At 37.9% G+C, this 144,179-nt stretch overlaps 4 protein-coding genes and 1 long non-coding RNA gene across 35 annotated transcripts in view; 2 read left to right on the top strand and 3 right to left on the bottom strand.

Moving 5' to 3' along the window:
* LOC310733273 (membrane-associated guanylate kinase, WW and PDZ domain-containing protein 1-like) overlaps positions 1-8,651 on the bottom strand; it is a 106,656-nt gene extending 98,005 nt beyond the window's left edge. For 10 of the 28 annotated variants that reach the window (XR_014535689.1, XM_083554380.1, XM_083554357.1 and 7 more), the window contains exon 1: positions 7,855-8,646. Coding sequence is in view for 24 of the 28 variants with exons in the window: in XM_083554380.1 (XP_083410506.1) it covers positions 7,855-8,149 (295 nt within the window). In the remaining 4 variants the exon portion in view is untranslated. Of the gene's footprint in view, positions 1-7,854 lie in introns of all 28 variants that reach the window. The other 18 variants (XM_083554352.1, XM_083554358.1, XM_083554354.1 and 15 more) reach the window with 5 other exon arrangements.
* Positions 8,652-19,952: 11,301 nt separating this feature from the next.
* Positions 19,953-46,208, bottom strand: gabrd (gamma-aminobutyric acid type A receptor subunit delta). Its single transcript, XM_083553718.1, has 9 exons — positions 45,899-46,208; positions 28,824-28,939; positions 27,789-27,856; positions 25,941-26,161; positions 25,387-25,469; positions 24,064-24,201; positions 23,712-23,867; positions 22,592-22,800; positions 19,953-21,140 (listed from the first exon to the last, which is right to left on the bottom strand). The coding sequence occupies exons 1-9, from the start codon at positions 45,961-45,963 to the stop codon at positions 20,856-20,858; spliced, it is 1,341 nt and encodes a 446-aa protein (XP_083409844.1). The 5' UTR covers positions 45,964-46,208; the 3' UTR covers positions 19,953-20,855.
* A 6,375-nt stretch (positions 46,209-52,583) lies between these two features.
* cfap74 (cilia and flagella associated protein 74) lies at positions 52,584-117,525 on the top strand (the record flags this gene model as incomplete). The annotated part of the gene is made up of 39 exons (XM_083554340.1): positions 52,584-52,647; positions 59,231-59,344; positions 59,443-59,530; positions 59,604-59,750; positions 60,633-60,731; positions 60,821-60,925; positions 64,419-64,592; positions 64,796-64,906; positions 64,982-65,084; positions 66,603-66,760; positions 67,432-67,636; positions 67,998-68,204; positions 74,981-75,127; positions 75,242-75,360; positions 78,534-78,600; positions 79,634-79,723; positions 79,820-79,996; positions 80,078-80,192; positions 80,308-80,438; positions 83,974-84,096; positions 84,173-84,294; positions 93,704-93,832; positions 97,418-97,505; positions 98,690-98,863; positions 101,386-101,519; positions 101,706-101,982; positions 102,056-102,151; positions 102,269-102,414; positions 102,894-103,028; positions 105,708-105,820; positions 105,935-105,990; positions 106,294-106,413; positions 106,937-107,092; positions 108,711-108,840; positions 109,180-109,334; positions 114,664-114,802; positions 115,553-115,692; positions 115,863-115,997; positions 117,403-117,525. The coding sequence occupies exons 2-39, from the start codon at positions 59,275-59,277 to the stop codon at positions 117,523-117,525; spliced, it is 5,004 nt and encodes a 1,667-aa protein (XP_083410466.1). The 5' UTR covers positions 52,584-52,647; positions 59,231-59,274.
* A 9,177-nt stretch (positions 117,526-126,702) lies between these two features.
* gnb1a (guanine nucleotide binding protein (G protein), beta polypeptide 1a) overlaps positions 126,703-144,179 on the top strand; it is a 26,865-nt gene continuing 9,388 nt past the window's right edge. The window contains exons 1-3 of one of the 4 annotated variants that reach the window (XM_083554581.1): positions 126,703-127,154; positions 143,451-143,563; positions 144,055-144,093. In XM_083554581.1, coding sequence (XP_083410707.1) covers positions 143,507-143,563; positions 144,055-144,093 — 96 coding nt within the window. In that variant the 5' untranslated portion in view covers positions 126,703-127,154; positions 143,451-143,506. Of the gene's footprint in view, positions 127,155-127,287; positions 127,328-141,703; positions 141,829-143,450; positions 143,564-144,054; positions 144,094-144,179 lie in introns of those variants that run through there. The other 3 variants (XM_083554582.1, XM_083554584.1, XM_083554583.1) reach the window with 3 other exon arrangements.
* On the bottom strand, positions 132,482-139,269 carry LOC310733438. The gene is made up of 2 exons (XR_014535751.1): positions 134,305-139,269; positions 132,482-133,176 (listed from the first exon to the last, which is right to left on the bottom strand). It is a non-coding gene; the product is annotated as an uncharacterized lncRNA (long non-coding RNA).

Genomic DNA, 144,179 nt, shown 5'->3' with positions numbered 1-144,179 from the left:
TATTTTCCCCAATAAAAAATCAATTTTGTTAAGAAAAGCTTTTAGAAGAAGAACAGTGTTTTTCTCAGACGCCTGGTGCAAGACTACCTGAAAACGAAGAACCGTACCCATATTAAAGAATAATGATTCCGCTCACACCACAAAAGCAGACAAGTTACAGTGTTATGGACCTACACGTCTGGTCTATATATCAGTAAATGAAACCACTCTTTCCCACGGTTCAACTGAAGGGAATTCCAGACCACCCTTTTCAAGAAGACCAGATCAGTTTAAATTCCACTCCAAGTCTGGAAAGAAATGCAAACATCAGTCCCATAACCATGGTCTCTCATTTACACTCTCATGTGTGTACACACAACTACAATCAGGAGGAGCATGTCAAGGAGAGTTTGGATCACAATTAAGATAAAATAAACAAAATGGAACAACTGTATCAAAATCGCCTTCATCAAGTATAAGAAGAAACGAGCTGAACAGGACTGAGGTCCAAGGTTTTTATCTTCAATATTATCTACATTGTGTTATGTTACAGCCTTAATTCAAAATGGATTAAATTCATTATTTTCCTGAAAATTCTACAAACAATACCCCATAATGACAATGTGAAAAAGTGTGTTTAAAATCTTTGCAAATGTAATAAAAATAAAAAAAATTAAAGTCACATGCACATAAGTATTCACAGCCTTTGCCATGACACCTAAAATTGCATGCTGTTTCCCCTGATCATGCTTTAGATGTTTCTGCAACTTGGTTTGGAGTTCACCAGTGGGAAATTCAGTTGATTGGACATGATTTGAAAGGCACACACTTGTCTATATAAAGGTTCCACAGTTAACAGTGCATGTCAGAGAACAAAAAAAACAGGCCATGAAGTCCAAGGAATTGTCTTTAGACCTCCGAGACTCCGCTCTAGGAAGAGTCCTGGTGGTTCCAAACTTCTTCCTTTTACGGATGACAGAGGCCACTGTGCTCACTAGGACCTTCAGTGCTGCAAAGATTCTTCTGTTTCCTTCACCACGATGGACACTGAAATTTCTTTAGCATTTCTCTGTCGAGAGAGAGAAGAAACTTCCAGAAGAACAACCATCTCTGCAGCACTCCACCAATCAGGCCTGTACGGTAGAGTGGCTCTTGGCCTGAATGCCAAGCGTCATGTCTGGAGGAAACCAGGCACCAATTTTTACCTGGCCAATACCATCCCTATAGTGAAGCATGGTGGTGGAAAAATCATGCTGTGGGGATGTCAGTGTGGTCCGAGCCGACGAGCTCCTGTCGCTTAAATTGCTGAAGAAGGCAGTGCTATTAATGCTTGATGGGTCAGGACTGTTTTGGCAGCAAAATGGGGGACCAACACAATATTAGGCCGGTGGTCATAATGTTATGCCTGATCGGTGACCATAAAGGTATGCTTGATCGTTGTATATTCCCAGAAGAAATTAGGGTTAGTTCTGTCCATGCTTAGGAAATGTAAGATTAACTGAGGTGTAGTGTTATTGCTACATCATTGCAGCAATAGTTAGTCTTACAAAACTCTGTTAATGATTTCCCAAGTAAACACACACAGAGCCATTCAAGGCCATGTGAAACTGTGAAAAAAAGCACAGGTGTGAGAGTGTGCGAGTGTGAAATTAGCATGACCAATAGATGACATGGAAGGTTGTGTTGGAATGTAAGATGAAAGGAACGTTTTCAACACATTTCCTTCTATCCTCCTAACCTCTTGTCCATGTGTTCATTATTTATAGTCACTCAGTTCACTCTCAACTGCCTGTCATTTATCTCGCTATACAATCCTATAGTCTCTGTCAGATATGCAGCAGAATGTTGTTCTCTGATATTTCAGTGTAATCTGCCAACATAAGAGCTCAATCCGGTTTTTGTGTGTATTAAAAAAGTGTGTTTTTGTTTCATAAACTTCTTATTTGAGTTTTTTATACTAATAAAGTAAAAATGTAACAATCCCCTTTTACATGTACGTGTAGCCCTAGAAGAATTCTAATATTCTATGACTTTTCTATGATATTGTAGCCCCCACAAAAATAAATAGTTTGTCAATAAAACAGAAAAAAGTAACAATTAAACAGGTTCTACGATCCAGTTTGCAGTTTTTACTCTGAGGAACAGTGGGAGTTTTTCAGTGTGGACTGTGGCATAATTGAACATCATATGTTCAATTCATATTGTCACATTGCTCTTAGTCACATTCTTCAGTTATCCCTTTATCCTGATCACAAAGAAGAACGTAAAATATTTTTGTTTTGTTTTGTTAGGCAACATATATCCCACTCTCTAACACTTCTAAATGACCAGGTCAAATTAGTGCCTGCTGTTTGAGCTGCTATTGAAACTCCATGGTGGATACAGAGCCTATACTTTAAACACTGGGTATAAGTTCAGTATACACCTTAGACATGACACCAGTCCACACACAAACACACTTACTTACAATTCAGTCTTGGCCAATCTACACCCACAGGCATATTTTAGGGAGGTAGAAAGGAAATCTTAAAGCTCAGAGAAAACCCACATGGACATGGGGGGAACAGGTGCAGAAACTCCTCACAGTCACAGAGCTCAAAGATGTGGCTTAGGTGTGTGAGCGACAAATGCTGCTCTCTACACCAGTGGTCCCCAACCTTTTTTGCACCACGGACCGAATTAATGTCAGACAATATTTTCCCGGACCGGCCATTAAGGTGTGGCGGATAAATACAACAAAATAAAATTATACGACCGGCATAAAAAATTATATTTTATAAATATCATAATAAACTTGAATCCACTGTGTTGTTTTTTGTTCATTTTGCTCGCTTGGGGGTTTGAATTTAGCGGTAATGTATAACGTGTTAGCGGCCGGAGCAGCCCCTTTAAGAAGGTAGCGGATGTACCGGTAGGTAAGACATGTGACCGAGGCATCATGACATGCATCAAGAGTGAGTCATAGACAGATGTGCAGGGGAGAATCCGGTAATTTTCAAATTAAAACCTCGTTCAGAAGCATTATAATAATGTAATAATGTAAGTTCATTCATTAATTTTCCTTTCCATTTCCGCTTATCCGTAATTCTGGTTGCGGGGGGCAGCAGTCTAAGCAGGCCCCCGCCCTCGACTGCTGCCCAATCCTCACAGCACCATCCCTTACGGTCTCTCCTGCAGGTGGGGAGCCCACGGGAAGATAATGTAAGTTATTTATTCTTTTTGTGCGGCCCAGTAAAAATTAACCCACAGACCGGTGCCGGTCCACGGCCCGGGGTTGGGGACCACTGGTCTACACCATCAAACAGGCCATGACTTTATGATTACAGCCCCTGATATTCATAATTAATTATTGGTTATATTTATGATTTCCATCACTGACATATGCAAACTATATAGATCCTGTGCAGGCATAGAAAATGAGAGGAGGAGCTCATTAACACAAAAGTTCACCATTTTCTACACTCATCATCTTTGTGCATGTTATGTGTGGAGAGAGAGAGAGAGAGAGAGAGAGAGAGAGAGAGAGAGAGAGAGAGAGAGAGAGAGAGAGAGAGAGAGAGAGAGAGAGAGAGAGAGAGAGAGAGAGAGAGAGAGAGAGAGAGAGAGCTTGTGGTTCAGGCCCATTATAGTCCCATAGAGCACATCTCCAGAAATAATCAGAGCCATGTGATACTACTGGCTTAAAAGTGGAAGTACATTTAATCTACACTAGAGTTAATCTTACTATCTTTCTAAAAGCTTCACACACACACACACACACACACACACACACACACACACACACACACACACACACACATACATACATAGTTTTTTCTACAAGTTTTGGGTTTGTTTTATTAAACAGGTTTTTACAAGCACTAAACACATGTGATGTCTGGGTCCTGTGCTCCTGCTTAGTACTTGTACTTGGTTTCCATTTGTCTTCATTAAATACTGTATCTGACCAGTGCCTTTTAACTGTGTGTGTGTGTGTGTGTGTGTGTGTGTGTGTGTGTGTGTGTGTGTGTGTGTTTGTGTGTGTGTGTGTGTGTGTGTGTGTGTGTGTGTGTGTGTGTGTGTGTGCGTGCGTGCGTGCGTGTGTGTGCAAGTGCTTTGCATGTCTACTACTAGGTGAATGTTTTACTTCTGGTCAAAATCCTGCTCTTCAAACTGTCAGAATGGCTAAACACCAAACAGCAACCACGTCTCTCCCTCTCTCTGTTACTGCCTCTGTCTCTCCCTCTTTCTGTTACTGCCTCTGTCTCTCCCTCTCTCTGTTACTGCCTCTGTCTCTCCCTCTCTCTGTTACTGCCTCTGTCTCTCTCCTGCCTTTGTCTCTTTCCCTCTCTCTGTTACTGCCTCTGTCTCTCTCCCTCTCTCTGTTACTGTCTCTGTCTCTCTTCCTCCGTCTCTCTCCCTCAATCTGTTACTTCCTCTGCCTCTCTTCTTCTGCCTCTCTTTCTTTTTCCATTATTGCCTCTGTCTCACTCCCTCTGCCTCTCTCCCTCTCTCTCTTCCTCTCTGTTACTTCCTCTTTCTCTCTCCCTCTCTCACTTTTTGTCTTTCTGTCTCTCTCTAGGTGCCTCTGTCCCTGTTGGTCTCTGTAATTGTTGTGCACACTCTGAATCTTTTTTGAACATGTTTTGAACTTCTAAAAACCTACTAGAAATAAATACTTAAAATGAGAAAAACTAATTGGCAATAAACTAAGTAAGCTTGAAATTGGCCTAGAAATAGTTGTAATAACTGTACATTTGGCTTATAGTAAATTAACTATCAGAATATAATAGATATATAAATTATATTAACAACAAAGCAGTTTCCAGTGCTAAGATATATTTTGCACCATTGGATTTGTGCTTTGGGTTGCTCATGCTGGAAGGTGAAAGTTTCTTGGTCTCCAGCTGTATGTACTAAAGCATGATGCCACCGCCACCATGCTTCACCACTGGTATAATGTTTTTTTTGGGTCCTTTTCTTTTGCTAAAAATATCTCTTAGGGTCGCTCAAAAAGATATTTTATTGTATATTCTTTTATCTTCTATTGCTAAGATATATTTTTTATGAGAAAGAGATATAACAACTCTATTAATATTGTCTTAGGTCCCTTGGCAGCCTGCCTGATATGTTCCTGCATTTTGGAGGGATGTCCTGTTATTGTTAATGTCATATGTGACGCTCCATTTTCTCTCTTTTTTAATGATGTCATTCCCAGAATTCCTGTAAATGTAATGTTTAGAAAAGTCTTTTGTATCCCTTCCATTATCAATACCTTATTTTACAGTTGTTGGAATCTCTCTAAAATCCTACAAAAACAGCAGATCTTCTGAGGTTGATCAGAATCACTTTATTGGATAACAGGTGTGAATGTGACTAAATAAGAGTGAAAGTGAGTGAATGTGAGTGAATAAATGTGAAAGTGTGTAAGAGTGAAATTGAGTGAATAAGAGTAAAAGTGAGTAATATGAGTTAAATGTGAGTGAATAAAAGTGAATAAGAGTAAATGTGAGTTAATAAGAGTGAATAAGAGTAAATGTGAGTGAATAAGAGTAAATAAGAGTAAATGTGAGTAAATAAGTGTAAATGTGAGTGAATAAGAGTGAATAAGAGTGAATAAGAGTGAATGTAAGTGATTAAGAGTGAATAAAAGTAAATGTGAGTGAATAAGAGTGAATAAGAGTAAATGTGAGTAAATAAGAGTAAATGTGAGTGAATAAGAGTAAATAAGAGTAAATGTGAGGGAATAAGAGTGAATGTGTGTGAATGTGAGTGAATAAGAGTGAATAAGATTGAAAGAAAGTGAATAAGAGTGTAAAAGTGAGTAAATAAGAGTAGAAGTGAGTAAATGTGAGTGAGAGTGAGTGTATAAGAGTGAAAGTAATTAAATAAGAGTGTAAAAGTGAGTAAATAAGAGTAAAAGTGAGTGAAAGTGAGTGAATAGGTAATTCTGATCTTCTGAGGTTGATCAGAATCACTTTATTGGATGACAGGTGTGAATGTGACTGAATAAGAGTGAAAGTGAGTGAATGTGAGTGAATGTGAGTGAATAAATGTGAAAGTGTATAAGAGTGAAATTGAGTGAATAAGAGTGAAATTGAGTAAATATGAGTTGAAAAAGAGTGAATAAGAGTAAATGTAAGTGAATAAGAGTGAATAAAAGTGAATAAGAGTAAATGTGAGTGAATAAGAGTAAATGTGAGTGAATAAGAGTGAATAAGAGTGAATAAGAGTAAATGTGAGTGAATAAGAGTAAATGTGAGTGAATAAGAGTGAATAAGAGTAAATGTGAGTGAATAAGAGTGAATGTGAGTGAATAAGAGTGAATAAGAGTAAATGTGAGTTATTAAGAGTAAATGTGAGTGAATAAGAGTGAATAAGAGTAAATGTGAGTAAATAAGTGTAAATGTAAGTAAATAAGAGTGAAAAAGAGTGAATAAGAGTAAATAAGAGTGAATGTGAGTAAATAGGAGTGAATAAGAGTAAATAAGAGTAAATGTGAGCGAATAAGAGTGAAAAAGAGTGAATAAGAGTAAATGTTAGTGAATAAGAGTAAATAAGAGTAAATAAGAGTAAATGTGAGTGAATAGGAGTGAATAAGAGTAAATGAGAGTAAGTAAGAGTGAACAGGAGTGAATAAGAGTGAATAAGAGTAAATGTGAGTGAATAAGAGTGAATGTAAATGAATAGGAGTGAATAAGAGTGAATATGAGTAAATGAGAGTGAATAAGAGTGAATATGAGTGAATAAGAGTGAATAAGAGTAAATGTGAGTGAATAAGAGTGAATGTAAATGAATAGGAGTAAATAAGAGTGAGTAAGAGTGAGCAGGAGTGAATAAGAGTGAATAAGAGTAAATGTGAGTGAATAAGAGTGAATGTGAGTGAATAGGAGTGAATAAGAGTGAATATGAGTAAATGAGAGTGAATAAGAGTAAATGAGAGTAAGTAAGAGTGAACAGGAGTGAATAAGAGTGAATGTGAGTGAATGAGAGTGAATGTAAATGAATAGGAGTGAATCAGAGTGAATATGAGTAAATAAGAGTGAATAAGAGTGAATGTAAGTGAATACGCGTGAATAAGAGTAAATGAGAGTGAATGAGAGTGAATAAGAGTGAATGTGAGTAAATAAGAGTGAATAAGAGTGAATAAGAGTGAATAAGAGTGAAAGTGAGTGAATAAAAGTGAATGTGAATGTATAAAAGTGAATAAGAGTGAATAAGAGTGAATAATAGTAAATGTGAGTGAATAAGAGTATATGTGAGTGAATAAGAGTGAATAAGAGTAAATAAGAGTAAATGTGAGTGAATAAGAGTGAATAAGAGTGAATGTGAGTGAATGTGAGTGAATGTGAGTGAATGTGAGTGAATAAGAGTGAATAAGAGTAAATGTGAGTGAATAAGAGTGAATGTGAGTGAATAAGAGTGAATAAGAGTAAATGTAAGTGGTCTATTCTGAGCACTGTCTCTTGATTAAGTGCAATACACATGCAATCAGTTTATTGAAATGATTTGGTTGGCTTTGGGATAAAATCACATTATAGAGTGGGGAAAATATCTGACTTTGATTCATCATATTTTTGTGCACCTTAGAGAATTTTTGAGGGGTGTGTAGTCAATTTCTTTCTCTCTCTCTATTTCTCTCTCTCTCTCTCTCTCTCTCTCTCTCTCTCTCTCTCTCTCTCTCTCTATCTCTCTGCTGTCCTACTTTTACCATCCCACCAAAAGTTCCCAAAGGCACTGAAAAGCCACCTGCTTCGTCATGCCTATATAATCAGGTTATGCTGCTTATTCATGTGACCAGTATGTTACTGTTATACACAAGTCTAAATGCTGTTGTAAAAGTGCTCGCTGCTGTAAGGTATCAGGAAAAAGGTGTCCCCCAGATCCCGAGCTCACCTTGGCGGACTGTCTTCATCCGCACGGGGTCTTTGGTGTTGTCCAGCAGAGCCATCACGTCGTACCGGGGTAAGCCGGATACGGGCAAACCTTCGACCTCGAGCAGTAAGTCTCCTTCAGAGAGCTGGCCGTACTGATACACCACATCGTTCCTCACCGCCGCGACGTAGGCGAACTGCCCGCTCTCTGCCCCGCCGCGCAGCTCCACACCCAGCTCCCCGGTACTGCTCCTGCGCAACGAGCACTCATTCACTCTGCCCGTCCAGTGGTTTCTCTTCTGGATGGTTTTAGACATGTCCACTGTCTCCCAGCTCAGAGCCGAACCTGTGTCTCAGTGCTCACAGATCAACAAAGCGGCGGTCCAACAGCGGAAACTTCAGCTGACTCGAGCTGACGCTCCTCCGGCTGACTCATACCTCACTCTTTACAAAGTGTTATACACACCAGAAAATTCACTCAGAAATATATATTTACAGAAAAGTACATACACAAGACTTCTTCAGTTTTTTTTTTGTTTTTTTTTTGTAAAGCGCCGGAAACTTTACTCCTCTATTTCTGAAGAATCCAGTCACACTTCTGTTACTTACACTTTCCGACACTTGTTGTAAACTTTTTGATTTGTCTTCAACGTTTTAATAATATTAGTCATTTATATTACCTAAGATTTCGGCTCGAAATTCGTCTATTTTATTGATATTTTTTCTTCTGCGTCTCCTTTAAGCAGGTAACCTTCGCACAAGCTGCTCGCGCTATCGGGGCACGAGCACGAACACGACGCCCATGCGCACTGCTTAGCTGAAAATCAGAGCCGGGGGGGGATCCTAGGCTCAATTCCAAATTGAAAGCCTAGTTCTCTTTTAAGTGCACTACAACGTGCATGGAATTAGGATTTTAAATCGTATATAGTGACTTTTGTATTTATTAGAAGGTCATTTAGGACACACCCTGGTCACGCCCGTTTCCCAGGGTCCTAACGCCGTTTAAATAACAGGATTGTATTGATAAGAGGTTTTAATAGGATTGAAGGCAAATCACGCGATATTTTACGATATTTGCGTAAGGCGTTTATTATAATGGTGTAAAGATAATCAGGGATAAGTACCATAATCATTTTTTTATTCACAATTTTTTTTCATTAATATTGCTCAGCTTTATTAATATGTTATTTGACAAAGATCTATTAACTATATTGGTACATTTCAGTCACTATTTATAAAATTTTAATAATTATTTCACTATGATGACTGATACTGCAACTGAAATTATTTTAATAATTTAATGATGTTTTACAAAAATATAAACACATTATAAAACACAGCCCTTTTGCAAGCCAGTGTGGTTTTAAATATAGTTTTTATGTTTGTTATTGTTTTTTTTTTTTATTGATGATGATGATGATGATGATGACGATGATGATGATGATGATGATGATGGTCATAATTTATTAGTAGCAATGGTAGTTTAAGTAGTAATAGTAGTAATTTATAATAGTATTTTAAAAGATAATGTATTTTAAATAAAAATATATTATTAAAATTCTTCAGATTTATTAAGATGTTACTGGAAAGAAATCTGTTTTGTATATTTACACGTTTTAGTCACCATTCACCAAATTAAAATAACTAACCTCACTAATATGACTATTACTGAAACTGAAATAATATTATAAATTATACATTATAAACACATGTGAAAGCTTTTTTTTAAATGTATGTTTATTATTATCTTATTGATGATGATGATGATGATGATGATGATTAAGTAATAGTAGTAGTAGTAGTAGTAGTAAAGATAATTATTGTATTTGTATGGGGTTTCAGATTGCAGAGGCATCTTTTACTTCAAATGTAATTATTTTTTCAATATTTAATCGCTTTTCCATTGCTCTAAATCATAGTCAATTTTATAATATGTTAATGTTTTATTATTACCAAAATATGGTTTAAAAAATAGAGCTGATATAAGGGTATAAGGGTTGACAACAACAGCATTGTTTAGGATATAAAGACTTATATAAAGGCACAAAGCATTGCCACCTTACAGCTCCAGAGTCCTGGAGTGTGTGTGTGTGTGTGTGTGTGTGTGTGTGTGTGTGTGTGTGTGTGTGTGTGTGTGTGTGTGTGTGTGTGTGTGTGTGTGTGTGTGTGTGTACTCCTATGTTGATACAGTAAAATGCTAATAGGTTAATTGACTATGTTAATTTGCTTTTAGTTGTGAAAAAGTGTCTGCTTTGTACCATGATGGACTGCTGTTCCATCCAATGTGTATTATACAAATACCAGCCTAATCTTCTGTATTCCTGGGACGTTTCATATCTTCTGAAATCTTAACTAGGATAGATTGATGTTTACTCTAAAGAAAATAATTAATGTTTAAAAAAAATAGGCGGGTATATTGTTTCACTTAAAATCCTTCCCGTCTTAATCTGACCTGTCTCCATCTTTTATTTCATGACTATCACTTAAAGATAAGTACAGCATATTTCTCTGTACACAAAAGTTTAAAAACATAAATCATTTAACATACGCATCCATGTTCACGAATGGTAAAATGGGTAAAATATTGCCAAGTAAAAATAGAATGAAAGAATGGGGCCTTTTTAACTGTAAAATGTTTTTTCTTTACAGGTGAAAAAAGGCAATAATATTTAGAGAAAGTGCTTCTTGATATTTCTTAGTTCTAATGGTTCCTAACTTTTTATACATTCTGTTTTTTCAATAAAAACCAGTATAAAACCAGCATTTTCTCCTTTTTTTTTTTTTTAGAATTTACATTTTAATTTATAATGCACATTTTAAAATAATTGGGGACTTTATATATTTGGTGTTGTTGTTTTTCGATATTAATATCACAGTCTTCTGCAGGGAGTTCTGAGATAATAGACCAGTCAAGACAGAATGGATGGGAGGTTTTTATTTCTCTATGATATGCACATATTAAGCCAGAAGAACTCTCTGTATGGGACCCCACACACACTCGTTTTTGCCTAGGGGCAATTTATAGTGAAGCTCCATACCAGTGTGTTTTGGGAAGTGAGAAATCCTGAAGGAAACGCATATGGTCACAGGGAGTACTTTTGAAATACCACTCAGACACTATCGAACCCTGGACCCCAAAGTTGAGGCACAGACACTATATTATATTTTACAGACTTTCTCATTTGAGAGTATTTTCTATGAACCTTGACAATAAGTTTTAGCCACATGTATGATGAATTCAACATTCAAATTACATTGTCTTATTTGGTGGCCATGTGCTTCTATTATTAGTAAACTCTAATAACCTCTGAAAGAAGATCAAACCAAAGGTCTCAGATTCTTGATTACATGAAGACTTTTAAGAAGGTTTGTATGTTCTTGTATAAAGAAGTTTGCATGAATTGTATGTATAAAAATAGACCAAAAAAGTTGGTTTTATCCTCCTAGAAGCTCAGCTTCTCGGTTCATTACGAAAGCCACTGAAATAAATATAAAAACTTAATTTTGCATGCTATAAAGAATGTTTACCTTGCAGACAGATAAGCCATAGACCAAAATGACAGCATGGCAAACAGAGTTGAGATGTGTTCTGATTTGACATAGGCACACCTAGAAACCTGAACGATGAACAAACAAATTTCAACAATATTAATGTCACGTGACACTCTTTAAACAATTGTGCCATTGTTTTGTTTTGATTCTTTAAACACTAAAAGATTTCTTACTTTTCTTTTTATTTTGATGCATGTAATTTTGTGTGCTATGCTGATGTTCATGTTGAGAGACATTAACAACAGATATCAAAAGTAGAAGTAAACTGTAGATCTTTTGTTAGCTTTGTTATGCAGAACATGTGATAAGAAAACACACACGGCCAAGAAACGCCTAAATATCCAACTGTCCAACTATTAAAGCAGAGTATAAATCAATTTGAACACATCATTGTAAACAGAAAAAGAAGAAGAAAAAGAAGAAGAGAATGTGCATTCAGTTATTGGATTGGAAAATGTATCACAAACACAAACTGTACATTTAACATTCATTACAGGTAAGATTACAGACCCAAACTGACAAAAACAGGTACTCATATAATAATATTAAGATTATACTGTATTGAAAGACTTTAAGAAAGTGTCAAGCCCTGCTCTGATCTAAAGACTTGTGGAGTTGGTGTGTGAAGTCCAAAAATTGCATCTACTGTATATTTACAAGGGAAAGTTACTTGTATGTAGATTGTATTTACACACCTGAACTCCCTATTCAGAATATGCAAATCACCTGCATGTATTTCACACCTCTGAGATTGCCCGATTTGTTCTAGAAGCATCCGACACTGGGTTTTTCAGTAATGTCTAAGTAAAACTAGGAAAAAAACAAGATATATAAAATGTGGCCTCAAGACACAAACACATTTTCTATGCTGCTGTATTTTGTGCATATAGCTTTTGAGATAAACTGAAGAACAGCATACTGTTCAATGCAAATGACTCTTTATAATAAGCACTTCCAAAGAAGCAGTAGAAAAACTGGCTGAAAAATCCTAATGCACTGAATCGATATGGTGTAATTAAATATTAACCTGGCAGTCGAACTGTCTGATTTTCCCATGTTGTTGGCTAAACACAGCTTTTATTACATTTTTCCCATGAGACGGTGATGCCATAACATTCTATTAACCACACACATTACTGCCAGTTATTGATATCAATGCTGCACTTGAAGTGTAAACCAGATACAGTGAATATTCTGTCATTTAGCATTACAAACATTTCATACAAATTCACCACGAGACAATATTCGACCAAAATCTTGAAATTCACAATGTTTACAAAATTATAATACCAGTAAAAAAATATGGCATAAAATATGGTACACTGTAATTGCTAATATATATGACAATATTTTATCAGCTAATATTAACACTAAATAAATAGTAAAAAATTTAATATTTATAAATTATGCAAAAAAAAAAACATTTTCTTTGTTACAAAAAATATGTTTGTGTCTAAACACTGATCATGTATTGTTAAATATTGCTTTGTATCGTTTGGTATACTAAAGCGCTATTGTGCAAACATATGCTTGATGTTGCTTGCCAGAAAATATACCATCCCTTCTAAATAATGCAAAATGCAGCAGATGAATAGCATGAGGGCCAGAATCTCATGAGAGCTTCGTAATCTGAACAAGTGGTGTGCTTAATGGGTTCGTTTTATCTGCTTACATCTGCTTCTACGCCGGACTCATCAACAAGTGAACACAGCAGTTCAGGAAATGAAAGGAGCGTGAAGACAAACTCACAATGGTAAACTTGTAATCAGAAAAGGGCGAGTAAGAGAATGAGGAAGTGCTGATGTAAAGGGGAAGGAGAGAATGAGGGAGAAATAAAGAATCAAATTGCTTTGTTGTTGGGTGGATACGTTTTCCTGTCTTTGTCATTCTCTCTGTTTTTACTCAACAAAAATTAACTGTGACATTTAAGAAGTGCAATCTAGGCCTTTTTTAAGAACACTGACGAAGATTAAAAAAAAATTCATATTATGGTTTCCATTTCACTTGACATCTCTATTAAGAAACAATTCTGAATTTGTGTCAAAACGCAACACAATCTACTTTGAAATAAATCCACTCTGCTATGCTGCTGTTTTCTCATTTGTGACATGGTTATCTTTTAATGCATTAGTGAGAAGTTCATGGTTTCAAATGAGACAAGTCCAAGCACTGTATTTATGAATTGTTCTGTACTGGTGCTTTAATTTTATGATTAGTGTCTAGTAGCACATTGTCTGAACAGATGAAACCTTTGTTTTACATAAAGGTCACACACACACACACACACACACACACACACACACACACACACACACACACATATACTGTATATATATATATATATATATATATATATATATATATATATATATATATATATATATATATATATATATATATATATATATATAGGGGGGCACAATATACTTTGACTAGAAGGTTCAATTCACTGAAATACTTCATCCAGTTGACAATTCAATGTGTGTATTTTTAAGTGTGTATGGCACATTGTAATGTGGATTTCACAACACAGTGCAGGAGTAGCTACAGTGACAGTATCTTCTCATCAATGATGCTTACAACTGTATCCCATCACTTTAAAATGCATCAGCTGATACAGTGATTGGGCTGCAATTTTTGCATACATTCCTAAAACACAGGCACTTGCCTCTTTTTCATTCTGATGATACACCCAGTGGAGCTTTATCAAGGTCACAGACGTCTTTATGAGGATGAATAATAATTTATGTTAATTAGGGCATATATAATAATGATAATAATAAGCCCAGCTTCATATTACCTTTTTTTCTGATTCGACATCATGGGGGTCTATTCTCAATTGCTTTTTAATATTTCAAGTGTTTGCCCTCGGGACAAACTCACAGCCATACAGATGAGCAGAAATTACTTTTTAATTTGGAAATTAAAATGCACCCAAACCATATGTCATGTTTCAAACTGTCAACAAACACTTGCTAAAGCTAAAGCATTGATCTCAAAATGCTTCCTTTTATTCCTATTATTTTTTTTGCTTTTGATTTAATTAATGAATTGAGGTCTGATGATCAGGGGATATTCGTTAAGCTTTTTTTCTTTTTTTTTGGCTTACATATAAATGTGAGCTGTACTCAAAGCTGCTCTACAACTTAGTTGTAAAGTTTTAGGGCAGGAAGTGTTGTAGACCGGACGTGTAATTCTGCTGTGTACCGATCTTAGATACGTTTGGTTCTATTCAAAGCTCAGGATAAGCTCAGGGAAGGCTGATCAGAGAACAGGGATTTAGAGGTAACTTGTAAGACCAGTGTGGGGATGTGATGGTTATTTCAGCAACGGGATATCCTGTCCCAGCCTTGTCACATGACCAACACAATGAGAAATCAGGATGCATGTTATGACCTAGATGTTTTTATTTTGGCCTCACAAAATAGTTTTCCACGTAGGCATTTGCTTGTGTGTTCGTTTGCTTTGTGATTTGTATTTGCTTGTATGTTCATGATTGTCTTCTATTTATGTTTTGTAATCTCACTGAGATTCTCTAAACTGTCAGAGATAATATTATTTAGCCTGCATTAATAACAACTATTTCCACAATGTATATCAACCTTGACCAATATTGAAAAGCTCATACTGTACTGGTATGCAATTACTTCATAATTTCGTTCTCTAATATATAATTTGCAGTACAATCTGTGTTAAATTCATTCCGTTTTATTACTATGCTTTTAAAAAATCTGTCATTTAAATATGTTTAAATATCTAGTCACTTAAGATTCAAGGGTTATCTTGAATTTTCACATTCAATCTAAAATATATGGATTGAGCATTGGAGTAAGAAAGAAACTTTTAAGCCATCTGCTGGTCAAACTGTATACACAAAGAATGTCTAGAGGGGGAATTTCAATCCATCCATCCATCCATCCATCCATCCATCCATCCATCCAAATTCTTAGTGGGATTATGTTTGGGCATTATGCTTACAGATTTTTTTTTAAGGTTAAAAAAAAGTAATTTCCCACTTTGTTACTCAATCAAACAGTAATTCAAACATTACATTTATATTTGAAAAATAGGAAAAATTCAGTCTCAACAACCATCACACTATAATGCAATCACAATCGAAATGCAGGCACAGATGAGAAAGAATGTTACGGAATGATAGAAAGGGTTGGAAACCAATGTCTGAATCTAAAGGACCCCAGCAAGGCACAATGAGAGTCATTTTATCAAACATGTTGGTGTTAATGTGATGGTATGGAGATGTTTTGCTGCTGGACAACGTTATTACATAAGTCAGAAGCGTCGCTTGAAAGAACGCTGAATTTTTAAATGCATATAAAAACCTGACAATAGAATAGAATAGAATAGAATAGAATAGAATAGAATAGAATAGAATAGAATAGAATAGAATAGAATAGAGTTATATGGGGAAGCACACCACACTACATTTCTATGCTTTATTTGTTAGGGCCTTAATATCAATTATTTCCTCCTCACTAAATTCTATAGAGAGAAAAAAACCAACCTTGGGTGACAAAGAAGAGCATACAAACACAAATGACATTTTAACATGTATCGTTGTTTTTGTTTTGTTTTTTAAATCAATGCAACATTCAGAGAAAAGGTTGGAAAAGAATAAATACACATTATAATTTTTAAACATGCAGAACCATTTTTAGCAATAATAAATTGAAATAAACTTTTTCTATAAGAGGTTTAAAGAAATTTGAGCTTACAACATTGCTGCAGTCCATTTAAATTGAAGGCATGTCCATACAGATTTGTGATAACATCCTGCCACAGCATTTTAATACGGTTTTGACTTGGTCATTCCAACACCTTAATTTTTTTTCTTCTTCAGCCATTTTGATGCAGATTCACTGGTGTGATTGGAATCATTAGTCTTGTGCATGACACAATTTCAGTCCAGCTAAACTGCTGGACAGCTTTAAATTTATCTTGAAAATATTCTGTTGTAAAATGGAGTCTACTGTTATCTAATGACTTCAAGTTTTCGAGGTTGTGTGTCTGCAAAACACCATGCATGACATGTTTGTGCTACTGTCGCTGGGAATACTGGGAAGAAATGATCTCTAAAGGATAAATTAGTAATTGGCCATCAATAAAAAAACAGATGACAACTAGTAGATGATTTATACATCAGTATAACAAGGAAAATAGTACAGCAGCGTTAACTGTAGGTGTATGGAAATCAAGACAGTAACACTTAGTTGGTAAACTGTCAGTTGTAATAGAATTCCCAGCAACTAAACAATATAGACAATCAATCTCTCATAAACAACATTTTCTTAAGTCACTCTTGATTTAATCTTTATCTGTATGAGCTTTTAGCCAGGCGATGTAGGTCTAATCCAGTAGGCGGCGCCATTTCTCAACTATATGAGTAGAATAAAGTATTAAAAGATAATAATAATAATTGTCATTGCACAGGGTACAACAAAACTGAGTTTCAGTCCTTAAGGTGCATAAAAAAAATATATAATAAAGTATTAAACATGTAAATATTAGTGATCTGTTAAAATATGAAGGTATTGCACATTTAAATATTTAGGAATTGCACATTCTAAGTCTCTATACAGATTGCAGTTGAGAATTAATAAATATGAGGTAGAAGTCTGTGAAGTGTATAAATGCAAGTATGTAAGGTGCAAATTGTTCCAAGCAAACACTGATGGTGTTACTCAGTGTTCAGCTCACTAATGGCTCTAGAGTAAAAACTGTTCTTGAGTCTGTCTGGAGCGTCTACCCGACGGTATAGAGTCAAACAGATGGTGTTCGATGGTGTTCAATGTTGTTTATGATGCTAAATAGTTCTTCCAGGGAGGGTAATAAGCAGCCGATCTGCAGGAACAGTGCAGATCATTTCATAATAAGATTGTTTTCTGAACACCTGGTTGACAGTTTTTGGACTTTATTAAGGGTATTTTATTACCCTCTAAAATGAGACCAATCACACTTGTGTCATCTGCAAACTTGATAATGCTGTTGGTAGGAACACATACCCTTGTGGGGTGCCAGTACTGATTGTAAGAGTGGAGAAGAGGTAATGACCTAGTCTAACAGACTGTTGGTGATCTGTTAGAAAGTCCTTAATCCGGTGGTCCAGGACTATCCTCACATAGTTCCCCTGATTTTCAAGGTGGCTTAGTGCAGTATGAAGAGCAGTGACAATGGCATCCTCTGTAGATCTATTTGCTCTGTAGGTGAACTGATAAGGGTCAAAAGACGGTAGGAGACTAACTAAGAGTGAGTACGACTGAGTGGAAGTCACAGAGGCCACTGGCAACACTTTCTTTTGGCAGTGGAATGATATTAGCAGACTTCAGGCAGGATGGTATGCTTGATTTGGGCAAGGATAGGTTGAAGATATTGGTAAAAACAGCAGAAAACTGGTTTGCACATTTCTTTAAATCCCTTCCTGTCATGCCATTAGGGCCAGCAGCTTTCTATGGGTTTACTGCTTTGAGCTCATGCCTCACCTCATGCTTCTGCACTATGAGGATGTGGTTGTTGGAGACTGATGGAGATGTCATAACAGTCTCTGCTGCTAAAACCTCATAGTAAGTCTTGCAATGTGTTGAACACCTTGCCACACCTTTTGTTGGTTGTTGTTAATGAAATGATCTTTGATTTTTTTCTTGTAGGCCATTTTTAGCCTCCTTGATGCCTCTTTTTAGGTTGGCTCTAGCAGCAACTTGTGGAGTGTTTTGACCTCTTTTGTCATCCAGGGCTTCTAAATGGGGTGCATCCTGATTTGTTTGTCCGCCATGACAATGTCAACATAGTTTTCTATATAACAGAGCATTGTTGTATACACCTCCAGGCCGTTATCTATTAGGATGCCCCAATTTGTCCTCTCAAAACAGTCCTGCAGCTATGAGGAAGCTCCTTCAAGCCAGATTTTAACAGTCATTGTGGTAGGTTGAGCTTTTCTTCAGAGGGGGTTGTATGTTGGAGTTAGAAGCATGAATAGGTGGTCTGAATGGCTTAGACATGGTAGTTGTTTTGTTTTGTATTGTTGAAACAAAACCTTGTAGTTCATCATTTTACTGAAAAGAAAGATCACCATGATTTCAATTCAGTGTACCACCGTTTTCCTGTGGAGGTGATTTCAGTAAAATGGGAGCTCAAGTTGCTTCATTGTAAATTTAAGATTGTCCAAAGTAGCTTCATTCAGCTTTGATGACAGCTTTGCACAGTCTTGGCAGTAATTCTGTGTGTTTGCCAAGCTGTTATCAAAGCTAAACATAGCTAATCTGGAAAATCTGAAATCTAAAACACAAAAATGACCATCTTCAGTATTATGTATTGATGTACAACGTTGAAAATAATTAACATAAAGAAAGAAACAGTGCAGTAGAAGGTGTGTCCAAACATATACATAAGTTAGCCTTTAGCATACATGACCCTGTTGATAGTTTACCTGTTGTATTTCCTTAGAACACTTTGGGTAGGTACGGTTCTCTGACCCAGCAGTCTAGCCATCACAATTTAATCCCCGTCAAAATAAACTACGTTTGCCCATTTTTCCCACTTTAGATGCATTCACTTTGACCGATAAAGAAAATCATTATTATTATTATTGACTACAACTGTAATGGTTTTAATGTATGGCTGATCTATAGCAATTGGCCTACAGCAAGCCACATATACATTCACATGACTGTCTTTCCTGCTTGAAACATCTTCCCGTACACCTTCTGACTGTTATCCCAAAGTGGCAGGTTGTCTCCAAGAACCACAAATGTGCACAACCTCGAGTCCACCACACAGTGTCAGACTTTCCCATAGTAAAGAGTACAGCTACACAATTCTCCCAGGAAATACGAGAGACCCTTCTAACCTCAATTCCATGACCACACCATTCATTTTGATGTTGTCACTGTGCTCTTCATTCGTCTCTCTGATGTCCATTTTGGCCTCCCAGGGATCAGGCTTTTTCAGTGCAAAGTCACTGCAAAAAAGCAACAGCATTGGCCTGCAGACACCCTGCCCAGTGCCAGATTGCAAAGCGATAGGTCTGCAAGGCCTCCAACCTCCTTGCCACCTGACCCTCAGGCACTATGATGCATACAGGCCAGGTGAGTAAAGCATGGTGCAGTACAAGATCTTTTCAGTAGCTATAAGACAAATACCTAAAGCTAAGAGCTTTAGTTGTGACACAGTAGTAGAGCTATGGTATGCTAAGCTTCTAGATTGCAATAACCATCTCCTCTCGAACCTTAAATGCTCAGATACCCTGGTTGCTATGCAATGGAACAGAGAAATTAACCCTAGGCAAAGCTTAAAGAAATTCTGCAGCGTCTCCATGGCTTGAATGTTTGGTCAGTGTTGCAATTGTGACCCATTTACTCAAGATCATCATTTATCATCATAGAAGGCATCATTTGTTAAGACGTCTTTTGGCATTTTGACTTCTCTCAATTATTAATTCCAGTTTGGTCATGTTAGCTTTTACATTTGGCCTCCATTTGAAGACAAATGATCATGTGATCATTGATAATTTGCATAGATCTTGTAATATGTGGCCTACTCAAGTAAATCACACGCTTTGATCACTCTCAAATTTATTGCAGCAGTCGTCACCCCTATAAAGACTCAATACAATGTATTTGTCATTTAAAAAGAAAACTATATGAAAAAGTGTGCGCTGAATTATTCAAGAAAGATTGCCTTAAAACCCTCTGCATACATTGCTTGTTCTGGGATGTCGATCATTTTCAATACCTTGCAGCTATTTTAAAACCAAAACTTTACCTAGAAATACAGCTAGTCTGGGATAAATCTAGAGTTTGGCTACCTAAGGTTACATTACTAAATATATTAACATGCAAGTAGGAATTGTGAATTAACTTATTATTTCGTTATTTAATGCCATATTCAAACTATGGCTTTATATCATGGCTGGTCCAACATTTCAGTCATATGCTCAAGTAATTATCAAGTAATTATCAGTGAATCAGTGAAGATCTATAAATACAATTTCACAAGGTCTAAAATGAATGTAAAAGGCAGACCAAAACTTAGAGAACGGAAGGAAACTTAAAAAAATGACTGGTAACAAAAACAGCAGCCATGCATTCATGTAGCTCAATTTAATTATCCCAGGTTTTAGGTGAGAAAGAACTGCAGTTCACAAAATAATATCTAAAATATTATAATAGTAACACATAAATAGAAACCAAGGCAATGTAAATTTGCAGAGGCGAGACAGCCAGCAGCCCTCCACAGCTGTTCCTCGAATTCCACTCAATTTCTTCTGAGATTGTTGAAAGGAAAAGTCTTTCCTTGCCAGATGTACTCATCTTGATTACTGGCTTAATCAGATGTAGAGCCACACAAAACCTAAGCAGTCTGAGTTCAATCATAAGGATTTATAGTTTCATAGTTTAACAAAAGCAATGATCACATAAGGTAAAAATTCAAGATTTCAGTTTATTTAGCATCTGTATGTCACATGGTATAAGCCACCCAGTAGATGACATTGACCACGGCGAAAGTGAAAGGAAAGACAGCCCTTGCGTAGATGTCGATCGTGTCAGCGTCGATTGGTTTGCACTTGCAGCACTTCCTCTCCTCGCTGCCCTCTACCTTAACTGTTTCCGCCTCTTCTTGAGGCTCTACCGGTGTCTCTGTTTGGCCGCGGATCTGCCGGTTAGAGACCACAAGGCCTTGATTCATGCCTGTCACTGACAGCGAGAAGAGGACCATGGCCTGCTTTCCGTTCTTCACCATGGACTGTAAAATAATCACAAGAATATTATTGTATGATACCTTTTCATTCATATGGTACCTTTCTCACACTCGAGGACATGACAAAAAATAGAATACTAAAACAATTAAACATACAAAATAAAATTGTACAAATGTATTTATGAATAAATCATTCATAAAATATTTTTTCTCAACAGGACAAAATCTCTGGCAACCTGATTGATTTAAAGCACAGATCAATCTTCACTATATCGGAATCCACTCTAGACAGCCAATTGCATGAGGTTAAGCTTACAGTGAGCACTGGCTAACCCAATCTCAACATTTTATTACTGAAAAAAAAAAAAACATCACGTGGTTTTCCAGTCTCCAGCTGCCCAGTTTCAGTTAGAAACTGTGCTCACTGTATCCCCAGTTCTTGATTGACAGGAGTAAAATCAGGAACAGTCTGTCCATGTTAAGGTTTCACGTGTTGTGCTTTCTGAAGTGCTTTTTCTGCTTACTATATTTGTATAAATGGTACGTTCAAACTGGTCCAGCCATTCTACATTATCCTCGCCTTGCTGCTAGCAGTTCTGCAGCTCAGTGGATGTTTTTTGTTTGTTAGTTTTTTAAATACTTAAACCACCCTGTCTGGTACCAACAACCATACCACACACATTTCTCCCATTCTGATGTTTGATGTGAATATTATAGATTGACTACAGTACATAGATCATAAGGCAAATTTATTGGCTGTTCTCAGACTCCTAATGAAAATGATTCTCTCATTAAGTTTACAGGTTTCCTGGTGGTCTAGTGGTTAGGATGCGGCGCTCTCACCGCTGCGGTCGGGGAACCAACCCCAGCCACTCTTAGTGCTGGTCCCAAGCCCGGATAAATGGGGAGGATTGCGTAAAAAAAAAAAAAAACATGTGCCAAATCAAACATGCGGATGATCCGCTGTGGTGACCCCTAATGGGAGAAGCCGAAAGAAAGTTTATTCTCTGATTAAGTTTACATTTCCCTACAGAAGAAATGAACTCTATGCCAAAGATGCTTTGAACTATACAGCCTAATGACTGCACTTTCTGCATTTACAGTCTGAGTTCAAGTCTCATTCTGATTTAAAGACTAAAAGGTAAAAAAAAACGTTATAGTATACAGTTATGTATAAATAAAGATCGTAAATTAATTGCTCTATATGACAAAGAGAATATGGGTTCCCTTTTGAGTCTGGCTCCTGTCTGGTTTCTTCCTCAAGTTATCTCAGAGAGTTTTTGCCTGTCACTGTCTGCCTCTGTCACTGTTTTGCCTCTGGCATGCTCAATAAATTCATGAAGCCGAATTTCAAACCATACATGGAATTTTTAAAGCTGCTTTGTAATAATAATCATTGTAAAAAGTGCTTCAATAAAATAAAAAGAGCTGAATTAACTATATACACTATATATACAATAAACAAACTGTAGTAGGTTTAGGCTTCATTCTTTTACCTCTGTAGACTTCTTGACTTTAACTTTGGCCTTCTCCTTCTTGCTGTAATCGGCATTGTAGTGAGCGAAGGCATACTCAATCAAGGCAGCAAACACAAACACGTAGCAGATCCAGAAATACACGTCCAGGGCTTTAATGGCGGAGGCACGTGGCAAGGACGAGCGGGCGCTTACCATCAGTGTCGTCATAGTCAGCACAGTAGTGATTCCTGCGGTCAGTTGTGACATTTTGTTACTGTACAGTATATCTTCACGCATACAGACATAGAAATGCACATTTTTATTGTACGTTTTATCACTATTTAGTACCATTTAATAAGTCATAGGGGAATATTCAATGGTTGAAAAAGAGGGTCTTTTTAAAAATATTGTCTTAAATGCGATTTTCAAATCTGGGTGTGACATGTTACATGTTACACTTTCCAAGCATTTAACATTAATCCAAATATTAAGTTTTATAAAGGGTTTCTTTACTTATGCTTGTGAGGATAACACATGACAAATAATAATGCTTTGACCACCCCGAAGTAAATTTTTTTTAATGATGGTTAAATGACGGTAATGTCATCTCATTATTTTTGATCTGTTTATAGTTACACTTAACAACATGAAAAGTTCAAGAGGCAAATTCCTGTTATCACAATATCCTCAAACATTCTCTCACAAGACTCTTTTTAGAAATGCTAATAAATGGCTTCTCACAAAATACTTTGCAATCTCAACATCATTTAAACAATTTATTATTAGACTAAGTCTATGTAAATTAGCTGTTACAGCTGAAATATTTGTGCACTCCAACATGCACATTAATAAAATCTCTCTGTTACACAAAATAAATCAATAACCTCCGACTAATCAAAACTGAACAGCACTGTTACATAAATGCTAATTTTGACTTTATGATTATTAAATTATGGCTAATGATTCTTGAAATACCCTACCATTCAAGTGTCTTATAAAACCTTATGACAGTGTACGTATGATAATTGATGCAGTTTTATAGATAGAGTTGTCAGCTGAAATATCGCACATACAGTATATACTGTACATTATATATCATATAGCTTACTGTATCTGTGCCATAAATCAAATAATTATGTGACAAATCATTAAAACAAACCAAGTGATACTCTTGCGGGCACAGCTGATTGGCTGATCCAAAAAGACACCCAGGACATTGCAACCAGAAGGATTGAGGGCATGTAGGACTGGATGATGTACACTCCTCGATTCCGCCTCAACTGGAAGTGCAAACTGAGCCGAGGGAAATGTCCAGCTATTTGGAATGAAGAACAATTAAAAGCTGGCCCCTTTGAGCCATTTGACTAATTTATTCATTACTTTGGTGATAAAAATGAAATTACCTTAACATTTTTTTAAATTGATATGGACAGATGGGATATAATAAAGCCAATGATATAGTTGTACTGGTACACTGATAAAAAGGATTCAGTAAAAACATTATGACTCACCCGATTTGAAGTTCAACATCTCAGTGATAAAGCGGTAGTCTGTGATAGTAAACTGGGACAGTTCGAGTTTGTCCAGGCCATGAATATGTTTCTGGCTGTCTGACCAGTAATAAGTAATGTCTTCTGAAGAGTAGCCATCTGCAGAACCAATAATACACAATGATTAGACGAGAATTTGTCATAACTGCCTAACAGTATTTTAGCAGATTGAAATGCAATAAATTTACCAAAAATATCCCATAATACCAAGCTAGTATGTAACCAGTTTATATCATAAGACTTATAAACAGAACACTGTCCATTGATGTGCATCATTGTGTCATGTGACCTTAATACAGTGCTTCTCAATTATTTTCTGTTACACCTCCCCTAGGAAGACGTAAACATTTCGCGCCCCCCAACTCTCCGCCGCGACTGTAAATAGTATCATTTGTCTATTAAATTGCTATAAGTAAACCTCTGCATAACATTGTATTCTTATTAACATTAAAGAAAATGAAACAAGAAAGAAATATAGATCAACTTACAACAAATAATAACTTTGTTTAGCATTGTTTTTTAGTCTGCAAAGAAAACCTACTCCTTGCGGCAAAAAAAAGCATGTTCCCTGGGTTTACACGCCCCCCAACCGCGGCATCGCCCCCGAGCCCCCCCATAGGGGCATGCCCCACTATTTGAGAAGGACTGCCTTAATAGAAATACACTATTACCTGGAAGACTCTAGAGTTATTTTAGAGAACATACCTAAATAAACAGCAGTATGAAGACCAAAGAGTTAACAAGAAACAATAAGCGAATAATTTGGGGTTTGGTTAAAAGAGATCACAAATTAAAGATCTGTTATTAAAAAGTGCATGAATGTGGTGGAACCTAGAGGCTAGTGAAGGGCAATCACCAAAACCAGAAGGTTCAGGGAAACCTTCGAAATGATGTTATTACCACTGTTCATTATACTGGGGATGTTGTTCTCATGGTGATAAAGTTTTGAGTTTCAATTAAATGCAGCACAAATATGTAGTTGTGGTTAAATCAAACTAGAAAATTCTGCATAGTGAGAGAGCCTCCGACATGTTATTTGGCAGCATGTCTTTTTCCATCTGAGCAGTGGATCTCTCCAGTTTATTCAAAGTTACTTTTAATCATCAGGACTTCATGATGCGGTTTGTTTAGACATGTTCTCAAACACGAACTAGAGACAAACTGTATTGATGTTTTCTCCCACTTTAATATTATGGCCTATTTTTTGCAGATTGATTGCATATTTCAATTTAATTAAACACCCCACCCCCATCTGCCCTATTCCCCAAATTTCTTGCAACATACAGCTCTCAAGGTCCAGCATGCACTCCTGTTCATCCATTGGGTATTTGGTTAGATCCATGTCACAGGCTACTGTGGATGTGATTCTGGAAAAGAGAAAGATACCACATGTCACTACCTATAACCAGCATATAATTGCAATTTAAAATGTGATTTATTATACGACAGCTGACTTCTATAACCCATTACAATTTCTATGAATTCTGTGTTCTTGGATTTACACAGTATTTCACAGCATTTACCCATTAAGCACACTAAATGAGTAGCCTCTAGGTAATGTAAACTGGATTATTGCTTGATATCATTAATATAATATAACTTCCTGCTAGTTTTGTTCTCTTATATCCTATTGCTTTTATCTAAGCACAAAAAATAACTAAAAATGGATTCACTTGCCCAAACGGAATTTGGTTAATAGGCCCCATTATTGTTTCCTTAGTAATCAGTGTTTAGATGGTTATATATTATTAATGATGCAAAAACACACACACACACACACACACACACACACACACACACACACACACACACACACACACACAAGCTAGCGCACACACCGGCTACTGTAGAGGATGACACCATCAGGCTGTAACCGTATGAGCTTGTTCTCAACAGTGACGTCATGGAACCAGGCCGATTTGGCATTGACAATAAACGTGTCTGGAACCCAGAGTTTATCTACAAAACGGCTGTCCAGCCCCAGGGTCTTGTTCGTGTGGTTGTAAGAAAGGCGATCATCTCGCCAGCTCTGACGCAGAAACACAGTCATTGTATATTCCTGCCAAAACACACACACACACACACACACACACACACACACACACACACACACACACACACACACACACACATAAACATACACAAGCCCAGATAAATTTCAGTACCAGTTAGTTTTTCCCAACAAACATTATTTATTGGATTAGTTAACATTATTAAACCATAAACAGGATCAACAAAACATATATAAACATGTATAAATTGAATTCGTTAATAATCCAAAAGTTAATGCATTTTTGATATAACAAACCTGCCAATTGAACTCTAGTCTGCTTTTTTAGATTCATTTTTTTTTTTTATGTTAAAGGTGTTGGTTCATGTTGGTCATTGTAAAGTTGATGCTATGATCAATAGTGTACACAGCTGCATATTAATTTGATGATGTAACATCAGAAAGATTATTTCGGAAAAATGCAATTCCTCAGAAACATATTCGATACTGCATTGACTTTTTTTTAAACGCTTCATTCTATATGAACAAAACCATGAAGATTTTTTTCTTGCTTGAATAAAACAGGATAAAACAATTGCTTCATACACTTCTCACTAGTTTTACGGCATAAATCTGTGAATATTTGAACTCTGTCAACTTTTACTGCAAAAAATCCCAAACAAAGAAAATGGTTACGCTTACATGATTTTTGACAAAGGCATTGAAACACCTGACTGTTGATTACCACAAAGTTGAAGGCACACCATAGGATGTCTTTGAATGTAGTTGCATTAAATTTTACCTTCACTTGAACTAGAAAATCTAATCCAGTTACAGCATGACAATGCCCCTGTGCACAAAGCCAGCTTCATGAACACGGTTTACATGGGTTGGAGTGGAAGATCTTGAGTGCCCCTAGAGCTCTGATCTCAACCCTACTGAACACCTTTGAGATGAATTGGAATGCTGACTGCACCCCACACCTTATTAACCTACATAAGTGCCTGCTTTTACTAACGCTCTTGTGGCTAAATGAGCACAAACCTCTTTGACCACAGTCCAAAATCTAGTAGAAAATCATTCCAGAAAAGTGGAGGTTACAGCAAATGGAGAATTAATGTGGAATGAGATGTTCAAAAAGCACATACGAATCTTGTCAAGTGTCTACAAATTTGTGTCGATATATGTCTAAAAACTATGACAAATATAAACTGGAAAGCAGTTTGCTGAATCATAAATACTATACGAAACAATCCGCAAAAAAAAACTTCATAGAGAAAATTGCTGACTGAATGTCTGTAAATAGACCAAACACAGCTGATTCACAATCTCATCTGCTGTTCCAGCCAGCTGCTGATATATAATATGCAAAAGAAATGTCATTAGTGAACTTATTTAGTGCGTTAACAGTAAAGATATACAGTACTTTTTGCTTTTTTTAATATCTATGCATTTTTTTACAATAGATTAATAAAACGATTGAACAAATAAACACAATTCCATACAAGGCACATAAATAATTGTTTACTACAGTACTTCATAGATGTATGTAAAATTAGGCATCTTCATTAATGTGGTTCATGTAGACTTGTGTTACTTGTTTGTAACATTAAAAACAGCCTACAAGCAACAATTTCGCTTTAACTCAGGCAAAGCAAAATATAAAATAATGATTTCTTCTTTTTTCAATCCATACCATGTTGGCTTCTGAGATGTGGTCAATGCTGGCGACTTCAATAGCCATGGCAACATTCACTGGAGGTCCTTTGAAGAGAAACACGAGACAAAGCAACATTTACCTCCTACACATCCTCCCTAAAGATTTAAAAACACTAATGTTAATATTACCATTAATGTTAATTAGTGCAATTGGGTTTTTTTAAACCTGAAATATTAGCTTTCTTCATTATGGCGTTCTAAATATGGACACACTAGCTGACTAATAGCTTTTCTCCAGTTTATTTTTACATAACACTTAATGATTTTTGATGCATCTTATAAAGCCAACATCCACCAAACTTCCACTTATTGAACTATAAAAAACTATTTCTCAAACTAGCTAGTGCCACTAAGATTACATTTTCATGTTTGGAGTCAACATTTGCTGCAGCTTTTGACTTGTATATGCATGATTTTATGTACTACACTGCTTCTCTATGATTGGCTGATCAGATATATGCTAAATTGTGCAGGTGTGAACATGTTACTAATAAAGCATACATTGTGCAAAAAATGCCAGGCGAGTTCCATTATAGAAATATTAACAATACAACCAATATAACGCTTAAATGCATGTTCACCTTGATTAAACCGAGCAAAGCAGTGGGAAACAGAATTCTTCACTGTGACAATTGTTTGACTGATGTGTGAAAAATACTTATTTTAATTCATAATGCATTTAATTACAAATAAGGACAGTTCGGTGGGCTCACTTGTTCTTCACACATTTAGTGCTCATTAATGTGCAAAGTCACATCTAGACAGGGCAAAAAATGCGTGGCCTAAATATAACACTCTAAAATTAGATTTTCAGGAATTGGAACACAAGTTACCTCTTATACACCTTCAGCAGAAATAGGGCTTGAATCCACGCAGCATGTGTGCTCTTAAATACTAGCATATACTACAGTATATACAGTACTATTATAGCTATATAGTAGGGTATACAAGTGCATATCATGTAAGGAGGGGTGAAATTTAAAGGGGGTGAAAGTGCAATCAAATGACTCACCTCCAATTCCTGGACGAAAGTTTCGAGCATAGCCCTTCATTAAATCATCCAAATTAGGCAACCAGGAGATCTCAATATCTGTTCCTACATAGTCACCGATGTCATTTAGCATGGCCCTATAAAAACAAAAAGCCATACGAAATCATGTGTAACTGAATAATATATACATTTATGGGTATTTAAGATTTCACTAAGCAAGCAATATTTAGTGATATTTTTTTTATGTGAAAGTTTTCCTCTATTTGATGAATTTCATGATGATGTTTTGGTGGTCATTGCATATTTCTAGTCATGTAAACATGCATTTGCATTCAAATTCCAGTAACCTATGGTGTTAAAAAAAAGTGGTGTTAATGTGGTGTCTTTTTGATGAATGAAAGAACAATTTAACTGTCATTTCGATTTAAATAAAACTATTAAAATTGATTCAGTGTCATGTTTCAATCTTTAATACCTGATGTTGAATTAGATTTCTTCACTTTTATAAATGGCGAACATAAATATTATGTGTGTGCTCTTTTATAATATAAATCAGTTACATTTATCAATAAAATTGTATTTGTATAGCGCTTTCCACATTATCACATTGGATTGGCAAGTCTATTTTTTATTTTTATTTTTTTTGTCCAAATGCAGACACCAGACACCAGAAAGCTGTTTATGGAACAAAAACAAAAATATCTTTCACTCTGGAACTGAGACAAAAACATCGGGCATAGCCAAAACAACAATTTGGTATGTCCTAAAAAGAAAGAAACCACTTGTGTGTTAGCAGCCAGAAACTGAACAGGTCATCCAAGGAAAACAACAGCTCATGACATTGTGAGAGCTGTGAAAAAAAATTCTAAACAACAGGCAGTGACTTCAATTCAAGTTTAATTAATTTTTATTTGTATAGCACTTTTAACAATTAACATTGTGTTAACGCAGCTTTACACAGATAATGTGGTGCTAAAAAACTCATAAGATGTTCTTTATATGTAAGTTTGTCCCTGATGAGCGAGCGACTGCAGCAAGGAAAAACTATCCAAGATGACATGAGGAAGAAACCTTGAGAGGAACCAGACTCAAGAGGGAACCCATCCTCATCTGGGTGGCACCAAATATCCATTTATTACAGATAAATGATGTTGAGGTGTGCAGTGATCGTGATCTGATGCAAACTGTAGTCCAACAACTTCCACAGGGAAGTTTTACAAGATTTGGGGATCATAAATACAGAAAAGTGTTGAAACCAAGATTAAGCTCTACCAAAAAAAACACATTTGTTAGGCCAAAGTGAGAAAAAAGAAAGGATCTGCTCATGAGTCAGAGCATTCAAGCTCATCTGTCAAGCAGTGTGGAGGTCCTGGTGTGTCATGAAATGTCTTCTTCTGGAACAGGCTCAATGATTTATAAACATCATGTTGATAGCAGCAAAATAAATTCTGAAGTATAAGGAAATTGTATCTACCAATTCACAGAGTAGTCCAATATAATTGGAAGGAACTTCAGAATGCACTAAGACAATGACCCAAAATGTAATGATAACACAACAAAGCACTTCAGAGAGGAAAATGTGGAAGGTTTTAGACTGGTCAATTCTCCTGAACTAATCCCAATTCAATTTACATTTCGGATCCTGAAGAGGAGACTGAAAGATGGAAACTTCACAAAATAAACAACTGAAAGAAGTTTTAATAAAAGTCTGGAAAAGCAGGATAAAGGAAGAACAGAACAGTTTGATCATAGTCATGGGTCGCCGACTAAATGCATTTTTTGCAAGCAAGGAATGAAACCAAATATGAGTTTTTATTACATTTTAATTAATGAATTAAGCTTACATTGCATTACGTTTCTGGTTCATGGAAAATATTTCCATGTGTTATGGCTATATACTCCACCGGTCTTAAAATGGCATACAAAACATTACACTATATGGCCTGAAAGTCGGCTGACACCTGAGTCCAAACCTGTTCCATCATGTGCAAAAGATGAGGTCTATGAAGACATTGGTTGCCATTTTCCCAATGTTTTTTTTTCCTTTCTTATAAACAGTGACAATATAAATAAATTTGTTTTAACAAATGTACTTGCTCATAAAGATGTTTAGACCCATGTTCATTATAAATAGTACAAAAATGTGCCACAGGAGGGCAGTGTAAAGCTAAAGGTCTTAAAGGGACTTAACTGAACAATTGATCTGTAAGTTAAATCAGCTTCATAAGCACTGACCTTAAATTATTCATTGCATAAAACAAACATTGCACAGTCTGATTCAAATTTCTCACACAAACAACATTTACATTTTGTCTAAAAAGAACTTCTGTCTGTATACTGTCATTGTTTCTTTTCATAAAATCTAATCTAAATCATGAGTCTAATTTAGTCTCATGAATATTTTTTTCCCTCATAAAACTTACGTGGGTATATTGTTACACAGGGGATGCAATCGTGATGCAGTGGGTGGCATCGATGCCTCAAACCACCAAGCTTCCCAGTCCCATAACCCTAATTTAGGTTCATGAGCTCAGGCTACTGTTTAGAGCTTTTTCATGTTCTGCCCACGTCCATGGGATTCCTTTGGGTCATCAATTTCCTCCCATGTTACAAAAAAAGTGGCAGCAGTTGAACTGGCTAAGCTAAATTGAGTTTGAGTGCGAATGAGTGTACGAATGTGTTTGTGCATGGCACTTTCCGAGTTGCAGTATTCAAATCATGATTTGCATCATCTCTTATTCAGCACTGAGGTACATGCATGTAATGTGGAGTTAATACTCAAATTATTCGTATTCAGACCTCAGGCAGAACTCTGGACCTACAGACTGCTCAGACAAATTGCACGGAAATTTGCGAGCACGACTGGTGCGGATGTAATTATCTGCTGCTGTAATTGCGGTCTGCTTAGTGTTACGGAAGTAGCACAAAAATAAAACACATAGCTGACACATTTAGGGAGACCTAATTGAATTGTTTATCCTAATGCTGGAAAATGGTTTGCCCATACAGTAGCCAGGGTATTTAGCTCTCTAGGTGAGAGAAACTACTGTTAATAATAAAGGTAGAAAGGTTTTCGGAATAAGTGTACGCTACTGTACACACAGTGTGTATGCCTGCAGGAACACAGGACAAAACTATTATGGCACACATGCTGTAAAGCCTCAAAGCTGAATAAAACATCTGCTGAGCGACAGCACTGTTACTGTCTGTCTATCGGGCGGCCTGTGCTAAATGAAGATAGCAGAACAACAGTAACAAGTCAATTTAACAAGTTAACAAAAGTGAGCAGTTGCATTTAATGAGCAAATATAACAATGCAACTATGGGAGGGTTCAAGCCAGCTAATTTTACTTAGCTAGCTTAAACAAGTTTACAAATTCTGTTCATGCTACAGCTTTTGCGCAATAGGAAAGTCAAAGTGGAGACAGTTGTAATTACAGTGTGGCAAAGGATATAATTAATTAGCACCTTTTTTGGGAGATTATACAGTGCAGTGATGTCTCACACACACACACACACACACACATGTTCTTCATAGCAAGATTTAAGACATATAAATGCATTATATACCAGTCTTATCTGCCATTATATATAACTGGCCTCGTCTGACACTTCTATTTATTTAACATGTTACAGTAGGATGTATGTAAGTCAATAGAAAATAAATTTCATGAACATCAGAATTACGATCAGACTCTGATCTATCCTCTGTACTTTCCCTTTGCCTTTCTGTGTAAGTGTGTGATCTTTCGGGTAGTGCTACCTGTTGAGGTGATTAATAACCTGGGTTGCTTATGATTACGTGTGTAACTTTACATTCTGTTCAAGTCAGCCCTCTTCGAATTGTTTAATTGCATCATGCATTGTATGACTGACTGCTTCGTGACTAGTTTTTGGAGCACATACTCCAACCCTTGTATTTAGTTTTATCTGTGTCTCTTTGTGACTCCGATTGTGGGTTTGTGTATTAGTTGTGATTGTCTGTTCTTCCCACATCTTTTTCACATTTGTTTTTGGCCAGATGATGACATTTTGTTTGTGTTGAATAAAAACCTGTCCTATGACGTCAAAAAAGCAGCTGAGTTAAAGATACACTGCATTCTTTATTTTCATTGGCTAAATTTGGTGACGTATTTGGTGACGTTTGGTCCCGATTTAGCACGAAACATCGAAACATATCGATGCAAGTCTGGCTAATAATTTGATGTACTGTACAATCCAAACAAAAAGATACACAGCACTCCCTTATTTAGTAATGTATGTAGCATAAGAAATTATTAGCATTAAAAGAAACTGTACGTTTTCACTTTTTTATTGGTTATTGTATCCTCTAACTTCAAAAAAGCAGCTGAGTTAAAGATACACTGCATTCTTTCTGCATTCATTGCCTAAATTTGGTGACGTATGTCTTTAACTCCGCCCTTTTTTTGAAGTAATCATTTCTTATGCTACATACATTACTAAATAAGGGAGTGCTGTGTATCTTTTTGTCTGGATTGTACAGTACATCAAATTATTAGCCAGATTTGCATCGATATGTTTCGTGCTAAATCGGGACCATTCGCAAAACAAAATAGTTATGTGCCATATTGAAAAAAGTGGGACCGTGAGATTCGAACCGCAATGAATCAAGCGACGACTGTATATTACAAATGAATAGATGTGAATGACACAAATTGTATATATTAAAATTGACATTATAATTGACAATTATTTAAATGTCATATGTATGCGATATGAAGGCAATATGTGATATGTAGTATCCCAAATACTAAACAATAGACTGTATTCCAAATAGTGTTTTACTATGAAACTTTTTTTTTTTTTTTGCTGTAATGGTGTGAACCTTTGGTCATCCTACATTCTTATTCATCTAACTATAACTTCAAGTCATTTCTTGGTTATTACTGTAGTGCAGTGTGTATGACACAATGCATTTCTTAACTTCTTCAAAGTTATATATTTCAAAGTGGAACATTACATCCCTGGAGAAAAAGCAGCAAGGGACCACCATTCTAGTTTTTAAGCCCAATGTCACTACCCTAGCTGTCTTTGGAACATTAAAGAAACATGTTCACAACACAACTTAAAGTTTCTCTGGCCAAACTTTGACTCTCTGTTTCTCTAAACTCTTTTAAATGCCATAGTGATATCATCTTTAGGAAATGGCATGTCTGCTGGTTTACCTCAGAAGAGTGCCTAGTGGTGGTCAACACTTCCTTTCACACTTGCTTCTTTTCAAACTATGAAGCAGAACTTCTTCATGGTTTCATCTCTCCTCCTGAGATGGGGACACCTGATTTCTCCTCATCATTCCTCTCCAATATCCAGTAGCTCTATTATTTCTACAATGATCACTGAAATGATCCCCACAAGCACTATGAACTCAGAGGGAGGAACCTTCAGGGTGGCATATGCTCCACTTGTACCAAAACAGATGAATTCTCTTAACTGTTATTTGGATATGCAAAAACAACACTGAAAGGTTTCTTATAGAGACTTATTGAGATTTCTCTTGTCCATTGGGGAAAAACCCCTACTGTGAATGCCTTCACGGTGGCATATGCTTGACCTTCACCAAAACAAATGAATTATCTAAACTGTTATTTGGTGCATATGCAAAAACAACACTGAAACGTTTCTAATGGAGACTTATTGAGATCTCTCTTGTCCATTGGGCAACAGCATGGGTGGGACTGGTTAGTATGGTCTCCTTGGGGAACTCTGGAGTAGAAGAGAGATTACCCACAGGGCCATGACTGTATTAACACCCTCCTAATTTATCCTATTTTTGCATATTTCTCACACAAAATGGTCCTGATTTCATATTCTTTACACAAACTTAAACTGCAAACAAACACTTCAAACTGCAGTCATTGTCATTGTGGTGGACAATTGTTGATGGTGAATTGCTTTGCCACAACTGATTGCTCTGGAGAATAAGCAACCTATTTAAATACTGCCACATGATCTCAATCGAGTCAGGAACTCCACTCAATCACACTACCTTGACCATGTTTGGCTGTTGGTATGACGTACTTATTGTGAAATTATGGGTTTAAACCAGATGTAATGTCTTCCAAATATTTTCTACATTTCAGTGTACAGAATTTTATCCCGCATGACATCATGATGGATTTAGTTTTTGCAAAGGTAAACGATTAGCAGAGATTTTGGCCTTGTAACTATCCTAACTATGTAATAGATATAATTTTAGCCCATTCTCGTTGTCGAGTCGTTGATGGCCTCTGGGAGAAATTTTTTTTAGGTTAGCCATTCCTGTAATGATTCATCATTGTTCCAATTTTTTTTTATTTGGAGATAATGGCTCTCATTGTTGTTAATGGAGTCACAAAGCTTTAGAGACATTATAAATAGCTTTCTAATTTCCAGACTGATATATTTCATATATTTTCAAATATCAAATGCTTTTCAAGCATTTGTTTTTAATCTAGGATAGCATTTAAGATAGCATCTTTAAGGTAGAGATCATGTGGAGATAGTGGATTTTACTGATACTGATAGCTAGGTTGGATCGTACTTGCCGATAACCAAATAATTTTTAAAATGAATACTGGATAAAAACAAACAAACATAACACTCCTTGTAAAACAGTACTGAACTTTATTACAAAGATACAGTATTGTAAAGGAGAATACAGTACAGAATCATGAAAATGTGCTGCATTATATAAATATGAATATATTGATTATATTATTAAATGTTAAGGTTAATAAAAGGCCTGCATTCAAACTGAAACAAAAAGTAACACCCCCCAAAAATAAAAACAATTACATCCAAAATTAATAAAAAAAGACACTTCAAATAAACAGCATGTGGCGTCAGTGATTCGCCTCTAAAGGCCTCTCTCGTACTGTATAACACAACCCGCAAATAAAAATCTGTATAGTTTTTACTGATAGTATCAACAATCGGTGCCAATTAATCAGCAAAACCGATAAATCGATCGACCTTTAGTTAAAACCTTTTTACCCTACTTCATATAGCCTACTGTAAAATACCTATAAAGATGATACTTAAATTCATAAATAAATAAGTAAATAAATATGCAATGCATTGCATATCTACTTTATCTATATCACCATTGCCATATCATAATATTCTGTCTTTTCTTCTGCCAGCTAAGTGACTTTCAACATTCCCTAACAGAGTTGCCATTGAAAGGGTCTTTCCATTACTTGCCAGTAGCCCAAATGGCATTGTCCCTGACCCCCACCCTTTACTACAGGTTGTGAAAGCCTGAGGTAAAAAAAAAAAAAAAACTTTACTACAAGATCTCAATCCATAAAGGGGCTTAAAATACATATTTAGAAAATATATTTGGGAATCTATATAAAATAGCAAGCATGAACACATTTTAGGTAACAGTTATACTTGCAGAAGTTAAGAGTGTTATATACAGTGAGGAAAATAAGTATTTGAACACGCTGCTACTTTGCAAGTTTTCCCACTTAGAAATCATGGAGGGGTCTGAAATTGTCATCGTAGGTGCATGTCCACTGTGAGAGACATAATCTAAAAAAAAATATCCAGAAATAACAATGAATGATTTTTTTTAACTATTTATTTGTATGATACAGCTGCAAATAAGTATTTGAACACCTGTCTATCAGCTAGAATTCTGACCCTCAAAGACCTGTTAGTCTGCCTTTAAAATGTCCACCTCCACTACATTTATTATCCTAAATTAGATGCACCTGTTTGAGGTCGTTTGCTGCATAAGGACACCTGTCCACCCCATACAATTAGTAAGAATCCAACTACTAACATGGCCAAGACCAAAGAGCTGTCCAAAGACACTAGAGACAAAATTGTACACCTCCACAAGGCTGGAAAGGGCTACGGGGAAATTGCCAAGCAGCTTGGTGAAAAAAGGTCCACTGTTGGAGCAATCATTAGAAAATGAAAGAAGCTGAACATGACTGTCAATCTCCCTCGGACTGGGGCTCCATGCAAGATCTCACCTCGTGGGGTCTCAATGATCCTAAGGAAGGTGAGAAATCAGCCCAGAACTACACGGGAGGAGCTGGTCAATGACCTGAAAAGAGCTGGGACCACCGTTTCCAAGGTTTCTGTTGGTAATACACTAAGACGTCATGGTTTGAAATCATGCATGGCACGGAAGGTTCCCCTGCTTAAACCAGCACATGTCCAGGCACGTCTTAAGTTTGCCAATGACCATTTGGATGATCCAGAGGAGTCATGGGAGAAAGTCATGTGGTCAGATGAGACCAAAATAGAACTTTTGGGTCATAATTCCACTAAACGTGTTTGGAGGAAGAAGAATGATAAGTATCATCCCAAGAACACCATCCCTACTGTGAAGCATGGGGGTGGTAGCATCATGCTTTGGGGATGTTTTTCTGCACATGGGACAGGGCGACTGCACTGTATTAAGGAGAGGATGACCGGGGCAATGTATTGCGAGATTTTGGGGAACAACCTCCTTCCCTCAGTTAGAGCATTGAAGATGGGTCGAGGCTGGGTCTTCCAACATGACAATGACCCGAAGCACACAGCCAGATAACCAAGGAGTGGCTCTGTAAGAAGCATATCAAGGTTCTGGCGTGACCTAGCCAGTCTCCAGACCTAAACCCAATAGAGAATCTTTGGAGGGAACTCAAACTCCGTGTTTCTCAGCGACAGGCCAGAAACCTGACTGATCTAGAGAAGATCTGTGTAGAGGAGTGGGCCAAAATCCCCCCTGCAGTGTGTGCAAACCTGGTGAAAAACTACAGGAAACATTTGACCTCTGTAATTGCAAACAAAGGCTACTGTACCAAATATTAACATTGACTTTCTCAGGTGTTCAAATACTTATTTGCAGCTGTATCATACAAATAAATAGTAAAAAAAATCATACATTGTCATTTCTGGATTTTTTTTTTTAGATTATGTCTCTCACAGTGGACATGCACCTACGATGACAATTTCAGACCCCTCCATGATTTCTAAGTGGAAGAACTTGCAAAATAGCAGGGTGTTCAAATACTTATTTTCCTCACTGTATTATGCAGATGGTCCACAATATTAAAGAAGTTGTTTTTGGAACAATATTTTTAACTATTCAGGAGCTATAGAATTGTATTTATTAGAATTCAATAAAAATTTATGTTGCAAAAAGTTGTAAGGGCATTCTATTTAATTTGTTAAAGCTGCTTTGGGACATTATCCATTGTTAAAAGCACTATACAAATACATTTGAAGTGAACTTGATTGAATTGAATGGAGCATGTTGGCAGATATTTACTTCTATTCCAAAACTGAACTCTCCACTTGTATTTATTATATGATGAATTGTGTAAGAAATTATAGAAAGCTGCTCTACAGGAAAATTGAGAAGATTGTCAAATCATAATGCTGTGCCTTTGATTGACCCATGAGCATTGCTTTCTAAATTCAAGGCTCGGACTCATTCGCTCGAAACTGTTAAGAGGTAATTTCCTCTCCTTCTCTACAGCTCGTGCTCTTTTATTCCTCTTCATTAATGCAGCCTTCCTCGAGGCCTTAGCTTAATAACGTGCATGGTGCAGTGAGGAAGTTCAAAACAACAGAATAGAGATGCAAACGCTTCAACTACAATCTTAGTTTTATGATACCAATAGCAAAAACATAGAATTATGCAACCAATAATATGGTAAGACCAGTACACTTTATACAGTATGTCAGTTTAAAAGCATGTAATCTTTTAGCATTTTATGAGACACATACATGTATTGTTTTTGTTTAAATGCAACAAACTAGATAAAAGACAAAAACACACAAGACTGGAAGAAACTTGAGTGCAGACAGATGAGTCCAAATCTGAAGGAAGGTTGGAGACTTGGCCAACATGGCCACCATTCCATACTTTAACACCATTCAATGCATATGTGAACATGATCCAGAAATGCAGCCATCTTCTCTGAGCCGAAGCTCATAAAAAATGGACAAAGGCTACAATGGAAAACTGTTTTATGGTCAGACGAATCAATATTTTAATTTCTTTTTAGAAACCATGGATGCCACATCGAATATTGTATCTATTACAACAGCATTGATTCATAGTAAAAGAGTCTGGGTACTGAACTGACCTGTCTGCTGAACAGAACTTTCACTAATATAAAACATTTGGCGCAACAAAAAACTAAAAACACGACAAAGAAATACAGGCCTGTTAAGCTAAAATCCTGTATCAGACACAAATGAGACAACATTCTTTTCCCATAACTTCAGCAACTGGTCTCCTCGGTTACCAGACAAGAGTTAAAGCAAGAGGAGATGGCAATTTTTTGATATGTGTTACAGACATCAAATTCAAAAATACCTTATTTTTCCCTTAAAATGGTACATTATCTCAGTTTCAATATTTAATATGTTTTTTTATGTTCTAATATAAATAAAATATTGGTTTATGAGATTTAAAAATCATTGCATTTTGTTGTTATTAAGATTTTACTTTTTGGGGGGGATTTGGAGTTATTTCTTTTACTTTTGCTCAACATCTTATGCACAAATTACCTTCCATAGCCTATTAAATATTTTTCTTGCACATATATTTACATATTTATCTGCACTGTCCATTTGCACAATGCTACTATTTCCATATCTAAACTTTAAATGCTGAAATTCAGTTGTGTTCTGTGTACCAATACTATTCAATAATACTTAAGTTTAAATTGTAGGTTAAATTAAATTGTAGGATGTTCAGAAAACTACCTCTGAGCCCCTCAACTCTTCAGTTCATTAAGCTGAATTCTACCACATATTTAGTTTACCAAAATACAGCAAAGCTCCCATTAGGGGGATCCACAGTCGATCAGCCATCTCCATACTACTTTGTCCTCTAAATCTGCCACTTTTAAACCAACTACCTGCATGTCTTTCTTTACCACATCCATTAACCTCCTTTTTGGTCTTCCTTTTTTCCTCCTTCCTGGTGTCTCCATCCTCAGCATTCTCCTACCGATATACCCCATGTCCCTCCTCTGCACATGTCCAAACCATCTCAATCTCGCCTCCCTCACCTTGTCCCCAAAATGTCCTACATGTGCTGTCCCTCTAATAAACTCATTTCTACTCCTGTCCATCGTCGTCACTCCCGACAAAAACCTTATCTTCAGCTCTGCTACCTCCAGCTCCACCTCCTGTCTTTTAGTCAATGCCACTGTCTCTAAACCATACAAAATCACAGGTCTCACCACAGTCCTATAAACTTTCCCTTTCACTCTCACAGACACTCTTCTCCACCCACTCCACCCTGCCTGCACTCTTTTCTTCACTTCTCTAACACAATCTACATTACTTAGCACTGTTGACCCCAGGTACCTAAACTCATCCACTTTCACCACCTCCTCTCCTTGCAACCGCACCACACCACTGCCCTCCCTCTCATTCACACACATGTACTCTGTCTTACTCCTACTGACTTTAATTCCCCTTCTCTCCAACGTGTACCTTCACCTCTCCAAGCTCTTCTCAACCTGCTCCCTACTCTCACCGCAAATCACAATATCATCCGCAAACATCATAATCCATGGAGGCTCCTGTCTGACCTCGTCCATCAACCTCTCCATCACCACTGCAAACAGGAAAGGGCTCAGAGCCGATACTTGATGCAGTCCAACCTCCACCTTAAACCAGTCTGTCATTCCTAATGCACACTTCACTGCTGTCACACTGTCCTCATACATGTCCTGCACCACCCTCACATACTTCTCTGACACAACTGACATCCTCATTCAATACCACAACTCCTTTCTCTGCACCCTGTCGCTTTCTCTAAATCCACACACACGCAATGCAACTCCTTCTGTCCTTCTCTATACTTCTCCATCAATATTCTCAAAGCAAATAATGTGTCTGTGGTGCTCTTCCTTGGCATGAAACCATACTGTTGCTCACAGATAATCAACTTTTCTTTCAGCCCAGCTTCCACTACTCTTTCCCATAACTTCATGGTGTGACTGATTAACTTTAAAATGAATTAATTAATTAATTAATCACAGGACTCTGAATAACTGTCATTTTGTATATTGGCCACTGGAGGCAACCACTGTTTCCCTGTATTTTTTCCTCTGTCTTTTAATTATGTCATTGCTGCCACCTGTGTCTCATTCCCCTGTGTATACACAGTTCCCTTGTTCCTTAGTTTACTAGCTTGGTGTTTATTGTTGCTAGCCCAGCTCTTCTGTTTTTTTTCAATTTTTTTTTCAGAGTTTTAACTTTGTTGATAATCTTTTCTTGGTTAATTTTTTGTCTTATTGCATGCCCCTATTATGAAATAAAATTTATATAGACTTGTGAATTATATTGTAGTAGTATTGTATCATGCATTCTGATAGCACAATCATCATCAGAAAAAATCCTCACAGAAAACATAAAAAATTCTATATGATTTAGAATCCCAGCGACTATAGAGAATTTGAATCCAAAGTGTTGCCTGTAGCAATCCCTGCATCTCTGCAACACTTCAGTCATGACTGTTAAACAGAGCATAAATTATCATGCAATCTTAAAACAGACAGAACCTTCTGCAGGTGATGATCATAAACTGAAATATACAATCTATTGGTTGTATTAACAATATAATAGCATAGATGTTCATAGTTAGAATGGAAATCTGCTCCCACACCAGCCCAATTTAAATAAGACCCCTTTTATAAGCTTATTGTTTGTCTAAAGCACTGATATCCCTTATGCCATTATATTGTTAATGGTAGTATATGGGTAGAAAATATATAGAAATGTCCATTACTAACATAAATGGGAGTAGAGAATAGAGACCTTGATGGTTATACTGGACAGAGATGGTGACAAATATTCTTATAACTTCATGTAAAACAAATCAGATGGTGACTATTGTGAGCGCAAAAAAAAACCCTACATCAACACTTAATGAAGGATTTTGTTTAATTGTTGTTAAATTGTAATTAATCATTTTACATACACCTAAAAGTGTACATTGGTTGATTGAATTAATTGCAGTTCCACACACTCTTCTGATCTTAGGATAAAACCCTGTTGCTGTAGGACTGCAACATTTCCCACTGTGCTATCTTGCAGCACTGGATTAAATCAGATTCCTTCACTAGTACAGTCACTGCAAAAAAAAAAAAAAAGTATGAGTTTTCTTTTAGTCATTGCAAACGTCCTAGCAAGATTTTATAACGTAACTATAAGTGTATGAGGTTATAATGTCTATGATGACGGCATTTTAAATGTAATTCTTCGCAAAATGAATTGAATTTCTTAATAAAATCCAAGTTACTGCATTCACTATTTGTCGGTTTAGACAACATGACAACATTTGGACCTGTGATGATCAGTGTTATAGTTATTAACCGCAGATGACTAAGCACTTGTCACCCACAATTCATAGCAACAAATAATATAAATCGGTGAAAGTTTGTTAGAATCAGTATAAGTAATATACAGTGGAACCCGGTTATGTCGCCGGCCTAGGGGACGCCAAAAAGCATCGAGATAACCGATGATCGAGATAAACGAAAACCAATATGGCGTATGTACACCAACTAACAGCAGAGATTTACCAGTATACAATACAAACCACCGTCGATTCTCAAAACAAACCTTTATTATATTCTACAAGATTGCAAACAGAAAGATCGCTCACAAAATCACAAAAAACGTGCGGGGTGTAGTTCGTTTTTACAAAAAGCTAACCAGAGTCAACATTAAATTCCCGAGTCATTTCACTCCGACACACAGCTCTGAAAAGTATCCTACACCTGTAGCATCTGTAAGGCTTGATTTTTCCACCACTTCTGCGAGTTATTCTGCAGCTGCACAGTGCCGTCTCACTACCGTATTTTCGCGTATATAAGATGCACCCTGGGTGAGGGGTATGTAAAACTTTCTATAAGACGCGTCATATATACGCAAAAATACGGTAGTGAGATGGTGACGTGGCAAAAGCCGGCGATTAAGTGGCAAATTTGCCCCCCTTGTGCTCGAGATATTAGGGTTTGTCGACATAAAAGAATCGACTTAACCGATTAAAAATGCTAAGACAAAGTGAGAATTTGGCGGTTCCACTTCAAAAACGTCGACTTAATAGGGTTGGCGAGTTAACCGAGGTCGAGATAAGTGGGTTCGACTGTATAAAATATTTATTGTGACAGTTTTTTGTGTCAGCTGCCTAAAGATTTGCATCATGAGACTATTGAGGTGGTTGTTAAAAAGGCCCAAAAAAAGCTATTAAATGCTACCTTTTGTTGGTATTTTTCTGATAAAAGATTAAAACGCAAACAAGAACTAAGCAAATCTGATCAACATTACAGTTTAACAGTAAAGCAGACAAAGATACATCCCTCTGAGGATGAATTTACATCAATTTATCGTGTAAAGTCCGTGCACATTTCCGGGGTGCGCGTATAAGTGCTACTTTGTACACCGTAAACGTTTCACAGGAAATGTTTCGCTGGTCGTAATGCCAGCAAAGCGTCAAGGGACCTTCTGCAAGTGCAGAGGGTTAATTGAAAAACTGTTAGCTGTAGCTCACAGAAGGTGACAAGGTAACACCAGCTGCCTTCACACTCTCATGGCATGTACGCCACAAAAAAAAAAAAAAAACAGCGTAAGTGGGAAGGGGAAAGGGGATATTAATAAAATAATACTAAAAACCTACATGCTCGCCAGAAATAAATCACTCACTCTTGTGAACAGGGATACAGAAATTCAAAGTGCCAGAAAAAAAATGTGTTGGATGAATCATTGGAAAATAGCGTGACTGACGTAATGAGTCAACAAAGAAGTGGGAGACAGACAAGGGTTCACACTTTTTCTCAAGTTTGCGTAACCGATTATAACAGATTACGTATGTCAACCAACAGTGCTTTCATTTATAGTTAACACGATTATATCATTTCGAGGTTTTTTTTCCCTTCACACAATAAAGTTTCAATATTAAAGTATCAACTGAAATAAAACAGTAGGTATTGCCTAGTTGGGATTAACTTATTATTGCCGCTTGAAATTAATCAAGAAATTATCTTTCCTTACTGCTTTAATGCATGGCCTGGTGCACTAATAGAAAATGCAGCACATCCTTACTTTATCTGCCCTTCCCTTTCCTTCCCTTCCTTGCCATATGTCCTACTAATGTGTCCTTCAGTAGCACTTGAGACACTGTAAGGTAAACAATGCTGTTGAAAGGTTTAACACCTTTTACTAATCATCCAGCATTAACAAAATCAATATTAAGCTAAAATGTATGAATAAATACTTCACATAGAAGCTGATTCCTGGTGAAATATAGTGGCAAGAACAACATGATGACAAGAATACCAGACCAAAGTGGCCCAGCTGGAAGTACAGCCACATTTAAGATTTACCAGGGCTTTAAAATTTTGGCAAAAGTAATATAAATTCAATCAGCCATATCTAATGCAGCATTTCATTTCCATGAAAAAACAAAACAAAACAGTGTTTAAGTCAATAGCCTGCTGATTATCCGGATGATAACATGGAAAATATCAAATGAATAATTTGATCTGTGAATTGTGAAAGGTTTTGTACCATTTTATACAAATGATGTAATGCTGAATGGTTAGAGATATATATCTACGTAATGAGGCTGAACTGCAGCTGTGCTGTAGCAGCCATATTCATATGAGCTCACTGGTGTTTTCCTGTATCGCTGTCACAAGCTGAAAGTGAGATCCTGCATGTCCTGCAAGCGATCTTAAAAAAACAACAACAATCATTCAACTCTTTGAAAATCAATTTTCAGCTTGTCTGTGTAGAAACCTATACGGAGATGCGGTTCCCTAGCTGAGAAGACTCCAACTCTTTTGTAAAATGTTATCAGAACAGGTAAATTATCCTTTCATCTGAAAATTTATAGACTCACACAGACTTTACGCTGCTTTAAAAGCTATAGCTAAAAAAAACTCCACGTTGAACAACACATTTCTGGTATACTATTTCCTTTATTTAACCAGAATCTCTATATATTCTTTGTTAGTAACCGGTTTACCGCACTGGATCATTAACCAATAACACACACACACACACACACACACACACACACACACACACACACACACACACACTTTCTTTTACGTTTACACACTAGGGAAATTTAGTGTGAATCCACCAGTCCAGCTACTTGCATGTTTTGGGAGGTGGAGAACATGTGGATGAAACCCATGCAAACATGGAGAGTACATGGAAAATTCCACATACACAGACACTTGAGGACAGTATCAAACTGTGAATCGTCAACTTTACCAACAATGCTCTCAGAGATCTGGCTGTTATACTGAGTTATGTACAATAGGCGATACGTGTGTGCTGCTGTAGGTTCTTAGTGGAACTGTGACCAGATGAACCATGATCATGATTACATCCACGGTGTATAATACTATGTGAAAACTGTTCTGTTTGATTGTTTTACTTGTTTTTTTACTTATGAGCCGTGATATTTTCAAAAGTGCAAACCTCTTCTCCATTTTTCTGTATTTCTCAGGAGACAAAAATGCAATGGATTGTGCTACTGTAGTGAAGATGTAAGCAATTTTTGATCAGTCGGCTGAGATGCTAAAAATCTCTCTCTCTCTCTCTCTCTCTCTCTCTCTCTCTCTCTCTCTCTCTCTCTGTGCGCTTGATCTCTTTACATTTCCAGACCCACAATCTAGGTTGGATTCGATTTCATTGAGATATCCCATGCACTTTTGTAGTTTTGCATTAGATCTTTGAGAAGAGTGACACCTCAGATATCAGATATCGGAAATCTCCAAACTGTGCGCTTTTTATTCCAGAGTTCGAGCACCGCAATCTGCAAAATGAACTCAGCACATGAACTCAACTGGATGCAGAAGGTTACGACACGAGTTCTTTAACACACACGCGCATATACACACACACACACACACACACACACACACTAATACGCTCGTGCTGCGGCGGGTGCGAGCGCGCTCGCGCGTGTGCGTAAAAGAAAAATAAAATGCGCCTTGAACCCCTGCAGTAAGCTGTTTATATTCCTCCTAAATCAAAATAAGCAGCGTTAGACAAGTTAAGACACTTTATTCAGAAGATTGAAGACTAAACCTGGCGTGCGCAACTCTTACCTGGTCAATTCGTTCCCCATGAGGATAATGGAGAAAACCATCGACAGTATGAACGTCGCTTCCATTGTTTTCGCTCGGAGATGCTGAAGTAGTCCAGAGGAGGTTCGGAAGATCGAGGCAGAGTTTGCCGTCCTATGTGGTGCAGAGTGAAGAAAGTAAACATTCGGGCTGATCCATGTTGCGGTCCGAAAGCTTTTCCTGTCCCCGTGTCCACACGTCCCTGCGTCCTACTGTCCCAACTGATGAAGCGCTTTGAGCGCAACTCTCCTCCTCTCTCTCTCTCTCTCTCTCTCGCTCTCTCTCACTCTCTCTCACACACTCTCTGTCTCTCTTACTCTTTCTCTCTCTCCCTCTTTCTCTCTCTCCTCTCTGCCTCTCTCTCTCTCTCTCTCTCTCTCTCTCTCTCTCTCTCTCTCTCTCCCTCTTTCTCTCTCTCTCTTCTCTCTACCTCTCTCTCTCCCTCTTTCTCTCTCTCTCTGCCCCTCTCTCTCCCTCTTCTCTCTCTCTCTCTCTCTCTCTCTCTCTCTCTCTCTCTCTCTCTCTCTCTCTCTCTCTCTCTCTCCCTCTCCCTCTTTCTCTCTCTCCTCTCTCTCTCTCTCTCTCTCTCTCTCTCTCTCTCTCTCTCTCTCTCTCTCTCCTGTCGAGTCAGAGAGCAGTGTAAAACCCGCTGATCAGCAGTAATCGCATCCCGTCTGAGGAGAAGACAGAACAGCGTCAGATCAAATCGAAGTTCTTATGTAACTCTCTATTCCAACATCATTTGCTTGATTTCTAATTTGAGCTGCCATCATTCCCGTTAGAATGTTTTCTCATAACTGATGCCAAAAGAACAAAATCTTTTCCCAAGTGTGAACTTTTTATGGATGAACCATTTTGGACCTGGCTGATTTATCCTGATGTTCACATCTGGTTCTTATTACCTGAAAACCTGCTTCTGATAAGGACATATGGGAAAGCATGAAGATGGTTCTGGATAGTAATTGCTATTACAGCATTAGGAGCATAACTGCCATGATCAGTTTTACATTCAAGTCTACATGCTGATAACTTGATGTCAAAACGGTAATGAATTTGCTTGTTACAAAACTGCATAAATGTGACAATATATTACGCAGTTATTAAAAGGACTTGCTTCTAATCATAATATCCATGTCAACTAGATGAGAGTGGCCGTACTTATGAGTCTGGTTCTTCTCAAGGTTTCCTCCTCATGTTGTCTCAGGGAGTTTTTCCTTTCCCCCACTTGACTCTGGCTTGCTCATAAAGGATTTATTTTATTTATATCCAAAATGTATATATTTTATAAAGTAGCTTTGTGACACTATGTATTGTTGAAATTGCTATAAATAATATTAATTTGAATTTGATTTGTTGGATCCGCAATAGAACATCAACAACTTTATTCATCACGAAACAACAACAATTAAGTACTAGAAGTCGTGTGGGAAAAAGGTTAGCTCACTTGTTGGACTTATAAACAGAAGGTTGTGAGTTCAACTCCCACCAGCAGTATGTCGCATTGCCGGGCCCTTAAACGAGGCCCTTAACTCACAACTGCTCATGTATGAATGTGATAAAAATGTAAGTCACTCTGGTTAATGCCGTAAATCTAAATCCATCCCTACATCCATCCATAAATCAATAAAATATGTTTGTAGTCCCCAAGGCACATTATAAGACTATAGCAACCCCAAAATGGTTCTTCTAGGACAAAGATGATTTAGGTCCCAGAGGGCAAAATTTATGAACTTTGATTTGGCCTGCCATGCAAAATATGAGAACTGGAATAAAAAAGAAAAACAAAATAACTTTAGATTTTTTTTGTTTTATTTTTTACATAAATTCAATGTAAATGCGTACTTCAAGGTGCAGATACAGAATGCTTTGTAACACTCACAGAAAAGCTAATTATGGAAAAGTTGAATGACACACATCAAGAGAAAATTGTCTGCTGTTTTTTAGATTTTTCGCCCTTTACAGGAAAAAGTTTGGGGGCCTCTCTCTGAACATCTTTAAAGCAAAGATTTTCTTTCCTCCAGAAATAGAAATACATTACTCTTAAAAAATAAAGATAAACAATTTTCTGATCTTGATGTAAACCAAAATTAGATACAAATTGCCATAATGCAGTTTTAGAACATGCTTTATCCTAGTGGATAACTTCACTGTGGAACCAGATCCTGTCCTGGGAACAATCCGGGACAGGTAGGTATATCCTGGGAACACGGTAGGTCATGTGGCAATGCATCCAGTCACATCCCACCTCGTAAAGATTATGGACTTTAAAGAAGTAGATGCCGAACTCGCAAACTTCCTGAACCATCTAGAAACGTACCAGTGCCAATTGGATCCCACTGCATGTGTGGAGTTTTGACATTGGACCTCCTGAAGTGTTTAAAGGCTCTGGCATGGAGAAGCTGATGCTGGATCTGTGATGATCACAAATGTTGAGCTCAGTAGCTCCTAGTTTTATACCAAAGACTGTAGAAAGAACATTTACTTATAATCTTATACTCCAATGTTAATGTTAGTTCTCTTGATGTCACCCAAATGAGGATGGGTTCCCCTTTTGAGTCTGGTTCCTCTTAAGGTTTCTTTCTCATAACATCTAAGGGAGTTTTTCCTCGCCACAGTCGCCACGGCTGCTCATCAGGGATAAATGCACACCGTTCACCTTGACTGTTGATTTCTGTAAATCTGCTTTGAGACAATGTCTGTTGTGTAAAGCGCTATAGAAATAAACTTGACTTGACTTGACATCCTGGATGAGGTTAGAGTATGTGTATATGTGTAAAAAAAAACCACACATATTCACATACACATGCATTTACACCCTTGTTTATACATTTTACACAGGCAATCAACTTCCCAGCATCATTTCGGTTGGAAACCAGTGATCTTGGAGGAAATAACCATGGCTAAAACACACCTAGAAACAAGAGTAATCAGAGTTTGGGTTTGAAGCAGACACCATGGAGCTGTGAGGTAGCAACGCTACCTTCTCCACCACAGTACCACCTATTATTTTAACAGTGTAAACCCGAGTTTGACGCTGCATGTGTTAAATACGATCTGCAGATCTGTTCAGTTATCACGGTGATGTTAAATTAATACTAAAGTGCATGGTGCTTTAAAGTGTGTGTGTGTGTGTGTGTGTGTGTGTGTGTGTGTGTGTGTGTGTGTGTGTGTGTGTGTGTGTGTGTGTGTGTGTGTGTGTGTGTGTGTGGGCACATTTGTAATTTTCTGATTTTCTCAGTATACAGTATATGCTCCTGTAGACACAATGCAATGCAGTTGCCACAACAACCTGAGAAAAAGAAAGGAGGAAAAAACTCTTTGCGATCTCTTTCAGCTTATGTGTATCTGTAAATTCGCACATGAATATACATGAACTTTAAGTTTGGGTGTACTGAAGTGTAATGAGTAGAAAAAGGAGAGAAAATAGAAAGAGTGTATGGTGGATTAACAGACAGCAGTTAATTGTTGAGTGTAGATTTTCAGTATTGCAGTAAAACCAGCAAGCAGTGTTTCTATAAATCTGCATTTGATGGGTTAATTCCTCGTTGTATAGGAGCACTAATGTATCTAAGCGTGCATAAGATGAGGGGTCACTGTGTGGGGGGCTGTGTGTGTGTGTGTGTGTGTGTGTGTGTATATGTGTGTGCATGAATTGCTGCCATCAGTACAAGACAAAATCCAATCGTCTACTAAACACAGTGCTGTCTTAATTGAAACGCAGTCTACTTACTTACATTAGTGTGCATTGCGTTGCTGAATTTCGTTTGTGCCTGAAATTTATTTGTTGCATACTGTTGAAAATAAAAGCTGGAATGAATGCAATGTTTTTGGCTATCCAGGATTTTTGGTCAACGGAGATCTTTAGTTGATTCCATTCACTCATTACTTTAGAAACGAAAAACGTTCCATAAGTATTCATTCACCATAATCGAAACTAGAGAGGATAAATATAAAACTCTTTTAACACCTCCTTTTCTGAGATAATGTCTTCAGTAGCTAAAATTAGACTCCGAGCCGATGATGCATTGTGATTGGATAAATGGCAATAGAGGCTCTCCATGCTGGCTCAGGTTTAGTGTTTTTCCCTTTGACTTTTTTTTGAAATTGCGTCTGTGTTGAGATGCAGACTGAGTATAGCATGTGTTAGATGCAACATCATATATCTGCAATAAATGGACATTCAGTGCAACCCAGATGAGGATGGGTTCCCTCTTGAGTCTGGTTCCTCTCAAGGTTCCTTCCTTATGCATTTTGGGGAGTTTTTCATTGCCACTGTCACCACCGGCTCGCTCACCAGGGACAAACTTACTCTTATAAAGAACATATTCATTTTTTATCACCACATTATCTGTGTAAAGCTGCTTTGAGACAATGTTCATTGTTAAAAGCGCTATACAAATAAAAATGAATTGAACTGAATTGAATTATCTACTAAACACCAACATGCCTAAACTGTTGATGCTTACTGAATGTTTTTTGTGGCTTTATCTGTTTCGATAAACGGCATACTGATGGTAACCTGACCAGATTTTGTTGATCTGGATGTTTGAGGCTATCTAAACTTATTCTCTATACTTTCCTCTACAACTGTTTGCCCTTTTATCTAAAGCTTTTTTTAAGTGCAACCTAAATCCTGCAACCTGCAAAAAAAAAAAAAAAGAAGAACAAGAACAAGAACAAGAAATTACTTTAGTGGATTGTGGATAACTGATATTGTTCTGAAAACTTAATCGTACAAAACAAGCAAGCAAGCAAGCCATTAATCACTTTAAAAGCAAATCGCTGTTATAAATCATTGTGACGGCTGAGAGGGATTATGTCCAGGAAGCAGATTTTATGAGTCAAAAGCAGCTTACAGTCCAATGATTTGCAAAATTACAATTTTTATCAACAACTAAACAATAACAGCAACAATAATTATTTACTACCACTACTACTAATACTATTACTACTACTACTAATAATAATAAAGTTTAAAGAATACTTTCTTGACTCTAGACATTTCTTGTCTGTCCTCACAAACAAACTGTAGATGGAAAAAAAAAAATCAATCCAAAGCACGACTGGTTTATGCTGGGCTTTTCACCTATTTGCCCAGCAGTGAGTAAGTGAGCTCTCAGCTACTGCTTGAAGTATCTGTGTCATCGCAACTCTTTGGAGGTTTGAGACGCAGCCTGTGTTTCCTTGTGTATTCCTATCTGCCCTGGTTTCTACATTTCAGGCCTCGAGGGAATAGAGTAAGTGTTTTTGAATGAAGAACGTTGTCTCCTGCCCTCAGCACATCACACAAACCTTTGTCAGCATGGCATAATTTGAAATACGGTACCAATTCTTTAGTTGAACGACGTGCTCTGGGCTGTCACACAAAAGCTGATTCACAAAAATGTGCACATGCTTCCAGAAAACCAGCAGCATTTGAAGGACGTTGAGAAATTTGTAATCGGCTTATTTAGTGCTTTTTTACTGTCCGTGAATTTCTGCTGATGAGAAACAGATTCTTATCGACACAATGATAGAAGGAGGATGTCGATTTGCATGCTGTTTCGTTTAAATCTGATAAAGTAAATGAATTTGTCTATACTCACCCACCATACTATACCCACCCGTCTATACTCATCTTCTCTGTGTGTGCATTTTGGCACAGAAACTGACTATTTTTAAGCATTTCCTTGCTTAAATGTGACCAATAATACACATGAACCCTCCCCAACACACACACACACACACACACACACACACACACACACACACACACACAATACAAAACATCCTATGGCCCATTACACAAGAATCTAAAATCTTATGAGCTGGTGTAATCCATGTTTTGCCTTAAGAGATGCAGAGGAGATATAAATCTGTTCTTTTGTTCTCAAAATGGACTGTATGAAAAAGCTTTTATCCTATTTAATTCTAGAAAAAAATAGGATCTAAAACCACATAAGACAAATTTTCCCCTTTTCCACTCATTTTTATTTTTTTTTATACATATTAGAGGCCATGCATTATAATATATATATTTTTTTTTATCTTAAAGGCTGTTTTGTCGTGATTTTGACATAACAAACATCGTTTCCTCGTGATTAGTACTATTTTTTTGTGTGTGTATTAGACATAAGAGCATGTTTTAGTGGCAGCGTCACGGATTTGAAGTGGCAGCAGGGCTCGTCCACGTTTTCTACATGATACAGCATCTTGAACATTCCTCGTGATCAGTAATGACTTTTCTGTGTTTTAGGCACAGGAGCATGTTCTAGAGGAAGCATCATCTCAGCATCATGGATAAGAACCATGTCCACGCGCCTGCTGCCACAAAGTTATTATTCATGAGGCTGCATTTAGAACATGCTCTTATGCCGAATACACAGAAAAAAAAATGCACAGAAAAAAAAAATGAATTATTTAATGATAAGAAAAACAATGTTAGCTCAAGATCAAGAGAAAATGGACTCGTGATAACGAGTAAACAACTTTTGTTATGTCGAGATCACGAGAAAACAATCAATTAAATATTAGGACTTCCGTACAAAGCTCCCCAGGATCCAACTGATTTGGTTTGCCTGCTGAACAACTGACGGCTGGTTCCAAATGGCTTTACATTTCCTTACATAGGCGCCCTACATCCGGAACTCCATTTGGAATCGAGCCAGCGGTGTCCATGGAAACGCAGCAAACATTCGCTAGTGCTCAACAGAATACAGCTGAAGGGCGAGAGGTGCGCTGTCTCCAAGTTGGTAAGGAAAAAAACTTGTAAAATGTTGATAAACACTGCAGATTTTGGGCTAACAATAGGTTAGTTTACTTTCTAGTTAAAGGAAGTTAGGTACAGTACTCCTGGTTGAAGTTGATCTACAGTAGCTAGCTAATGCAGCCTGTTCTACACTGTATCAATGGACTTTGAAACAAAATACAATGTTCTGAAGTACATATGTACTATATTAGATTAAATTAGATTAGATTAGATTAGATTAGATTAGATTAGATTAGATTCAACTTTATTGTACAAGGCAACGAAATGCAGTTTGGGTCTAACCAGAGTGCAGTAGCAGCAAGTGGAGGATATACAGTGTTTACATGATTTACATAAATTAAATAAAATGGTATTATAGGACTATAAACAGTAATTTACAGATGTGTAGGTACTATGATCATAATATACAGATGAATATATATGTACTATGAATATAATATACAGATGAGTATATATGTACTATGAATATAATCTACAGATGACTATTACTATAAACAGAAAACGGGTGTATATATATATATATATATATATATATATATATATATATATATATATATATATATATATACAGTGAGGAAAATAAGTATTTGAACACGCTGCTATTTTGCAAGTTCTGCCACTTAGAAATCATGGAGGGTCTGAAATTGTCATCGTAGGTGCATGTCCACTGTGAGAGACATAATCTAAAAAAAAAAAATCCAGAAATCACAATATATGATTTTTAAACTATTTATTTGTATGATACAGCTGCAAATAAGTATTTGAACACCTGTCTATCAGCTAGAATTCTGACCCTCAAAGACCTGTTAGTCTGCCTTTAAAATGTCCACCTCCACTACATTTATTATCCTAAATTAGATGCACCTGTTTGAGGTCGTTAGCTGCATAAAGACATCTGTCCACCCCATACAGTCAGTAAGAATCCAACTACTAACATGGCCAAGACCAAAGAGCTGTCCAAAGACACTAGAGACAAAATTGTACACCTCCACAAGGCTGGAAAGGGCTACGGGGAAATTGCCAAGCAGCTTGGTGAAAAAAGGTCCACTGTTGGAGCAATTATTAGAAAATGGAAGAAGCTAAACATGACTGTCAATCTCCCTCGGACTGGGGCTCCATGCAAGATCTCACCTCGTGGGGTCTCAATGATCCTAAGGAAGGTGAGAAATCAGCCCAGAACTACATGGGAGGAGCTGGTCAATGACCTGAAAAGAGCTGGGACCACCGTTTCCAAGGTTACTGTTGGTAATACACTAAGACGTCATGGTTTGAAATCATGCATGGCACGGAAGGTTCCCCTGCTTAAACCAGCACATGTCCAGGCTCGTCTTAAGTTTGCCAATGACCATTTGGATGATCCAGAGGAGTCATGGGAGAAAGTCATGTGGTCAGATGAGACCAAAATAGAACTTTTAGGTCATAATTCCACTAAACGTGTTTGGAGGAAGAAGAATGATGAGTACCATCCCAAGAACACCATTCCTACTGTGAAGCATGGGGGTGGTAGCATCATGCTTTGGGGGTGTTTTTCTGCCCATGGGACAGGGCGACTGCACTGTATTAAGGAGAGGATGACCGGGGCCATGTATTGCGAGATTTTGGGGAACAACCTCCTTCCCTCAGTTAGAGCATTGAAGATGGGTCGAGGCTGGGTCTTCCAACATGACAATGACCCGAAGCACACAGCCAGGATAACCAAGGAGTGGCTCTGTAAGAAGCATATCAAGGTTCTGGCGTGGCCTAGCCAGTCTCCAGACCTAAACCCAATAGAGAATCTTTGGAGGGAGCTCAAACTCCATGTTTCTTAGCGACAGGCCAGAAACCTGACTGATCTAGAGAAGATCTGTGTGGAGGAGTGGGCCAAAATCCCTCCTGCAGTGTGTGCAAACCTGGTGAAAAACTACAGGAAACGTTTGACCTCTGTAATTGCAAACAAAGGCTACTGTACCAAATATTAACATTGACTTTCTCAGGTGTTCAAATACTTATTTGCAGCTGTGTCATACAAATAAATAATTATAAAATCATATATTGTGATTTCTGGATTTTTTTTTTTAGATTATGTCTCTCACAGTGGACATGCACCTACGATGACAATTTCAGACCCCTCCATGATTTCTAAGTGGGAGAACTTGCAAAATAGCAGGGTGTTCAAATACTTATTTTCCTCACTGTATATATATATATATACACACAATGGTAAGTTAGGCAATAGTGAGAAGCAATGCAAAAGAAGAGCAAGTGTACAAGTGAGTATAAGTTTTGGTGTAGACAGTCCATTAGCTTAATAATGAAGTGTGAGGTGTGGGGGGAAATGTAGCAGCGTATGAAGGGCAGTAGGATCAGCGAGGGGCAGAGTTCAGTAAAGAGACAGCTCTAGGAAAAAATATTGCAAATTTTCATTTTTTTACTGGGATATATATAGACAAAAGTTTGCAGACACCTGACCATAAGATCCTATGTGCTTTTTGAACATCCCATTCCACATTTAGTTCCCATTTCCTGTTCAAATAGTCTTCAAGTAGTTCAACCATATACAGTGCAGTACACAGTGTAACAAAACAACGTTTCCCCAGGACTAAGGTGCTACAACAGACAACATGAATTAACAAAAGGAACATGGAAAGACACAAAACTTTAAGCTAACATCAAAAAGTGCACATGTGCAACATTTAGTGCAATCAAACAAGGACAACCTGAGACACGTAGACACAGTAACTGTCAAACAGTAAACACAGTGACACTGTGAATGTTCCCACATCCAAAAATATTTTATTAAACTTTGGGGAAAACCCACATGTGGCTGGAGACGGTCAGGTGTCCCAATACTTTTGTTCATATACTATGTAAAAGAATACATTTGTAAATCCAAACACCTCACCAGCATTTGTTAATCTTTAAAATGACTTTGTTATAAGGGGGAAAAAATTGTGTTATTAAAGACGTCTCATTATTATGAGAAAAATATCTCTTTTTTTACAAAATACAAATATCTTGTTTTTAAGGTTGGTTTATTTTAGAGATTTCTATAAAAAAAACTTGTTACTTCAGGAAAAAACGTTTCATTATTATAAGAAAAACATCTTGTTATTGTGGGATAAACATCGTGTTTTTACATCTTGTATCTTCTTCCTATTAGAAAACACATTCTTACTGTTAGAAATTGTTGTTATAACAAGAAAAGCAAATATGAGGAAAAACATCTCATTATTATCAGAAAAGCGTCTTGTACAACATATTGTTATTTCATCAAAAACATCTTGTTTCTTCTCGCTATCTTGAGATTAATGTGTTCCAAAAACATAAATGCCTGGTTTAATTTTTACAATAAGCAATAGAAATGGGTATTGAGAAAATGTTAAGCTCCATTACTACAGTAAAAGGGGAGTATTACAGATTTAATTCTTGTAAATAAAGAACACTATCTATACAATTAATTAGCACTTGATACAAATATGTTCTGTTATTTCTCCAGGTTAAATTCAAATGTAAATCTAACCATTATCAACAATTCTCAAAAATCTGCTGTAATATTCTTATAAATAAGAATGAACATGACTTTATGAATCTAGGTCAATTTGAAAATGAAATATTTGGTTAATAAAAAAAAAAAAAGGTTTTGGAAGAAAAACCTACATATATTGTTTCCATTCTTGTAAGAGTGGTATAAAAGACCTTGACACAAAACACAATGGCACACAAACTGGCACCACATATTTAGGAAACATAGGTGTTTTCTTCAAAGGTGTTTTTTTATAGAGTTTATATTATTATTACAAAAACCTAGAATGATGGTATAGGGTAACATGATAAAAATGAAAAAATGAAAAGGACTGACATCAACAAAATTGTTATTTCTACCTGTAGTACATACAATATCAGACATCAGACACATCCTATGATACAGTATATATTGACCAATCCTCTAAAACCAACCCCTAATCCTCCTCTGAATGTGATTGCTGTCTCTATTAAACATCTGTTTAGAAACAAACTGTAAGAGAAACATCTATACACTTCCTCATTAATACAATATTCCATCAGCCTCTCATGTGGCAGCAGCACAATGCATTAAATCAGGTCAAAAGCTTCAGTTGATGTTCACATCAAACATCAGAATGGGGAAAAAAGTGATCTTACTGGCCATGGCTGTTCATGCCAAATAAACTGGTTTGAGTTTTTCAGAACAGAAATCTGAGGCTACAGTGGGCACAGGCTCACAGAAACCGGGTATTCCCCTGACCACTTTTGCTGAATCTGTGCCCACTCTAGCCTCATATTCCTGTTTATGTCTGATAGGAGAACATTTTGCTTTTATAGACTATGCGCCTGATGTGTTGATGATCTGAGATACCATATTTGTACGACCCCAATTCCAAAAAAAGGGACACTGTGTAAAATGTTTATCTCTGTTTAACTCTGTTATGTTGTATGGTTTAAAAGACAGGAGGTGGAGCTGGAGGTAGCAGTGCTAAAGATGTTAAGGTTTTTATTGGGAGTGCTGGATCTGTGATGGTCACAAATGTTGAGCTCATAAAACTAGGAGCTTCTAACCATATAGACTGTAGAAGACTGTAGAAAGAACAATACTTATGACCTTATACTCCAGTACTCATGTTAGTTCTCTCTCTCCAGTGTTCTGTATTGTTGAAAGATTTATGATGTCACCCAAATAAGGATGGGATCCCCTTTTGAGTCTGGTTCCTCTCAAGGTTTCTTCCTCATTACATCTAAGGGAGTTTTTCCTCGCCACAGTTGCCACGGCTGCTCATCAGGGATAAATACACACCGTCACCTTGACTGTTGATTTCTGTAAAGCTGCTTTGAGACAATGTCTGTTGTGAAAAGCGCTATAGAAATAAACTTGACTTGACTTGACTTGACTTGACGAGGATGGACAGGATTAGAAACAAGTTTATTAGTGGGACAACACATGTAGGACATTTTGGAGACAAGGTGAGAGAGGCGAGACTGAGATGGTTTGGACATGTGCAGAGGAGGGACATGAGGTATATCGGTAGGAGAATGCTGAGGATGGAGCCACCAGGAAGGAGGAAAAGAGGAAGACCAAGGAGGGGGTTTATGGATGTGGTGAGGGAAGACATGCAGGTAGTTTGTTTGAAAGAGGCAGATGTAGAGGACAGAGGGGTATAGTCAAGCCAAGTATCATTCGGCTGCATGTACAAGAAATTTGTCATGGTGTGCAAGTGCTATAAAAATATGAAAAACTATAAAATATAGGAAAATGAAATAATAAATGAATAAATAAAGATAAAGACATTAACTGTATAATTTGTGCAGGTTATGTAAAGTGAGGCAGTGCAAATAACAAGATTTCCAAATAAGTCCAAGATGCAGAGTTGCAGTATAGTAGACCATGTTGGTTTTGTTAATGTGTTATGTGTTGTGTTATGAGATGAAAGTGCAAGGTTTATATTTATGTTAGAGATTTGGAGGCAGACCAGAGATGATGGCGAGTCCCTGTTGATGAGGTCAGATGTGGATGGGAAAAAATTGTACCATTTTACGGAAGAATCTTGGATCTAGGATCTTAGATGATCTTAGAGAGTTAAAGATAGGCATTGCTACATCGATCTGTAAATAACTGTGTCTTTAAATTGTGCAACATTTTTAGAATAACAAAAAATAGAAAAAGAAAAGCAGTTGAATATTTACCTATTTACAGTATATAATATCAGCAAAGGTTTCAAAGAATCAAACATTTAAACATATGATATGTTTTCCATGTTCTATTGTGAATAAAATATGGGTTTATGAGATTTGCCAATCACTGCATTCTGTTTCTATTTACATTTAACACAATGTCCCAACTGTTTGGAATATGAGTTTGTAAAAAGTTATTTGAGTAACTGTAGCCTAATGTAGTGTTTCTGAAATACTCAGAACAGTCACCAACAACCATGCCATGGTCAAAGCTTACATTTCTCCTTATTCTGATGTTGAACATTAACTGAAGCTCTGTCTCTGCAGCTCAAAAATTTAATGCAATGCTGTCCTATGATTGGTTAATTCTACAAAGTAGTGAGTGTAACTAACTCTAAGAAAAAGGTAAATAAGGTCATCCTTTTGAGCTCCATTTTGTTTGGTCTCTTCTGCCCCCATATGGTATAGTCCTTTAACTCCGCCACCATAACGGTATAGTCCTTTAACTCCGCCCCCATATGGTATAGATCTTTAACTCCACTAGTTAGTGAGACGCACACATGAAAAAGAAAAGTCATGTCGCTAAAATGCTCTGAAATCGTACAAAGTTTTCAAGAAAAGTAAGGGATAATTAAGCACCTAGCTGGAACGGGAACAAGGTACTGTGTTTGATTTGTTTAATGTGTATATGCATTAATATGTGGGTTAATCTATTTAACTGTGAAGAAGTGTTTTAATGTGTTATCACTTATGTCATGTGATACGCCAGTGTCACATGACACTGTCACATCTGTGACATCATTGTGTGACATCACAAATATTCCTATTAAAGTGGCTAGTGGCTGTTTGTTATGGTGGTATAAGGTGATGGTAAATTGTTATAAAGCATTATAATGTTACAGGTCAACTATAAAGGTTTTTTTTGGTGAGTCCAGTCCATACTGCAATGGATGATAATGCATCTGAGATCTCTGAACATGAAGCACCAGAGAACAACTGGACTGAGAACACAAAAGGTAGATGTTAATGCATTAATGCATTGTTAATCAATTTTGGTATCATCATTAATAGAGGAAATTATGTTATGTACATCTAAAAACGTGCCCTATTCCAGCAGAAGAAGGTGGAACACGGGAGACAGTGTTTCAGGATGAAGATGGCTTTCATGCTGATTGGTCCATGGACATAGATGACCTCGAATGGTGAGCCTAATATTCGCCACTTTTTGTGTAAAAACACTGATGGGATCTTTATCACATTTGGTCTTTCCAACAGGGATGTAAGCACCGAGTCAGGAGATGTGGAGCTCGATGAGAGGGACGAGAGTAACATGGACAGCACTCGGATGTTCAAGCTGAGAAGAGGCCTGGACCAGCTGGACCATTTTTACAAACAGAAGGAGCTTAACGTGATAAAGGCTAGGTCTTCCTACACACACACACACACACACACACACACACACACACACACACACACACACACACAAACACACATCTATGTGCACACATCTGCTCATGCACATAGATACAACATAACAGAAACTCAGAATCATTTCTCTCCACTGCATTTAACAGAAGAAATCCTCATACTTTAATTGGTGGATATATTTAAAACCGATCTCTCCAGCCAGAAAAAAAAAACATAAGTATTTTCCATATGTGTTTCTAGCCTTTAGCCTGAGCTGTGGAGAAGCTGTTAGGTGGGCGGATGGAGCGACTCACAGGTTACATTGTATTTGAAAAGCAGCGTGGAACAAACATGCTGTCATTGATCTGCAACATTCTGACATGAAATACACACTGCTGTGCACATTCAGATGCCCTCTGTAATACAATTGCCCCCTTGGGCTTCACTATTCTATCAAGCTCTATGTCCTATTCAGGTAGTTTTGGAAGAGCCACTCACAATTTTTTTCCACATGGCTGCACATTAGGAGCTGGAAGATTACATTTTTACTGCATTTGTATTACATGCAGTGCAAAAAAAAAGCGTCTTTCCTATATATTTTCTTTATATTATTTAAATAGAGAACCATTTGGGCTCTTGCATACATTCGTGTTTCATCTAATCCAACTGATATACAATATATTATATCTTGAGAAAAAAAGGTCTCACTATTCGCTATGTGTTGCTGTCTGTGGTGCACTGAGGTGTGATCACTTTCCAGCTCCCTTGTGACTGCTGCTAAAAGAAATACTTTTCAAGCTAATTTGGAAAGGCACATTTTGCCACTAAAGCCTTGGAGCCTTTTTTTATTTTCAAACTCTAACAAGCCTTCATGCTTCCCCTCATGCTTTTTAACAGGGAGGAACTGAAAGCCTGTCGCCTTCATGTGACTGAACTGGAAAAACAGAGAGACCACCTAGAAATTGACATAGAAAGGGAGAAGCAGGCAGAGAACAGGTAAAATGCAAATGTATTGACATTCTAGGTGGGAAGGAAAAGTATCTGTTGTCACTTCAACCTCAGTGTGTGTGTGTTGTTGTCCGTAGCGCAGCCGTATTCCGCCTACGTGCCCGCCACAAGTGTGTTTGTGCCGAAATTCAAGCAGAGGAGGAGCTGGAGGCTCATCTAGCCATGGTCCTGCAAGAGCATGAGTAAGTCCTATACCTCAATATTGAGAATTATATGTCTAAGTCGCTAAAAAAAAAAAAGTCCACTGGTGTTCAACACTTGCTGGTTGAAGATTATTTAAAACATCTTATGTCAAAGTTATTAATACTGGAACCGCAAACATGAAGTAATGGAAAATTCTAAAAAAACTATATATATATTTTATATTATTTTTTTTATACCGTTAATATGTATGATGAGCCAATGGATTTATCTGTAAACATCTGTGCAGGTGTTTTGAACTCTCTGATCTATCTATCTTATTGACACACTCTGGAAGCCCAGTATTTCCTTTTTGCTTATTTCCCTTTATAGTAATAATTTGTCTAGTGGAAGAGGCACTGCTGTAGTACCCTCATTTTCTGTCAAGGTCAACTGAAAATGTTTTGAGTTCATCCGTGTCAAATAAAATGTATCAGTGTGTTTAACTTTACTAACATTAAACATGTAGACAGAACAGCCATAACATTAAAACCACCTGCCCAATATAGTGTAGGTTTCCCATGTGCCAAAAAACCCTGCTCTGATCCATCAAGGTATAGACTCAAAATGACCCTGTGTAAAGATAAACTGTGGTATCTGGCATCAAGGTGCTAGCAGCTGATCCCTGGTGACAGAACATTGTTGCCATGAAGTGTAGGTGGTACATGATAAGTAAAACCAACATAAACTTTTTGCAACAATCTGTGCTGCAGAAGTTCTTCTGTGGGACCAGATGGACTAGTTTTTAATTTCCATACACATTAGTAAGCACTGGGTGCCCATGTCACTGGTTCACTGGTCACTGGTGGTTGGTACCAATGCTCTGATGCATAATCTTATAGTCATCACAGTTTGGCCTATGTCAAATTTCAGCTTAGATCTTTGATTAAAACACATCAACTTTGAGAAAAGACTGTTCTGATATATCCCACCCCTTAATAGGTGCTAGGATCAAATATTCAATGTTATAAGCTGTTAGTTGTTTCAGTGTTATGGCTGATAAAGATATCTTTTTTAAAAGTTGTTCTATTTCTGTTTTATTTTATTTCATTAAAAAATTCACCAATTCAGAAAAAAAACATGTTTTAGTTTTAAAAAGAATAAAAAATGTGCCTCCTGGGGAACAGTTTAAATCCAGATGGAAGTAATTTAGAACATTTTCCCCATTACACAAGATTCACCTTGACATGTCATTTAGCTAATTAGTCCTAAGCACACACTGTCCATTTATATATAACTAATAAAATAACCTTTTCTTTTTTTGCTCAAATTGTGTCTAAGTGTGTCTAACCTTTCATTAAATTGCCTTTAAATAAAAATTAGAACAGACTGAGATGTCATTTAAAGTTCCCTTTCAGGAACTCGAGCTGCGTCAAAATGCTTGGGAACGCTTCCGCATTGTCCACACGCTGAATCACGTGTGTAATCAGTCCAATGGGAAGGCCCGACGTGACCAACAGGGTGACGTCACGACTAGGAAGCTATAAAAGCACATGTGAAGGAGACGACGTTAGCTTATCTTTGTTTAGGAAGCGCTCTATTTGTGTTTTGTCTTATATTATGTGCTAATGTCCAAAAAATATATAAGAAAAAAAAGAATGCGACAATGAAGAGAAAACACTATTTTCCTCAGTTTTTGTAAACACTATATTCGGCAGTTTGTTCCCTGACAAATTTGATCCAAAAACGCGTGATCAGTCTGGAGAGACTGTTTCCTTTAAGAGACTGTCTGGAAGGCTGAAACCTGCTGAATGTGCCTCAAAGGGTCCTGTGTACTGTATATGAGGCTTTAATACCTAGTATAGTTCTCCGCCCGGTTCAACAGGTGCGCCCCACCCTAGTGGAGCTCAGGCAGGCTCTGGTTATGGAACAAGAAAAAAAGGTTCTCTTAAGGAAGGAGGCCATTTATGGGGTCCTCCGCTACTCAGGTATTCTGGGTCCTACAGCTGGTGCTTCGTGGATCCCAAGAAGGATTGGGTTATATTAAATCTGTGTCCGCTCGACCACTCACTAATCAGACCTAGGTTTGAGGTGCCGACCCTAAAGCAGGTCATGTCTTAAAGTGGGCCTAAGACAGACCTCAAGGATACGTACTATTAAGAAGTCCCTAAGGTTCGTTTGGTCCTGATGTTAAGGACTAACTGGGGATTTCGCCAGTGTGGGGCATTGTGCACTTCAGTTTACAGTGCCCGCCCTACCCCGGCACCCACAGGTAGACGGCGTGTTAACCTTGCCATATAAGCTGCTTTCCACATGGAGAGCACACCCCAGAGCAGTTTAACGTGGAGCAAATGCCCCGTTGAGGCTGAGGCCTGAAGAATAGGGACCCCACCCACATGTGGTGGAGTAATATGGAAAAGTTGCAGAGTGAAGGTGGATCTGTCGTACTTGTCCCCGCTAGTCCTCCCTTCTTCATTCAGCCTCTGGAGGGCTGGATGCTATAGTACAGGCATGGAATGTACCCTCTTCCCCTGTCGCTGCTCCTGGGAGTTTTGGAGAGAGTTTGACAGGACAGAGTTAATCTCCTCTTGGTGGCCTTATGGTGGCCAGGCATACTGTGGTTGCTACCTGGTAGCCCTCCTCAAATGCCCTCTCTGTGAGCTTCCTCTGGAACCTTATTGATTCCCCGCCAGAGCCTTGGAGGCCACAGAAGGTTACTGGATGGTGTGAGTACCACCTGCTGGTCCTAGTTTATTGTCAGGTTGGTTCAGTAATGGGATCTTTTCTCAGTGCTGTCTTTCCAAGGTGCCCTCGGTTGTCCCATGACCAGTCGTGCTCCAGGCTTTCTAACTAACTTTCTAACTAACCTCCCCTTCAGGCCAGGAAGCCCAACGGCTCAATACATGCGCCTAGGAAATGACAGCCCTTCAGAGAGCCATCCTGCGAACAAGGAGACCCTCAGCAGGTGGATTGTCCTTTGGTTCTCCGCGCCTTTCGGGTCAAAGCTCACTCTACTCTAAGTGTGGCGGTCTTTGAGGCCTTGTCCTATAGAGCTTCGCTCCTTGACATTGGCAACGCTTCAGCCTAGCTGTGCTCTTCCACTCTAGGCAGGGATTGGTCAGTCTGGAGGAAACTTGTTCCCAAAGCGTTTTGACACAGCTGGAGTTCCTGAAAGGGAACGTCTCTAGGTTACGTAGGTAACACTGTTCCCCAGAGGGACCGAGACGCTGTATCTCTATGCCACACTGCTGGCATCCCTGCATTGCTTTCTTCACTTTCGAAGCTAGCGTCGGCTCTGTAGCATGTGATTTTATAGCTTCCTGTTCATAACGTCACCCCCCCGGTGATGTCACGCCTACCCATTGGACTGATTGAATATGTGATTCAGAGAGTGGACAACAGGAAAGCTTTTCTTAAGCGTTTTTGACCAGGGTTACATACATGACCGAGAGACAGTCATGTAAAAGTAGATTCTTGTGCAATATACTTTCTCAAAATATTGTTCTGTCACTGATAGTGTCTAAAAGCAGATAAATGTTTAATTTTTTTGTCCAGACTGGAGCTTTGCCAAGTGGAGATTGAACTTGGTCAGTACTTAGGTCTTCGTCAGGAGGTGGAACATGAGGAGAAGAAATTGCGGGCTCTGAATCAGGAGAAACACAGTCAAAGACTCCAAATAGAGAAGAGCATCAACAAGAGAGCCAAACTGAAAGCACTGCATGCCAAAAAGTATCCCGTGGCACATTTTACTTTTTGCTGTATAAAGTACCATTTTGATACATAGATGAAACATACAGTAGATGTAGTAAAAAATAGATCACATTTAATTTAAGCAAATTTATAAGAAGTAAAACCAGATTTTTACTTACAATAAAATGTTGAACAAGATTGACTTGATTTAAGAAAAAGTTTTTTTTTTTGCTCTGTGTCAGTGAGCAGAAAAAGACCTTACAAGAGCAAGTGGAGCTTAAGATGAGGAAGAAGGAACAGATCCAGGCAAGCCGACAGAAAGCAGCATTCTTTCTTAAACAGACTCTCGAGAGGTACGACATGCCTGCACATTTGCCACAGTGGTTGTATATTCTTACCCAGTTCGTTAATCTATTTCTTTCTTGAAGAATGCGTAAAAAAGAGGAGGAAGGAGAAAAGATGAAGAAGGAGCTAAAGAAGAGGAGGACAGAAGCTGCAGAATCACTGAAGGCCAATATAGCAGCCAGTCAGGTATGTGACTGGAAATTATTATATAAGCCTTATAATTTTACTCTATAGATTTATTATATCTGTTTATGCCCTTCTTATACAACATCTATTTGATTGATTCTCTCAAAGCATTTGTGTCAGGTCATTAATTCAGCCTGTGTAATCAGGCACTTCAGATAATGTTTGGGTAAAAACATCTAAAGAGAGAGACAAATGTATCTGGGTTACTTTGATTGTAGCATGTATGGTGGTAACAAAGTGTTTCAGAAAGTGATGCTATACTTGGGATTTACACAACATACACAACATTCTCTGGAGGTTAAATACCAGTGGCAGGCCGTGCATTTCACACCTATCTCACACCTTCCGTGGTGTCCTACCTAAATCTACCCACCTCTTAATACCATGATTATCACACCACAGCTATAGAAACCATCAATATTACAGAGAAAAGCAGTATAGCAGAGCGCTGCATCACAGACAGTAATCTCACACAGTGAGAATGAATGGCATTAATAAAGAAAGAAACCCACAAGCAATTCAACAAGTTTCCTTTCACTGCAGCCACTGCTGCACCTCCTGCACACATCATTTCCAGCAGTAGCATTGATATTAACCCCATAAAATGACCCTGGGTTTTCCCTGCATGTTTGTGCATTTTTGCACGCATTATGCTTTTTCCTGGGGATTGAAATTTATGGCAAATTGTGCTTTTGTGCAAATTCTACAGGAAAGAAAACGCAAAAGTAAAGATGGTTCATGAAAAAGCTGAACAACTGTGTTGAATTGTTTTGGCCGACCTTTCCTCACAATGTCCAGCTTTTCTTGAAATGTCCGTCTTTTAAATGTCCTTGTCTTCTTCTCTGTCAGCTATTGTGGAATGAAAAAACAGCTGTTAAATCCACATAAATATATTTTAGATGCAGTTTGCGAATCTGACTAGAGCACACTCTGACCATCAAGTTAAAGGATGTGAAAATGCTAACATATTAGAAGCCTGCAAAGGGGCCTTAGAGTGGCCAAATAGCATTCTAAATGGTTAATGTAACAGCGTCAGGCAACATAGAGTTTATACTAAGAAAAAAGCCTGCAGTGCTCACAGTGTTGCCCCTAATAATAATGCCCCCAAAAAGTGATGTGATGGCTGAAATCTGATTGGATAGAAACGCCTAAACGCCTAAACGAGTAAACCTATATATGGTGGCACAGCAGTGGCAACACACCCGAGAGAAACACTATGGAATGAAGAGAATTTACAATTGGAAATAAAAATTTATGGACAAAAACATATTGAAATATAAGTCATACAGATTAAAAATAAATCTTAAAATAAAAATAAACAAAAAAACTGAAATTCAGAAAGGCAGGAAGTCTTCAGTAACTCATATAACCACTCGTTACAACTGTAATGAGCAGAAAATCCTCTCAGAATGCACAATGCATCAAGCATTGAGTCTCAGCATGCAATGTGTTGCATTCAGACATGCTTAATAATTTGCATTTGCAAAATATTATGATTAAAAATGTCTCTGGTTGCAGGAAGCTCTGCGTGTGAGAAAGCTTAAGCAGAAGGCCTGCTTGCCGAAGCTGAAAGAGGATGAAAATTTCCGTAAATATTTACTGCAAGAAGCAGGACTGAACAGCATCAAGCTCATGCACCTGCACAAAGCACAAGAGGACCTCTACAGAAAGCAGGAGTGAGGATTAATGCTAATTTTTGTTTTTCAACATGAAATGTCGAACTTTTTATTTTGGCGTTTTGGTTTGAATCGCATGCACAAAGGCAAAGCATCACAGTGCTGTACATTTTTGGTATCCTTTTTTACCATTTCACAAGTAATCGATAGCTCAGAGCATCACAGATGCAAAAATGTAAATATTTTATGGATGCAAATGTGCACATTTTAATTTTAAATGGCAAAGATTTACAATAATTAAAAGCATGCTAGCATGCTGGCATACTTTAGAGAATGAAAGACATTACAATAAAAACATGCAGAAGCTCAGTGATAGAAATATCGATATAAATATAGAATAGCATAAAGTTCATCAGCTATGCTCACTCACTGGCCACATGAGATCATAATTGGTCAAAAAGATAATTTTGCTTTCATGGTTCTCTGTTATAAATAATACAGTACACACTTTGCCTGCTATATAACAGTATATGAGCTATATTCAATTTCTTTAAAACATCACATCACAGCTATAAAGTGACCTCCTATTCCCTAATTCTTTTTTTTCCCTAATTTAATTATTCCCTATTTTTATGTTATTTATATTGCTGTTAATTGATTTAAAATCTTGTGGTCAGTTTGTATTGATATGTAAGCTACAAGAAATATAAACTGATTTTTTTATATTTTAGAAGGGAATTTCAGGAGAAACAAAAAGACAAAAAGATAGAGATAGTCTCCAAACTGCCACTGGAAGAAAAGCAAAAGGAGAAACTGAAAAAAACACATACACTCCTCATCCAGCCATCGGCACGTGTGACTCAAAGCATGGTGCTAAAGCGACGGGAAAAACTGCAGCAGAATGTACTGCCTCTATCAGCACATGCAGAGAGAGAGGTAGAAAAAAGCTATTACAGTAGGGCCATTAGAAACACTGAAAATAGAAATGTGTGTGATGTTTCATTATTTACTGTCTTTGTAACAATTCTACGATGGACTATTGTTTATTATCTCCATGATGGTATGGAGTAGTATTTCCCAATCTTAACACTGAGGATTTTATTCTCGTTTTTTATATTTTCATATTTAGAATTTGCTCTAATTCTGGTTACTCTGTAATAGTAATTAGTGTGTTTAGATGGTTGAGAATGCAAAAATTAGATTTGAATTCAATACTGTGGCTGTTTGTCCACTATAGATTCTAATTATAGAACAACAGAGAATACTTAGTCCTATTTTAGTGCTTTTTCTCTTGTAGTTAATTCAAGAGAGATGCCCAACCCGCCCTGTGTCATCTCCTGCAAGCTCCAGAACTGGCATCAGCTCCTCTCTGGACTCAATGCAGAAACTTGAAGCAAGTACAAGAATTGAGGCAGACTGGCTAATGGAAAAGAAAGAAGATCAAGAGTGTCTGGTCCAGCCTGAGTTCATTGGCCTTTGGGATCGTAAACACATGGATTACATGGTAATGATTAGAATAAGAGGCACAAACCTTTGCAGTTATGATTAGTTCCATTAATTCACATATCACATTTGCATATTCTGCATTGATTACTTATCAATGAAATATTCACTAGAATACATTTCATTAATTGATGTGATTGAAGCTTATTATTTTTTCAGGGTCTCAGAAATGGTTCCTCACACAAACAGGCTTCTCTTTGAAATTTGCTTGTTTAATGTGCATTCAGTAGCAGAGACGGGGAGTAATGTGATAAAAGTATTTTAATGGAGACTGGAAACTCTCATGGGATTGTATGCTCTTGGTTAAATAAAAAAAAAAAGGACCAAGCGCAAAATGGCGAGAATTTATGATTTTAATGTTCTGAATAACAAATTATTGGTCAGAAAATTTGCAAGAATAAAACTGATGTATTTCTGGGACTTTCTTTGCCACCATTTACTTGTTTCAGTTTGCTGTAGTGTACTGTTAAGGGAAAGACTAGAAACAGGTAAATACAGTGGAGGAAATAAAAATTTCATCCCTTGCTGATTTTGCTGAGTTAGAAAGAAATGAACAATCTAGATTTTTTATGTAAGGTTTATTTTAACAGAGAGAGGATATTTAAAAATAATAAAGGAAAACATTAAAGAAAGGTTAAAAGTTCATTTGTATTTGAACGAGAGAAATAAGTATTCGATCTATACCAAATCCGCAGACCCAAATTAGTCCTGTCCTAATATCAATTCATTATGTGTATAAAAGACACCAGTCACAGAATCAACCTCTTCCATTCAAACCTCTCCACCTCCATGGGCAAGACCCAAAAGCTGTCAAAGGGCATCAGGGATGAGATTGTAGATCTGCACATGGCTGGAATGGGCTACAAGACCATCAGATTGTTGCCTTGGCCATATGTTTTTGGTCACTGTTTGTTGGAAGACTCATCTTTAGTGTTTTGGCTGAGGTCAGTAGGTTCTCATCCAAGATTCTACAGTGCATGTCCCTGTTCATGTGGTGAAGTCTTCCTGTACCCTTAGCAGAGAAACAGCCCAAAGGCAGAATGTTTGTTCATCCATGTTTGACAGTAGGGATTGTGTTCTTGTGGGCATATTCAGCATTTCTCTGCCTTCAAACACGGCAAATAGAGTCGATGCCAAAGAGCTACATTTTGGTCTCATCTGACCACATCACATTCTTTCAAGCCTTCTCTAAATCTTTCAGGTGTTGATTGTCAAACTTCAGATGGGCCTGTTTATGTGCATTCTTGAGCAGAAGGTCCTTGGTGTGTTACCAATGGTTTTCCTGATAACTGTGGTCCCAGCTGAGATTTTGCATTGAACTCCAAAGCGAGGGCAATTAACTTATGTTGTATTTCTTCCATTTTCGAACTATTGTTCCCACAGTGGTCTCTTTCTTACCATGCTTCTTGCTAATGGTCTTGTAGCCCAGTCCAGCCTTGTGCATGTCTACAATACAAGGACAAGTCCCTGATGTCCTTTGACAGCTCTTTGGTCTTGCCCATTGTGGTGGAGAGGTTTGAAAGGAAGAGGTTCATTCAACACATTGTTCAACATATTTATGCAACTTATCATTTCAACTACTGAAGCCATAAGTAAATGGAACAACACTAACTCTTCCTCCTGTAAAAGACAGTTTACCCACAAGACTTAGATATTTAAAGAAAAGAAACTTTCCTATACTAATTTACCTATTTGTTTAATTCTTGCAACCAATAAGTTTATGTTAAGTACATTCAAAACGTAATATTTTATCCAAGAGTATAGTATATTAATCTTTTAGACATAAAGGATTTTTTGCTTATTTATAAGTCATGTATCTTTCTAAGGAAGGCATGGTTTGCAAGTCAGATCTTAAATGTGGAAACAGCCCGCTCTGACACTTTATAAGTGCAGGTGAATTGTACAGGATGGCCATTTTTTAGGTTTGAAGAATTGAGTCAGCATAACTGCAGACCTCACGAACAGAACATGCCCCGAAGCATTCTGATCTACTCCAATTTGATTTATAAATATATAAGATTTGTTGTGAGATATTTGATTAACAGTTTCATATTATGGAAATGATTCTGTAAATGGATCAAGTGCAAGAGACACTACAAATTGTAATGACCGAGACAACACCTAAGACGTGTAGTCACAAGGAGGTTTACTGCATATTTTTACTTAGCAACACTACATGCTCTCTAGAAGAAAGATGTCAAAACATGACAACAATAACACATTATCCTAGGCATGTTCATTTTTTATGAGACTTAAGAGAACTGGGAATGCATTTTCTCAAAGTTATGCTCAATAGATTTATCGTACATTCAGCATTGTAAACATTAACTTACTGTGACTAGAAAACTTAGAGCATATTAACTTTCTTTTTAATGCTATAATTGTTCCTCATAGTGCTTTAATCTTAGTTCATCAAGTGTCATCCATTAGCTTTCGAGGTCTTTTCCTGTTCTCTCTTCTAGGATAATGTCGTTCTCGTTGCTCAGGATTTTCAGGAACATTTGGAGGTCTTCTTTGTTCTTGAGGTCTGTCTCCATAATCAAATGGTACATGTACTCTTTGTTTCATGGGTTTAAAGTGTGAGGTGTTTCTTGTAATGATGTATGGTCCTCTTTGTGCTGTTATCATTGTGCCTTTTGTTTTTATCACTTTGCCGCTACTTTTTTCCCACGCATTGAACCCCGCGGCTTAAACAACGAAGTGGCTAATATATGGATTTTTCCTGGGTTTTTCCCGGTTTCACAAACTTTAAGACAAAAAACTGAGCCCCATAACATTAGACCAATGAAATTGCCCAACAGGTTCAGGTTAACCAATGAAACTCTTTATATTAAATCAAATGTTCTTCCACTGAATCGGGCCGCACCACGTCATAAATATGGATGAGGTTCCTCTGACGTTCGGTCCTCGGACTGTCTACAGGAAATGCGAATCATTCGTCACGCTGAAAACAACCGGGCATGAAAAAACACACTTCAGCTGTGTTCTGAGCTGCACGGCATCGGGAGAAAATATTCACCGATGGTGATTTTTAAACGCACGACGATGCCAAAAGAAAAACTCCAGAGAGAAATTGTTGTGAAAGGAAGGAGAAAGACTCCTGGTAGGCTACTGTTTAGATACAAGCCGTGTAACAGACACTGTCTTTCGTTAAAGCCTGTGTAAAATTAATTAGTTCAGGCTTATAGACTTATAGACAGGTGCGGCTTATTTATGTTCTAAATAAAAATCTTTGTAAAATTCAGAGGGTGCAGCTTATATTTGGGTGCGCATAATAGTCTGGAAATTACGGTATATTGTGTTTTGAGTTTTCCTTTTGTCTTTTCACAAATGACTACAGAATCTCCTGTTGTGAGTCCAGATGTTGAAACTCTTTTCCTCTTGTCAGAATATTGCTTCATCTTCTCCTTTTTGTGGCAATCAGCTTGCCTAAGTGCATCGTCGTGTACTGGGCTGTGCACTGTCGGTAATTTGATGTGCATAGGTCTACCGAACAACAATTCGGCCGGGGATATTCCAGTGGTCTGATGGGGGGTTGCTCTGTAGTTCCTCAAAAACTTGTACAATTCTTGTTTCCAAGGTTTTCCTTCAGCAAAAGATGGCAAGGGCTTCTCTCTCTGTCTGTGAGTATCTTTGTTCAACTGGGGTTAATGCTCTACTAGCATAAGCGACAACGTAGGACTAGCATCTACAATGACGTTGGTTTCTCTGTCAGGATGGAAGTAACTCATTACAGGGGCATTCACCAGATTGTGTTTGAGTGTTTTCAGTGCATCTATTTGTTCTTTCCCCCATATCCACTTTGGGTCTTTCTTTGTGAGCTCTCTCAGAGGTTGAGTTGTTGAAGAATAGTTAGGAATGAATCTCGCACTGTAGTTGGCCATACCTAGTAAACTTCTCATCTCACTTTGGTTTAGTGGGGGTGGCATGTCTGTGATCGCCTCAATTGTTTTTGGGGTCAGGTGTGATACCTTTGTTGGAAAAAAGGTATCCGAAAAACTCAAGGGACGTTTTGTGAAAGTCACATTTGCCTTTGTTGATTGTCAGGTTGTTTTCATGTAGGCGTTGGAAGACTGATTCGAGGGATCTGTTGTGTGTGTCAGCTGTGGTACCATATACCTTAATGTCGTCACTGAAATTTCGAACTCCAGGGATGCCTTGTAGGACCTGTTGGATGGTGTTTTGGAAGACTTCAGCAGCTGATGAGATACCAAAAATGAGTCTTGTGTATCTTTGTAACACAAGGTGTTGGACCCTCTACCTTTTCTATGATTCCTTCATCTTCCAGAAGTTGTAGTTCTTTCTCGACTTTCTTTCAATTCACATTCTGCGATGTGGTTGAGCAACAGGTTTGACTGTGTCGTCAATGTGTAGCTTGACTTGAACATTTTTCAGCTTTCCTATGCCATTTGTGATGTTTGGGTACTTTGACAAGAGCTGGTCAGCGACAGGCTGAATTATGTCTGTAGAAAGGACAATGTGAATGAGTCCAAGTTCAGAAGCCGTTTTGTGACTTAACAGAGATCCATGATCTCCTTCAACTACATAGATAGTTGCCTTAGTGGTTTTTCCATGAGCTGAGATGTTTGTAGTTTGCTTTCCTATTAATGGAAGTGGTTGTTGTTTACTATATGGCAGTATTTTCTTGTTGTTTGGTTGTAGTTTTGTTGACATTTTGATTTTGTGCGTTTTTGTCTAGCAGGTTGACTGTAGCACCGGTGTCTATTAGTATATCTAGAGGTTGTTGAGCTATCCAGACTTTTGTCATTGGTTGTTTGACATTTGCAGGTTCTTGTGTGACATAGACATATTCATCATCTGTGCTTAAAGTTGTATCCGGCTCCAGTGTTTTTGTTGGTGGGCTGTTTTCACTTAGCTTTACTGCTCTCACCTTTTGTGAGATGTCCTGTCTTTGTCGTGGCTTTGTGTATCTTCCGTTATCATGCTTCGTCCGTGGTCTGCTGAAACAACACGAGCAAAGGGCCACCACAGTTCCTGCATGTTGTATGTGGTTTTCTCTGTGTTATTTTCTGTTGATTTGTATGTGCTCTCTTATTGAGGTTTATTTTCGGTATGGCTGCAACACTTTCAACGTTATTAGCCTGTGTGACATTTTCAATTCCAGCTGCCTGTTGCTCTGAAGTTTCAAAGGCTCTGGCAAAGTCTAGCAATTGTTTTAATGTGAGATTACTGTCCCTCAATGCTCTTCTTCGCAATCAAGATGATGTGCATGTGAGAATGATCTAAGATTTTATTTCTCTGTCCGTATTTGCAAATTCACAAGTCATTGCAAGCTGTCTTAATCTTGTGTGAAACGCATCGATTGTTTCTCCTGGTTTTTGTTTAGCCTGTCTAAACACATTTACTTTATACTCTGTATTACGGTTTGGGCTGAAATATTCAGTCAGAACTTGTGCTGCTTTATCGTAATCGTCACTGTTGCCATTTTATGGAATTGTGTAGAAAATGTCCTGTACTTGTTCTCCTGCATAGTGCAGGAACATCGCTCTTTGCCTGGTCTTGTTTGTTACACCAGCAGCTGTTAGAAATGTTCCAAATCTCGATAACCATTTCTTCCATTTCACTGCAAGTGAGCTTTGATCTGAGTCAATGTCAAATCTTGGGAAATGTGGCAATACAGCAGTAGCATCCATGTTTTATCGGATGATATTAGCTTTGTTGTTGAGCACGTTTTTAGCTTTAGCTTTTAGCGTTTATTCAGGCGTTAGCAAAGCGTGTGAAGCTGTATGAAGTTTACACACGTGTGTGTGACATCCACTTTATGCTTTTCTGCGTTTTGCTCAGGCTTTTCCTGTGTCTTTTTTTTTTTATTATTTATATATTTTTTTTTTTTTTTTGTGCCGGTCGGAGAAAGGATGCTGTTGTTTGAACTCCTTTTTTTTTTTTTTTTTTTTTTTTTTTTTTTTTGTGGTTTCGGTAGCTTTTCCGCGTTACAGGTAGTCACCGACTTACGACCACTATTGGGACCGACATACCGGTCGTAACACGATGTGGTCGTAAGTAGAGTGGGCTATATGTACAGTGGACTGTGAAATGATGCCGGAAGCTGGTATGCACTGTCGTACGCCGCGGCTAGCGATTGTGGTCGTAAGTTGCATAGGTCGTAGGTCGACGACTACCTGTATTTTGCCCTTTACTCACTCTTCGCCATTGTAATGACCGAGACAACACCGGAGACGTGTACGTCACAAGGAGGTTTAATGCATATTTTTACTTAGTAACACTACATGCTCTCCGTTCAGAAAACACAACAGTAATCAATGCCGGAACGTTATTTCTTAAAGAGGCAGTACAACACTACACAAATCACCAAGATATTGTCGTTCAAATTCCATAGAAATGTTAAAGGTGATAAAATACAGTAAAGATTTTGTCTGTTGAGTTCCTAATGTCAATAAATGTCAATTAAAAATATTTCCTAAACTTTAAATGTATCTTACTGTTTACAGCAATTTGGCAAATCCTGTCATTTTTATTGTCTACCAGTATACACCATAATGGAAAAAAACAAGTTAACACTGTAACAGGATATAAGAAACTATTCAGAACAGGACACTGGAAATTATAAAAGTAATAAACAAAAAGATATAAACGATATAATCATCAAATAACTGAAATTGGACTTGATGGTTTTTCTTCTAGTTGAATATATTCGAATATATATCTAGTAGTGAGTGATTTATTATTGCTTTTAATTTCACTGTAAACAGTATATATTTTAATATGTGTTTTTAAAATTTCATTTTTATGTTTCAGATAATTTCAGATAAACATGTATCCGTCAAAACATCTTTTTTGAGGTCTACGAAGCCAGAAATCGACAAAGCTCTGACATCAAAAGGAACAAAGAACACAAAAAGAGGTCCACCATTTATCAGCAAACCAGAAACAGTCTTATTTAAGGTAAATGCACAATGACACATCTCATTTACACTCTCTCAGATGTAATATTATAAATAATTACACTGTTTGTCATTGGTGCAGAATGCATTAATACATCGCCATGGTGTTTTGCAGGATTTTGACCTTGAAAAGACGTATAAGAAAAAGATAGTACTTACAAACACCTCTAATGTCACAAACCACTGTAGATTTACAGGAGTTTCACAGAACCTCATGGATTTCATATCTGTAAGGTAAGAATAACAAGATGAGCAAACACAACAGGGCAGGAAGTGAAAGATTTGTAAAAAGTTTTCTATTAAGCCAATATTTAAATATCCATATACATTTGGTTGAACTTAAATTGTTCGCTAATATTGCGTAATATTGATTCGTGGTCACAGTAGATTACTACAGCCTCGAGTCTCCTTAAACATAAACTTAGTACTACTCTAAGTGATTTTTTGTCGATAGCACATTCCCTATGTATATGCTCACTGTCCAATTTATTTTCAAATTATTTCGAAAGATTATTGAATGCATCTTTTTTTTTTATTCAGTGTGCTTTGTAAATATTCAATCCATGCTTCATAGGGTTTACATCATTAGAAATAGAGACTAACGGCAAAATGTATGAGATGATGATCATGATATTTGAAGCAAAAGGCTTAAAATAGAGAGTGCGGTTTTGAAATGAAATGCTTGCACTGCTGCAGTTGTTTATTAATGTACATTATTCGTAGCCTACTGTCAGGTTCAATATCTATATAAGCAAAACCAATCTGTGGAAGTGAGCAGCAGTAGTAAGACTCTGCTCTGTTTGCCATATGTCCATGCCTCCTTTGACGCCCCCAGAAAAATCTAAAAACGGCTCTCTTTTCTCTCTCACTCATTGTTTCTCTGGTTTTTTTTCTCTCCTTGTGTTTTTTTTTGCTTTATGCTAGAACCCTTTTCTCCAGAGTATCAGAATTTCTCTCTCTCTCTCTCTCTCTCTCGCTCTCTCTCTCGCTCTCGCTCTCGCTCTCGCTCTCTCATACACACACATATTCAGCTTCATGTCTCAGTTCACCAAAAGCAGGAAATGGGTTGATAGCACACATACTGTTTAAAACAGTTCATCTATTTTTGTATTACGTGCTGCTTTTAAGCCGTTTCCTCTTACAATCTGCAGATGACAAATGTTTCTCAGCATGTGCTCATCACTTCCTATTACATCCTCTCAGCCATCTTTCACATGCAACAGATGTCAGATCTGTCCATAAATCAGATTTCATATTTGAAAGCAGGACCCCCTCCCATTTTCCTTTCCTTTTAACATTTATATAATTGAACAGGTAAAATTTAGGGGTAAATCAGCAGATTACTTAGTGTTCTTAGTCTGTGAGCCAGTTTATTAATTAAATCTTTACATCTGAATTTGTGACCTTGAGCCCACGTGGGATAAATTTGGCAGATTGTGTTACTTTCAGTCTGTGTTACTTTGTGAGCTAAATTTAACTGAAAGACAGACTGTTGTATGATGTGAAATGCTGAAATAAAACAGACCGTGAAAAAGTATAGACGGAAAGACTCTGATATATTCTGAGGCATCAGAAGCTTCTGCGAATCTAACCAAGTTGTCCTCCCCTGCCGAATTTAGCAGATGCAGTTCTGAAATAATTATGCTTGATACTCATTGACAACACCAGAATGCTCAAAAGGGTGCGAATGTCAGTGATGCCGGACTGAAACTGCAGAGCGTAACAATTTCGACTTAATGAGCTTCTGGCTGGTTAAATCATGCTGGAGTTTTGTTGTGTTCTTAAGGCTTGGTAATTTGAATTAATATCGATTTATTTTAATAGATCCATTTATAGTTGGTTTAATCCTGAGCTTTGGGAAGTTTGTTCTTTTCATTTTTGCATAGGTTTCCTTCTAGATCTCTGCTTTCTTCCAAGCTCTCTGTTACCTTTTGATTGTGACCGAACCAAAATTACTTCTAGTTTTAGAAGGGGTCTCCCATGTGATCTAAAATGCCTGTGATGTTTTTTCTGATCAGGGAAGAAGCACATAGCACACAAAAAGTGCCACGATTGTTCTTCAGTTTGATGTAGAAAACAGACAAGTATTTATATACATTGGACAAAGCCTGAGCTAAAATTGTTCCTTATTGGGTAATGAGACATAGATGTATGAGCCTAGACAAAGACATTCTGTATACCTTACATACTCGCATCGTAAAGATCCTATAGACACTGCACAGACCCATTAGGAATGTGTGCTAAGAGAACTAGCATGGGGCCCTCTAAATGCTAACAATGCCCAAAAACATGCCAGTAGGTAAATTGGTTATGCTAATAACCCCTAAGTGTGAATGAGTGTGTGATTGCATAGTTCCCTGTGAAAGCCTGGCATCCCATCCAGGTTGTGTTCCCTTCACTGCTTTCCGTGTTCCCAGGATAGATTCCTGAAGCAGATACTGAAGATGAATAAAAGTTTTTACAATAATTTCTATTGCACACCTTCTTTTTCTCATGCCTAAGGGAATCTGCACAAGATCGGCATACCAGTTTCACAACCCACATTAAGTCTGTACTCATGTTTCTTCTCCATGTACCTGCTGAACTTTTGTGGAATTTATTTATCTGGGTTTTCTACTATGTACTTGCGTGGACATTGATGGATAAACTCTGGTCAAAAACAGCAAGAATGAGAACATAAGGAGAGTCATTAGTGCACTTGTAAGCAGTTTAAATGTTGAAATATTGAGAGGCAATGGTGAGAAGAGTTCATGACTGTGTGAGGTCAAGAGCAAGAGGTGCCTACGCTTCTGTAACAGTGTGAAAAATGCTAAAACAGCTTCAGGAAATCTTCAGAAGTGTGAGAGAGATGAAAACAAATGAAAGGAATAGATTAAACAAACACAGGATTTTGGGAACACCTGGTACCAGCAGAAGCAGTTTTTATGATACTGGACACCAGCCATTTATTTATCAGCCATCCATGCATCCAAGTATTATTCTTTTCCCTGCCACAAAAATGCTATTTTGATTATTGCTGTATTTTCTGATAACTGAGGCTGAGCCGACAGCTACAGGCACATGAATGATAGCCCTTGATCCTGCCTTTATTTTTCAAATCATGAACACTATTTTTTGTTCATGTGCCACAGTAACAAGTATTAGAAGTCTGTTATAAAGATCAGTCATTAAACTTGCATTTCCTCAAACACTATCTCATTGTTAGAAGAATAAAAACAGAATAAAAAAGAGATTATATTTATTCAGTAGTAAAAAGATATTCTGGAGTTACATGTCATGTTTCTTAAGTTTTTTTGTTATTACTACGAATCCATAAAAACTGGTGTGATTATTTGTATGTATAGTTTGTATATTCTTTCATTGTGTCATTTCCTAGCTAATCTAATTCTCTTTTGACTTCAATTCAGTTTCGAGCCTCCCGGGCCAATGTCAGCTGGCATGGCGTGTGAACTAGAAGCTGCTTTCAGACCTTTAGTAAGTACTTTTATTACATTTTCCTGTTCCAATCTATAGCTAAGGATTTGGAGAAAGAAGAATGAAAAATCTTGCTGAACAATAATTGACAGCCCAGATTTAAATTGCACTCTTCAATATATTAAAATGAGGGTTCTGGTGTGGAAAGGAAACCGTGTTAAAGCACAGTTATTACTTTTTTCTAGAAGCTGCAATTTCAGCTTGCCAAGTGCATTTAAGGGAATCATCATAGGACATCACACCAGCATGTTAGGGTGAATTTCACAAGGTTAAAGCTATATATGGAGTGCATATACTAAGTGTAGTATGAGTAAATGTGAAGAATCTTTTCTAGATAAATACAGTTAGGTTACAACTATGAAAACACTTAGAAATGGCTCTGTCAGATTTACTGAAAAGAATCATAAGGCAGTTTTGAACCATTATGGGATTTATTTTACTTCTGCTGCTTGAACATTAAGTCTAATTACTTTTATAGCACAGGTTTTGAATGCATGACCCTGCTTCGCACATTTTCCTGTTTCCATGGTATAAGACCCTGTTTCAACTAAAAAGCAAATTTTGGGTGATTCCTGAATTAAAGGGTGGGTCAGAACAGTGAAAAAACAAAAAAATTGCGGAAGTTGGCCTGTTTCAGGACTAGAGTTTTTTAGGAATTTTTAGGAATTTTAAAAATCATATTTTCTCATAAGCAAAAAAAAAAAAAGGTTTTATAGGAAACTTGTATGTTTTGGGTTGATCTAGATGTCCTGATCTTTGACTAAAAAAATTACTGTTACTGTACTGTATACTAAATTGTTTTGTATACATTTTTACAATCAGCTTTAATGCATAAATGGCTCTTATTTTATTCAGCTCTCAATGAAAGTAAACAGAAATGGTTGCAGTTACAGTTCTGAGAAATGTCTAGACCTGCCAGTGGGTCCTGGGAATTGAAAGGATGAAACACTCAGAAATCCAGATGTTGACTATTCTTTGTGCAACATGGCTAATTTAATATCCTTTTATACACTGTATGTTCAAACTCCTTTAGCTGAATGAAGATTTGGATGGCAAGATCCATTTTCAAACCCCCACTGGCCCCTTCTCTGTCACAATCAAGTGCAGAACAAAAAAATGCGAGGTGAGGACTACTCTCTATTCTCTTAGAGATAAGATGGTGCTGTGAGTGTTTTATTTTTTTCCAGGAAGTGTTATGCCTTTTGTCTCTTTTCCCCAGATGGTTGTTGATAGCAGCCTCATTGACTTTGGCACGCATGTGGTCGGGGAGACAATTTCACGGGTAATCACCCTGACCAACAGGGGGGCACTGGGTACTCGCTATTCACTGGCTCCACTCCCCACAAACTGCCTTCAGTTGCAAAATCTATCGCACCATTCCTCTTCTAGCAAGCAGGTAACTTTTCTAATTAGCCACCAGAACAAACACATCAACTTAACATTTGCTTAATGACATTTCTTAGTATTTAAATAATAGTGCTACTATCAGGAACTTGGTGACAGCAACAGTGTAAGAGATGCTGCTCAAGAGGAAGAAATGTATCCAGAGGGAGAAAACACCAACTGTGGTGTTCCAACAGAACAGAAAACAGGTGAATCAGATCTACAGTTTGCTTTGTGAATTTACACTATGCAATGATGAACAGTTTTCCATAACAATGGGTTTTTGTTTATCTGACTAATAATTTAAATTAACTGTGATTGTAGGTACATCCCTAATCAGCTCTGACACGTCTGTAGGTGTTGAGGCTTCAGGAGCTGATGGTTTGGAGGAGAGTGAGGTTACAGAGGTTGAGCAGGGCTGTGATTTTGAGATTACTGAATTCAGCATTGGGGAAGTAAGTTTCTTCCTGGATGTGTGGCATGTTTATTATAAGAGAGAAACTTATAAGGGTTAAACTTTTAGGCACTAAACTTATAGATACTAATGTATAAACTGAAAATGTATAACCTGTTTATCTCTGTAAAGCTGCTTTGGGACAATGTCAATTGTTAAAAGTGCTATACAAAAAAACTGAATTGTAATGAATTAATGTTTTTTTAAAGGTTTCAAAATGTAAATACAACATAATGTTTATATATATTGATCCACATTTTTTTTTTTTGCCTTTTAATATGAAAAAGATAAAAAGATACTCCAGGGACATAAGCTACTGAAAACCAGTTTAACTACCTTTTATAAACAGATTTTTCTAGATTAATGATGGGTCATTTTTGAACAATTTGTTCATTTTCTATAATGTGACTCGGTAGGAAATGTTCAAAAAGTTTGTTTATGCAGACATGTTGGGGGATATGCTTATATAAAGGAGCAAAATGAACCTAATGTCTCAAAAAAAAAGATTTGTTCATTTTAATCAATGAGATTTAAAGAACCAAGTTACTAAAATGATCCTCAGCATTCTCCTACTGATAAACCCCAAGTCTCAATCTCAATCAGGCCTCTCTGACTTTGTCTCCAAAACATCCTACATGCGTGGTCCCTTCAATAAACTCATTTCTAATCCTGAAAAAGGAAAAAAGGAAAATCTCAGCATCTTTAACTCTGCTACCTCCAGCTCTGACTCCTGTCTTTTAGTCAATGCCACTGTCTATAAACCCTACAACATTGCAGGTCCGACCACAGTCCTATAAACTTTCCCTTACATTCTTGCAGATACCCTTCTATCACAAATCACACTCTTGCCACTCTTCTCCACCCACTCCACCCTGCCTGCACTCTTTTCTTCACTTCTCTAACACATTCTCCATTACTTAGCACTGTTGACCCCAGGTACCTGAACTCTTCCACCTTCTCCACCTGCAACTGCAGCACTCCACTGTCCTCCCTTTTATTTACACACATGTACTCTGTCTTACTCTACCTTCACCTCTCCAGGCTCTTCTCCACCTGCTCCCTAATCTCACTACAAATCACAATATCATTGGCAAACATTATAGTCCATGGAGTCTCCTCTGACCTCCTCCATCAATCAGTCCATCGCCACTGCAAACAGGAAAGGGCTCACAGCCGATCCTTGATGCAGTCCTACCTCCACCTTGAAACAGTCTGTCATTCCTCCTGCACACTTCACTGTAATGTCAGCATAATTGTTAAAAATTCTAAAGATCTTTTGGAAAGCAAAACACTGCAATCCTGTCCATCCTTACTAATTTAGGGTTATTTTAGCCACAAGCATATTTTAACAATAAATTGTAGACTAGCCTGACATTTTTCAATCAAATTTGTGTCAAATAATGACACATGCCTTACTGTACATGCATTTATATCACTCATGCAATACCTTGGATTTCCAAATACAGCAGCAGACTAGACAAAAATAATGATTTAATTTTCATGTTTTTTTAGAGATCCACATTGCAGACATGTCATATACTACAATGCTGACCATGTATTACACCAATTACTTTTCATTTCTCTTATCTAAAATTTGTAATGTAACATTTCCATTCTTTCACAAACTATTCAGACTTAAGTTAGATTGATTAATTTCATTTTAAGCAATATTTTAATTTATGCTTCTAGCTAGCTGTTCTGAGATCATTTAATAATGATGTTTTTGTTTCTATACTGATTTGCAATTGTAAAACTGATGGCAACTGTAAAAAATGTTTTTAAAATTAAAGAAACTAAAGAATTCTGGACCTTGGTGTCCTCACAGATTGTTATGGCCATTTGGTATTTCTGCTATATATATTTGTAATTTCTCAGTTTAAGTTTATTTGTATAGCGCTTTTCACAACAGACATTGTCTCAAAGCAGTTTATGTGTTAATGACCTGTTGATATAATGAGTGCTCATTACACTGGAGCATGGATTTGTATATATATATATATATATATATATATATATATATATATATATATATATATATATATATATATATATATATATATATAAACAAATACTATCTTACAAAAGTTAGTACACCCCTAACATGTCAGCAACAATTTTAGTATATCTTCTCAAGGGATAATTCTATAGAAATGAAACTTGGATATGTCTTAAAGGTAGTCAATGTGCAGCTTTTATGCTCGTAAGTGAACATGTCAAAACTGTCAATATTTGTGTGAGCACCATTGTTATCTAGAGCTGCCTTAATCCTCCTGGGCATGTAGTTAATCATTTGCACAGGTTGTTGCTGGGATCCTTTTTCACTCCTTCATAATATCACGGAGCTGCTGGAGATTAGACACACCAACAAACTTCTCCACCTTCTGATTGAGGATGCCCCACAGTTGCTCAAGAGGGTTCATGTCTGGATATTTACTTGGCAACTCCATAACCTTCACCTTCAGCTTCTTCAGCAAGGCAGTTGTTATCTTGGTGGTGTGTTTGGGGGTCGTTATAATGTTGGAAAATGTCTCTAGGTTACGTATGTTGTCCACGCTCTGAATTAATGTGTGTAATTTTGGACGTGCTGCATCACTGGCAGGGTGACCAGGAAGCTAGAAAAGCGCATGGAGTGAAGCAGCACTTGACAACGCTTGACAATGCAGCGTCTCATTCCATATGTAGCCTGCTCGGTTCCCACCAGGGTGGGACAAACACCGTCGAAACGCGGCAGACAAGACAAGAACTGAATCGCGAAGAAGAAGAAGGTGGGCCGATTGGGACCTGGACACCTTGGTGTGCAGGTTCAGAAGAAAGGCAGACCCTGACAAGGAGGTTGTGATATAGGTACAGAAAGCGGTAAATGGAACCAGCACACGGCTCCGCCTCAGGGGGCGGGGCCAGAACCACAAGGAGTGAGAACACCCCCCTCTAGCAGTGCTCTCCGGGAGCAGAGCGTTCGCATAGACATGAGAGCAGAATTTGCATGGCGCAATGAGCGCAACGCAGTATGCGCAGATCATACGCCAAATGTGTACAGAATGTTTCCTTGGAAACCAACTTAGCATGCTCTGCTCGCAGAGGCTGAATTTTTATTTTGACAAACAATAGACAAACAATTCAACATAAAATACACACAGAGCGCTTCATAAACAAACAGAAGCTGGTGCCGGCTTCACTCCATGCGCTTTTGTAACTTTCTGGTCGTGACATCACCCCGCAGGTGATGAAATTTGTAAGATCCCTTATATATATATATATATATATATATATATATATATATATATATATATATATATATATATATATATATATATATATATATATATAATATGCACAAGCACAGCCAACCTGGGTTAACTGCAGAAAATTGTGATCAATTCTTATATCTAACTCATATCTAGGATTCAACTTGTGAAAGTATTGTGTATTGTTATACTATTAATTGTTAGTCCAGAGCTGCAGTTTTTAGGCTACTAAAAGTTATCAATGAACTATTAAAGCTAACATGAACCTTATCATAATAATTTTCTCTTCAGGTGCTTGAGGGTGAAGTGGGGCCTTTTGGTAGCATCAAACTGCCCATCATTTTCACACCAACTATCCCAGGAGAAACTAAACTTGATTTTAAGATCACCTTTTCACAACCCAACTGTAAAGCGGTAAGGATTACTGCAAAATGACTTTTAAAATGAGTGTCAAATGGTCTTAACTGAGAACTGACTTTTTTATATCTAGATTATGATGTCAGCCTATGGAGTGGCTGAGAGTGTTCCTGTGTGGGTGACCAAGCCGAACATGGACCTAAAGATCTGCATGTACAATCGTCTTTACCAAGACTGCATTGAAGTGCAAAGCAGGTGGGAAAGGATTCTTATATTTTTGGTTCCATAATATATGTGTGGTGGCCTGGGAAGCCTTTTTAACGTAAAATTTTTGAAATTGTCTTTATATAACAAAACTTATGGCATTTGACAAATATGAGTTAAGCCTTAAGACTGATCACTGCTGGTAAAATAATAATTGATTACTTCAGGGTTTTTTTCATTTTTATATTTAGCAGTTATAGATTAGAGTGCTCCACAATGCTCTATCTGAATATTGACTATTTACAAACAAAATCTATTTACAACCACAATTTTAAAAAGTTATGTCATTGTGTAAAATGTAAATAAAAACAGAATGCCATGAATTGCAAATCTTATAAACCCATACTTTATTTAAAATAGAATATAGAAAACAAATCAAATGTGTGAAATAAGGACATTCTGAATTTAATGGCTGCAACACGTTTAAAAAAAAGTTGGGACAGGGTTATGTGTACCACAACTACATCTCCTCTTCTTTTAACAACAGTCTGTACACATCTGGAAACTGAGCAGACCATTTGCGGAGTTATGCTTTATGCATTCTATCTGCTTGACTGGTGTTCTTTGTCGTATTTTTCATTTCATGGTGAGCCAAATGTTTTCATTGGGTGAAAGGTCTGGTCTGCTGGCATGCCAGTTCAGCACGTGGACTCCACTACTAATCCATTCTGTTGCAAAAGACGTAGTATGTGGTTTAGTGTTGTCTTGCTGACATATGCAAGACCTTCCCTTAAAAGATATTGTCTAAAACGAAGCAGTTGTTGTTTTCAGCACAGATGGAGCCTTTCCAGGAGTGCAAGCCACCAATTCCATAGGCACTAATGCACCCCTATGCTATCACAGAAGCAGAGGACCAGAGGACATTGTGTCCATGGTTTTTATGAATTACAAATTTGTATTCTTCAGACCACAGAAAAGTTTTTTATTTTGTCTCAGTTCTTTTTAAATGAGCTTTGGCCCAGAGAGGGTGGCAGCATTTCTGGATCATGTTCACATATGGTTTCTTCTTTGAATGATAGAGATTTAACCTGCATAGGGGTCCATAGTTTCTGGGGGAGCGTGAGTGGTGACACTCCGTCTCTGAATTTCATGAGGTCCAGCACTCGTGAAAGCAGCAAGGGAGGAACTGCTGGAATGCCGCCGACTGTTTCTTTGCCTCCTGGAATTTCTCGACAACCGTATTCATTGTATCTCCGAACAGGCCAGTCAGCAGAAGGGCTCTATCCCTGTCAGACAAATCTGACAGGGTGAACTAAAGGTGTCTCTGTGTAGAGACAAGGGCAGACATAGACTGGCCAATGGCCATAGCGGTCTCTGATAAGCCTGTAACACAGCCATGGGGTCTATACGCCTTGCCCATCAAAGTTGAGGTAGTCCTCAGAGGTTTAGTGTGCAGGACCTTAAGGATTATTATAAGGTCACCTTAGTGTGCAGGTCTGGGGAAAAAAGGCAGACGCAGACGTGGAGGTTGCGACATCTGTTGCAAGAACTGCTTACACAGCTTACTTGTTTCTGCGTATCGGCTGGCCAGGCGATCTCCAGCTTGGCTACAGCATAAGTAACTACCTCCAACAGCTTCTTAATCTAAACTGGCTGTGGGGGCATGTCCTCCATGGGATTGCTGGCGTCGAAAAGAAACAGAAAGAAACAGGCCCATCTCCAAACCCTCTGCTAGATCCAACTACGAGCCCCTTGTCTTCAGTCGCGAGGAGCACGCACACCCCCTCAAAGAGTGCTCTATGGGAGCGGAGCGTCCGCACAGGCATGCGGCAGTAATGAGAGCAGCCGGCTCCCTCGAGAGCCGACTGAGCATGCTCCGCTCCAAAGCAAGCGACACACAAACTATGCATATCCCCCTTCTGTGATAAAGTGGCTCAAGGAGGAACTAACAGCCGGAAGACTGCTTGCTATCCATTCTCATAAAATTTTTTAAAAGTTTACTGCACCTTACCTTTTCCTGTAGAACAGACACACACTGACTGCTTCCAGAACAAACAAAAGCTAGCCCTGTCTCCACCACATGTGTCTTTATAGCTTCCTGTTCGTGACATCATCAAAGCTTTCCACCCTTGACTTATTCTATGAGATTCTACCTACAGTGACTGTTGTAGAAACCCTGTAATAGTCAGTAGAGAGCTGACAGCACACAGACATCCAGTATATTCTAGCAGTTTGTTTTGAGTAGTTTTCATTGAAACTTTTTCCACCATGTTTAATACAGCAGGTGTGTTTCCTATTGCCAATTAGGCATACACAGAAGGGCTAATCTCATTAACCAGGTTTGCCAAGTTTTAGCAAAATTTTTCCAATTTACTCCTGAAAACTACACAAAAGGCCTGAAACTTGCTGAAAAGGATAGGCTTTGGAAAATAAATATTATTATAATAATTATTGTAATTATTATTATTATTATTATTATTATTATTATTATTATTATTATTATTATTATTATATAAGACTTATTTTAGAAAAATAAAAATTGTTGAAGATACCCCAATATGGCAACCCAAATAACAGAAACTGTTCTGCTCCTTCCCGAACATGGTTCCTGTGGCAGATCTCTTTTATTGCTTGATTCAATTCCCATATTTGACCAAAAGGTGCAGTAATAATTATCAACAAAATCTCAATATATTGTAATGTCGATATAATGTAGAATATTATATCATATATAAAATATGATTAGATCTATGAATGAACAGCTGAGCATGCAACCAACAAACTTCACGCTAACTACTTGTGTGTAAGTATTTGCAATATAACTCATATAAGTCATATAAGTCAGGATTCGTTCAAATATTGGGAACGCTTGCATATAATAAACAAACCAGGTGCAAAATGAAAACGATCATGAAGTGGTGCTTAAAATGGGGCGAAGCCTTTGAAAAACATGGTCACTCATCCATACTCACAATTATCCACTCGGATCAGTGCTGAGACAATGTTAATTAGGTTTTGCATCTTTGAAATTACGCTTATCTGTCAATAGTGGACACAGGCATTATTATAGCAGCATTAAAAAAAAAAACCCAAAAAAAACAACAGGCCACCATGGCTAAGAATCAGAACTACATGAATATTAAAATGCAAAAAATCCTGAAAATACAACAGATGCATTCAGTTTTATCCATCATCATTTAAACTGATTTGACATTGCGTTTTATATTTTCTATAGATATATGGAAGTTTCCTGGATAATGCAAAAATATAACGAATTTTGTTTTATGTATTTTACATTTGCAATAACTGGTGACTAATGTTCGATGTGTACAGCGTGTGTATTTATAGTTTTACCATAGGTAGCTGTGTGGGTGAGCATTTTTTGTGCATGTTTGCCTCTGTGTGTATGTTTTAGGGTATGTGGGTGTTTGTGCATTTATATGGGTTTTATGTCATGCTGCTAGATCTGATGGTATTTTTGAACTTACAACATTATTACCACGTTTAAAAGACAATGCTACAAGACCCACGAGGACAAAACCCGTGCAGAGTATGTTTACTCGCACTGTCACGCAGTAAATGCTCAACAAACGATTTAGAGCTCTTGATAAACTGAATTTGCGAGTGTGTGAGTACTTCCCTATATGTAAATCACATGATTGAAGCATTGAAATTAGAGTGAGAGGAATCAGCCGAACTAAAATACTCTGACAGAAAATGTTGACATTGAGCTCAGTGCTGTCAGAAAGCAGCTTAAAATAAGCCCTTCATCCTGTCATCTTTGCCTAGTTTAACAGGCCTTCCTTACTGAAGACCCCTCCCACACACTCACACTCAAACACACACACATGCACACGTGTGCGCCCTTCCTCTTTCACGAACATACACACACCCACACAAATGTGCACTGCACACATATAAACCCACGTTCACAAACACAACCCACCTCTCCCAGCTGACACAAACGCAAACACACATGCTAGGCGCAATAGTTTGCTCCGTTTTCTTTTCCTGTTTCTCCTTTTTTTTGTTTTCCCTCTATGAGCTGTGCACTGCTTTTGATTTTTCCAACATATATATATATATATATATATATATATATATATATATATATATATATATATATATATATATATATATATATATATATATATATATATATAGTAAACAGTTTGTGATCCTATACTCTACATCATCTGACACTTAATAACTAGCATGGATTAGGCTAAGTAGGCTAAATTTAAAGTGCCTGTCAACTCATATTTATAGCTTCTAACTGATATCTATAGCTTCTGTGGCACATTTAAGACCAAATATTTCCTTTTGGAAGATTTCTAAACTAAATCTGTCTGCTTTTAATCTTTTATTACTTAGGAACTTGTGTTTTCCTGGCATATTCCCTCACAACAGACTCTTGTATTTACACTGAATAGTGAGCAGCGTATACTGTAACCTTAGTTTTTCTTTTATATGTAGACATTGAAACAACTGAACCTTAATAGAATGATGGTATATATTTTATTGTTTTTACAATCTTAGGGCAGCATAGTATAAGTGATATATTTTAACAAATCATTTGTTTGAAAAACAGTCTTGGACAAGGTGTTCTAGCTTTTTATGGAACGATTACAGAAGAACGTCCCAGCTTCCCCTTTATGTAACCCACCTTTAAACCATTCATATTTTTCTACATAGCCACTCTTGTCCTTTGAATGATTGATTTTAGCAACCAAAGTTGTACTTATTACTCAACTGCCAAATTATAAATGCCCATACAGCAACACTGGGAGAGTGCCATTTTACATAATTGCCTATAAGGCCTAAGGTGATTGCAGGTTTTATACTGGAGAAATATCAGAAATGAATAATGTTTGACCTAAGGATCTTTGTTATAATTATTATCTGTGGCTCACACACACTCTCTTAACTCTTTCAAACTTAACAGATACTTACCAGATACTTACCAGTATCAGTTGAACTTCTGGAACTCACAATACCACATAAACATATGTTAAATCACTATTTCCTGTTTATTTTCATTGTTATCTGCAGTTGTCCTTCAACCTGAACTTAATACATATTCTATGATTACAATTAGAACAATTTTTTTTGTTAAGGGGACTCAACAAAAAAAAGGAATCTTTTCCCACGTTCATCCAAATCCATTAAATTAAAATTAAAAACATGCAGTGCCTAAACATATAACTTTATATAACTTTTACTGTGTCAAATAAATAAGTATTTTCTGTGATTTTATATTTTATTAAAATCAATTTATTACACTGCCCATTAAGCTCAAGAGGATTTTTCCTAGTGTGTGGATGCAAACAGAAAAAGCAGTATATAGGTCTCCCTGTCATGATCTAAATATACATGATTCTAAATATGCATGCCTTACAGTACCAAATCCTGCTCTTGCACAAGAGTATCAACCACTGATAAAAAGCAAAAGAGCTTCCCTTGTTTATAAATCATTTGGTTTCGTTCTGGAGATAGAATTGTGGTGGTACATAAGGAGTGTCTCCAGGTTACGTATGTAACCATGGTTCCCTGATGGAACGAGACACTGCATCAACAACGTTTTGTTAGCGCTTCCGCGTTGTCCATGCTCTGAATCACATGTGTAATCAGTCCAATGGAAAGCGTGGTGTCACGACCAGGAAGCTATAAAAAGCACATGGAGTGAAAGGAAAGAAAGCGCTGCAGGGATGCCGGCAGTGTGGCCTGGAGATGCAGCGTCTCATTCCCTCAGGGAACCATGGTTACATATGTTACCTGGAGATGTTCCCTTTCAGGAACTCAAGCTGCGTCAAAAACGCTTGGGGGAACAAGTATACAGTACCGCCAGACTGACCAGTCCCTGCCTACTGTGTAAGAGCACAGCTAGGTCAAAAGATAGAGGGGCCAGGAGTGGCACTAAGGTCGAGGTTCAAAAACCTGACAAAGGTCAGCGGGGTGGACCAGCTTGCAGCGTTGCAGATGTCTTGGAAAGAAACTTCTGAGGACCAAGCCTTAGATGCTGCCACACTCCGGGTTGAGTGTGCTCTGACCCCAAAAGAAGCTGGGCGACCAGAGGACTCATAGGAGGATGAAATAGCATCCACAATCCATCTGCTGAGAGTCTGCTTGTTTGCAGGAAGACCTCTCCATGGAGGGCCATAGCGGACAAAAAGTTGATCCAACTTTCTCCACAGACTTGTGCTGGCACCAGACAGTCGGTTTAGCTTTTCCTGGTTTGGGGCCTGGAAAGGAGAAGGACAACTTGCCTGGGGCATAACAGGTCATGGGATGAACTAGGGCACCTTCGGAACTTACCCTAGTCTAGGGTAAAGGAAGGCACTGGCCATTCCTGGAGTGAACTTCAGGAATAAGGGGGACACAGAGGGCCACAGGGCCTAAAGGTCCCCCACTCTCTTAAAAGAGGAAATGGCCAAAGGAACACAGTCTCCAGGATGCCTTGGCCAACGGGTCGAAGGGAGGCTCAGATAGAGCCTCCAACACAACGGCCAAGTCCCACACAGTCATGCCGGAAACCTCAAGCATATCAGGCCAGGCTGGCATAATATGCTGAAATGGCGGACGTGGAGACTTTAAGGGTTTAAGGGGCCAACCCTTTGGCAAACTGTTCTTGAAGAAATTCCAGCACTAAACCAACCGGGAAGTTAACTGGTACCACCTCAGTGGAGAGACCGGAGGCTCGGAGCATACCCACAGCCACAGCCACATTCTCCAGAACTCTGGGCAGGCTATTGTTTCGAAAGGCGAGCTCCCGAAGCTTGCAAGCAAGCGCTGGAGCCGTTGGGTGAGGAAGGAGAAAGGGAAAAGCCTGTTTCCAGGCTTCATGCCAGGTCCATCTGCGACCCCTGGGAACTAGCACGCCGCTCCACCATAGTGAGAGAGAGGGCCAGAACCACGAGGATCGGGGGCACCCTCCTTGAAGAGTGCCCACCGGGAACAGAGCATCTTCATAGACATCACCTTCCTTGAGAACCGACTTAGCATATTCCACTCCCAAGAAAGCAATACACCGTGTTTTCACTTGCTGCTTGCTTTAATTTTTCTAATTTTTTCAGACATTTACAACTTACCATAAAGACAAACACACATAGAGCGCTTCCTGAACAAACAGAAGTGGCTTTACTCCATGTGTTTTTTATAGCTTCCTGGTTGTGACGTCACTCCGTCAGTGATGCTGCACTTTCCATTAGACTGATTACACACGTGATTCAGAGTGTGGACAACGCAGAAGCTTTCCCAAAGCGTTGTTGATGCAGCTTGAGTTCCTGAATGGGAACACAACCCATATTGGATCAAAGTTAGTTCTTTTAATTGAAATACCATTAATATCAAATAAAAACAGCTTTTTGTGTCACTGAGATTAGTTCACAAAATAGATTCAAACAATGGTATATGGTGTTTAATAACATTTGAACACAAAAAAAACATTAGAACAAAGAGATTGTGAACCAAGAGCACATGAAAGGTGCAATATTGTGAATAGATGGTGTGTTTGTGGTTACATTATATTGAGTCTGTAATTAGCTTAGATCAAAGTACAAGTGTTTTGCTGCATTGACTTAACTTGGAACTGTAAAGTCCAGGTTAAGCCAATGTCACTTTAAAGCTTGGTACATTTAAGCTACAACAAACATGAACAGTTCCATGAAAATGTGTATTTTGGGCAGAGGTGGACAGTAACAAAGTAAATGTACTTCTTTATAGCATTCAAGTAGCCTTTTTTGCGTATCTTTACTTTACTAAAGTATTTCCATTTTGGGAGACTTTTACTTTAACTTTTATACATTTTAAATTGACTGTTTTTAAAAAATCTCCTAGTACTTTGGATACTTAAATACATTAAAAGGCAAAATACTTTTGTACTTTTAATCAAGTGAAGGGTTAAGGGAGTACTTTTACTGGAAAATAAATTAAGTGTATGTCTACTTTAACTCAAGTACATGGTTTGTGTACTTCGTCTACCACAGGTTTTGGTAGCTACAAGATAGCTAACAATAGTGATGTATTTTAATAAAACTGAATCTGATGGTCTGAAAGGTCAGTTTTATAGATTTAGCTAACAAATGTATCTATGTTGATAGATTGAAAGTAAATACTGCAAATAAATTTATTTACTGTAGTGAAATTGTATATATTTTTGATAATATGAGCAGCCATGCTAATGTGACATAATAAGCTGTGCCCAGGGGTTCAGGCCACCATCCAGACTAGAAAATCCAAGGTTATTTTTTTGTCTTTGTCTAGTCAGAGGTCAGTAATTACTTTGTTATAAGTTGCAGCAAGACATAATGCAGGGTCTGTTTTTTTGAGAGAAATGCTACAGACGTGGCATGCTGAGACATGAGGTTTGTTAATTTTTTTGCATGTGAAATCATAGAAATACATTGTGTTTGGCAGTAAGTATGTAAGCCACCTCAGTTACTACAATGATGTGGTCTCAGAAGTAGTTTGGTGACTAGGGCATAGCGTACCATTAAAGTTTTCCATTTATATCCACAGAGTGCCGCTGCCCTTGCCTGTGGCACAAGCACATCTGTTGAGTTTTCTACTATGTAGGTCACTTTCCTGAAGGCTTGAAAATGAAGTGCTGACAGCATAGTGCAATGTCAGGGAATTTCTGGCTCCTCATTAAAATATCCCATCTCTTCTTCCCTTGAGAAACTGCTGAGGTTTGAAGGACACTGCACAAGTGCTTACTTACATATGCATAGTCCGCACATAACAAAATAAGCTATTTGAATATGTATTAGGGCTTGTCTTCGTATACAACAACCTGAGCAGGTTGCTCTTTCTAATTATGATGTTATCAAACTGTATTTGTCATTGATGACAGTCCTGCTAGTAGTGCAGAAGTCTCTGAACTGGACTTATTTTGACCTGTTTTTTTTATTTACTGGAGTAATTTCACAACTATTTACATAAGCTTAGGAAAAAAAAACTTCCATCGACAGTGAGTCATACAGAGAGCTAAGCTTTTGGCATGGTGCGGGCACGGTAGTAGGTGTGCGTAGTCAGAATTCTATGGAGAATATTCCTGTGATAGAGCCCCATTTATATACCTCAATCTGCAAGCTCTGTGCCACAAAGTGGATTCCTCGTAACATTTGGGTCACCTCAAAAATGGTGAGAAAAGGGAACACGGTACATTATGGGGCTTTTAATGCCTATTCAGGTGCTTTGTGTGTAACGTTGCTTGGTGTGTTACATTACTTGTGCTCAGTTTGTGATTTAAAGGTTTCTTTACTGTACAAGTCTAGTGTGTGTATTGTATGTGTTACAGCTTCCAAGTAAACACAGGAAATGATGAAAAGGTGTTCAGCAAAAACAGGACGTACTCTCAGAGAAAACGAACTATAAAACACTAATGGTGCTTTAAAGGAGAACTTTAGTTATAACTGTACCACAATGCTTGGGCTTTACTGTATATGTATGTGTGTTTCAGAGCCAGTACAGCACTCAGATTGACATTCGACATTTGTAAAAAGCTGAGGAACCACATGGACATCCTGCCTAAAACAGCCTACATTCAGGCAAAGTCCAGCTTTCATGCCCACCTCAAATTCCTGCCCAGGTAACCACAAAGCCCTGCTATTAGAAGCAGAAGAACTTTCCTTTTAGATGACTACATTGTAAAATATGTGTATTATAATTTTTAAGGGAGGAGTTATTACCCCTGAAGAGACCATTCCCATCAATATATAGAAATGTTTCAACTTCCCATAAAATTGAGCAGTTCGAATAAACTTTGATTGAATTTTAATGATTTTAGCTTGTTGTAAGGGGAAAAGTGGCCATGACTAACCATGGCAACAAAATTCCCCTAGAGATATAATAGAGCCTTTCATTTTTTTTTTTTTTCAATTTATATGGAACTCGTTAATTTTTTTTTCTTTGTTGAAGCATTTTGGTTACTAAGAAAGTTTTGATGTCCAGACTCATGGCTTTTCACAACAAATAATAATAGCACATTTGATTGATCAGACTGTTTTATCTTAAACAGGGATTAGAGCAGAATCTGTCCTCTTTTTCTATCCTTTCTATCCCTGCTGCTCTTTACTCACCCCTCTTCCCTCATGCTTAAAGTCCAGTTGCAAGATTTGATCTGACTTAGTCAAATGCTTATATAACTCGCTGCAGTTTTCACATTTTGTATTATAAACAATGCTTTCTATAAACAAGCTCTTTTCTGGTTGTAAACATAGAAAAACACATTCACACACAAAATCAAATGTATTGGGGTTTTTAAACAGATAGCAAAAAAACATATAAAGGGTTTTAATACATTCATAGTTTTAGTTTATTCGTCACATATACGTACATTACATAACAGTGAAATTCTTTCTTCACATAAAGTCAGAGCATAGGGTCAGCCATGATACAGCACCCCTGGAGCACAGAGGGTTAACGGCCTTGCTCTAGGGGCCAAGAGTGGCAGCTTGGCGATACCAGGGCTTGAACCCCCAACCAGCACCAATTTGTTTGATTCATTTTGTATAAAAAGTTTTAATTGTGGTTGGAGTCCCTGGCAGAGTCTATGTTCATACCTTATCAAAATACTTTATTAATCCTGTAGGGAAATTGTTGGTTTGCAGTTGCTTACAGTAAAATAAAGATAGGAAATAAGAAAAAAAAAAGAAAAGAAATGTAAATAAAATGTAAATTTTAAGTTAGAAATTAGGTAAAATGTAATGTGTGGCAGCAGTAAAACAGGTGGCAGAAAAGCCAGATTACAATGATAGTTATACAAGTTATTCCACATATATTTTTATTATTATTATTAATAATAATAATTATTATTATTGTTATTTCACTGAAATTATTGCACATAATTTCCGAAGATCTTAACATTATATAAGTGTTGCATGGAAATCAATAACTATATCTCTATATAGATATGAATTGAAAAAAATTTGATTAGCACCATATTCCAAGCTATTATCTGGACTTTTTTGGATGTAAACCAAACCACATATTAGTGCTGGGACAGGTCTTGGGTTAGCATGAGCAACCAATTCAGAATAGTGAGGAAAAAAGCCTGGAGAAATGAGTCATTTCTACTGTAGAGCATTAAAAAAAATGCATTCATTTGCTCCCCAACCACAAAACTCCATAATCTCTTAGTAACGTTTGCTTTCAGTTTTTCAGTGATCCTCCAACTGCTCTCCGAACTTCCCAAACTCGGGTGTGCACAGCTCCCAACAACACAACACTCAGAAAATTGGCCAAAATAATGTAGCTGCATGCAAGACTTTTAACTTTTAAAATGAAATAGTATTAAATAATGAAGTATCAGAGTAGAATAAAGGAGACAGCCAACTGTAATATTAATGAACATTATTACTGCTTTATGAATATTTGACACTAGTGAGATCTTTCAGGGATGGATTTAAAATAAAACATTTAAATGTAAGTACTGCACAACCAATTATTGAAAATGTATAGGCATTAATTTTTATTTCATTTGTGATGTGTTATCTGGACAATTGATCTAATCGCCTATAGTCAATAGTCAATATAGTCAAAGCATCTTGAACTACAAGTAAGCTTTAAATCTGTCTTTAGGAAATGTGTCTTTATGTCGGTTGCAGGACTAGGATTAGGCAGTAATAGCAATAATGGAAATAGTATTCTACTGATCATTTGGATGGTAGCGTGGGGTGCTTTCATATCAGAAGCCAAAACTGTGCTACAAGCCTGTTTTTTTCCGACAGATGGGACATGTGACGCCCCGCAAGGCTTTTCCGCAGCACCACGCCAAGCTAATTCAGGAGTGACTCTCCCACCGAGACTCCATTAACCGAGAACAAGCGATTCTTTAAATAAATCGGTGCTAGTGTGGGATTGATAACACCAGTGTAGAGCTCTCAGATGGTAGCATGGATGGGGTAAATGGCACATAGATCCTAGACTGGGGACACCTAAATGTAGCAATTTAGGCTCATCAAAAATCACACCATTGTTCGTAATCTTTTTATCGGATTCACTTTATTTTTATTTCGCTATCGGTAGGATGCATTATCGACATTTAAAATCCACTTTATTACCTAACTAAGCTACGGCCCTTTTTTTTTTTAAACGAAATTTCAATTTATATTTTTGTTAAATATTGCTACCCCAGTGGAGGAGAATATTTTGAATGCATTTAGATCTATTTGTCAGGAGGTTCATAAATACAACAGGCAGAGCTCTAGTTTCTGCTCAATGCTTCATCTTAATAAAGCAGTATTACACCAGGCTTTATCTCTTTGGTGTGTTTGGATCAAACCCTACTGTTAAATGTTGTATCTTATGTAAGAAAAAAGAGGTTTATTAGCCCTGCGTGAATTTGCAAAACTCATAGCAAGCTCATTATATTAGAAGGTCTTGCATAATTAAAGGGGCATTCACGACAGTAAGGATCAGCATTTTTAACGACTTGCAAAAAAGAATTCCAAAAAAAAAACCTGCCCAATTATATCTTGTAACTCTGGCTACAGGAATCGTTCAGATGAAGCATTTGCTTATTGAAAGAACCATAGTGCCAATACCAATGTGTTTACACAATTCCCATGACATGAATACATACTTTCATTCATTTCACTTATACAGTATAATTTTGCTCATTGTTCATAAGTTAATCCTGACTTTCTTAGATGAAAACAGTTCTTATTTAAGCACTTGTGTTTGACCTTTAGTAGCTTTTGTACTCTACATGGTGTTTAATTTAGGCATATTATTACTGAGCAAAGCTTATTGTATTACATAATCTGACATTTGACTGCATGTCCCTCTCTAAATCCCACTCTACTGCGCCTTACTCCCACAATCACCATGGTTACCATGCTCTCGCACGGTAGAGCCCTTGGACTACGTGGAACTACTAATGCAACTCTTGTCTCGCTCTATTTATTTCTCTCTCTCGTTCTCTATATATCCCTGTCTCTTAGAATCTCTGTCTTCCTTGCCGTCTCTCTTGCCCCTTGCTTTCATTTCTGCTACAGATTGCTACATACACTTTGTAATATCAGTAAATATTTCAGCAGTTCGAGACTGAAAAAAAAAAAAAAACAGACATCAAATGTAAAGAAAGACACCAGTGGCAGCTTCTGGTCATCATCAGTGCATTTACAAAACTGTAATGTTTAGTTTTGACCTGTCCTTCATGTCTTTTTGATAGATGTAGTCTGTCAGAGGACGCCAAGTCCTTCTTTGACCAGGACACAGGCGTCCTGGAGGTACCTCTGAATATACAGGTGGCTGATCAGGTAGGTGCAAATAAGTCAAAAATAGACCATGGCTGGCTTTACATGCCCTCTCTCTCTTTCTCTTTCTCTCTCTCTCTCTCTCTCTCTCTCTCTCTCTCTCTCTCTCTCTCTTTCTCTCTCTCTCTCTCTCTCTCTCTCTCTCTCTCTCTCTCTCTGTTTCAACATGCTGGCATTTCTTCAATTAAATATCTAGCACCCCCACTGTACTGCTTTGGTGATAAGTTTATTATTTTATACATGTTTATATGGCAATATGATGCATTGTCTCTTAGCATATTTTTTGATTAGCGTAGTGGATTGAGTCAGAAATTAGGACTTCCATAATCCCCTAACCTGGATTCTGGTAAAAATTTTCCTTTCCAAAAAAAGCCCCCCTACACTACTCCATCCTTGGCAAACAGGATCTAACATCATCCGCTTGTCCTGTCACCCACTCAGATTTAGATTTCAGGCCAGGACTCATGCTGAGCTCAAACCTGTGTTTCTGACCAAAACATTGCCTATGGCAAATCCTCAAAACCCATACACACAGATACATTTACTCTCTCTCTCTCTCTCACACACACACACACACACACACACACACACACACACACACACACACACACACACACAAACACGGACCTTCAATTAGAACCTTATTAGGAGCTTCTACTCTTAGTAGGTAAAAATTGGGTGATTCTTAGAACACACCCATCAGAAGAGAAACATTTCATCATTGCATGATCAGTCAGAATAACTCATTATTGCACTGATTTGAAGTGACTCACCAGTTTGACTCATTGTGTTTGTCATTTTATTTGTCCTCCATCTGTTTGTCACCATTACTACCTTATTGTCCTTCTGACTCAAGGTATCAATTATTAATGCACACAGCACCGTCGTGCTCGAAATAAACACACATGCAAATACACGGCTTCTCATTCTCGCTCTCTCACCTTGTATCCCTTTTTTTCTTTCCACTCTATAAATACACACTAGTGTGTAAACAAGGTTTGTGAAATGACGGGCTGAAGAAATTTTACTGTGGCATCTGTTTTATTTCGAATAATTTGTTTAGCTGCACTTGTTTAGAATTATATACTGTATAATCAATCATTTATCAATCTACTGACATCTTTTTTGGCGGTCAACATTCACTACAGGCATGTGCTTCGCTCATTTTTCTTATTTTTTTTCAATAGGTAAAACCTGTTCCTTTCACCGTCCATGCTGTTGTGACCACCTCCGATTTCAAATTTGATCGCACCGAGGTGGATTTTGGCCACTGCACCGTTTTCGACGCTGTTCAAACCACTGTGCGTCTAACCAACCTCTCTTTATTGCCACAGGACTTTGGTTTTGTGGCCATTCCCAAGGTGAGTCCAGAGTACTGATCAAATATCCCAGTATGTTTATTTATAGATTTAGTAATTGCATGTGTGCGAAAAGAAAATCTGTGAACAAAAAAAACAACAACAGATAATTATGATGATTATGATGATTATGATGATTATGAATACTGGTTCTAATGTGCATCAGCTAAGCTGTGGTTTATTTGATCGCATTGGAAATAGTGCTCCACTCATTGTTTTACTGATAAACCAGCCTGAAGCCATGTGATATGTGAAGCGTTTCCACAGTCTCTATTTCCGTCTTTCTGGAAACACACTCACCAGTGAAAGCACTAGAAAGTTCCACCACATATTCGTGTAACTGAACTGATATCGGTAACTGAACTGATATTCACTGAAGATATGTTATAACAGAACAAGCATTTTCATCATAATATGTAAAGCATTTGTAATAGAACCTCCCCTTTATTTACTGTATCACGAACATACTGTATAAAAGATATTTAGGGTTTTCAGACGTGACAGCTTCCTCAGCATGATGTAGAGTCACTATATTTTGCAGATTCTCTTACAGAGATCAACTGACAGAAATATTTAGACTTTCCAATAAATCCTCAGGCAAAAAAAATTAGGTCGATTTCGAAAAATGCTATAAATCCAAAAACCCCATTATAGAGAAAATGATTTTTTTACACACTTTTAAAATATTTAATAAAAAGGTAGATCAATGTATGTTAATTAAGTATGAAGGTACTTATTAATTAATTGTTTTTATTCACAAGTAGGAGAATGGAGGTGACAGTGTTGTAATTTGAGATATTGCTCTAAATCCAATAATTGTTTTTTAATTTATGGCTAAAATCAAAAACTGTATTCTATTGTAATTGTAGCAGTGGCATGCTTGGTCAGCTTATCCTTTAAACAGTCTCCACATTTTTTTTTCTCTGGAGAGCACAGTGGAAAAATCCTCTTTCAGTTGACTGAAATGAACAAATCAAATTTGTAATATATATATATATATATATATATATATATATATATATATATATATATATATATATATATATACATACACCGTATTTTCCAGACTATAAGATAGCTTGTATATATAAAATAGCTTGTGTCCTGGCTATTTTGCTTATCCATGTTGTCTAGCATACATTCTACTTTTAGGACACATCTAATATTGGCCAGGTCAAAATTCAGACCTCAACCCAAATGAGAATCTGTGTTGGGATATCAAGAGAGCTTACAAGTGAACAACTTTGAACATCATTGAATAGAAGCAAGGTTGTAAAGAAGAGTAGAGAAGAGTAGGCTAGAATTTCTCTAAAATAATGTGAGACTGACAAACTCTTAACGAAAAATGTTCAATTAAAGTTATTGCGGCTAAAGGTGGTTCTGTATTTTATTAAATTATAAGGTGTAGTTTTCCCCACCTGCTTTCTGAATGTTGGTTTACTTTTTTGGAAAAAACAGTGACCACACATTGAACTACACATTGATGGGTTTTTTTTTTGTCCTCGTCAACTAAAGTTGACAGAAGTTGATGACTGTATATGTAGATTGTGTATGAGATTTCTGTGCTTTGTGGAGTGTGACGAAGTGAGGCATCTGTTACGAAATATGTATTTTTGGCGTGTTGCAAGCTGCATGGTGCTCCGATGACATATATTTTGGTAACAGAAATGCTTGTAAAAAAGTAAACATGAGTCATCACGGCAAGACAAAATGGCCGCCAAAAAGCCGTTGAATCCACTCCTTTTACGACATCAAATGCTGCCGATATGGCACGTGCCCATGAGCTTTTTTCAGAAACAGACCACTTCAGCATAAAAATTTCCACTGTGACCAGTGAGCTGGCACCCTGCGTAGTGGGGGTTACTAAAAGGAAGAATCCATCTGCCACTAAATTGGAAGCTTCAGAAAGGGTTTAAAGGACGGGGGTAAAACGGTATATCACGTCATACAAATGCGATGCCAAGTAGTATTTTTCCTGACCTTATAAAGCAGTTCTGCAGTAGTACACTATTAATGTCGCTGTATATCATGTGTATAAAGCTGTGTCACCTTAAAGTCTAATTACATCTATCACACCTACTTATAGAAATAAAGACAAACAACTCAAGTACTACAATTGAACCAGATAGTGACAGAATTGACTAATGAAACAAATACCAGAGATCAAAAATGACACAAAATACAGTATATTTTCTAAACATAGTTGAGTATTAATATGATTAGGATATAGACAAAAATTATTGTTATTTATTTTTCCCTTTAATATATGACAGAGAAAACAGACAGCAGAAACTATAATTGTAATTTTTAACAATGAACTTAATGATCAGGGCATTTTTTTATTGTATTTTAACCGCATAATTCTATTCACATGAGTTTCTATCTATTGCATAACATATTGAAATCTGTATTTTATTTATTTATTAAAACTGATACAAGATTCAAACAATAACAAGACAGTGTGTAAATGACAAATTCATGACATGCATCTCCGATATTCTGCTCTGCTGATTTCTTTTGTGTAGTTCATTGATGTCCAGCCTAATGATGGTTTTGGCACCCTGCTACCGCTACAGACGCTGGAAATTGATCTGATCTTTAGTCCTTCAAAAGCAGACGAATACAATTTTCAACTCACCTGCAAGTCAGGAATTAACAGGTACTGCACATCTGGTCATTCCAGTTAGGAAGGTTTTTTCCTTCAGATGTTTAATTCTAGTCAATAATAATAATTATAATAATAATAATAATAATAATAGTATAACAATTTAATTAGGATAATATTGTAAAAATATGTTAGTTATTATGTCAGTGAAGATGAAAATCCTTTCTGTTTTCCACTTAGACAGTTTCGGTTATCGTGCCGTGGGATTGGTGTGCGCCCTGTGCTGGAACTTTCTAATTCACTGGTGCAGTTTGGAGCCACGGCAGTGGGAGATCGGTCCACAGCAGTGCTGCATGTGCTGAACTCTCACACCAGCCTCAATGACTTTACACGCCCCATGCCACGCATTGGCAAAGGAACGGTCTCTCGTGTGGGTGCCAGGTTCTTCTCATTCACTCCTCCAGAAAACTCTGAAATTACAGTGGCCCCGACTACAGGATGTGTTCTGCCTGGACAGGTAATGATTTTGCTATTTAATCTTCTGTCAAGTTTTAAACCTTAGCAGCTTAATGCTACTTTATTGTCCATAGAGATGTCTGGTCCAAGTTACCTTCAGCCCATTGCTGTGTGATGACGACATCAAGGCAGAGGCCATTCAGATGCTGTCGCAGCAAGACGAGCTACAGGTGTTTCTACATAATGATTATGAACTATCAGGATACACTGGTTACCTGTTTGTATTTGTTTACTTTCTAATCTAGATACTGAAGGAACAGCATGTTTTTCTTTTTTGATGCTTTCAGAACAAAAAGGAGGAATCGAAGAAAGGGAAGAAGTCTCCCCTAATTCGAAGCTCAAGCAAGTTGAAGGAAAAGACCAGCAAAGTGTCTCTGACTCGCAAAAGCGAAAGTCTTTTGCAAGCCCTGAACCAAGCAGACATACAGAAGGAGTTAGTGTTAAGTGTTATAAGACATACACGTTTCTGGATGCCTGAGCGTCACAGCCATATGTGCTCTTGGAACATTCGAAAAAATATTCTCCAACTTGCTATTATTTTGCGAGAAAAGAGAAAAGAATGCTAAACACTGATGCTGCAGTGCATGTCAGTGGGGCTGACATCAGATCTTAAGAATTCAGTTGAAATGTTTTACACCAAACTTTGCAAACCATGTTTTTTGTGCACAGGCACATTGTCATGCTTGGGGCCCTATAGATCAAGTGAAGGAACATTATAATTCTGCATACACTACACAAACAGCATACAACCAGATCCTATACAGTTGTGATTTAAGAAAAGCCCACATAGGGGTGTAATGGTCAGGTGTCCATGTACGTTTGAACATCTGGGCCATAAATATCCTCAGATCAGATTCTTAATGAAAATGTGCTTTTTAGGTGTAATGGCTAATACACACTTTAATTCTCTAGCTCTGCCGAGTATGTTGCTGCGAAAGCCTCTCTACTCCACACTTTTAAAAAGAGATGTAACCGTTACGTCATCCCGTGCTTTGTGTCCGATGGAGATGGTACACACCAGAAGGAGACAAAGCAATCCCTCTACAGGTGAAATGAAATTGCTTACACATTGCATTCTATTTAAACAGCATACACGGTTAGTGAAAAAGTTTTCTCATGACGTATGTTGGAGCTCAGACAAATGATGGAACTCCTTTTTGAGCGGACACATTCGCAGACTGGCTTTTTCTCGCGGCAAAATAAACAAGTTTTCAGTCGTAGATATGAGAGAACCAAAAACAGCTTTATAGCAGTCAGTCAGATCGTCATTACAGCTCTCAGGAGGCACATCTCGATCAGCAATGGCACAAGTCGCCTGATGCTAGCGAGTGCATGTTCAAATCCACAAAACCTCCAAAAGCCTCATTTGCCTCATTCACAGATTCCATCAATTTCTTTATTTGTGTGATTTTCTTTTTTCCAAGACTAAGTTTGGAATCAGAATCAGGTTTATTGACCAAGTGTGTTGACACGCACAAGGAATTTGGTTCCAGCTGTTGGTGACTCTCAAAAGTACAGACATAAATAACACTTCATTTAGCTTAGATGATACAAGACAATATAGACAATACAGATTAAATTAGGACACAATGTACATAAGATAAAAAAGGTTACTTTAGGACTTTTGTACAATATACAGCAGTAATAGTGTGTGTTACATATATGGATGAAGTGATGACTGACTGTTCTTCTAATGCAGTGCTTATAGATATGAAGCAAGGCATATAATTAGGGTCAGTTGTTAATGAGGGCGATTGCCTGAGTAAAGGAACTGTTCCTGTGCATGGCAGTTTTGGTAAACAAAGTTCTGTAGCATTTGCCAGAAGGGAGGAGTTGAAAGAGGTTGTGTCCAGGGTGCAAAGGGTCAGTAGTGATTTTTCCTACCTGCTTCCTTGTTCTTGTATAGTACAAGTCCTGTAGAGTGGGCAGGGGAGCACCAATGAGTTTTGTCTGCTGTTTTAGTGTTTGCTGCAGTCTGTTCCTTTCCTGTTATGTTGCTGCTCCAAGATGTTCATAGATCTTCATAGATGTGCACAGGACTGATTCAATGACAGCAGTGTAGAACTGTATCTACGGCAGACTATACTTCCTTAATTGGCATAAAGAGTAGATCCTCTGCTGGGACTTTATGTTGGACTCCCATTTCAGGTCTTGGTAGTTCCCTAGAAGGTCTCCATAGATGACACAGGGCTGTCAGATATTGTGAGGGAAAGTAGTGTTGAGGGGTGTTTCCCAAAGTCCACTATTATCTCCACAGTTTTGAAAGTGTTTAGCTCTAGGTTGTTCTGATTCAGTCAGATTCTCCACTCCATCGCCTTCAGCTCCCTCAGCAAGGCAGTTGTCATCTTGGTGGTGTGTTTGTGGTCGTTATTATGTTGAAAAACTGCCGTTCTGACCAGTTTCTGAAGGGAGGGCATCGTGTTCTGCTTCAGACAGTCACAGTACGTTTTGGAACAAATGTTTCCCTCAATGAACCGCAGCTCCCCAGTACCAGCAGCATTAATGCAGCCCCAGAACATGATGCTACCACCACCATGCTCGACTGTAGGCAAGACACAGTTTTCTTGGTACTCCTTACCAGGGCGTCGACACATTTACCAGGGCGGACACCATTTGAGCCAAAAAGGTTCAGCTTTCTTGTGAGCCAGCTTTAGAAGAGACTTCTTTCTGGGACGACGGCCATGCAAACCGACTTTTTGAAGTGTGTGGCATATGGTCTGAGCACTGACAAGCGGACCTTCCGCTTCTGCAGTCTCTAAAGCAATGATGGCAGCATTTATGCATCAGTTTTTTAAGACAGCCACAAGGACTCGACTTCTTTGATGGACTGTTCTGAGTGGAACCCGTCTTGGAAAACCTCTGTATGACCCTGGCCACTGTACTGTAACTCAGTTGCAGGGTGTTACCAATATTCTTATAGTCTTGGCCATTTTTGTGGAGAGCAAAAATTCTGATTTTCAAATCTATAGAGAGTTTTCCTGATGTTCCATGACGTGCCATGTTAAACATCCAGTGGTCACTATGAGAAAATTGTACTCCAAGCACCAAACTTTAACTGCTCTAACACAAGATACACCTGTGAAGCAAAAACATGAACATAATGAATAGGACGTGGCTTTGCATGGTTACTATGGCTATTATCATTTAGGGTGTACTCACTTTTGATGCCAGCTATTTTGATAATAATGACTGTATGTTGAGTTATCCATAGAGAACAGTAAATCTATATTGCTACACTATTTTGAAGCTAAAAAAAGCTGGCCTAAGCTAAATCTCTCAAAGATCTCTCAACACTTACACATATAAAGTTGAACAGAATCACATTTTGTTGAAGTAAATCAGAAAATGAATGTAACTGATGTATGCATTGTCTACTGCAGCAATGTCAAAAAGACCATCATTTCTGATCAAATACATTTTAAAATAAAAAATATTCTGAAATTCTTTTAACATTTTTAGTCCAGGAAGACATTGTGGTTCTTCCAAAGATATGGAAGCCCATTTGGCTGTTTGGCAAAAAATCTGTTCTCTCAGTGGGCGTGATGAAACCCTTAATAGACATTTTAAATTGAGCTGAATGACTGAAAGCATTCATACTCATATTTTGCCACAAAAATCTTCTCTATAGTGAATAGAGCTGACTAGTAAAGAATTACTTTCATTTGTTCTTGTGTCAGTACGCTTGAGGTCAGTGCTGGATTAATAAAAATGAACCCATTATTACAGCCCATATAACACGCTGTACCTGGAGCTGCATTGCCCAGCGGTGCGACCCATGCTGATGGTCATCTCTGAGCATCATGGGGAAACCACCATTAACTTCAACCAGGTGGCAATAGGTAAGATAGTGCTGCCTATGTAGAAATGTCAGCTTTATATTGCTGTTGCTTTGATTCAGGTGATTGAAAGGGATACGATTTTATTTATTTTTTTTATTGTGTTCTTTGTTTTAGGACAGAAGGTTTTGAAAAAGGTGACAGTCCAGAACATTTGTTCAGAATTTGTGATGGTATCCTTCTGAAGCAGACTTCAAAACAACTTGTTCTTCCATTCCTTCTTCTTCTTCTTCTTCCTCTTATTATTATAGCTTCTATTGATTTCAACTTTATTTGTTCTTAGTAGTATCACTTTACCGATATTCACTTTAAAAAAAAATCTATTAAGAATTAAACACAAGAGGTCATGTTGTAAAAAGAAAATTGAAAATCCATGATTGTGGGTTTTCAAATAAAATAATAGAAATCGCAACCTGCCAGATGACTAGCTTGACCTGTATGCCACTATAAGATGTTTTTCTTAACATGAAATGTAGCTGAAATCTTCACTGCTGGACATAAATGGGCCATTTGCCCTGTTGAACGCAATGAGAGGAGTCAAGCCTGGAGGGACGCACACACTCCTGCTGGCTTTTACGCCAGCTTTGGGTAAAAAGGTAAACAGCACTGACCTCTAGTGGTGTGGAAGGCCTCACATAAAGCCCTCACATAAAGAGCTACAGTACAGTAGATATGGTAATAAATGTAGTCCAATCGAAGCTGAATCTTATACCAGTGTTTTAGTAACACTTTTACAAAGCATTAAAGGTATACACTCCAACTTACCGTTAATTAGATTTCTCAAGATTTTATATTAAGAAATAATTCAACCTTGTGCTTTTAGGTTAGTTTAACATCCTAGATTTGTGATTATGTTTATACATGAATGATCTTGTGATCATGATGTAAATATGAAGCTACAAGCTATTATACTGTCAAATGACATTTCTTGGTTTATTAAAATTGCAGAAAAATTTTAGTTGACATTATTTATACTTGTTTAAGTCTGTAGATTAGAAATAAAACAGCTCCTCATTTAAAGTTGAAGTCTGTCATCATGGAAATTACAAACCATGTTGAAAAACATTATGAATATACTTATGCGATTGTTTTTTTTTTTGTTTGTTTTTTCTGGCTCAGTATCGTGAAATCCTGGACGTGAGCTGCAGTCAGATGACTCTGGAGTTCACGCTGTATGGAGAAGGAATCGTGCCTCTGGTCACCTGCACACACAAGGGACGAATCCTGGACTTTGGATATGTGTTGGAGAAACAGAGCACTAGCCAAGTGGTTACGGTAAGATCTAAGAAATTATTTATGTAGTCTTACTGCCGCTGTTCACTTTTTAACCACAGTGAGCATCAAAATAAATGCATAGCCTGATGTCATATTCTGTTATTTTTGTGTATTGTTTGGTGGTAATAATTTTTTTATTTATTTCAAACCAGATATTGACTGTGCGTATATATCTGTGTTTTTCATTCTAATATAATAAATAATGATAATAAATGATAATTGGTTATGAAATGCTATTGATGAAGTGTCTGTTTTAGTAGGCCATGTAGGTCCATGTCCATTGAATTTACTGTCCATAGAGATTTCATAGCAGGATTGTTTTCTAGGCCTTTCTTCTGCACAGTTTTAGTAGGTGATACCTTACTGACTTCAATACTAAGGATGTTTCCAGATGTGTTTGGGTTTATTTTCTGTGCAAAATGGGTTTTTTTTCTACAAGTAAATTATACACGTACATTTTCTTTATCACTCTGATAAGAACTTACAGTGGTGCCCAAAAGAGATTACAGTGAAAATCTGTTTGCTGAACCTCATCATAAGATGATGTGCTTTTTAAGGAATCCCATTACATGTCTTCCATTTACTGTTGTAATAACAAGATTTTGGAGTGTGCTTGTGGAGATTTGTGATCATTCAGCCACAGGGGCTTTGATAGTCAGGTACTGATGTAGGGTGAGGAGGCCTGGGGTCCAGTCAGTGTTCCAGGTGTTTAATACAGTTGAATTCAGAGCTCTATAGCAGATCTCCAAATTTAATGCATCCAAAGACATCCTATAAAATTGTGTGCCTCCAACTCTGAACCACATATGGCTAGAAAAGACAGGTGTTCCAATACTTTTTCATATAGTAGATGCTCAGATGATGCTCAGAAGGCGACACTACAAAAACATTACAAATATGGAATTCATGTATATATTTTACAGAACTTTTGAATTGAATAATATAATTTGTAATGAAAATTGCAGAACAAAAGCATTTCCATTAGAGCTCTATGCTTTTGATATAAAGATTTTAGATACTTGTTCAAATAGAACCACAGGATTTTACAGAATATCTATGTGTTAAAGATTTAAACAGCTGGTCCATGATATAGATATAGACAATATACTAGATATAGTTATAGTTATAGATTTTCATGCCAAACTTATGTAATGGTAATAGTTTTAGCAATTATGTGCATTCATTTCAGTGCAATAATAACAACAACAACAATAATAATTATCATAATCGTAATAATTGTTACATGTGCAATAAATTGTATAACTATCATAGTATTGGCTTTTCTGCCATCTGTGTCATTGCTGCTACACATTTCATTTTACTTATTAGTTTACTTAATATGTATATTTATTGCTGAAGTTAATATACGTACACACACACACACACACACACACACACACACACACACACACACACACACACACACTTTTATCATATTAAGGACTAGTAATAGTTATTGTATTTGTAATCAATAAATTATTGGTATTGTTACCCGGCTGTCAAATTGATAATTGCATTTTAGCTTTCAGAATTTAAGTCAATGCTAATGTGTATTATGCTCTTGTTTTTTTTTTTTTTCTTTTTCTTTTCTCGTCTTTTTTTTTTTTTTTATGCATAGTTCCAGAACTCTTGTGTTCTGCATCTGCAGTTCAGAGTGTTGTTAGACAGCCTGAGGCTCTCCAAACACAAGGATACACGCTTGCTTCCAGCTTTCCTTTCCAAGTATTCCACACAATGCTCAACTGTAGGTAAGTGCACAGAGACAGATACTCTTACACTCTGCACATTTAGGGCAGGATGGAAATAGCAAAGTGGGCCGTTCGGAGCAAGCCATCTGAGTTGCTACATTAATCATTATCTTATTTGTGTGCATTAGTCAGCTATTAAAGTATAATGACATGATATACTATAGCATAATATGCCACTCAGGTCATTAGGATAGCTGATGCTCTCAGGTAGATCTAAGTCCTGCTCTAAAAACAAAGTTCCTGCTAAAAGCAGTTTAGTATTAAGTACAGCTTGTGACCAGCTTTACTTTTCTGTAGCTTTTAAACACATTTTGCTGTTGTTTTTGTTGTTCCTCCCAGGCACTCAGAATTACAGCGGTCAGAGTGTGTTCGTTGTGTCACCGACAGAGGGCACTATTGCCCCCGGCGAAACTCAGGATATCACTGTAACGTTCAAGCCTGATCATGAGGGGCTACATTACCGAGATGCGCTACAAGTACAACTTATGAACCATGTACGAGAGCTTTAATCAGTTTATCACCTTTCACAAATTGAAATATATTTAAATATCTCAAAAAATGACACATTGAAAATAAGTCTGACGTAATAAGAGCTAGTCTTAGTCAAAAAGCAAGCACACATGCTAATTACAATATACACCTTATTCGTTCTCATTGTTTAAAAATGTTAGAAAAAGAAAATGGAAATATATCATCCTTACAGCATTTCGATAACAAACTCAGACTTTTGGCCCATACAGGAACATGTATGTAAAGATTGTTTGCCGGTTTTTATCATCTAAATAATATAGCCAAGAGAAAGCATGTCAGATCTTTTACTGCAATTAAGGTATTATAGAAACAAAATTGTGTAAAAAAAAATCAAAAAGCATTTTTCCTCAAGAAATTTGTTGCATAATTGTGCACACCCTATTTTTTTTTAAGTGTCTTTCATTTGTAATACATCTTTAATGTTTTTTGGGGTCTACGTTAGTACATCTGGATTCGTCAATCTTTTTCTTCTCTTACCTGCAAATATACTCAAAATAGATCAAACTGTGAGGAGAGCTCACGTGCAAAGCCCTCAAGACATCTCATGGGTTTTTCAATTAGGTTTTATATTCAGACTCTGACTGGGCCATTGAAAAATACTCCTTCTGAAGCTATTTCTTTGTAGAGATTTGTCGGTGCTTTGGGTTTTGATCATGCTGGATGCTGGAAGTTCCTTGATTTTTAGCTATCAGGGGCCTGCAGGTTTTGTGGTAAAAATAGATTGGTATTTGGAGCCTCTATCTTGACTCGAGTCCTAATTTCAGCTGAACAAAAGAAGTACAATAGCATGATCTTGCCATCACTATGCTTCCTCATGGATATGATGAGTAATAAGTCTTGTTATTGCATGAAATATATCTTTTAGAGTTCCAAAAGTCTCATCATTCATTAACAATAATTGGCATGTGATTTTAGCAAAATGTCAGCAGATTTGGATGTTTTAGGGTTTTTAGTGTGAAAGGGCTTCCTAGACATGATGAATATGAGAGATTGTTGTCACACACACAGAGTAAACAGTACTTGCAGCTAGATTCCTGCAGCTCCTTTAACCTCCTACAACCTGGGTGTCCACATACGTGGACATTGTGCACAATGGTGTCTTTATTGTTTTCTGTAGATACAGACCAAGTGTCCACATAAGTGACATCATTTTTTTTCAAGAAGAGCTTCATGTTCAAAGAAAATATATTGTTATTATAATTTTTGGTTCTTAACCCAGCCATTATGGATGCACAAGCCAGTGCACTCTTAGTGCCGGTCCCAAGCCCAGGTAAATAGGGAGGGTTGCGTTAGGAAGGGCATCCAGCGTAAAACATGTGCCAATGAGAATTGAGAATTTCATACCGGATCGGTCGAGGCCCGGGTTAACAACGACCGCCACAGGTATCGTTAGCCGACAGGGTACCGGTGGAAATTGGGCTACTGTTGGCCGAAGGAGGAGAAGGAGAGGAGAAAGACGTCTACGGAGACGGCAGGGAAAGGAGCAGTGTAGGAGAGTGGAGGTTCGGGTTGGTACTTTAAATGTTGGTACTATGACGGGTAAAGGGAGAGAGGTAGCTGATATGATGGAGAGGAGAAAGGTAGATCTGTTGTGTTTTCAGGAGACCAAGTGGAAAGGGAGTAAGGCCAGGAACATTGGAGGTGGGTTTAAACTGTTTTATCATGGTGTGGATGGAAAGAGAAATGGTGTAGGGGTGATTCTGAAGGAAGAGTACAGTAAGAGTGTAGAGGAGGTGAAGAGAGTTTCTGATAGGGTGATGATCGTGAAGGTGGAAGTTGAAGGGATGATGATAAATGTCATCAGTGCCTATGCTCCCCAAGTTGGCTGTGAGATGGAGGAGAAGGAAAAATCCTGGAGTGAATTAGATGAAGTGGTAGATGGTGTACCTAGGAAAGAACGATTGGTGATTGGGGCAGACTTAAATGGGCATGTAGGTGAAGGGAACAGAGGTGATGAGGAGGTGATGGGTAGGTATGGTTTTAAGGAGAGGAATGTGGAAGGGCAAATGGTGGTAGATTTTGCTAAAAGGATGGAAATGGCAGTGGTGAACACTTATTTAAAGAAGAAGGAGGATCATAGGGTGACGTATAAGAGTGGAGGAAGGTGCACACAGGTGGACTATGTGCTATGCAGGAGATGCAACCTGAAGGAGATTGGAGACTGTAAGGTGTTGGCAGGGGACAGTGTAGCTAGACAGCATCGGATGGTGGTCTGTAGGATGGTTTTGGAGGCGAAGAAGAAGAGGAGGAGAGTGAGGACTGAAAGAAGAATAAGATGGTGGAAACTTAAGGAGGAAGAGTCTAGTGTGAGGTTCAGGGAAGAGGTCAGACAGAGGCTCGGTGGTGTTGAAGAGGTGTTGGATGATTGGGCAACTACTGCAGGAGTGATGAGGGAGGCAGCTAGAAAAGTACTTGGTGTGACATCTGGAAATAGAAAGCAAGACAAGGAGACGTGGTGGTGGAATGAGGAAGTGCAGGAGAGCATAAGGAGAAAGAGGTTGGCAAAACAAAAGTGGGATAGACAGAGTGATGAGAAAAGTAGGCAGGAGTACAAGGAGATGCGGCAGCAGGTAAAGAGGGATGTGGCGAAAGCCAAGGAAAAAGCATATGAGGAGCTGTATGAGAGGTTGGACACTAAGGAAGGAGAAAAGGATTTATACCGATTGGCCAGGCAGAGGGACCAAGCTGGAAAGGATGTACTGCAAGTTGAAGCAGTAAAGGATGGAGAGGGAAATGTCTTGACTAGTGAGGAGAGTGTGTTGAGAAGGTGGAGGGAGTATTCTGAGCAGCTGATGAATGAGGGAAATCAGAGAGAGAGAAGGTTGGACGATGTGGAGTTGGTGAAGCAGGATGTAGATAGGATTAGTAAGGAGGAAGTGAGAGCAGCGATTAAGAGGATGAAGAGTGGAAAGTCGGTTGAACCAGATGACATACCGGTAGAAGCGTGGAGATGTTTAGGAGAGATGGCAGTGGAGTTTTTGACCAGGTTGTTTAACAGGATTTTGGAAGGTGAGAAGATGCCTGAGGAATGGAGAAGAAGTGTGCTGGTACCGATCTTCAAGCATAAAGGAGATGTGCAGTCTTGCAGTAACTACAGGGGAATTAAGTTGATCAGTCACACCATGAAGTTATGGGAAAGAGTAGTGGAAGCCAGGCTGAGAGAAGAGGTGCCCATCTGTGAGCAACAGTATGGTTTCATGCCGAGGAAGAGCACCACAGATGCCTTATTTGCTTTGAGGATGTTGATGGAGAAGTATAGAAAAGGACAGAAGGAATTGCATTGTGTATTTGTGGATTTAGAGAAAGCGTACGACAGAGTGCCAAGAGAGGAGTTGTGGTATTGTATGAGGAAGTCAGGTGTGTCAGAGAAGTATGTGAGGGTGGTGCAGGACATGTATGAGGACAGTGTGACGGCAGTGAAGTGTGCAGTAGGTACGACAGACTGGTTCAGGGTGAAGGTTGGACTGCATCAAGGATCGGCCCTGAGCCCTTTCCTGTTTGCAGTGGTGATGGACAGGTTGACGGACGAGGTCAGACAGGAGTCTCCCTGGACTATGATGTTTGCGGATGATATTGTCATTTGTGGTGAGAGTAGGGAGCAGGTTGAGAAGAGCCTGGAGAGGTGGAGATATGCGTTGGAGAGAAGGGGAATGAGAGTCAGTAGGAGTAAGACAGAGTACATGTGTGTGAATGAGAGGGAGGGCAGTGGAGTGATGCGGTTGCAGGGAGAAGAGCTGGAAAAGGTGGAGGAGTTCAGGTACCTGGGGTCAACATTGCAAAGTAATGGAGAGTGTGTTAGAGAAGTAAAGAAAAGAGTGCAGGCAGGGTGAAGTGGGTGGAGAAGAGTGACAGGAGTGATTTGTGATAGTAGGGTATCTGCAAGAATGAAAGGGAAAGTTTATAGGACTGTGGTGAGACCTGCGATGTTGTATGGATTAGAGACAGTGGCATTGAGTAAAAGACAGGAGATAGAGCTGGAGGTAGCAGAGCTGAAGATGTTAAGGTTTTCGTTGGGAGTGACGAGGATGGACAAGATTAGAAATGAGTTTATTAGAGGGACAGCGCATGTAGGATGTTTTGGTGACAAGGTGAGGGAGGCGAGATTGAGATGGTTTGGACATGTGCAAAGGAGGGACATGAATTATATTGGTAGAAGAATGCTGAGGATGGAGCCACCAGGAAGGAGGAAAAGAGGAAGGCCAAGGAGGAGGTTCATGGATGTGGTGAGGGAAGACATGCAGGTAGTTGGTGTGAAAGAGGCAGATGTAGAGGACAGGGTGGTATGGAGACGGATGATCCGCTGTGGCGACCCCTAATGGGAGCAGCCGAAAGAAGAAGAAGAAGATAATTATTGGTTCTTCCTAACCCCAAATAACTGGAAGAAATCTAAAATGCAAGCCAAACCGAAGCTCAGGTCTTAGGAGGTTAAAGTAGTCTCTGGCCAACTTAGCTGATTAGTTGACTTTTTGTCGTTTTTGCCAATTTTGGAGGGACGTCCTGTTCTTGGTAATGTCACTGTGGTGCCCCATTTTCTCCACTGGTTGATGATGGCCATCAGTGATGATAATGGTGTTTCATGGTACATCGAATGTTATTCTACAAAGTTTTCTACAAAGAAAACCTACACAAACGTTAATCGAAATCATTTTATTGACAGGTGCACGATAATACTATTGAACATAGTTTAAATATGCCTGGTTAATTCTAAACGCATTCCCTGTTATAGAAAGATGTGCATATTTATTTAACCATGTTATTAAAATGTATTCGTTTAGGTTTTTTTGTGTTTTTTGTTTTAAAGATCTGATATGATTTATCTTTTTTTTTTTTGGTTACGCCACAAAACCCTTTTCGGTAGATGTGTGACAACCTTTTTCACAAACTGTAAAAATCATTTAGCGATCTATAACATAAAAAAATCTAATCAAAAAATGTTGGTGGCTTTTTGTCATGATAACATGACAGAGAGAGAAAGATGGTTAAGGTACATCTGTTTATTGTTGTGATAACTGGAGCGCTTCGAATCGGCAGGTATTATTTTTGTATGACAGCATGGCCCATCATGTTGAACCCTTACACACGTGTATTTCTGGTTAAGTATGTAGTGTATATTTTCTTTCTTAATTTACACGTGTTTGTGTTTTGTTATATAGCTGCCTTGCGTCAGTGCTGATGTGTATTGTATTTGTATTTGTAGTGTTTTATGTATTTTAACATTTGTGTGTGTGTGTGTGTGTGTGTGTGTGTGTGTGTGTGTGTGTGTGTGTGTGTGTGTGTGTGTGTGAGAAACAGCAGACAGTGTGTGATCTGGAGTTACGGGGTGCAGTGAGCAGCCACAACATGTTCGTATGTGGTGGAGATCCATTAAACCTGTGCTCTGAATCACTCATCCATCCAAACATATACAGAGCCGGTGAATTAGAACACACAGGTACAAAATGTAAACTGGACTGTATAATTCCACATTCCATTTTTATCTTTATAATATACAGTTAATCTCTTGATATGATTGCAGCTGTAGTCATTTCATACTGAACAACTGAACACATTTTTTGTACAGTAAAATAAATGCTTCACTTATTTCTTATTAATAATATAAAAATAAGTGTGTGAAATAAATGACTAATAAGAATTAACCAGTCATGGACGAAGTACACAAATCATGTAGTTGCGTTAAAGTAAAAGTGACTCCGGTTAAAGTAAAAGTGCTCCTTTTAAACTTAAGTAAAAGTACAGAAGTGTTTGATTGATCATGTTTTGTATGATCATTTTTGACAAGACTCTCGCTTAATCATCTCAGTTTATGAGTCAAACACTGATTGATATCTATTACAATTAGATATCACTCTACCCTGATTGGTGGATTGCTGCGTGATTGACCAGTTAGGTTTTATATCCACTCATAACGTAGTTGAGTAAAAAGTAAAATTTTTGACTTTGAAATGTAGTTAAAAGCGTCCCAAATGGAAAAGAAACAAATACGCGAAAAGCTACTTAAGTACAGTTACGACTTACATTTACTTTGTTATCGTCCACCGATGGAAATAAGCGTTGTGCGTTTGGCAGGAATCAGTCTTGGGGTTGTGTGCTTGTGTAACATGTTTGACCTGGAAAGCATTAGAAAAGAAAATTGAGCTTATTCCAAATATTTGCTGTCTCTTTGATGTGGCTTTGTTGGCAGACACACACAAAGAGAGAAAGAGGCTACCCACACCTTTGTTGCTGACTCTGAGGAGTGTGTTGTGTGAGGGCCAGGTGACAGCCGCGGTGGGAAAGATAGAGGTGGGCTGCATTCCCAGCTCCCGACTGCACAACAAGAAGGTACACTTTATACTGTATCTCTCAAAACATAGACACTCATATTTCAAGTCGTCAAAGCAAATAAATATCGGGTAAATTAATTATCCTACACTTTTGTGCTCACTTGCTTTTCCTGTCTTCTTCTCGCCACTTTCTTCTCATTTCTCCTCCTGTTCTCTTACCACTTGTAGAATGGAGAGTTTCTTTGGGAGAACGTAACTGCTCTCCGGCAGCAGGGGTTTAGTGTCGAACCCACCGAAGGACGTGTGGATGCAGGTCACCGGCGCACCATCACAGTCACTTGGACACCACCTGCTGGACACACTGTACGAAGCGCTAACATGCACATTTGGGTGTAAAGTGATGGCACTACCTTTATCTGTTTAGAGTTTGAAATGTGTACCATTTACATTTAAAAAATTTAGCTGACACCCTTATCTAGAGCGATGTACAAAAGGGCTTTGAGGTCTCTTTCAATCAATAAATCAACACTGGTTCACTAGATTGCGAACTTAGCGATCAACTAAAAACTCTGTTGAGTGAAATTATAGCACACGTTTATGTTTCAGGTGTTTCAGTAAGCGGTAGGGCTTCAGCCGTTATTTGAAGATAGGTAGTGACTCAGCTTTTCGGACATCTAGGGGAAGTTCATTCCACCACCTCGGTGGCAGAACCATTGCACTATGCCCCTAGAAAAACAAGGAAAAACATCTCAGGCAGAAACGCTAGCACTGTTAGCATTTTGGGTACATTCTCGCTCTGAGCATTCCTCAAGTTCAGCTACATCACTTGAATTCATAAATGGTCTCAACTTGAGGTGCACAGAATTATTATGATTTGTTTGTTTATTTTTTATTTGTCTGAGATTTTCTTGTAACAAGATATGAACAAAATAAAACTCCAATTTAGACCACTATGACCACCAACTATGACTAAGCAAATATAAAGGATGAAGTGATGTACCCAAATTCTTTCTTTGTACCATCAATTTCATTAAACACGAGTAAGATTTGTTCATTCTGAACAATGTATTAGTATTCTGTTACATCCCTCATGATTTTTATAACCCAAAATTCCACAATTGAAGCTTATGATGACTAAGCAATAAAATAGATTGATGTGTTTATTTCATTTGAAGCCTGTACTAGTATTTTTTCTAGTCATTAAGGAACAGGCTTATGAATTTATACATTTAAATAGAGTTCAAGTTACAAAATTAAATTCATAATAACAGAGGAAAATTCTGGAAAAGGCCAATCGATAGAGTAATAAACAAGTTAGCCTTATGGACTATGCTGTTATCAAACTTATAATCTCAATCCCACAAGGAATACAACAATACAATGTACCTATAATCGTTAGGTAACCCTAACTAATAATCGTTAATATTTTTTTGAATATTTTAATAAATATAAGTGCAGTTGAGACACAATAAATGCATTACAGCCAGTTAACCATAAACGTACAGTCTATTAATTATTGGATCAAAAATATAAAGATTTAAAGTACCTAAAGATGATGTGATGCAATAATTTTCCCACTGGCTCACGAATTTCACCTGATACCTAAAAAAATGATAAGAAATCATTAAAATGTGGATGTTGTAATAATATGTTGACACTGGGACAATAGTATGACATAAAATGGATGAAATTACAATCTTTTTTAAAAGAAAATAGAATCTTTGTCTTTTACATTGTCATTTATTGATTGTGCTTGTGTGTGTTCCAGCCCAACAAGGTGGTACAGGTGTGTGCCTCACTGATACTGAGAGGAGAAGAAACTGAAGTGTACAATGTCACCCTTCTGGCCTACACATCCAGCCATGCGCATTCTGGACAGGACTACAGATAATGATTCATTCATTCATCCTTTCATTCATCCTTTCATTCATCCTTTCATTCATTTTCTCCCGCTTATCCGTAATTCGGGTCGCGGGGGCAGCAGTCTAAGCAGGCCCCCGCCTCCGACTGCTGCCCAATCCTCACAGCACCGTCCCTTACGGTCCCTCCTGCAGGTGGTGAGCCCATGGGAAGGCGGCCCCACGTCATGGACCTTGATATTTCCCTAGTAAGGGACCCCCGGAGCATAGAGGGTTAAGGGCCTTGCTCAAGGGCCCAAGAGTGGCAGCTTGGCGATACCGGGGCTTGAACCCCAGACCTTCCGATCGGCAACCCAGCGCCTTAACAGCTGGAGCCACCACTCCCCACAGATATTGATATTTATGGTTATTTTTATATAAATAAAACTACCTTTATAAGCTGTATGATTTGTTATTTTTCAATTCTTATGTTAATCATCTTGTCTTTTTATTTAAACAGTCTTTCTTTAATCTGTTACTCAGTTAAAAGTTCAAGGTTGTATGCCAGACAGACAGAAGGGGGAGCCTGTGAGCATTCTTTTTTTTCACAGGATACATAATTTACATCATGCAGGAGTTTCTTTCTTGTTTCTTTTTACAGTAGGGAAGATGCTATTCTGCTATGAAGGTGGACATTTAGTACAATACGCATAATTTACTTTATTCCTGAATATATAATGTCACTCCTAAAACCCCTTTCAGCATTTCTTTTTTTATTAAAGCTCAGGAAAGTGTATAAAGGCTTAATTTCACTTCACGTCACTACTTTGCTGCACAAAGTATAGAAAATTAAAGATAAATGTGTGATAAAAATAGAATAAACAGAGGAAAGTATATATTGCAAAGTGACACTGAGCTGTAATTACGTTTTATTATTTTACAGCTTGGAGATATCGCATGGATAATATGAATATGGGCACTTCAGGCCAACCATTTTTATGTACGTAATATTAAATAAAATTATCTGAAAATCTTTGTGAAGCTTAGATAACATATCATCATAGAATTATAAATGATGTTTACCTTTCCACTGGCTTTTTTAAATTCAGTTACCAGTTCAGCTTAAAATAAGCAATTTTAATTGCAATTGTAAATGCAGTGGTTTCTTTTTCCTAAAAAATTCCACTGAATTAAATTTAATACAATACAATACAAACTTAATGTTTTGCTCGGGTGTCATTTGTAATCTCTATACGTTGCACCCTGGCTCTATACCACAGAGTGCCATTTGCGAGATTTAGGTTCAGGCATCTTACACAAGGACGTAAGAACTTTAAGCTGCGTCCCAGACAACTTTAGTGTACGTTATAATTACATCTTGCTAAATCAGTTTGTCGTTTAGTTAATATTGTTGTTTAATTAACCAAAGATAGTGAAACTAATGGGGAAGATAAATACATACAAATTGTTAGTTATAGAATATTTGTTAAATGGTATTTTGTGTGTGTATTTGGCTAAAGTCAGATTTACTGCAATAAATAAATACAAAGCTCTGCTTTTATGTTAGGACATTGCTAAGTCTAACTAAAGTCAGACAAAGATTGATCAAAGTATACTGATATTTAGATTCCGCATTTATAATAGAAGCTTTGAATATTTATCTTTATAAATTGTATTATTACTTGTTATAGCCTTATAATTATCCTTTATATCTATCCTGTAAAATGCATTGATTCATTAGATATGCATGCTAATGCATTTATAATAAATCTTTTATTTGATTATTGGTAAAACTTCACAGTAATAGTGCTGACTAAATATTACATGGAATGTATAGACTATGTAGAAAGGTATCTAACTGAATGTCAGAATGACAAGGTTGACAAGACGCATCAGTAAAGCCAAGGCTCAGCCAATAGGAGTGGCCCATTAAACGGAGAGACGCATGCGGTCAGCATTTATGCCAGATTGGAGCAGATTACTCCAAATCAGATTACAGCATCTTGACCCTGCTATAAAAAGCAAGGTTATTATCAGCTTATCCGCATGCAATATCAGTCTTTTTAATGTACTTTATGCATCACATCATTAGGTGACATTTGTGTAGTGTATAATTTGGCTTTAATTGTTTATATGAGGATGCACTGTGACAGGCATCTCTGTGTTACAACTCAAGATCCATGATCTTCTCAGTCTTAAATATTTTTTTTATGTGTCTGAATGTACATAGTATAATGGGATATCTGGGGGTGGGGGGGTGTTGATGTTACATTTGTCTGAACTTTATAGCTATGGCACAGGATGTAATGGATCTGAGAGGAAAGCTCAGACAAAGAGCAACCTAAAAGACCCCACATTAAGGGGTGACAAGATGACAAGTGTATTCTGAACAAATTGGGGTTTGGATCCCTCAGAACTCCCAATGCCATTTACATGACACACATATAAAGAGTTCAGTACTGAGGGCTGAGGGGATACCCCTGTTATTTACACATGATGATGTTTTCTTGATTGGGCACCTTACAAAGATACCCCTGCTCAATTACCAATAGAGCTGTATCAAGCTCTTAAACTACAAAACCAAAATGGATCAGCATTTACCTGTCTTAAAGCAGTTATCACTCCCCGCTCTGTATCACACTCTCGCCAATTTTTTTTGTTGCTTAAATGGACCCACCATTTCTCAGGATATAGGGAAAATATGCGTTAAGGCTCTCCATCGTTCTAGCACCTAGTCGGTAGAAGGAATTTCTTTTAGCCCTGACCGTGTTCATTGACAAGGACTTTCATTAGCATTTCTGTAATTTGCCCTCGGCAAGGGTGTTGCCAAATGCAATAAATGTGAATGAAAATTTCAAATGTAAATGTAGAAGTCATCTGTGTTGTCCTTCTCAGCCTACTGTGACTGTAAACCCCACTAGGAAAGGTGCAGAAAGGAAGGAAGAAACATACCCAGTGAAGCATACCTAGTGATCGCCCTCCTTTTTTTTTATGATTTCGTTTAGTATTTATAGTATCAGTATTTATAAATACTTTTATAACTGTATATTAAAACACTTGACCTAAAGTAGACGTTACTTAATGTTCGGATAATAACATTGAGCTAGCATAAAACAGTTATGATCATGAAATTAGCATTACATTGGATTACATTCATTTACAGCATTTAATTGCATTTTTCCAGAATATTTGATATATTTTCATTATATTTTAGTTTATTATAATAAAACTAATAAGAATTATGTTTAGTATTACTGGTTACTATTACTGATTACTGGTAGTATTACTGGTTTTCTGAATTTCAGGCTGACTTAAAAACATGGCATTACATGGCATTGCTCTCAATATTGCTGCATTGTTCTTGGTGAATACTATTCTGGTGCTTGTACAATAATGTGAGCTTTTTGTGCCAGAAGCATTAGTATTGCATGTCTCTTTGGACTACGTTGGTGGACAATCAAGATAATATGAAGTATATATATTTATAACTACTGTCTTCATTCACTGGTCCATAAATGTGTTGCAGCCTACACACGTTCTGCAGTATCACACCGCCCTGCTAACGGGATCCCAAGGGATGCTTTGTGAAGCGGCCCAATGTACCCAGTGCATTTACAGAAAGTATCCCAGGCAACTTAATCTCACCACGATTATGCTTACGTGTTTTAGATCATAGTTTTCTCCAGCTGAGCCCTAATCAGATGTGTAGTAGTGCTGCAATATCAGAATATTATGATATATGTGGGAGGAATTTTGCTGGCATGGTCCACTTGCTCCCTCAGGGGGATGGCCACTGCAGACCAACCCAATAATTCTGACTGATCACTTGTATAGTGTAATAATGCAAGTCAGCTTCTATTTAAAGATATTTACATCTATATTGGGTGACTCTGGTAGGAGAACCCTTTTTTTATAGTGTACATTGAAATCCATTTAGTAATTAAAAGCAGTATTTGCTATCTGGCAAAAACTTGCATAACCAGATGATGTGTATCTTCCCTGCTGATTCAATATAAAACCTGTAATGCTGCCATTTTTTGCTGCTTTTTCAACAAAACCTTATTTTACCTTCAATAAGCAATCTAATGCATGGTACTCAATGTACTCAGTTCAGCCATTCGAAATGATAAATAAAGTGCATGCCTACTGGGGTAAGCCAGGTCAAGAACATTCCAGTATTCCAGTGTGTCAGGAGACTTTTGCTTGGGTTTGTGCAGTTCAGATTCTTCTATAATTGTCACAATTCATATGCTGCAATCAAATACATTTGAGCCATTTCCACTAAATTACACATTTTCCAGATTCAAGAGTTTCTAAGATGGATAATTCTAACCAGTCCAACCTGGCCAATTGTTTCTATAATTACTGTTACAGTTGATAATATGACTGGTTTTATCTTTACTGTTCTTATCAGAATTACAGCATGGATTGGATGCCAGTCCATTGCCAGTACTGTATGTCACTATGCAATTCCCACATTTAAATGAACTGAAATTGACTTTAAAAAATCAAAGCACATCTTTTGCAAGTGTTTTTGTTTTGAAGAAAGGAAGATTCTGGAGTATTCTCTTATGTCATACTCAAGGGCCATTTCACTTGAGGTGGCTGCCCCACCCTAACCTGTGAAGAATTCCTAGAGGAGGTCCTCTGTCCTTGGCAAAGTGTTTGCATGTGGGATGATAGCAGCCCTCTTGCCCTACTGGGTAATGAATCAGGGTATATTGTGTTCCAAGTCTCTAAGTAACAATGCTACCCAACTCACTCATTGTCTCTGTGGAATAATATCTCACTCATGCTGCTGGTGATAATTAGCTATGGGTTGGAGACTGACTCCCTCCCCTGCCTCCCTCGGATTTGCCAACGGTCCCCTGACTGCCTGCCTTTCACTTTGTTCCTTTTGTTTTTCTAAGAGAGGTACAGTGGCTTTTGAATGCAGCCCTGTAGAACACATCCACTGGGGGTGGGTCTCAGTGAGGATTGTCTGGAACTAAATGAGTGTTAGAGGCAAGCTCATAACAGCACAATTACACACTGAAAGCTGGGCACATGATGCAACTAACGTGTTGAATGATGAGTATCTTTCACTGTTTGATGAAGCACTTTGAAAGTGAGCTAGTCTTCAATTATTAGACGCTAGTTTATAAAGTGTTGTCCTGATTTATTAAAAATGGGAGTCATCCACAAAATGTGAATACTCAGAGACCATAACAATCGGCTTGACAATAATAAACAAATAAACAACCAATTTGATTCAATATCTTGCACCACATCTATACTAAATGATTAATTCTGATTGGTCAGAATTCGCAGAATTAGATTTTCAGCTCTGACAATCGTTCTGGTTGGAAGGTTTTCATGAATGCACTTGTTTTAACAAATTATAGTTTCTATAGTAACAAATTATTAGTGTGAATGTTCTGTGAAAAAACCTCAGTTTTAGTGTCAGCACTTCGTAATTTTCAGACGTAAACTTCATTGTTAAAAAAAAACATTATCATTGGGAAATTGTTATTTTGTAATTTTATAGGAAAATAAATATTTTGGGGGTGAAAACAGTAACTTGAATTAGGACACATCACACCGTTTGTAGCTGAAGTTTAATTTCTAATAAACTCTTCAAATTCTTATTCCTTTCAATTTAATCTCTTTTATTGTATGAAATCACAAATCATTCTCAATCAGCACAATTGTGACACCTTTTAAGCTCAATTTTGTCATTAGATCTGATTCCATAAGCCAAAATTATTTTTAATACTTAATGTATAGAGCACAGGTTCCCAAACATGATCCTGTCCTGAACATTTCACTCATTTTTCTGTTCACAATTTACCATTCAATTTACAACACATTTTTGGGTGAACTGGGTGTGTTAGGGAAATGGCGTACAAGGTGTACTCTGGTTCCATGGTAAAGAACCTGTGCTGTACAGTTCAACACTGTAGAGTTGGCAAGCACTGCATACGTGTTGTACTCATTTGTACTCAACCGTGTGAAGTATCTAGCTGCTGCTACACCACAGACAACTGATTTGACCACTTGAGCTAAAACAGGCTTCACTGTAAACTCTGTAAATTCACAAGCCAAATTACACATGCAAGCATAGACAGCATAGGACATTGGTAGTGGACACCATGTTACTATTCTATTTAACTTTATGATATGTATTTTATATTTACAGACCTAAAACTATTGTTATATTTCACAAAAATAATGTGAAACAAAATGTTACGTTATGTTCCCTATAAATACAATTATATTCTTTTATATTGAATTCTCAAATTTGTTTTGCTTGTCTGTATATGTGAATAACATTTTGAATATTATAATGAAATAGGTAATTTAGACATATCACAAACACTATAAATTAAAAAAAAATGAAAAGGATAACTGACACTCTTACAAATGAACATGATTGGTGCCAGGTGATTTCTCTTTTCATTCCTGTCTGGACTTAACACTTCATCATTAGACTTTCAGATGTCTTTGGGCAGGGAGATGACTAAACTGCACTGAACACTGTCTCTTCAAGATCTGACATTTTTGTGGTATGAATGCAAGGATATTGCAATGTTTCAGAAACTTTGGATTGTGCCTGTTTATGCTCGAGAAATTTGTTGATGAACTGAACAACAGGTGATGTAATGAGGGGAAACTGTGTAGTGTGGTAGTGTTTCATTGCGGGTGTGTACATAAGTAAATTACATGACAGGGTTTTATATTTACTAACTTTTAAACAATAATGTGTGAATGATAATTACTCAACTGCGATGGACAGCAGCCAGGAAAACAGTAAGCCCCTAATAAATTAACCACTTACATTGACAGAATTCCAAAATGCACACAATGTACACAAATAATGTGAAATAATATTTTTAAAATACAACACTATTTATTCATTTAATTTCATCAACTTCTTTATCCTGGTCATGGTGAATCTCAAGTCAATATGAGACATTGGTCCATTGCAAGACTACATTACACATGTGTTCACCAATTTAGTGCAGCTAACCAACTTACCAGCACCATTTTGGAGAGGTGGAAGGCAATCAGTGAGCCTGGAGGAGACATTATCACAAGGATATAAGCAGGAATAAGAACAGGTTGTAAAACAAAGCAAAGGTTTAAGGTGAAACTGGAAATCTAATCCCTTACCCATATAACCTTGCCATCCCATAACATTACTAATAAACTAATAATAAAAAAGAATGCCACTGTTTGATGCAGCACATCGAAACTGAGCTAGTCTTCAATTACTAGCTTCTAGTTTGTAAAGTGGTGTCCTGATTTATTAGAAATGGGAGTCACCAACAAAAATAAAGAAATACAAATATCAACAATGCCCTGTCTACAATAAATAACATAGTGTATATTGGCCTAATGTGCCACATATTTGAATAGTTAAATTCGAGTTTCAAGAGTTTATGGTCATCCAGTATGTACAGGAAACAGTGTTACACCATACATTGGAATTCATACTTTGTCGATCTATTCAGCAGACCATGAAAAATTAAAAAAATTATGTGTAAAATGTACAGGGTGCAATGTAAGCTTGGAAGATTTTCCTAGCTGCATTCTCTACCTTTATAAAAGAAATAATAATCCTTCTATCTCTTTATTTTCCTCCCTCTTTATTTTCTTGATCATGCTTCTATTACTAGCCTAATGCTAATGGTAATAATAATAATATAATACAACCACCATCATCATCTTCATCACCAATCCCATTTCATATTAGGTGTCTCATGATTATGTACATTTGTTAATAAGAATAAAAAAATAAAAAGTTAGGTACAGTGAAACTAATTGTGTTTATGTATTGAAAAAACACTTGATGGCACTAAGGTGTGATATGGAGAAGTCTGGCACAGGTTTCATGGTATGGGAAGGTTCAACAGGTTAGGGTTAGCAATGTCATTTGTAATTAATGCAAATGCAGACTACTGTGTTCTGGCTAATTAATTTATTTTTTGCTAAGGTTTGCATATGGTGGTGTGCTTTTAAAGACAGATTTCCTAAAAGCATACCCTATTCATAAAATACAAAATATATCACCTTGCTTACAATATTGCAACCTGAATGGTGATACATATTGTATTGTAGTAGAGTTGATAGTTTCAGATTTGTAAAGGGGTGTATACAGCGAACAGGCATAACATTATGATATTATAACATTATGACAGGTGTAGTGAATAACACTGATCATCTCGTCAACCTTGCACCTGTTAGTGGATGGGATTTATTCGGCAGCATGTGAACGTTTTGTCCTCAAAGTTGACGTGTTGGAAGCAGGAAAAATGGGCAAGCGTAAGGATTTGAAGGAGTTTAACAAGGGCAAATTATGATGTTTCGACGACTGGGTCAGAGCATCTCCAAAATTGCACCTCTTGTAAGCTGTTACCAGTCTGCAGTGGTCAGTATCTATCAAAGGTGCTCCAAGGAAGGAACAGTGGTGAATTGATGACAGGGTCATGGGCGACCAAGGCTCATTGATGTATGTGGGGAGCGAAGGCTGGCAGACCAACAGACAAGCTCCTTTAGCTCAAATTGCTAAAGAAGTTAATGTGTTTAATACTTGATGTGTCAGAACTGTAGCAAAAGGGAGACCAAACACAATATAAGGCTGGAGGCCATAAAGCTATGCCTGGACAGTGTGTGTGTGTGTGTGTGTGTGTGTGTGTGTGTGTGTGTGTGTGTGTGTGTGTGTGTGTGTGTGTGGAGTATCCAGAGCTAGTCTGTAGTCTATGATGTCATTTGCTGATTAGGTTTATGAGATTCATTGTGGGCACCATGATTGTCATTATTGCTCTATGAGGACCCACACCAGTACCTGTCCTTGGGTCCAAAACTTGTTACTGTTACTTACATTATAGTGGAAAAAGATATAGAACTGCTACTGGTAAAGATTTCACCATGTTTCACAAGAAAAGTTTGAGTTTATTATTGCCTGCTTACAATGGTCTGAGCTAGTTTACTGTATTAATATAGACATGGGGATGAGGTTACTTGTTATATCTTGCATATATTTTAATATTTAAACGCACATTTTATATATATATATATATATATATATATATATATATATATATATATATATATATATATATATATATATATATATATATATATATGAACATGTAATATTGCCAAAGGTAGTTAGCATTCTGAGGTTTGTGCTAAGGCTAGCTCCGTCCCCGGTTTGGGTTTACGCGCGTTACGTGGTGACGCAGGCGAGTGCGTGGGGTTTCCCATAGCGAGGCGCAGGGTTACCGCGCCCATCTCTCAGCCGTTTGATGGCCGGAGGAAGCGCCTGAGAGACCGCGGCGAGGAGAGACACCGGGACACAGCAGGACACACACAGGACAGGGGCCGGAGGACGCGATTTCGATTTGAATCTTATAAACAAAGTTGTTTGCAGGCGAATTTTGCCCAAATATTTAATTTATCGACATATTTTTCTCGTGCGTGAGACGTGCCACCGTGTTCGCAAACCGTGGTGTGTGCCGGCGTGTGTCCCCCCCGTTTGGCGTATCGAAAGCTGGCTGCGGGGAGTGGCGCTCCTCGGTGAAGCTCGACGGCGAGAAAGTAGGAACTGCTGGGGTTGTTGGGTTTTTTCTTTTCTTTTTAACCATCGCTGTTTCCAGTCAATGCGATATAAACCACGGATTCCCACGACTGAAACAGGGTAAGGGCGCCGTTTCCGAACCGGTTCGTTTTTACTTGATTGTGAGCCGTGTATTTTGTGGCGGCTAAGTCTCCGCTGCAGAGAGCTAGCTAGTCGGCTAATTGGGTTGATTGACTTCCCTTGCTTGTATGACGGGGTGGAGGAGGAGGAGAGAGGGTGAGAGAGAGCGGCTGGTGAGTAAACACATTACTAATGAGTGAGATTGAATTAAATAGCTGGTGAATGGGCCTCGGTTCTGGAGAAGGGATTCCATTTTGAACAGTTATTTCATATTCCTTTTGGGGGGGGGGAAGAAAAACAAGCGTGGACCAGCGTACAAATCACGGTCATGTGCCAGCAAATGTTTAGCATTCGAGCTCCGGGTTGAGAGCAGCGCCTGCGCTAGCAAGCTAACAGTCCTCCGGAAACAAAAAATAACTGCTTTGAATAATCCTCTAATGTGCGTTATAACGTTTGGATGTATATTATGAGGTTGTAATATGTCTTTTTGTTTGGACTGGTGAGCTTTTTTTAAATACTGGACACATTTGGTGTCTGTGTGAGATCTGCGTCCACCATTTGAAGTGTTCCGGTGCGGATAGAGATCCATCTTGGAAATGATTTGCTTTTGCTATTCACGGCCATTCGTGGTAGAACCGGAGTGTCTGACAGCATTTCTCTAGGCTTTTTATCTAGAAAAGATCTCGCTCGTTTGTGTCTGTAAGAAATCAACTATTTCGTGTAGAAATATTAAACGTCTATGTGACTTTAAAACGCTGGAAATGGCTACTGGTGTGCAGGAAGGATCAAGCCTGGTCCCAACACTCCCCCAGATGATTTTCACCTCTAAAGCAGTGCTGGTGATTTCCATCATGGAAGCATCAGATAACTCATTTCTCGAATGGGTGGAAATCAGGGCGCGTTTCTTCTTCTTCTTCTTCTTCTTCTTCTTCAGGAATACTGTTCCCTATGAAATCGTGCAGTGTAGTTGATTATAAATGTTCTAAACGGATCTCCTGACATCGTGCAGTGTAATTGATTAGATATTTTTTAATGCGATTATAGGTATAAGGGAGTATTTGATAGGAATAGGAAGTGATTTTCTGATCAATGTAAGTCAGTAAACAGCACTTACACACACACACCTCGAGTGTGTCACAGGAGGTTCAGTTATATTCCTGGATGAAGCAGAATCATTGCTTTCACATTGGGAATGATTTAATATTGTGATCAGTTGTGCTGAATGTAAAATCAGGGTGTGTGTGTGTGTGTGTGTGTGTGTTGGAGGATGCCTGCATCAGAGAGGCTCTGAGTGACAGCTCGACGTCGAGTTGGCCGCTCCTCCTCTCAGCCATTTCCCATATCAGTTCAGGTCTAATGTAAAAGCTTATTTAAGGTGTTTAAAGCGATCTTCCACTTTTAACGATCTGGGAACAAGTTAATTGACTTATTCGTGATCTGCTCTGTGTATCTCAGTTAATAACCAGGCTGCAAATCTCGGCCTTGGCGGTGGAGAGTTAACAAGGCGGCTTTCTTTTGCGAGCAGGAAGCTCTCGATCTTCTTATCGAGTCGAGAAAACTAGAGAGAGATTTGATAAAGCAATTGTTCTCCATGTAAGAGAGATTGATATGATGTGTTGGATTGAACCGGTTTTTGTCACTGCAGTCTCTCTATAGCGCGTCTGGTGTAGTACTGAAGCGCTCCACAAGGACGGCTGGGAAACACACACACACACACACGCGCAAACACGCGAATCTTCCATTACGGAAAGCCGCTCATTTAAAAACTAAATGTGATCCACACTGCTCTAAAGCTGCTCGGAATCTCGCTAACATTAAAGTGCGGCTCCACAATGCTGAATTGATCCTCCGGGTTACTCCGAATCTCTCCCTGTCTTCTCGACCTGAAGCAGCTGCAAACCAACCCAACAAGATGGCGTTTGCAGCGATTTTCTCTCTCTCTCTCTCTCTCTCTCTCTCTCTCTCTCTCTCTCTCTCTCTCTCGTCTTTATCCCCCCCCCCCCCCCCTCCGCCGCTTTCCTGCCTCCGACCAAGCAGTACATTAGCATTATGCGCTGTGGTTACGTGGAAAAGCCATATTCCGATAATGTTTCTCAAGATTAGCTTCCGATGTGGTGGGGAAATGGGTTTTTTTCTTTCTTGCCCAAAGCGATCGAGTGTGTGTGTGTGTGTGTTAAAGGCAGCAGATTTAGGACAACATGGAGGAGTGGAATAACGATTGGGGCTTATACACTTATACCCACCTTTTTTTCCCCCTTTCTTCTTTTTAACATTGTATATGTGGACTCGAATAACCAGAGTTTTTGAGAAATCTGTACTGACTTGATAGCACGATCCTTTTGTGTGTCTCTCTGTATTTATAAAGATCTTAATCATGCTGCCCATTTTGCACGCTCTTGTTCAAGCTGGTGCATTTCCTAATTACCTTTATATGTTTTTCTTAAACACATGACACACGACCCGGGCAGTGCACACGTTTAGACAAGAACATTGTTTGCTCAGTAGTTGTGCTCCGTCACACACATCCGTATTGAGAGTGTGCAGCACCATGGCATCCGTTTTTAACATCCATGCCCTAAAATAATGCTTCACTTCCCAGTTCAGTGCTGCTCAATACACTGTGCATAAATACCCTCTTCTTTAAAAGAAAAAAACAAAACATATCAGGCTGGTAGTGCATGGTGATTTAAAAAAGGACATTATTTCAACATATGTTGTTCTGTTGTGCTTCCAGATGTTAAATCAGCCCCTAGAGAGAAACATGACCAGCTCAGAATGATCCGCCCCAATGTAACATCGTGGGCGTTTAGCGCTTTCCTCATTCACTTTCTCTTCATCTCCATGCCTTTTCTGCCTGAATAAGATTACATTTTTGCTTTCTTTGGCCCTCAGCTTTCAGCATTATGGCCTTGGTTATTGATGTAGCTGATTTGAGTTGTTTGAGTCCCCCCCCCCCCCCCTTCCATTTCATGCAAACGACTTTCACTCTAGGGCGCATGCCCATTTAGTAGCATTCACAATTTGAGGCAAATACTGAATGAAACCCTGCGCCACTCCTACTCCGAGATTTCAACAAGGAACTTTATCCAAGATAGAAGCATCTAGCTCATATTATGATACTGAACAAAAGTTCAAGTTTGTGCCTTTTGGGTGTTTATTTACAGCCCGTGTATTCTGCAAGTCTTTTAAGATGATTGTCATTCTGTAAGCCAGGAAAGTGTTCACGACGTTTCAACAGAAACTTTCCACAGTGTGAATTTGACCTAATGAGGATATTTTCTGTCTTTTGGAATCCTTTTTTTTTGTCATGGCTACTACTAATATCCTGTGTATTTCTTTTTTTTTTTTTTTTTTTTTTTTTTTTTTTTTTTTTTTTTATAGTTTTAGGATTTTCCCCTCTATGTGGTTTTCAGATGTGCCACAGCAACAAAGTTTGATTTAAAACAATTCTGGCGCTTGCAAAAATACTTTTGTCTTTGCTAACACTTTGCTGTCTTTGAACGCAGTGACACTAAACTGGGCTGCTGGTAAGTGTCGCGGTATACGCTGATTTCTCACGACACACAAATTCTGTTGCAACACGAGACAACACAATAGGGCTAGATATTGTACAGTGTAAAAAAAAATATGTATTGGGTTCAGTGGCTGTTCTCGTTGTCACAGGTCATAATTTCAGGTTACAACAGGAATCCTGTGCAGATGATTTATGCTGCTCTAAAACACCAAACAAACCTGGTAATGAACTGGTAAGTTGAACCTGTTGCCTTTGAGTAAGTCACAAAACTGTAGTAGCCCATGTGCTGATAAAGCTGATTTTTTTTTTCCTCCCCTGTTGATATTTTGTTTGCGTGAGAGTATTATAATTTTTTTTAAATGTTTTTATGCACGATTCCTTATCAAATCTAAACTTTATTTTCTGTTGGGGTTGTAAATGACCAGTTCCTGAGCAGTAAATATGGCCCCAGTAGTCTTCTTTTACAACATCCAGTAAAAATCCTCTAGCAGGAAGTTGGTTTTGCTTGTGCATGTGTTTCCTGTCAACTACTTTTCAAGCCCTTTCCTCCATGTTCTCTCTTCTCCCCAGTGTTCTGTAAGTATTTATGGATTAGGACTGTAGCCAGGTGTTGAAGTAAACAGGCAGAGGTGATGATAATCAGGTCTTAAAATAACGTTTGGATACAAAATCGTGAAATGTAGACTTTACGGAGGGAAGAAAGAACATCTATAGTAGATCCATCACCTGAGCTTAAGAGCCTATTGCATTGATTTGAAAAGAACACTGGTTTAGTGAGCAGTAATTATTTATTTCTTTTTTTAACTGCAACAATGAAACTGGACAATTGTTTCCAAACATGTCTCTGCAACTGAATAGTGAGCAAGACAAACCTTTTGAAGAAAGAAACTGACTGTCTTGAATTTAAGTGTAAAAGTACTGTAAAATGTCCTTTAGTACCTTAGTCATGTCATTTAAGTAAAAAAAAAAAGGCACTGAGGGATTTCAACACACCACACATTCAGCAGGATTGCACCAGTACACAAAAAAAAAAATCAGTTAGGGTTGAGCTGGTCTCAGGTTCTTCTATAGTTTGTCTCATCATAAATAGGATTATAATCTGTTTGCTTTGTGCTGTCAGAGCTGTAGCTTTATATGCGCTGTTTGGTTGGATAGAAATAATTCCAATGGACGATTGACATTGATTAACATTGAAATTCTCTTTGAGCTAACTTGTTTGGCTTCTTAGCGCAAACATTTGTCTAAAGCTTTTACTCAAGTCTTTAGCATTTTAAGACCGGATACAACTGAATAGTTGAGGTATAAATGTCTTACGCAGACTCCAAAAAAAATCGCGTCTTTGTGGTGTCGGGATTTGAGCTAGCAACCTCCAGATTGTAGCCCAAAGGCCGTACCTCCTGAGCTACCAGTTCATGGTCTATTTATCAAATGTAGACAGCGGAAATACAAACGTATCCATGGAGTGGTCACAAATCTGAAATGCTGATGATGCGACAACCATGAAAGACATTGTAACTGTATCTTAGAAATGTAGCGTGTTCATATACAAACACGGATGAGAAACACTTTCTCGAGCCTTTATCAACACAGACATGCATTAGGACAAGTCAGAAAGCAATGCGTTGTTTATTATTTCAGATTGATTAGTGTCATGTCCAGTGGTTTACATGGAATTGGGGGTTATTTGGAATTTGAAAAAGAATCAGATTCCACACAATTTTCTTGGACATTCTTAATATGTGACTTTTCTCAAGCAAAACCATTTTTGTTTTTTTGTTTTTGTTTTGTTAGTTTTTTTTTGCAAGAAAGATCCTTTAACCAAGCAACCTGTAATTTGTCTCCCTGGCATTTACTGATGTGGTTTGCATAAAACTGTCCTCACTGTTTCTCTGTTACCAGGCATTGGTTGCACATTACCGTACAGTTTTGAATATCCAAACTTTCTGGCAACGGGAGAGGATTTTGCATACCATTGTGTATGACCGGTTGCAACTTTTGCATATGCTACTACTCCAGATTTTGAATAAAGACTCTGCTTTCTGTTTACATACATAGGCTTGTGCGACACAGAAAAATACATGTACGCATTGTGAAGTAGCCCACCCACCCCCCTAATTTTTTTTATTGCTTAGTTTTTAAGCAGCAGAACTGACTCTTAAACGAGACTATCCTTGTGAGGAAATAAAATGATGAGTTTTGAGTCATGTGACAGTTTTGGTCATTAGCACCTCTAAACATTTAGCCCTGTGTTTTTTTTTTTTTTGTCGTGATAGATGATGTTGCGTCTGGCTTTTGACTTTCAGGGCTTTACTTTTCATCAATACCTATAATGTTCAAAGTATACAAGTACATACAGTATCTCGGTAAAGTAAATACACTTACTCACATTTCTGTAACCATTTTATTATAATTTTTCAAGTGACATTACTATAGAAATGTACCGTGGATATATTCTAATCACTGTGCAGTTTGTATATCGGTGCGCATTTGCTGTCCTCTAAAAAATAACTCAACATGCAGCCATTATTGTCAAAATAGCTGGCAACAAAAGTGAGTGCACCCTAAGTGAAAATGTCAACACTGTGTCCAAAGTGTCGTTATTTTGTGTGAGCATCATTGTTCTCCAGCACTGCCTTAATCCTCCTGAGCATGGAATTCACCAGGTTGTTTGCTGGGATCTTCTTCCACTCCTCCATAATGACTGGATGTTAGAGACCCTGCACTTCTCCTCCTTCCGTTCAAGGATGCCCCATGAATGCTTGATAGGGTTCAGATCTGGAGACCTACTTGGCCACTCCATCACCTTCAGCTTCAACAAGGCAGTTGTCATCTTGGATGTGTTTGGGGTTGTTTTCATGTTGGAAAACTGCCGTTCAGAATGTCAAAGTACATGTTGGAGTCCATGTTTCCCTCAATGAACTACAGCTCCCAGTAGCAGCAGCACTCATGCAGCCCCAGAACATGATGCTACCACCACCATGCTAGACTGTAGGCAAGACATTTTTCTTGGCACTCATCACCAAGGCATCGCCACACATGCTGAACACCATTTGAGCCAAACAAGTTTATCTTACTCATCGGTCAACAGGACATGGTTCCAGTAATTTATGCTCTTTGACAGGTTGTTTTAAGCAAACTGTTTGCGTGCTTTCTTGTGAGCCAGTTTCAGAAGAGGCTTCCTTCTGGAACGCCTGCCAGCAAACCGACTTGTTGCAGTGTGTGGTGTATGGTCTGAGCACTGACAAGTGGACCTTCCGCTTCTGCAACCTTTAAAGCAATACTGGCAGCACTCACGAGTCTGGTTTTTGAAGCAGCTTCTGCACCTGACGAACAGCACAAGGACTCGACTTCTTAATGTAGGCCACTTAATGTAACTCAGTTTCAGGGTGTTACTGAACTTCTTATAGCCCAGGCCATCTTTGTGGAGAGCAACAATTCTAATCCCCAAAATTCTCAAGAGTTTTTCCATGAGGTGCCATGTTGAAAATCCAGTGGTCAGTATGGAAAAATGTTTACTGGAAGCACCAAATTTTAGCTGCTCTATTACAAGATCCCGTCAAGCAGACAAAAACAAGATCATATTGAATAGGACATGCGGTTTTGCATGGTTACATGGCGTCATCACTTAGTGTGTACTCACTTTTGTTGCCAGCTATTTTGACAATGGATTTGTGCAGTTATTTTTAGAGGAAAGTAAATATGTACTACTATACAAGCGGCACATTGACTAAAATATATCCAAGTTTCATGTCTATAGTATTGTCCCTTGAGAAGATAATAAAGTGGTTGCTGAAATGTGAGGGGTGTACTCACTTTTGTGAGATACTGTACGCATTCTTATAGGATCCTTAATTTCTGCTCAACACGATCTGCACTTTCCCCGTGGTAGATGTGCTGAATCTGGAAGAGTAAATTTTTTTTTTTTTTTTTAATCTTTGGTAGTGTTGGCATTTTAAGTGAGTGTCTCAGGGCCAGGGTACAGACAACACAAGCGTTATCCAGAGGAACCAGTTTAGCTGGAGGCATCAACACACGGGCAGTGGAATGACGTGTGTTCACTTTTTATGCTTGAACTCCTCTTTGGCAGCGAGGCAAGCATTCATATGGCCGTCTGAGGCAAACTATCAATTAGAGACCTCAGTTAGTGCATTGTGTTAGTAATGAAATTCAATAAATGTAGGCCTTACAGAACACAGACAATTCATGATGTATTTTTATTTGTTATTTTGAAATCATAATGGGGTTTGTACTGAAAGTCAAATGATGTACTTATTGCACTTAAATCATTTTCTTTATTAACTGTGCTTTATGTGAAAATGGAAACCCATTGGATCCTTTGATTCTTCGTCAGCGATCAGTCAAAAGCTTCCCCGCGTCATATTGCCATCTTCTCTCACCGTGCTGAATGTGACCTAAATAAACTCTCTGTGGCACATGCTCCCAACTTGCACTTTAGATATTAAGGTCTATTAATAATTTTCATGTCAAAAGTTCAGTTGGTAAATGAAGTCTTAAAAAAAAATCTCCTGTTTATTTTAGGTAGAGGATGAATTGTACTAGCTGCCCCCCTCCCAAGGTCTTTCGATTCACTTTTTTTTTTAGCATACAGTGAATCACTTTTTAACATTACCGGATGTGAACTTGAAACTGAGGGACGCAAACGATTAAATGCTTTCCATTTATTGTGGGATATAGATGTTCGTTTTTTCCTTTTAAACTTGTCTTCACTATTTTCTGATGTATCGATTCAGAGAATTCATTGTTTGGTAGAAGAAACTGCCAGAAGGTTTTACTTTCTACAAGTAGACATTAATAAACCACACACACTGGCTTTCATAAACAATTTTCTTTTATAAATGCAGAATGATGATCCCTATAAATGTGACCCACAAGCTCAAAAGATTTTTGAACCCTGGATGTTAATTATAGCTATAAAAATGAACAAGATTCAGGTTCGCTATGTGTTTAGGGTTAAGAGGTATAAGAAGAATTGATTATTGGGTTGTTAGTGTTTATATATTTGCCTTTGGGCTGGTTTGCCCATATTTCATTGATTCAGGGCCTTCATTTTGTAAGCCAGTGGTAAGGTTTGGTAAGTTTTTATCCACCTTCCATGCACCATTCACAAGTGTGAAATCTACACACACCCACACACACACTGTCCATTTTTGGTTTGCTCCAATAGCCCACTTAACACTGAGCTGTCCTGGTTCCTAAAAATTAAACATGAACCTATTAATCTGTGTGAGTTGATTCTCACTTGTTTTAGTGTTGGGCACAATGACTAGAGTTGTTACGATTTCAGCATTTACACTTTCGAATCCCATACTATATGTTGGTTTCAAGACTATTGATGATGAAACTACACAGTACGTAATCAGTAAAACAAAGCGCACACCTATGGAGGTCAATACAAACAATTATACTGCCAGCACTAGAGCATGACTTCTTGAATTATTTATGCTCCCTGTAAGATGAATAAAACAAATGTGTAATTAAAACATATTTGAGGCACGTCATTATAAACAATCAGGACTCTGGGAAAACATTGCTGCTGTTGTCGAATCCTAAATGCAATACCTTTTCTTGAATAATAATTCAAGCTCTTTCAAAAACTTTGACTATTTTCATGGGAGTTTTGCAAGCATAAAGCGATCGCCCCTGCCTGCAGTGGTCAGAAAGCTTGTCACCTTGACGCTTAGATAAGTCGCTAGTGTTGGCTGTTTTGTCCCAAGCACGTTGTCCAAATTGGGCTCATCTTTTTTCCTTAGCTTCTTTGTCTGCCTTGTCTTTGGCAAATTACCATCCACAACTTTGAAAATCAGACCAAGCAGTTGCTCTTATTAAATGCAGCTATGTAGAATTGAGTTGTTTACTTTTTTTTGTGGTATTCACAGGGCATGTAACTTTCAGTACCTTGTGCAACTATTAAACGCTGCTGCCTTTCCGTGGATTTAAAGTCTTGCCCGTTCACAGGGCGGTGGTGTTAACCACTACATCTCTGAAAGAGGAAGTAGAGAGAATGTAGACGGTAAAACCAAAGTTGTCCCAGTGCAGAGGATTTAAACGTTAGCTTGACACCTGTAAGAAGAGGCGCTTAAACCAATCGTAGGAATCGACCAGCCAAGAAAAGTGCAAGCGCCAAACTGCAACCTCGATTGGGTCCTCCCTCCTTTTCCGACAGCACAATATATCTGCACTTCCCTACTGCAAATCTGAACGTATTTTTTTTATATATATATTGCATACATATTCATATTTTATTTGTATTTAAATATTCAACAGTAAATAATTTTTTTAAATGTAAATATTATTGTTTATAAGTTGATGCAGTTATCCATTTTTCTAAACTGATATCTATATAGTTTTGTGTTTGCTTGGTTATGTGCCCCACCCACATGAATACAGATTTCTAGATTTTTCAGTTAAAGAGCTTTCAAAAAACCTTTTATCCATATACGATATGCAAAGGCTCATTTGAGCATGCCGATACACAACAGAGTAATAAGAAAACAACGTGAAATTAAATTGCAAACGTAACCAAATTCCAAGAAAGATATACCAGACAGCAAAGTTTCAGCTTGATCTGCAGCCGCGATAAATCCGCACACAATGCATAGCGAATGCAAAACTACACTGGGCATTCACTAGTTTCATGCTGTGAAGACAGAGGAGAAAAAACCAGAATATTCACCTCCATGTAGGTTCAGAAGGTTCATTCCCTCGTAAAGGCCACCTTCCATCAATCTGTACAGTTCCAGATCCTTTCAGCGTGGTTAATACCGTGTACAAATTACTTGGCTGCTTTCTATAACAAAGAAAGGAGAGAGAAAAGTAGTTCAAGGGCAGTGGGTCTATAGTTGATGGGTTTTACTATAGCGATTCGCGAGCTATCAGGCAGCGTGAGAAAAAGGGGCAAAGTAGTACCTAGAATGGGCATCAGTCTGATCTCCACAAGGGGTTCACCTTTAATGTCTAAATCTTTGCTAAATCTGTTTCCCTGGCACTGAGCTTAAGAAAGATGCCACTGGAATAAATGATTGTGATGGTGGATGACTTCTAACGATGATGTGGCTGCAGAGGTCAGTAAATTAGCTCTCGAACCAAAATCGGATGACTTGCATGGAGATAAATTTTCAATACCGTATACAAAATAGGGTGCTTTGTGCAATATGGATGACTCGGCTTGTGGCTAGTTTGCTCATCACCTTTTTATTTATTTATTTTGACCATTAACATACAAAGGATACGGCTGCTGTGAAATGTGTATACATGATTAGGATTGACAAGTGTGTAGGGTACACTTGCATGAAAAGAGATTAAAGAGATTGAAGGAAAAATCGGTGTCTTTGAGGAGTGGCTTGCAGCAAATCCTCCGTCAGCCACCCCAGAACTGTGATACCAGCACTCTTGCTTGACCCCTTGTGTTTCAATTATATTTACATGCATGAGCTCCTTTAAACCCCCCGGAGAAACGGGCCACATGGAGATGGTCCTGCTGCCTGCCTCCTACGTCAGTGAGAGGAAGATGGAGGGAGTCTAAGAATGAGGAAACGAAGCCTGCGTAGCATGAACCTGTTTTTAAATTGAGGATGGTTGGAGGGAGTAGGAGGCAGCTGGCAGAGTGCTGTTAAATATTGCATAGTCTGTCTAGAGCGCATGGCTGTAAGTGCACGGTCTGTCAAAATGCACATGCTCACGGCAGTCATTTAGAGCGTCTCATGAAGCCGGACCTTTCAGTGCATGCACTTATTCACCATATACACTAAATCCTTTATAAGTGTGTTATAACCTGGGGCTACATCCAGATAAGAGCAGTGAGGAACTTTGTGCACTCGGGTTATGTGGATTAACTCGAGCTGTTTTGACGACCCCTTCTGCCCAACCCCAAATATAAAACGAGAAAAAGAAGTTAGAAAAATTAGTAACGTTTTAAGACGTGTGAAAGGTGTGGTGCGATTTCCCTGCTCTCAAACCGTCTGCCTGCAAGAGCAACATTTCCTGGCTAAAGCTTCTTCAGGTGTTTCAGAACAGACTACAGGCAGCAGCAAAGAACTAAGCTTAAAAAGAGCTTTAAAAAAAAAAATTTAATATCCTTTCCCACATGTACATAAGTTTCATCCTAAGACAAATGGATGTTTTCTTATTTCAAAACAAAAACAGGATAAAAAGCCTTTTTACCCCCTCCTAACATCGTACGAGGTATCTAACGTTTTTGTTTTGGTTCTGAACATGAGCCATATGTGTGTTGTAGTCCTGTGGCTCACTCCACCCTCTGTTTCCTGTTTGTAACTATCACACTTTCAGCTAAGTTTGTGGTCATGTGATGTCAATACGTTGAAGGGTTAAAAAAAAAAAAAAACACGCCAAGGCGCACCAAATTCGAAACACAGTGCGTCTAGTCGCTTTCAGTTTTATTAAAATACATTTGCGGACAAAATTAGCTTGACCTCAGTTTTTTTTGTGATCCTTTTTAAATGTAGATGTTTACTGAGTATTTTTGTGAACAGAAAGTGGCAAGTTGTCATGATTATTTCCCCCCCCCCCCCCCCCCGTCATCAGGAAAAGAGCAAACTCCAGGGTTAGATTTCCCTCGCTATTAATGGCAAAATGATGTATTTAAGCACATTTTTCACTGTTGATTCAGGTTCAACTGTTTTTTTTATAGAAATTGGGCGACCATATTTTATAGATGGCACAATGTAAGAAAAAGCTATGCTGTAAACTTTGAGCTGGTCACCTTGCCCTGAAAGTTGATTTACCTTCTTTCACTCAGACGTGAATTCAGAAACGGGCAGAAGGAAAAAACACAGTGTACACCACAGTTAAGGAATGCAACATTTAAGCAGCTGTGGATAAGGTAATGGATCAATGTATGCTTGTCACTGAAGGTGACCACACCCCAGTCTCCTTTACCATAGACCTCGTTAGAAAAGCTGTCCTTCGTCTCATCCTCTTGAGCATTGAGTCCCATTAGGCTAATCTCTCTGTTCAAGGTGAGTGATATGGCCTTAAAATAGCACCCTGCCCTCTCAGATTGTAACGATATGCACAAAACACCACAGCTCGTACCAGTCTCTAAGCATATATGATCATGACTGGTTTCAGCTCTACAGTTCTGAAAGGCTGCTAAATTCAATCTGGATCAAGCCACACACTTTTTTTTCTTTCTTTCTCCTTTTTTTTTTTTTGGACATGCGCTCTAAAAACATGTTTGAGGACGTCTGTTTTCCTGTGAGAAATCCAGCGTGGCAGAACTTTTCCACCAATTTTTCTTGCAGAACTGAATGTCCAACTCGAAGACAGGTTTAAAGATACACAGAATCCCTTCGTGTAGAAATATGAAACCGTTTGTCTTAAGGGTGTTGCTGTTTGGATTGTTCACTGTACCGCAGCCTAGTTGAGAAATGTAATGGTTTCAGTGGTATGGCATTATTGATGACACTTCAGTAGCACACAAGCCACTTGTGAAAATCTTATTAGACGTATAAATAAAATAAATAATTTGAAATTTAACTCTTAAACGACTGATTGAGCTTTCGTCAGCAGTGCTGTGGTGGTCTGTGCATTTGGTAAATTTATTTCTATAATAAAATTATGAACCTAGGAGTACTATCGGGGGGGGTTGCGATGTGGAAAATGTGTTCTATCTAATCATACAATATGGCACCATGATATGTCTAATTTGAATATTTATCTGTATTTTTTTTTGACTGGGCATTTTTTCCATGAATGTGAAGGTGACAGTGGTGGTCATATGAAATGACCGAAATTTATAGTGTCCTCACCCTACATGTACATCGATCATACAGTGTGCCTTGTGAAAATTAGTGATACATAGTGTTTTCCATTTTTACATGTCCATGTTTAAAGTGTAGCCAGACAGCGATTATATTATTGCCCCCGTTTTGTTTTTTTCTAAGTCTCATCTTCCCTCATTTGTCTTAGTAAAATATACTTGCAGTGTGTGTATATGTGTATATATATATATATATATATATATATATATATATATATATATATATACTATACAGTTTGTGTATTCTTTCAATATCAGATACTCTCTTGGTATTAAAAATGAAGGTCGATCAATTTCGGATCTCGATGAAGCGTTTAATAAAGATGATTTTTGGTTTCCATTCAGCCAGCTCTGGTAAGACATCGCCCACTTCTCTTATTACCAGAAGGGAAGTCTTTTAGAGTCTTATTTCTTTTCTTCCTGCCTACAACAGAATAAAAAAAAATCTCTCTCCAGCAGCCTATAACTAGCTGCTAATATAATCAGAGCCTTTTGCAGTAATAAATGAAGGCGGCTCAGCCCTTGACTTTCTTATGCCCACCCGTGTGTGTGTGTGTGTGTGTGTGTGTGTGTGTGTGTGTTTGAGGGGCATCGTTGTGCTGAGATGACTGAGCCGATAGGCCTTGCTGGAAAAAGTGAAGACCGCTTCCACCCTCTCAGCTGAGCCCATCCACCACCTGACTAAAAATAGTGCAGAGAAAAAGAGGAAGGGGAGAGAGGAGGGAGGGAGGCAGCGCATAAGAGCTGCGGCTCAGCCATTTTTTTTTTCCTTCCCCCTCCCGTTTTTCTCTTCTTCTCTCTTTCTCTAGTCTCGGCTCTTTCCTTACTGCTATAATTTTTTCTCTTCTCTTCTCACTCTCATTTTTTTTTATTCCTCTGTGAACAAAGCCGTTGTAGCCATGTTAGTTCATGATGAACAGTTGTCTACTTTCCCTTTTTTAGACCTTTATTCCTTCTTTACTGCAATGCGTGGCCAAAATGAACAGGAGAGGTTTTAAGTGAATGCATTTTACTCTTTCAGCAGTTTAGAAAATGTCAAAGTGATGTGTGAAGACCTAATGGTCTGTTGGCCTTTTTGGTTTAGACAGGAAGGCCATAATGGGTTCATAGAGCTCTAGACAGGAGCGGGCTAACTAGTGTCAACCCTAATACGCTTCTGACTGTGAAAAAGAGTATTAGCAACATTAGCATGACATTTCTATCAACTGGATTATGTCGGGCTTGGATTGCATTGGCTAAATGCGAAAGCACTGACCAATCAGCATATACGAGCATTATGAGGTTCGGTGTTGTTTGGATCTATTCAGAAGGTCGTTGGCCATCAGACGTACAGGATCTGTGGCTAAGCATAAAGGGGCAAGGTAAGGTTTGGTCATGTTGGTAAGTGTTGTAGTCTTATAAAGGAAGTTTATTAGCTGGAATGGACTGTGATACCAAAAACACTTCCCACATCCAGATTAAATTTGACTAGTCTGGTAACTGAAAATCTGTTTGCACAAAAATTCTGTTTGGTGGTGGTTCAATTTTGGTATGTTGGCAAATTGGGTATTTTTTTTTTTTTTAATCCTACAAATATTTTAAGCTCCAGTTTGACACATCTTTCAATTGCGTTATATCTGGCAGAGGTAGTATTAGTGTAGTTTTCTTTCTCTTTTTTTTTCTTCTTTTTTTAATTTTTTTTAAGAAGAGAAGCAGCACTTGAGCAAGTGCATCGTGTTGGTAGTAAGCATGTTTGTAGTTGGATTTGGGTCAGCAAAAGAGTCACTTCTTTTAGGATCATCAGCAGATTCAGTGTAAACCGGATTTGCATGGACGAGCTGAATTAAGTGTCCCTGGATTACTAGTGTGACTTTGAAAGGAAGGGAAGGAGGACATTGGCCGGAGCTGAGAAGTTTTCTCATTCTGTCTGGGCTACTGCTGTTTTTTTTCTTTTTCTTCTTCTTTCCTTTTCTAACTGTACGTTCACTTTTCTTGACCATCTTGTTTAACTGTAATTTTATGGTAACCCTTAGGGCCACCCTTCTTCCATGTATCATGAAATGAGCTAAGTTCCTTGCCATAGATTTACGTACTGAACGAATCGAAGCTCATTCTGCTTTTGAGGGGGACTGTAATGGTCTTCAGAATACTGTTATTTGCAAAATGGAAAATTTGCCACATAGCATCACTGAATCGTTTTTAAAAGATCAAGAACCATTCTTTGCCCAACATGGTGCCGTATGCTTCAGATTGTCTCGACAGTGGCTACATTTACCTTAAGACTAAAGTCGAATTAGCCACATTTCAGCACACAGAAGCGGTGAAGCCAGCTAAATTTGCTGTGGGATCTGTCACTCTCGATTTGTAAATAGCTTTCTCTCTGCACCAGCACCGAAATGGTGATCTTTAGCATGGGCTGCTGCAGAACCCTGTTGCTTAGTAACAGCTTCATGGGTTGGCAAGGACACACACCAGTGGAGAGACAGAGAGAGAGAGAGAGAAAACGCACAAGTGTGCCATCCGTGGGTCAGGTTTTTTTTTTATTTTTTATGTTTTATTATGGCACATTTATTGCCTTTGCTTAGCCTGGTGGCTAAGATGGCTGAGTTTTAAAGCTGTGTGTGGGATTGCTGGTCTTCACTATGGACCTGTAAAATGTTGTGCGCTCTTCACACAGCACTGTTACATTTCCCCACAGTAGAGCTGCTTGCCAAAATTGTTTGTTTCCATTGCTAATGTATTAGTTTGGACCCTTGTTGAAATCTTTTAAATGCATTGTTTGATCGTTGGCAATCGGCAGGGAACGAAACATTCTTCGACAAATGGTAAACGCCGCTTTTATTCAGGATCACCTTGCTTAAACTAATTGAAACGACAAAGGATAGATTAAGTTAAAAGGATTTGACTGGCTGTTCTCACTGACCACTGTATCTGCTGAAGCTTACGCTGCAGGCTTAACCTCACCTTTTCTCCCTTTCTCCCTCTCCGTTCCTGTCGTTCTCAGATCAGTAAGTGACCCAGTGCGAGGCAGGAGTGAAGCATACCATTTAGAAGAGGAAAATGAGCGAACTCGATCAGCTACGCCAGGAGGCTGAGCAGCTGAAGAACCAGATCAGAGTGAGTCTACACACAGCACAACTTGTCCAGGCTCCCATCGCGGGTTTTTATGAAGGGAATACTTTGCATATCCGCATAATCGATACGTAATTTCTGTCCTTTCATTTTGTGTATATATTATATAGAGAAGGGCTTTAGGAACATTAGCATTTTTTTAAATGAATTGCTTATTTTAGTACTAGAGCAGCACAACACTTATTTCTTATTTCTGCATTTAGATCACGTGTCTTTAAATTGCAGTATATTTGAATGCTAAATCTACCAGAATATTAAACTGCCAAAATTTTCGAAAGTTGTATGTTTTGGATTCAAGACTTTATCAATTCACAATTCACAACTGTTTACAATAGTAGAGAGATCTTTAACATTCCAGTGATCATTAAAGAGAACCACAACTGCAGCTTTAAAGTGACTCATTAAATTACATACCGCAAATAATATAAACTGTCAAAACAGCAGCAGCTTTACAAACTCTTTTGTCTTTGTTTTAGGATGCAAGGAAAGCATGTGCGGATGCCACCCTGTCTCAGGTAAGCGTTTAATATGTGATTCTGAATCAGTAATTTTACAGAGATAACCGTTTGATCGAATTAAAACAATACGTAATATTGTGTCG

This window comes from Silurus aristotelis (assembly GCF_946808225.1).
Source record: "Silurus aristotelis genome assembly, chromosome: 11".
Taxonomy (NCBI): domain Eukaryota; kingdom Metazoa; phylum Chordata; class Actinopteri; order Siluriformes; family Siluridae; genus Silurus; species Silurus aristotelis.
This window is presented reverse-complemented; position numbering and strand designations above follow the sequence as displayed.

Excerpts from the sequence above, each read along its gene's own strand:
- gabrd (XM_083553718.1), bottom strand. The coding sequence starts at position 45,963 with ATGGAAGCGACGTTCATACTGTCGATGGTTTTCTCCATTATCCTCATG. Across the intron at positions 27,857-28,823 it reads CTTTCGTCCAGGAATTGGAG|GACCTCCAGTGAATGTTGCC; the intron begins GTGAGTCATTTG and ends TTCTCTTCAAAG. Across the intron at positions 23,868-24,063 it reads GATGTTGAACTTCAAATCGG|CTGGACATTTCCCTCGGCTC; the intron begins GTGAGTCATAAT and ends CATTCCAAATAG.